Source organism: Lathyrus oleraceus, chromosome 6 (assembly GCF_024323335.1).
Source record: "Lathyrus oleraceus cultivar Zhongwan6 chromosome 6, CAAS_Psat_ZW6_1.0, whole genome shotgun sequence".
In the NCBI taxonomy this organism is placed as follows: domain Eukaryota; kingdom Viridiplantae; phylum Streptophyta; class Magnoliopsida; order Fabales; family Fabaceae; genus Lathyrus; species Lathyrus oleraceus.
This window is the reverse complement of record NC_066584.1, coordinates 85,235,046-85,379,224: the sequence shown is the minus strand read 5'-3', so window position 1 is coordinate 85,379,224 and position 144,179 is coordinate 85,235,046. Positions and strand designations below refer to the sequence as shown.

Genomic DNA, 144,179 nt, shown 5'->3' with positions numbered 1-144,179 from the left:
AAGATGAAAATTCACCGACCTGTAAGATGGAGGATTTTCTTGGAACTTGTTGAAATTTGAAGGTGATGAAGATGAAGATGATGAAGTGAAAACCAGACGGCTACTTGGACTCTTTAATCTTCTACTTCTACTATGAACTCCTCCTCTTCAAGAATCAACTCTGAAAAATTCTGAATTTAATTGTTGTTGTTGATGTTGATTATATGAATGTAGGGATAATTGTTGAAGGCAAGAGGTTTAGCTCAATCGATAACAAACTTCGATGTGAAGCTTGCTCCAATGGTGGTTTCAGCTTTGGTGTAGGGAGAGGAATTGGAGAAGATGAAGTGAGAGGAGAAAAGTTGAATTTTCAATGAGTAATTTGAGAGAATTCTGATTTTGGTCATTGTCCTCGATTTGATGAGAGTGATGAGTTTATATAGATTATAGGTTTGGATCAAATGAAGGTTAGGAGTTAGTTTTTATGTGGTCTGGAATTAGTTATATGAGGCTTGGAGTTAGTTAAAATGGTTTGGATTTAGTTTGAAGAGGTTTGGAGTTAGTTTGAATTGGTTTGGAGTTAGCTTGGGAAGTTTGGTGAATTGAAGTGTTAATAGCTTGGTTCAATGCATGGATGATATGGTTGGTTGCTGCATAGTTATGTAAATATTTACATGTGTATTGATGCAAGCATTAGGATTGGTTTGGAGTGGAAAGGATACTGCATACTGCTGAAATATGCAGTATTTTTGCTACTGCTAGCAGGTGTAATCGATTACCATAGACATGGTAATCGATTACCATAAAAATGGGTTTTTTAAGCTACTGGAAGCAATGTAATCGATTACCCAAACATGGTAATCTATTACCATCATAAAAATGGGTTTTTTAAGATACTGCATACTGCTGAAATATGAAGTATTTTTGCTACTGCTAGCAGGTGTAATCGATTACCCATAAAAATGGGTTTTTAAGCTACTGGAAATAGTGTAATCGATTACCCAAACATGGTAATCTATTACCATCATAAAAAAATGATTTTTTTGGCTACTGGAAGTAGGGTAATCGATTACCCAAACATGGTAATCGATTACCATCATGAAAAAATATTTGTTTTGGCTACTGGGAGCAGGGTAATCGATTACCCAAACATGGTAATCGATTACCATCATGAAAAAATGATTTTTTGCTTGTTTTTTATGCATGGGATCATGTGTGAGGCATAATGGCTTGGATTTGTTTGAATGAATGAATGAAATGGAATTAATGGGTCATGGAATGACTTGATCAAATGGACAATGGACTTGTATCAATGGGACTATAAATCAAAGCATGAATGAATCTTGCCATTTTAATAAAACCATGAAAGTAATGGATGAAGTGGGAATGAAATAAGACTCGGATCAAATGGATCATGAGACCATGAGGTCAATGAAACATGAATGCAAACATGACTTAAATCAATCATATAACACCATACATTAGGATTTACTAGGTCAGAGTTCAAAACTATGTATCAAACAAGAATCTCGAGCCAGGTGAGAAGCCAACTAGAGTGGTGTATCAATGCCATGAACCACAACCAGGGTTTCCACTACCTCAATGCAAACTATAGGGTTCACAAACCTCAAAGCCAAGGACTAGGGTTTTTATGAAACTTAGATCAGAAATCTAGACCAGCAAAGCACCTGAATACAAATTATCCCTTATTAGGGTTTCAAACAAAGCCCAAATTTCCACAAGCAACACCTCAAACCATGGACCCACAATTAGGGTTCAGAAGTTAGGTTAATTACACAGAAGGTCAAACACAAAATTCCATAGGAACAAAGTCAAGAATTAGGGTTGGTATTTACAAATGAATGTCAAGATGTAGGCCACAAGAGTCAAGGTCCTAAAGAATCCAGAAATTAGGGTTTCTATCCACATGATGAGCAATACCATAATCCTCAAGCCAAAACCATGATTTTCATTAGCCACAAACCCTGAATCTATGATGCCTGTTAGCAAGTGTTAATCATGAATAAACGATGCACATGAATTAAATATGAATGAGTCTCAAGCCATAAGTCAGATGAGAAGCGAAAAGGGAGGGCAAATTTTGGGGTACAACAGTTGCCCCTATTTAATCTTCCTGTACCTGAATACGAGATTTGTGGAAGCTTTTCAGGTATTCAAGGTGGAAGAGGATTAAATACTAACGCATAAAAAAAATTCCCGTTAGGAATGGATGTAATGTGATGAGAGCCTTATGGTTTGCCAAGCAAAGGTTAGGATTTGGGTTAGTCAATAAAACTGGATTTTTAGCTTTTCTCGTTTGCACGACTTCATGTTATGCTTTATGAATGATATGCATGAGTGAAATGACATGGATTATGCATGATGGTGATTTATGCCATGGTTAAGCCAGATGCTCACATAGAGGGCGGTGGGGATTTTGGGATAGGATAAGATAATATCGACATGATTATCCGAGACCTACTTCAAGCTCAAAAGTTGTTGTCATTGTAACACCTCAAAATTTTCCCTCCTCTCTTGGGACTAGCTTAGCATATTGCATTTCATTTTTTAGGACATTAGGCATTACATCTTTGCATATCATGTGAAATAGGCAAGTCATCCTCCTAGGTCTTTCTCAGAAGATGGAGAGGTTAAGAGATGCAAGTCTGAGGGTCTCATAAATTGATCACTAATCATCTGAGGTTTGTGCTTCAATTAGGGTTTATTGGTTCCTCAAGGATGTTGAGTATTATCTTGGTTGAAATGGTACATCATCATCATCATGGTTCATTATTTCTGATCAGATTCCTTGGGATTAGGGTTTTGACCTCTAGTCAACCTTAATCAATTGCATTCTACCAGTCAGGGTTTTTCAAGGAGATGAGGTCTTTATTGAGATGGAGATCATCATATGATTTTATTGAGCTTGTATAAGCTAGGGTTTCATTTTGGAGTCATTTCATCAAGTGGTTGAGGCTCAAAATTATCTGTGCATGTTCAAGTCATCTATCAACCATAAAAGTCAACAGAAAGTCAACTAAGGGCTAGGAGGTGGAGAAATGAGTTTCAACATCTCATTCATGTTCAAAAGAGGCTTATTCATCATTACAAATTCATATCTTGAAGAATTTGAGGTCAGATCAAAAGTTTCCAAAAATGGAAAGTGACCTATAATTGAAAGTTTCCCAAAATGGAAAGTTTTAGATTCAAATTCAACTTGATCTCGCATCATCAAAGAAGCTTCAAATGAATTTTTGCCCAACATGAAAGTTGAAGATATCTCTCTCCCATTTCTAAAAAGTCCAAGATCATGAATTTATGATGAATGGTTGAAGAGATATGGTCAAATCATTGCCAAGTGTACATGGAACTTCAAAAGGGCATAACTTTTGTTTCATAACTCCAAATTTGGTGCCTCTTTTTCTAAAACTCTTCTCTTGACATGAACTTTCCAAATCATTCATCACATTTCATAAAATCTCATCACATAATCATGTGATTTTTCAAGCCATTTTTGGAGGGAAAATCATAAATTTAAAATTGGTGCATCATGAGAACTTTTTGCCATTGCCAATGTGTTTAAAAAATGATTTTGAGTGACTTTGATCAAGCACATGGCACTGCTCACGTCCATTTACTACATGCACCATGCAAATTTTCAATTTTTGCCATACACCTTGTTTTTGCTTAACTTCAACTAAACCTTGCTTAATTTTAATTAAAATGGGATTAGCACATGGTATATATACTAAATCATAACAGAATTTCAAGAGGTTAATCACAATTTACACATTTTCTAGATCTAGAATTTTCTCTTCCCTCCAAATTTTTCTCTCATTGGAATTCAAATTTTCTCCACACAACCACACATTTTCTTGATAGATCCATCATCTGCATGGAATTTGGAGCATGAATCAGTCATTTTTTGTGGAAATTGGTGAAGAATTGTGCATACTCCATACATGAACATGAAGATGGAAATGGCAAATTAATCTAGATCTAGTTTGTTTCAAGCTTCAACTTCAACTTCAGACTTCATAACATCAATATAGAAGTAATTCTGGAGCTTGCAAGGCCTTGAACACGCTGCTGCCATTGATTGATCTTCAAGAGGTTGGAAATTCGAATCTCATAAATCTTGATTTTACGTACATAGACTTGTAGATCCTTGCATGCTGGTTATTCTGATATAAATTTCACGAAATTTGGATGAAAAACGAAGAAGTTATGTTGATTTAAAGTTTAGATCTAGAAACTTCTTTGCTTCGATCCAGAAAATATATTAGGAATTAGGCTTAGATAATATGATATTTGAATTCTCACTGAAAGACCTTTCCAACGGTATATAGTTTGTAAAATTCTGGAAAAAAAAAAGTTGCAGCTCCGCCGTGTACACGGTCGGAGAAGACGACCGGAACTACTGTTCCGGCGTCTGGTGTGGCGGAGAAGGTTATGTAGAATGAAGCTGCGTTTTCAGTTGCGCCAAGGCTGTTTGGCCGAGTGGGTGGCTCAGTGTGCCTGGAACCTCTTAAACCCCTGTTCAAAACCATGCTCCAGCGTTTTAAACTTTTTTTTTCATTTTTCTGGCCAAGTGAAACGACGTAGTTTTGTGAGGCGCATGCATCCTCACTTCGAATCTGGCCTGTAGCATTTTCCAATTTCATAATTCATTTTCATCATTTCATGACATCTCAATTTTTATTTCATTTTTTCCATGATCTTCAAAAAATCATAACTAATAGTAGAATGATCCAATTAATTCCAGGTTTTTTCCTACATGATCCTTGGAATGTCTAGAATTTTTTGGTTTTGATTTTATGATTTTACCATTTCTGGATTTTGAATTGTGGATGATTGATTGAACATGTATGCTTTTGGACCTTGCTTCATTCTTTCTATCATGAAATGCTTGATATAGATCCAAATGCCATGAAATTTTGCATGATGATTCTTAACATGTTGGTGGATTTGTGTGATTTTATTTGGCATTTTTTGCTATTGTCTTCACTGTTTAGGACACATGTACTTTAGGTGTGACAATTTGTGTCACACATTTGGTTGATCAACTTGTGCAATTTAATTTCCATGCCAATTGATCTTTGATGCTTCTGATTTTTTGTGTGATGATCATGTTAGATGTGTTGAATGTTCATGAATTTTTCCAGAATTATTTGAATCATTTCTGTTTTGATTGGGAATTTTCATTCTTAATGTTCAAATGTGTGCCTTGAATTGGTCATTGACTTCTCTTGCCTATTACATGAACTTGCCTATTGATTTTGGTTTGGTCCTTTTTAGGACTTGTTCTTGATTGATTAAATATGATCCATGTCAAATATCAAGTTCTGTTTTGGCTTTTTGATCCACTTTTGACCCTAGGCTTTGACCTAGTGGTTTGTTACTTACCTTTGAGTTGTGAATTTCAGGTTCAAGTATGCATCTCCATGATTGATGTTGCTCCTTCAATTGAGCTTGATCATTTGTTGTTGTTGGCTAACATTTGCTGTTTTGTAGGCCTTGATGATGGTTCATTTGTGTTTATGGCTCATGTGTTGCATATTGGGGTTGTCTGGGTGATATTGACTGTTGTTGACTATTGTCTGGATTTTGTACTTATTGGTTTAGCTGTTTCCACAGGTACCTAAGTTGCTTTAAGTTTATTTGAACTTTGCTTTGCATTGCTTGTGGTTGGCATACCCCTTAGGTATAATCCCTAATCTTCATGTAGTCTGGAAGACCTGTCATGTTACTTTGGCAGGCACCTGTCTGAAGCCCTCCTTAAGAGGCAATGCTTGTGTTTGTTTAATTTTGTGCCAAGCAGGTAAAGTCCTCTCAAGAGGCAATTGGCAGATAAAAGGGATGTGCAATCCATCCCTGCTATTCAGTTGTGTCATTCACTTTTCTCACCATGTGTTGATGCATCTTGAATAAGAACCCAAGATCTTGTTGTGTCAGTCATGTGGAGAAGAGTTCCTTCATTCTGAACTCCCACACTTTCCATTTTGATTCATGCTCTCCCAGGCCAGGGATAAGAGCTATGAGGCATAATCCTCATCTCCATTTCATCTACTTCACCCTAACTCTCAATGTTAGGGTTAAGAGCTAAAAACACCCCATTCCAGTTGGCTTATTTCTACAGCCCAGCCTTGTATGAGCCAATTGTTTGCATATAGTGTGTGTGCTTGCTCTCTTGTGAATGCTTGTTTGCTGTTTATTTGTTGTTTCAACTTGCTGCCTGTGCGAGTTAGGTTATGTTAGATACCTCAACCTAGGACTATTGTGGATTACATGATAACTATTAGGCTCGAGTCAGTCTCCCTTCTAGTCTGTCATTTCCCAGTCTCTGGTTAGGATAGAAATTTCTCCCCTGTTAAGGGGAACTACGTTGCCCTGATCCTCATACCAGATGAGGTACATAGGCAGGAGATCGTGCGAGATCTCTCCGGGCACCCTTTCCCTTTTTGTGTGTGTTTGCTTGACAGCTAGCAGGCTCGAGTACCAGACTCCCTGTTAGCTTGTTTGTTCAACTTTTTTGTTGCTTTTGACGACTCAGCGTCCGGTTAACCTCTTGTTTGCTTGGAGTCTGATGTAAGTCCAGCGATTGGCATTCGGTTTCCTTGTTTGTGTTTGTGTTTGGAGTCTGATGTAAGTCCAGCAATTGGCATTCGGTTTCCTGTGTGCGTTTGTTTGTTGTGTGTGGAGTCTGATGTAAGTCCAGCGATTGGCATTCGGTTTCCTTGTTTGTGTTTGTTGTTCGGAGTTGGACGTAAGACCAGCGATTGGCATCCCGATTCCAGTTGTGTGTTTGTTTTGACGTCTCAGCGTATGTGCGTGTGTTTTGTTTCGGCGTGCGTTAGCCGAACTACGGTAGCTCTGATTCTCATTCCAGATGAGATACGTAGGCATAGGATGCGATATCCTAGCGAGCCCGTTTCCCATTTCCCCGAACTACGTCGACTCTGATGTTTGTGTCTGACAAACTACGTAGGCCCAGGATGCGATATCCTGCCGAGTCCTCTTCCTCCATCCTCTCCCACCTGTTTATTCCAGTGTGTGTGCATTCTTTTGAGCAGTTATCTAGCAACCTTATTCTTTTCTTTTGAGCGTGGATCCCGTCGAGTACGACGGACGTGAGGGGTGCTAATACCTTCCCCTTGCGTAACCGACTCCCGTACCCTGTAATCTCCGGTCGTAAGACCATTCCTTTCCAGGTTTACTTCGAGCGTTTCCTTTCCCTCGTTTGGGATAAATAACGCACGGTGGCGGCTCTGTTTGTTTGTTTTTCCCGCCGGTTGTTTTTCGCGGATGCGACAGCTGGCGACTCTACTGGGGACTAAAGAAGTTGACCTCTGGCTGGTCCATCTTCCCTAAGCGAGTCAATCCTAGCGCTCTCTAGGGTAGTTTTGGTTGCTTTTGCTGCTTTATTTATTGCATTTATGATTATTATGCTGTGTATATATTTGCCTAAATATTTGCATGCATCATATTATCATTGTGCTGACTCTGTACAGGTTGGTTCCTCTGGTTTGGGGGGTGGGGGGTGTTCTGAGTGGGGCTAAAACTCAGGCCCGAGTATACACCTAGGATTAGTGTGGTCTCATGTTGCCTCTCATGTTAGGTCAACATGTTTTGGGCGACGTGACATACCACAAGCCGGACGAGGTTCTTTTGAGGAAGCTCTTCCTTTGTGGAGTATCCACTTTGGTTGAGTCACTTCATCTGATTTGTTGACTTCGGTGACCGTTCATTCCCGGATCTTTGGGTTAGACGATCTTAAGAGAGCTGCAGCGGCACACCCAAAAGGGCAAACCCGTTGAGTATCTTTGCCCGATTGTCGAGACCATTATCCGTCTTAGGATGACTTGATTAGAATTCACCTGTGAGGGGAGGGTTGATTCTTACAGATGCATGTCCTGATGGTGACTTTGATGGTGACTAATGGTTCAGTTATTGATCAGAGTCTTATTTATAAGTCAGATTTATGGATTTATTTCTGAGACGCCGGAGTTCTGTCCGTGGTATTTATCAGTGGGGATCCGAGTTTCTTGGAGGCTAAACCCAAGGAGCATGCTGTTTTGGGTGATTGGAGGGCCGTTTGCGCTTTACTTGCTGTCAGCATCTATGGGATCATCATGTTTCCTAATCAGAAGAACTTTGTGGACATTAATGTCGTCCGGTTGCTTATGCAGAGGAATCCTATTCCTACTCTGGTTGGGGATGTTTATTACTCGGTCCATAATCGGAACGAGAAGCGGCGTGGGGGATTGATCCGATGTTGTGCTCAGCTGTTGTACAAATGGTTCATGGGGTATTTGCCTTCCAGAGGTGCCTTTGTCTTTCTTGATCCTACTGTCAAGTGGTCATTCAGGTTGATGGGTTTGAGGGCCAAGGACATAGCTTGGACTCACAATGGTATGGCTGGACGAGATTTCATTTACAGTTGTGGGAGTCTTCCCAATGTGCCTCTTATAGGAGTTCAAGGTTGCATTAATTACAACCTGGTGCTTCTTAGGAGACAAATGGGGTTTGCTGTGGAGGGTCCTCCCCTTAGACGAGAGATTCAGGAGTCTTTCTACTTCCCAATTGAGGGTAATCAGCCAAAGTCGAGGCAAGTGTCTGATGAATGGCGCGACATTCAGAGAAAGGGCAAGGTTCCTTTTGGCAAGGTTAACAGCAGGTCTTTTCCTCCGTTTGATGATTGGCTTAGGAAGAGGATTGAGCTCACACATCTACCATTTCCTGGAGGTGATCCTTGGTGTCCTTTGATTGAAGGGCCACGTTCTTCTGTCAGCATGGAAGAGTTCCTTGAGATGAAGAAAGCCAGAGATCAGTTGCAAGCAGAGAAGACTGAGTTGGAGATGAGTGTTGCTAGAATTCAGATGGCTAATCAGGAAATCAAAGGGAGAATAGAAGACCAGGATAAGAGGCATGCTCTTGTGGTGAAGCGATTTGAGATAGACACCGCTTATTATGGCAAGGTTAGCCAAGCTTTAGAGTCATCCACGAGGGAGCACGACATCACCAAGGAGAGGTTGGCTAGAGCTTCGAAGGTCATCGAAGATGAGAAGAGAAGACAAATCCTTGTGAGGGATCAGAGGGAAGACAGAGTCAGAATCCTTATCGCCGAGTGGGAAGCAAAGCTGAAGATTAAGGAAGCAGAGAACGTGAAGATCATTGCTGAGAGAGATCATTATATTGCTGAAAGAGATCATTATCTTGCTGAGAGGGATCATTATTTCCGACAGATGAAGATTCACCAGAAGGAGATAGGAAGACTGCAGCAGGAGAACACTGAACTCAGGTTTGCTGTGAAGTTTACCAAGATGGTAGATGATGTGGAGCCTTCTGTGGGGCCTTCTTCAGTGTAGCCTTTTGTTATCATTTGTGTTGGATTACCGTCAGGCCTGTTGACGGAATTCACTTGTTTGTATTTTCTTTCTGTTTCTGGAGAATTGTATTTGATTTGTATCAGACTTGATGTATGACTCTCGCATATATGGTGCACTTTTGATATGCAATGGTTGTTTTCATTCAGTGATTGGTCTTTAAGCTTTATTTTCTTTGCCATTTCTTCACACACATAGCACACACATGGTTGGGTGGTATCTTTGCTAAATCATAATTCTCTGCACTGTATGTCAAAATCAAATGATGAATGTCAGAATATTACTACCGGATTATTATCTGTCTCGATGAAGCCAGGATCGAAAGACAGAGTGTTCCTCATATGGATAGACATTCAATTCATGCATGAATCATAATAACTTGTCTTCTATTTTGCAGGTGTCAGTTTCTAACGTGTTTGATTGTTTCAGGAATCATTGCTCGCGCACGTAGAATCATTCCTTTGCACGCAACACGTCCGCACAGATATCCTACTAGACGCAATACATCCAGGCTGATGGATCTACCCAACATAGATTTTCTCGAGCTGAAGGAGAAAATGAATGAACTGATCAATGTCATGCAAGGGTTTACCGTGGGGCAGAAAGCACTTGCTGATAAAGTGGAGAAGCTCGAGCGGGCTTCGGCTGCCAACAGTGGTATCAATTTAGAGGGTGTCTCCAACCATGGCCTTGGTGGTTCTAGGGATGGAGAAGATCCCCAAAAGAAGAAAATTGCTGGTGTGGTGGTTAATAATGGGGGTGGTTTCGGTGTTGCCACAGGCGGTGGACCAGGTCCGATGGGTAACAATCTGAAGGACAGCCTGTTTCCTCCTTTCTTCGGGGCCGAGGAGGATAGAGAAGAAGACCAGTTCTCCGTGCTTAATGAACAATTTGGGCAATACAGTGTCCACCCACCAAACAAAGAGATTCAGGTGCTGGCGGAGAAAATCAGGGCTCTTGAAAGCTATGTTACTCCAGGGGTTGTCAATATGTCTAATATGGGGCTGGTTGAGGGGATTGTGATCCCACAAAAGTTCAAAGCGCCTGCATTTGACAAATACAATGGGAGTTCTTTCCCGGAAACTCACCTCCAGGCTTTTGTCCGTAAGATTTCTGCTTATACAATGGACCAGAAGTTGTGGATGTACTTCTTCCAGGACAGTCTGTCTGGGGGGTCCTTGGAATGGTACACTAAGTTGAAGTCTTCTGACATCAAGAGCTGGCAGGATCTTGGGGACGCTTTCTTTAAACAATACCAATTTAATGCTGACATGGCTCCTAGTCGTACCCAGCTGCAGGGTATGTCTCAGAAGCTTAATGAGGGGTTTAAAGAATATGCGCAGAGATGGAGGGAGCTGGCTGCCAGGGTCCAACCTCCGTTGGTGGATAGAGAAATGTCAGATCTGTTCATGGGTACCCTTCAGGGGACATTTGCAGAGAGGATGGTTGGATGCCCGGTTACTAACTTTGCTGATATAGTAGTGGATGGGGAAAGAATCGAAAGTTGGTTAAAGATGGGAAAGATTCAGGGTAGTGCTTCGTCATCTGGGTCGAAGAAGCCCTTTGGGAATGGTCAGAGGAAGAAAGAGGGTGATACGAGTGTCGTGTATACCCAGAGGGGACAGAGTAGGGATCGTTACTACCAGCACACTGCTGCGGTAACCATTCCTGCTGATAATCAACAACAGCAACAACAACAACAACAGCAACAACAACAACCGCAACAACAACGACAGCCATTTCAACAGAGACCGCAGAGGGTCGGGTATCAAGTAAAAGGACGAATGATTGATCGTCAATTTGATAGGCCACCTGTGACCTATTCATTCTTGCTGAAGAAGTTGAAGGATTTGGGGTTGGTCCAGCTGAGGACGTTGGCACCGTTGAGACCTGATCAGAGGCCGGCCAGTTTTGATGAGAACGCCAAGTGCGAATTCCACTCAGGTGCTCCTGGACACAATGTGGAAAATTGTAAAGCTTTTAAGCATGTGGTCCAGGATTTGGTGGATTCTAAAGCAATCAATTTTGCACCGTCTCCAAATGTGAATGCTAATCCCATGCTTGCGCATGGTCAAATGGGGGTGAATGCAATTTCTGAAGATGGTAGAAGAATCGGGCTGTTGAATATGGATCAGTTGAAGACTCCGTTGGCTGAGGTCAAAAGACAGTTGTTGAAGAATGGGGTCTTCCCGGGCTGTGATGACTGTTGTGTTGCGTGCACTGTTGTTCCTGATGGGTGTGTACTGTTGAGGGAGGTTGTCCAGAGGCTGATGGATGAGGGAAGCCTCAGGTTTGAGAAAGTGGATTTGGGGAAGGAGGATGTCTCCACCATAACCATCTATTTCGATCCGGTCGATTTGTCGACGCTGGCCGATGCGGCTCCTGTTACTATCACGGTACCTGGGCCAATTCCTTATGACAAAGATGACGTTGTACCGTGGCACTATGGTGGAGAAGTATACTGTAATGGGGAGAAGTTGGAGGATCAGACTGCGGATGAAACCACCATTTCAAAGGTGGATAATGTCGGACCTAGTGGTTTCACTCGCAGTGGAAGGTTGTTTGCCCCTGATGCTTTGAGAAGTGGGGAAGGAGAAAAAGAAAAGAAAGAAAAGGTCGAGGCTTTAGCCAGGGCAAGAGGAAAACAAGTGGTAAATGAGGGTACTCCTGTGGTGACACCGGCGCCTGGTGGGTCGGAAAGAGAACTTGATGATGAAGCTGAAGAATTTCTTAGGATCATCAAGAAGTCAGAGTACAAGCTTGTTGACCATCTGCAGCAGACCCCATCCAAGATCTCAATCTTGTCATTGTTGCTGAGCTCCGAGGGGCATAGGGAGGCTTTGCTGAAAATACTGAAAAGAGCCTATGTTCCCCAGGAGATAACAATCAATCAGTTGGAGACGGTGGTGTCAAACGTCAATGCCAGCCATGGGATGGGTTTCACTGATTTGGATCTAATTGTGGATGGGCGGAACCATAATGGGGCGTTACACATCGCAATGGAATGTAAAGGAGCCGTGCTTTCGCACGTGTTGGTTGATACCGGCTCCTCTTTAAATGTGTTGCCAAAGAAAGCCCTGGCGAAGCTGGACTGTGAAGGGTTAATTTTGACGCCCACTGACCTGATAGTGAGAGCTTTTGACGGTTCGAAGCGGGCTGTGTTCGGGGAAGTGGAGCTCCCGGTGAAGATCGGGCCCGAGGTGTTCAAGTCGGTATTTTATGTCATGGATATTCAGCCGACATACAGTTGCCTGTTGGGTCTCCCATGGATCCATGCTGCTGGGGCAGTGACTTCGACTTTGCACCAGAAGCTGAAGTACATCTGGGACGGGCAGGTCGTCACCGTTTGTGGGGAGGAGGATATCTTCGTCAGCCACCTATCATCGTTCAAATACGTGGAAATGGACGGTGAAATTGTTGAGACACCAAGTCAAGCATTCGAAACCGTCAAGGTGGAAAATGCTCTTTTTGCCAAAGAAGAGGAGAAGCCGTCCATTTCTTCATACAAGCAGGCCGCTGAGGTGGTGAAGAGTGAAGAAGCTCCAGGATGGAGGAAGATGATGGACATCGCCGCCAAGAAAGACAGATTTGGGGTTGGTTATCAGCCGGGCCGAGGCTTGTCTGGACAAGGCAGAGGACGTCGTCTGTCATTCACGTTCACCAGTGTTGGAATGCTGGATCCAGATCACATCTGTATGGTGGGTGAAAAAGTTGACAGTGACTGTGAGATAGATCAATGGATAAAGCCGTGCGTACCAGGGATGGAAGTCCAGAACTGGAAGGCCGAAAAGATCATCACTGTCACTCTACTTGAAGAGTAATATTTCCTGTTTTTCAATTTTGTCTGCATGAAAGCCATACGTTTTGCCCGAAACGTAATGGTTCATTGTAAGGGCCACCTTATGTTTCATTTTGCAATTTTTTGCATCATAAATAAAAGGATGTTTTTCAATTAAAAGCGGTGTTCCCTGTTTTTCATTTATTTTTGCAGTATAATAAAAACAAAAATAAAAATGGCAATGTTTGTTTTCATTTTCCTTTTAAAATTGTTTCGCTTCGGTTCTAAAGCAATGCATGAATCAACATTCATGCAGATGCGATCTTTCTCGGGATCTCATTGATAACAATCCTGTTACACCCTCATATGACTTCGACAATCCGATCTATCATGCCGAAGAAGAAGGCGAAGAAGATTGTGAACTGCCGGAGGAATTAGCCAGGTTGTTAAAACAAGAGGAGAAGGTGATTCAGCCGCACGAAGAGCAAGTTGAGGTTGTGAATCTGGGTACCGACGAGGTCAGGAAAGAAGTGAAAGTTGGGGCTGCTTTGGAGGCGAGTGTCAAGAGCAGAATGGTAGCCTTGTTGAAAGAATATGTTGATATTTTCGCCTGGTCTTATCAAGATATGCCAGGGTTGGATACCGATATCGTTGTGCACAAGCTACCGTTGAGAGCAGATTGTCCTCCAGTGAAGCAGAAGTTGCGCAGAACTCGACCTGAGATGGCCATGAAGATTAAAGAGGAAGTACAAAAGCAGTTGGATGTTGGGTTCCTCGCCGTCACTAATTATCCGCCTTGGGTCGCGAACATTGTGCCAGTGCCGAAGAAAGATGGGAAGGTGAGAATGTGTGTGGACTACCGAGATTTGAACAGAGCTAGCCCGAAGGATGATTTCCCATTACCTCACATTGATGTGTTGGTAGATAATACAGCTCAATTCTCGGTGTTTTCCTTCATGGATGGCTTTTCTGGCTATAATCAAATCAAAATGTCGCCAGATGATATGGAGAAAACAACGTTCATCACACCATGGGGCACTTTTTGCTATAAGGTGATGCCATTCGGTCTCAAGAACGCTGGTGCTACTTATTAGAGGGCCATGGTGACTTTGTTTCATGATATGATTCATCATGAAATTGAATGCTATGTTGATGACATGATAGCAAAGTCCCAAACAGAAGAGGGGCATTTGGTGGATCTGGCCAAGTTGTTTGACCGATTGAGACAGTTCAGACTAAGGTTGAATCCGAATAAGTGCACTTTCGGAGTGCGGTCTGGTAAATTGCTGGGGTTCATTGTAAGTGAAAAAGGAATCGAGGTTGATCCTGCTAAAGTAAAAGCAATACAAGAAATGCCTGAACCGAGAACAGAGAAGGAGGTTCGTGGTTTCTTAGGTAGATTGAACTACATTTCACGGTTCATATCTCATCCAACAGCCACGTGTGAGCCAATATTCAAGTTATTGAGAAAAGATCAAACTGTCAGGTGGAATAATGATTGCCAAGCGGCATTTGAAAAGATAAAAGAGTATTTGCAGGAGCCTCCGATTCTGATGCCTCCTGTGGAGGGACGACCGTTAATTCTGTACTTGACAGTCCTCGAGGGGTCTATGGGGTGCGTACTGGGGCAGCATGACGAGTCTGGTCGAAAAGAGCATGCCATATACTACCTTAGCAAAAAGTTTACCGACTGTGAAACAAGATATTCACTGCTCGAGAAAACTTGTTGTGCTTTGGTTTGGGCTGCTCGCCGACTGAGGCAGTATATGCTGGTTCATACCACTTTATTGATTTCCAAGATGGATCCAATCAAGTATATTTTTGAGAAGCCAGCATTGACCGGACGGGTTGCGAGATGGCAAATGATTTTGACCGAATATGATATCCAGTATACCTCTCAGAAGGCAATAAAGGGGAGTGTATTGTCTGATTACCTCGCCTAGCAACCCATTGAGGATTATCAACCGATGAAGTTTGAATTCCCTGATGAGGACATCATGTTTCTCAAATCGAAAGATTGTGAGGAACCCATCCCGGAGGAGGGGCCTGACCCTGAATCCGAATGGATTTTGATGTTTGATGGGGCCGTTAACGTGAATGGTAGCGGAGTTGGTGCTGTTTTGGTTACGCCGAAAGGGTCCCACATTCCTTTTGCTGCCCGGCTGACATTTGAGTGCACCAACAACGTGGCTGAATACGAAGCTTGTATCTTGGGGATAGAAGAGGCGATTGATTTGCGGATCGAGAACCTAGTTATATATGGAGATTCAGCTTTGGTTGTGAATCAGGTTAACGGGAAATGGTATACACATCAATCTCATTTAATTCCATACCGGGACTATACGAGGAGATTGTTGACGTTTTTCACCAAGGTGAAAATGCATCATGTGCCTAGAGAAGAGAATCCTTTAGCAGATGCTTTGGCTACTCTGGCCGCCTTGATTAAGGTGCAGTGGTGGAATCAGTTCCCCAGTGTTGAGGTGGGACGTCTGGATAGACCGACTTATGTGTTTGCTGTTGACACATCACCTGATGATGAGAAGCCGTGGTATTACGATATCAAGTGCTATTTGGAAACCCAAGAGTATCCTGAGGGAGCATCCAAGAAGGACCGAAAGACTCTGCGGAGGTTGACCATGGTGTTCTATCTAAATAAGGATGGGGTTTTGTACAAGAGAAATTTCGATTGGGTTTTGCTCAGATGTGTTGATGATAAAGAAGCAAGCCAATTGATGAAAGAGGTTCACGAGGGGTCGTTCGGTACCCATACCAGTGGAAATGCAATGGTGGAGAAGTTGTTGAGGGCTGGTTATTACTGGATGACAATGGAGGCCCAATGTTTCAACTTCGTGCGGAAGTGTCATAAATGTCAGATTTATGCTGACAAGGTGCACGTGCCTCCAAATCCGTTGAGTTTGATGTCGTCTCCGTGGCCGTTCGCTATGTGGGGCATCAATATGATTGGGAAGATTGAGCCTACGGCTTCGAATGGGCACCGGTTCATATTAGTGGCTATTGATTACTTCACCAAGTGGGTGTAAGCAGCCTCTTATGCAAACGTGACGAAGCAGGTCGTTGCCAGATTCCTGAAGAGAGACATCATTTGCAGATATGGGGTTCCCGGAAGAATCATTACTGATAATGGTTCTAATTTGAACAACAAGATGATGGCAGAACTGTGCCGGGAATTCAAGATTGAGCATCACAATTCTTCTCCTTACCGTCCGAAGATGAATGGGACGGTCGAGGCAGCCAATAAGAATATTATGAAGATTATGCAGAAGATGGTTGTGACCTATAAGGATTGGCATGAGATGTTGCCGTTTGCATTGCATGGGTATCGAACTTCGGTGCGTACTTCTACTGGGGCAACACCTTTCTCGTTGGTATATGGAATGGAAGTCGTGCTACCGGTTGAGGTTCAAATTCCCTCTTTGAGAGTCCTGATGGACGTGAAATTGCAAGAGGCTGAATGGGTAAGGACTCGGTACGAAGAGTTGAGCCTGATTGAGGAAAAGAGGCTGGCGGCCATTTGTCATGGGCAGTTGTACCAGCAGAGGATGAAGCGTGCTTTTGACCGAAAGGTGCGACCTCGGGTATATCACGTAGGCGATATGGTATTGAAAAGGATCCTTCCTCCTCAAAACGATCGTAGGGGCAAATGGACACCCAATTATGAAGGTCCATTCGTGGTCAAGAAGGTTTTCTCTGGCGGAGCCTTGTTGTTAACGACCATGGATGGCGAAGATTTTCCATCCCTTGTGAATGCGGATGCAGTTAAAAAATACTTCGTATAAGAGACCCGCTGGACGAAAAGAATAAAATAGTCCAGGCAATAATGGGCATCCCGGCGAACCGAAAATAAAATGGAAAAGGTTCGGGCAAAAATTAGGGATAAAAAGAAAAGAGAAAAAATTGTACACCCGGCAAGTCGAAAACCCCACAAGGGCGGCTTGGGCAAAAAAGGGTATCCCGGTGGACTGAAAACCCAAAAGGGCGGTCCAGGCAAAAGAGGGATTGAAACGAACAACTGCGTCTGGCATGATCGTTTGCGCTTTGGTTAAGGCACCAGGATAATCCCCGACAAGGATCGGTCGGAAGCGTCTTGTTCAGAAGGCAGAAGGTACGGAGAGTCTGAGGACATATGGGGTGTAACTAAGTTGGAACTCGATGAGATCACGGTTTCACATTGCCATTAGGATAGATTTTTCCTTTTGTGCGCAATTACCTCTTTTCAGGAATTGCTTCCTTTGTATTGCTCAGTTATGAGCCACACTTTTTCAATCAATAAAATGCATATTCAGTCAAATAATTTTGTTTTTGTTTTCATTACCGCTTTGATTGCAAAAACATCCAATTGTTTGTGATAAAGAATCTTTGCATTTTAAGACATACAGGTCCCTTCCAATGCATGCTTATAAGATTGAAAACTTGAAATCTTATTCGGAAGGTTGAGTGACCCAAGTGTTGAAATTTTGGCATACCTGGGGCATGTTTTTATCTAACGATCTCTGTTGCAGGTGCTGTTAGATATTTTCACTCACTTGCAGGTTGTGATGTGAAGCTTTTGACAAAAGATCCTCGTGGAGTCCAATCAGGGACAAGAGATTGAAGAATGGTGGAAAGACGGCGAAAGACGTACGACGATCCTGGAGTATTAATCAAGAAGACTCTTCAAAGTCTGAAGAATTGGAAAGTTGATACCAATTTGAGGGGTTCGATCTCCGTAGAGTACGGAGAAGTCAAGAATACAAGGTGATGAATCAGAAAAGTCCAGACGAGTCGGGGAGCTCTCAAAAGTGGAAAGCGGATACTGGGTTTAGATGTGGAATACCAGGGTTCGACGAGTCGACGGGTGTTCTGTGCCAGACTTTCCTTGTTTCCCCAAGCAGAGTTGGGATTGTTACCTCCCCAGCAGATTCAAGGTTTGTGTCTTCCCAAGCTGGGTCGGGATGGTTATCTCCCCAGCAGGTTTTAGATCGGTGTTTCCTCAGCAGCCAGGCCTGAAGGTTGCTATTTCCCCAGCGGAGGTGTCCGTGGCTAGTTTTTCCCCCAGCAAGTCAAAGGTTGTTGTTTTCCCCGCAGAATGCGTTGGGAGTTTCGTCCCCAACGAAGTCCCCAAGTGGATCGGGTTCAGTGGAGGTCATCCCTGGTAAGGGTGGTCCTTTCCCCAGCAGCATCGTTATTCCCCAGCAGGGTGGAGATTGGAGTGTTGTCGAGTTCCTCAGTAGAGTGCCTCGAGCTCCCCAGAAGAATCCCTTGAGGGGGATACTTTTTTTTATGCATTCATCATTTGGATAAGCATGGCATATTGCATAGCTAATTGCGTAGCATTTCCATAATTATGGAGCATTGCGCTAAAAAAATCATGCATCATCATCGCAAGCATAAACTAGTCTCAAGTCGTGGTTACTGTTCGAGGATTGGTTTGCCAGATGGTGAAGATGTTACTCTGAGGAGTTTATCATCATGATGTCAGATCCATAATATCCCCCAGTAGTGCGATATTGGAGGAGGAGTTTCTGTCGGGCGAAGATGGAGATAAAAATAAAAAATCAAGAGAAGTTTTGGGGTTTCAGGAAAAGCAAAAAGAGAATAATCCCCAGCTGAGCGCAAATTGTTCGTTTGCTAGGGTTGAATAGAGGATAACAGGCTCATGGCTTGTTATCCCCAGCATGGGTCGTTGGCACGCGTGCCGCCTCATTTATCATTATTCCTTATCTCTGCCGATGCTGACAGGCATGACAAGTTTTTCGGGTATTCAGACCAGTTTCCAATTTTCAGATCGAAGAAGCTTCCGAAGTTCAGATTGATGCAGCTTGCGGCGTTCAGACCAGGTTTCCGGTGTTCAGACCAAGGTGGATGTTCAGACCAGATTTTCCGATTTTCAGATCGAAGAAGTTTCCGACGATCAGGTTGAAGTACTTGTGGCATTCAGGCCAATTTCCCGGTATCCAGACCAAAGCGGCATTCAGGCCAATTTCCTGGTATCCAGACCAAATTGGTGTTCAGACCGAAGTGGTATTCAGACCGAAGTGGCATTTAGACCAGTTTTCCGGTGTTCATACCGAAGTGGTATCCAGACCGAAGTGGTATCCAGACTGAAATGGCATTCAGGCCAATCTCTCGGCGATCAAACCGGCATTAATACTCTCATGTTCCGATGCTCAGTATTCAGACTGATGAGCGGCGTTCAGGCCATGATGGTTCCTGTGTTACCATTTATTTTGGTATCCAGGTCAACGTTCCTTTTCGGTATTCAGGCCGACCTTCTCCGTACCAGACGGATTCTTCTTTCGAGATTGTTTCTTTGCCGATTCTGACAGGCATTGTTAATTATTTTCCCGCGGAGTGCAAATTGTTCGTCTGTTCTTGGTAATCAATCACTCTTCACCCTGATCATCTGAAAGCCGAGGCTGTTCATATCGACAGGTTCACAGTGGATTGAATAGGGGCAGCTGTAACACCTCAAAATTTGCCCTCCTCTCTTGGGACTAGCTTAGCATATTGCATTTCATTTTGTAGGACATTAGGCATTACATCTTTGCATATCATGTGAAATAGGCAAGTCATCCTCCTAGGTCTTTCTCAGAAGATGGAGAGGTTAAGAGATGCAAGCCTGAGGGTCTCATAAATTGATCACTAATCATCTGAGGTTTGTGCTTCAATTAGGGTTTCTTGGTTACTCAAGGAGGTTGAGTATTATCTTGGTTGAAATGGTACATCATCATCATCATGGTTCATTATTTCTGATCAGATTCCTTGGGATTAGGGTTTTGACCTCTAGTCAACCCTAATCAGTTGCATTCTACCAGTCAGGGTTTTTCAAGGAGATGAGGTCTTTATTGATATGGAGATCATCATATGATTTTATTGAGCTTGTATAAGCTAGGGTTTCATTTTGGAGTCATTTCATCAAGTGGTTGAGGCTCAAAATTATCTGTGCATGTTCAAGTCATTTGTCAACCATAAAAGTCAACAGAAAGTCAACTGAGGGCTAGAAGGTGGAGAAATGAGTTTCAACATCTCATTCATATTCAAAAGAGGCTTATTCATCATTACAAATGCATATCTTGAAGAATTTGAGGTCAGATCAAAAGTTTCCAAAAATGGAAAGTGACCTATAATTGAAAGTTTCCCAAAATGGAAAGTTTTAGATTCAAATTCAACTTGATCTCGCATCATCAAAGAAGCTTCAAATGAATTTTTGACCAACATGAAAGTTGAAGATCTCTCTCTCCCATTTCCAAAAAGTCCAAGATCATGAATTTATGATGAATGGTTGAAGAGATATGGTCAAATCATTGCCAAGTATACATGGAACTTCAAAAGGGCATAACTTTTGTTTCATAACTCCAAATTTAGTGCCTCTTTTTCTAAAACTCTTCTCTTGACATGAACTTTCCAAATCATTCATCATATTTCATAAAATCTCATCACATAATCATGTGATTTTTCAAGCCATTTTTGGAGGGAAAATCATAAATTTAAAATTGGTGCATCATGAGAACTTTTTGCCATTGCCAATGTGTTTAAAAAATGATTTTGAGTGACTTTGATCAAGCACATGGCACTGTTCACGTCCATTTACTACATGCACCATGCAAATTTTCAATTTTTGCCATACACCTTGTTTTTGCTTAACTTCAACTAAACCTTGCTTAATTTTAATTAAAATGGGATTAGCACATGGTATATATACTAAATCATAACAAAATTTCAAGAGGTTAATCACAATTTACACATTTTCTAGATCTAGAATTTTCTCTTCCCTCCAAATTTTTCTCTCATTGGAATTCAAATTTTCTCCACACAACCACACATTTTCTTGATAGATCCATCATCTGCATGGAATTTGGAGCATGAATCAGTCATTTTTTGTGGAAATTGGTGAAAAATTGTGCATACTCCATACATGAACATGAAGATGGAAATGGCAAATTAATCTAGATCTAGTTCGTTTCAAGCTTCAATTTCAACTTCAGACTTCATAACATCAATATAGGAGTAATTCTGGAGCTTGCAAGGCCTTGAACACGCTGCTGCCATTGATTGATCTTCAAGAGGTTGGAAATTCGAATCTCATAAGTCTTGATTTTATGTACATAGACTTGTAGATCCTTGCATGCTGGTTATTCTGATATAAATTTCACGAAATTTGGATGAAAAACGAAGAAGTTATGTTGATTTAAAGTTTAGATCTAGAAACTTCTTTGCTTCGATCCAGAAAATATATTAGGAATTAGGCTTAGATAATATGATATTTGAATTCTACACTGAAAGACCTTTCCAACGGTATATAGTTTGTAAAATTCTGGAAAAAAAAAAGTTGCAGCTCCGCCGTGTACACGGTCGGAGAAGACGACCGGAACTACTGTTCCGGCATCTGGTGTGGCGGAGAAGGTTATGTAGAATGAAGCTGCGTTTTTTGTTGCGACAAGGCAGTTTGGCCGAGCGGGTGGCTCAGCGTGCCTGGAACCTCTTAAACCCCTATTCAAATCCATGCTCCAGCGTTTTGAACTTTTTTTTTCATTTTTCTGGCCAAGTGAAACGACGTAGTTTTGTGAGGCGCATGCATCCTCACTTCGAATCTGGCCTGTAGCATTTTCCAATTTCATAATTCATTTTCATCATTTCATGACATCTCAATTTTTATTTCATTTTTCCCATGATCTTCAAAAAATAATAACTAATAGTAGAATGATCCAATTAATTCCAGGTTTTTTCCTACATGATCCTTGGAATGTTTAGAATTTTTTGGTTTTGATTTTATAATTTTACCATTTCTGGATTTTGAATTGTGGATGATTGATTGAACATGTATGCTTTTGGACCTTGCTTCATTCTTTCTATCATGAAATGCTTGATATAAATCCAAATGCCATGAAATTTTGCATGATGATTCTTAATATGTTGATGGATTTATGTGATTTTATTTGGCATTTTTTTCTATTGTCTTCACTGTTTGGGACACATGTACTTTAGGTGTGACAATTTGTGTCACACATTTGGTTGATCAACTTGTGCAATTTAATTTCCATGCCAATTGATCTTTGATGCTTCTGATTTTTTTTGTGATGATCATGTTAGATGTGTTGAATGTTCATGAATTTTTCCAGAATTATTTGAATCATTTATGTTTTGATTGGGAATTTTCATTCTTAATGTTCAAATGTGTGCCTTGAATTGGTCATTGACTTCTCTTGCCTATTACATAAACTTGCCTATTGATTTTGGTTTGGTCCTTTTTAGGACTTGTTCTTGATTGATTAAATATGATCCATGTCAAATATCAAGTTCTGTTTTGGCTTTTTGATCCACTTTTGACCCTAGGCTTTGACCTAGTGGTTTGTTACTTACCTTTGAGTTGTGAATTTCAGGTTCAAGTATGCATCTCCATGATTGATGTTGCTCCTTCAATTGAGCTTGATCATTTGTTGTTGTTGGCTAACATTTGCTGTTTTGTAGGCCTTGATGATGGTTCATTTGTGTTTATGGCTCATGTGTTGCATATTGGGGTTGTCTGGGTGATATTGACTGTTGTTGACTATTGTCTGGATTTTGTACTGATTGGTTTAGCTGTTTCCACAGGTACCTAAGTTGCTTTAAGTTCATTTGAACTTTGCTTTGCATTGCTTGTGGTTGGCATACCCCTTAGGTATAATCCCTAATCTTCATGTAGTCTGGAAGACCTGTCATGTTACTTTGGCAGGCACCTGTCTGAAGCCCTCCTTAAGAGGCAATGCTTGTGTTTGTTTAATTTTGTGCCAAGCAGGTAAAGTCCTCTCAAGAGGCAATTGGCAGATAAAAGGGATGTGCAATCCATCCCTTGCTATTCAGTTGTGTCATTCACTTTGCTCACCATGTGTTGATGCATCTTGAACAAGAACCCAAGATCTTGTTGTGTCAGTCATGTGGAGAAGAGTTCCTTCATTCTGAACTCCCACACTTTCCATTTTGATTCATGCTCTCCCAGGCCAGGGATAAGAGCTATGAGGCATAATCCTCATCTCCATTTCATCTGCTTCACCCTAACTCTCAATGTTAGGGTTAAGAGCTAAAAACACCCCATTCCAGTTGGCTTGTTTCTACAGCCCAGCCTTGTATGAGCCAATTGTTTGCATATAGTGTGTGTGCTTGCTCTCTTGTGAATGCTTGTTTGCTGTTTATTTGCTGTTTCAACTTGCTGCCTGTGCGAGTTAGGTTATGTTAGATACCTCAACCTAGGACTATTGTGGATTACATGATAACTATTAGGCTCGAGTCAGTCTCCCTTCTAGTCTGTCATTTCCCAGTCTCTGGTTAGGATAGAAATTTCTCCCCTGTTAAGGGGAACTATGTTGCCCTGATCCTCATACCAGATGAGGTACATAGGCAGGAGATCGTGCGAGATCTCTCCGGGCACCCTTTCCCTTTTTGTGTGTGTTTGCTTGACAGCTAGCAGGCTCGAGTACCAGACTCCCTGTTAGCTTGTTTGTTCAACTTTTTTGTTGCTTTTGACGACTCAGCGTCCGGTTAACCTCTTGTTTGCTTGGAGTCTGATGTAAGTCCAGCGATTGGCATTCGGTTTCCTTGTTTGTGTTTGTGTTTGGAGTCTGATGTAAGTCCAGCAATTGGCATTCGGTTTCCTGTGTGCGTTTGTTTGTTGTGTGTGGAGTCTGATGTAAGTCCAGTGATTGGCATTCGGTTTCCTTGTTTGTGTTTGTTGTTCGGAGTTGGACGTAAGACCAGCGATTGGCATCCCGATTCCAGTTGTGTGTTTGTTTTGACGTCTCAGCGTCTGTGCGTGTGTTTTGTTTCGGCGTACGTTAGCCGAACTACGGTAGCTCTGATTCTCATTCCAGATGAGATACGTAGGCATAGGATGCGATATCCTAGCGAGCCCGTTTCCCATTTCCCCAAACTACGTTGACTCTGATGTTTGTGTCTGACAAACTACGTAGGCCCAGAATGCGATATCCTGCCGAGTCCTCTTCCTCCATCCTCTCCCGCCTGTTTATTCCAGTGTGTGTGCATTCTTTTGAGCGGTTATCTAGCAACCTTATTCTTTTCTTTTGAGCGTGGATCCCGTCGAGTACAACGGACGTGAGGGGTGCTGATACCTTCCCCTTGCGTAACCGACTCCCGTACCCTGTAATCTCCGGTCGTAAGACCATTCCTTTCCAGGTTTACTTCGAGCGTTTCTTTTCCCTCGTTTGGGATAAATAACGCACGGTGGCGGCTCTGTTTGTTTGTTTTTCCCGCCGGTTGTTTTTCGCGGATGCGACAGCTGGCGACTCTGCTGGGGACTAAAGAAGTTGACCTCTGGCTGGTCCATCTTCCCTAAGCGAGTCAATCCTAGCGCTCTCTAGGGTAGTTTTGGTTGCTTTTGCTGCTTTATTTATTGCATTTATGATTATTATGCTGTGTATATATTTTCCTAAATATTTGCATGCATCATATTATCATTGTGCTGACTCTATACAGGTTGGTTCCTCTGGTTTGAGGGAGGGGGGTGTTCTGAGTGGGGCTAAAACCCAGGCCCGAGTATACACCTAGGATTAGTGTTGTCTTATGTTGCCTCTCATGTTAGGTCAACATGTTTTGGGCGACGTGACATACCACAAGCCGGACGAGGTTCTTTTGAGGAAGCTCTTCCTTTGTGGAGTATCCACTTTGGTTGAGTCACTTCATCTGAGCTGTTGACTTCGGTGACCGTTCATTCCCGGATCTTTGGGTTAGACGATCTTAAGAGAGCTGCAGCGGCACACCCGAAAGGGCAAACCCGTTGAGTATCTTTGCCCGATTGTCGAGACCATTATCCGCCTTAGGATGACTTGATTAGAATTCACCTGTGAGGGGAGGGTTGATTCTTACAGATGCATGTCCTGATGGTGACTTTGATGGTGACTAATGGTTCAGTTATTGATCAGAGTCTTATTTATAAGTCGGATTTATGGATTTATTTCTGAGACGCCGTAGTTCTGTCCGTGGTATTTATCAGTGGGGATCCGTTTATTTCAGGATTCCCTGGGCTGGTTCAGAGGGTCTTGTGGTTATCAGTTCAGTGATTCTCCAGTGATGGTGATTATATATCCTTCGGTTCCGTTTATTTCGGAACCCTGAGCCGGATTTATGGTTACCCAGTCCCTCAGATGGTTGTGATTAGTTCAGAGGCCGTAAACCAATGCAGTGGATGTTCAAATGACTTGGAGGATGGCACAGTGCATTGCATTCATACATCAGCATCATTCACATTTTGCATTTATCTGCATCTAACACATGTTTATCCATATGCAGGGGACATTCTTGATCGAGATCCTGGTTGAGAGACTTCTTTGTTCCAGACATGAGGACCGGCTTGAAAGACGACGTCGTCTACAGTTTCTTTGATCCAGAGATTGGTGTCCTGAGAGATATGTGTAACACCTCAAAATTTGCCCTCCTCTCTTGGGACTAGCTTAGCATATTGCATTTCATTTTTTAGGACATTAGTCATTGCATCTTTGCATATCATGTGGTAACATTGAGCAAGTCATCCTCCTAGGTCTTGATCAGAAGAACAAGAGGTTAAAAGTTTCAAGCCTGAGGGTCCTGTTGAATTGATCACCAGTCATCTGAGGGTATGTGCTTCAATTAGGGTTTCTTGGTTCCTCAAGGAGAGTGGACATCATCTTGGTTGAAATGGTACATCATCATCATCATGGTCTTGTCATCACCAAGAGATTCATTGTGCTTGATCATTTTTCTTGGGATTAGGGTTTTGACCTCTGGTCAACCCTAATCATCTGCATCATGCCAATCAGGGTTTTTGCAAGGAGATGGGGTCTTCATTGAGATAAGGATCATTCTATGGTTTTAAGGAGCTTGTGCAAGCTAGGGTTTCATGTTTGAGCCATTTCATCAGAAGATTAAGGCTCAAATTCATCTGTGCATGGCCAAGTCATTCATCAGTCAACAAAAGTCAACCACAAGTCAACTGATGGATTTGGAAGTGGGAGAGGGTTAGAAACACTTCATTCATGTTCAAACAAGTTTCATTTGACATTTCAAACATCAACATTGAAGAAAATAAAGTCAGATGAAAACTTTCCAAAAATAGAAAGTGACTTGTAATTCAAAATTGCCAAAAATGGAAAGGTTTTCTCCTCAAGATTACATCATAAAAAATGCTTCAAATGAAATTTTGTCCAACATGAAAGTTGAAGATCTTGCTCTCACCTTTCCAAAAAGTCCAAGAACATGAATTTCTCATATGTAGTTAGCAAGTTATGGATCAATCTTGGTCAAGAAAATTTGAACTTCAAAAGTGCATAACTTTTGAACCAAAAGGCCAAATGGAGTGGGATTTTTTGCCACATTCTTGTTTTGATATGCTCTATCCAAATCATGCATCACATTTCATCAATTCTCATCACAAAAATATTGGATTTTTCATTTGAATTTCATTTGAATTTTGGAGGGAAATCTCCAATTTGAAAAATAAGCATTGTCCATGCATTCCAACATTGGCATTTGGCTCCAAATGGATTTTCAAGGTGAATTAAGCATGAAATCGTGTACTGTAGCAATCTATGCATGCACATGAGGTGAATTAACCAAATTAGCATAACACTTGCATTTCACTAATTACTTTGGCTTGGCTTAATCTTGATTAGCAAACATGTTTAACAGACCATATATATTGCAAATCATAACAGAAAATGTGGTTAACACATCAAAATCTCAGATCTAGATCCATTTTGAAAAATCTCACAAACTTTTTCTCTCAACTTTTCATCCAAATTCTTCATCGACCTTGCCAAGTTCTTGATTCATCCTTGATCTACAAGCATTATTGAAGGTTTTGAAGCAAGATCCTGAAGATTTCATCAAGATTTGGAACTGTTGAGCTTTGCATCCATTAATGGCATTTGAAGAATCAGTCAAGATTAAGCACGATTGAGCTATTGTTCATCATCCTTTCATCTCTCCAAGCATTGTAGAGCATCTGTTTCACATTTCCAGAGCCTGAAAACTACAAATCCAGTTCTGCAATCTTTGAAGGTTAGAATTCAAATCGTGTAATCGTTGAAACTAGGATGTGCATTTTGTAGATCTTTGATCCATGAGCATGCTGAGCTTTGTAGTTTTAAATTTCATCAAGAATTGAGGAAGTTATTGTGATTTTAAGATTGATGTGTGAATCTTATCTTGCTCGATCCAAGCATGTGAGTAAGAATTAGGATGAATCGAGTTTAGATTGTTGATGTACGTGCAAGGACGAGTGCAATGGTATGCTGTTTGTGCAATTCTGTGATATTTGTTCATGACCTGGAAATTTTGTGAAGAACACGAAGAACAGTTAGGGTTTTGAGTCCAGGAACGTGTTTGATCCGTTCCAGCGTGCTTCTACATGCGTTTCATTGTTAGCGCCCGCGTATTGGTTGCATGAAGCCACCGTGGCGTGTTGATTGGCCAGGATCCATTTTCGCTGCCATGTGGACTTAAGTGAAACGCAGCGTTTCACTTAAGGGCGCCAGATTTAAATTGCAACGTAGTTCGATCCTCTGCTGAGACATGTCCATAATTACCTTTTGCATTTCTTCATCCATGTTCATATGCCTTGTTCCATGTTTTTTTTATTTGTTCATTCACTTCAAAAATCCATAAGTCCCTGAATAATTATCCAAATTGCCTGGGATTTTTTGCATAATGTTCCTTGTTGAGTCTAGAATTTAATGACTATTTTTTCATGATTTGTGCCTAGATGGATTTTAACTTTGGCTAGGGATTGTGTGTACATGTGTTTTCTTGACATGCCTTGCCATTTTGATTGTGAAATGATGAGATTTTATCTAACACTCTTGAAATTTTGCATTCTTAAAATAGACACCTTGCTAGTCATTTTGGTATAGAGTTTGCATTTTTCTCATGTCTGGTTGTGGAGTTATGATATGATTAATGAAGGTGTGACAATGTGTGTCACACCATTGCTTGCTTGACTTCTTGATTTTATTTTCCATGCCATTTAAATTCCAAATGATGTGAATTTTTGCATGATGCTACTTATGGATGTTAGGATTGCTTGTGAAGTTTTGTGGAATTTTTGGAATGATTTCCAATTTGTTTGAGATTTTCTCTTCTGGCTTGTCATTTGTGGACCTTTTGATAGTCATGAACTTAGATGATTTGTGAAATGCTTGATGTTTATCATATGAACTTAAAATTTTGCACATTGATTCTAGACACTTTGAAGTTTATTGTGGCTTTGATTTGATGCATTTATCATGTTTGGATTCTGTTTTAGGCTTGTGCTAAGTTGATGCATCTGTTTGTGCCCTAATTGAGCTTGTTTGTGCTTACCTTGCCTTAGGGAATTTATTTGTCTTGCCTATACTTGTCCAAAAGCCTTGAATTTTGGTATGATGATCATATGATGTATGCTGTTTAGCCATGATTTTTCTTGGAATTTATTGAATCATTTTTGAATTGATTTGGATTGGTTCATTCTGTTTGCTTCAATGAGCTTTCAACTTGCATGCTTTGCCTTAGATGCTTTATGAAATGAAATTGGTTGATGATATTGACATGGGACCAATTGGATGATGTTCTAATTTGATTGAACTTGATTTGTGTCAATTTTCATGTTCTGTTTTGAATTATTTCTCCTTCTTTGACCCTAGGCCTTGTCCTAGTGGTTAGTGCTTATGTTTGAGTTGTGTTTTCAGGACAAGAAGCATATGGCCTTGAGGAGTTTGATTCATTTGCTCATTTGGATTGATATTTGATTGATGTTGATTAACATTGAGTTGTTTTTTAGGTGGATTAGCTCATTTGAGTTGAGCTTGTGCTTTGCCTTGGTGCATTGATGTTTGCTTGTTTGTACAGTTAACTGTTGACCATTAGCCTGTCTGTTTGACTTTCTGAGTTGTAAACTGACTGAGTTAGATTGTTTTCAGGTACATTAGTTGCTATAGTTCATTGTGAACTTGCTTTTGCTGTTGCTTGGTTGCTTAACCAATTGAGGTATAACCCACTGACTTCATGTAGTCTGGAAGACCTGGCCTGTTACTTGGTCAGGCACCTGTCTGAAGTCCTCCTTAAGAGGCAATGCTTGTGATTGTTTATCTTCGTGCCAAGCAGGAAAAGACCTTTGATAAGGCAATTGGCAGATACAAGAGATGTGCAATCCATCTCCTGCTATTCAGTTGAGTCATCCCTTTGCTCACACAACTGGTGTTGATGCATTGTGGATATTGACCCAAGATCCATGTTGAGTCAGTCATAAGTGTAGATGGGTTCCCACTTTCTGAACCCACACTTCCTTTGTCTAAAGCTCTCCCAGGCCAGGGATAAGAGCCGTGAGGCACACCCCTCACTTCCTATTTCATCTGCTTCACCCTAACTCTCAATGTTAGGGTTAAGAGCTAACATCACACTGATTACAGTTGGCTTGTGTTTCACAGCCTAACCCTTGTGTGAGCCCACTTTGCTTGTATATAGTGTGTGCTAATTGTGTATGTTTGCTTTGTTTTGCTTGTATGCTTTGCTTTGCCTGTTTAGGATAGCTTGCTGCCTGTGCAAGTTAGATAGAAAATTCAACCTAGGACCATTGTGGAATACATGATAACTATTAGGCTCGAGTCAGTCTCCCTTTTAGTTTGTCATTTCCCAGTCTTTGGTTAGGAGAAAGTTTCTCCCCTGTTAAGGGGAACTACGTTGCCCTGATCCTCATACCAGATGAGGTACGTAGGCAGGAGGTCGTACGAGATCTCTCCGGGCACCCTTTTCTTTTTTGAGTGTGTTGTGCTTGACAACTATCAGGCTCGAGTTCCCGACTCCCTGTTAGTCTGTATGTGCACCCTTTTCCTTTTTTGCGTGTGTTTTGCTTGACAGCTATCAGGCTCGAGTTCCCGACTCCCTATTAGTCTGTGTGTTCACCCTTTTCCTTTTTTGCATGTGTTTTGCTTGACAGCTATCAGGCTCGAGTTCCCGACTCCCTGTTAGTCTGTGTGTTCACCCTTTTTCTTTTTTGTGTGTGTTTGCTTGACAGTTGCTAGGCTCGAGTGCCAAACTCCTTAGTAACTTGTTGTCTGTTTGGTTCCTTCTTGTGTGTTAGGATATGGATGTAAGACCAGCGATTGGCAGTCCGTATCCTATTTGTGTTTGTCTGTGCGGAGTCTGACGTAAGTCCAGCGATTGGCAGTCGGTTTCCAGTGTGGGTTTGTTTGGTTCGGAGTATGATGTAAGTCCAGCGATTGGCATTCGGTTTCCATGTTGCCTGTTTTTGTGTGTTTTGTTTCGGCGTGCGTGAGCCGAACTACGGTAGCTCTGATTCTCATTCCAGATGAGATACGTAGGCATAGGACGCGATATCCTAGCGAGCCCTTTCCCCTCTTCTCCCACCTGTGTTGTTTCCAGTGTGTGTGTGTGCATTCTTTTGAGCAGTTTTAGCAACCTTTCTTTCCTTTTGAGCGTGGATCCCATCGAGTACGACGGATGCGTAGGGGTGCTAATACCTTCCCTTCGCATAACCGACTCCCGATCCCATCTCTCTTTGGTCGCGAGACCATGTCTTTTCCAGGTTTACTTCGAGCGTTTCCTTTCCCTCTTTTGGGATAAATAACGCACGGTGGCGGCTCTGTTTGTTTTGTTTTTCCTGCCGGTTGTTTTTCGTGGATGCGACAATATGATAGCATTGATTACACCTGACCATGTGAGGATGTTCCGTGAGACTTATGGTGGTATCCTGAAGTTGGTTTTCAGGCTCACAGACAGTGACAGGAGTGCCATCCATACTTTTATCCAGTTCTATGACCCGGGCTTGAGATGCTTCGTGTTCCCGGATTACTTGTTGGGACCCTTGATGGAGGACTATGCCAGCATCCTGGGTATTCAGATCAGAGATCAGATTCCTTTCTATGCCACTAAGGGGGAGCCTGATGTTGCTGAGATCTCTCGTGCTCTTTATTTGAGCCCATAGATGATTAAGGGGGGTTTGAAGGAGAAGGGAAAGTTGTCTGGTTTTCATCTGAGTTTCTTGGAGGCTAAAGCCAAGGAGCATGCTGTTTTGGGTGATTGGAGGGTCGTTTGCGCTTTACTTGCTGTCAGCATCTATGGGATCATCATGTTTCCTAATCAGAAGAACTTTGTGGACATTAATGTCGTCCGGTTGCTTATGCAGAGGAATCTTATTCCTACTCTGGTTGGGGATGTTTATTACTCGGTCCATAATCGGAACGAGAAGCGACGTGGGGGATTGATCCGATGTTGTGCTCAGCTGTTGTACAAATGGTTCATGGGGTATTTGCCTTCCAGAGGTGCCTTTGTCTTTCTTGATCCTACTGTCAAGTGGTCATTCAGGTTGATGGGTTTGCGGGCCAAGGACATAGCTTGGACTCACAATGGTATGGCTGGACGAGATTTCATTTACAGTTGTGGGAGTCTTCCCAATGTGCCTCTTATAGGAGTTCAAGGTTGCATTAATTACAACCCGGTGCTTCTTAGGAGACAGATGGGGTTTGCCGTGGAGGGTCCTCCCCTTGGACGAGAGATTCAGGAGTCTTTCTACTTCCCAATTGAGGGTAATCAGCCAAAGTCGAGGCAAGTGTCTGATGAATGGCGCGAGATTCAGAGAAAGGGCAAGGTTCCTTTTGGAAAGGTTAACAGCAGGTCTTTTCCTCCGTTTGATGATTGGCTTAGGAAGAGGATTGAGCTCACACATCTACCATTTCCTGGAGGTGATCCTTGGTGTCCTTTGATTGAAGGGCCACGTTCTTCTGTCAGCATGGAAGAGTTCCTTGAGATGAAGAAAGCCAGAGATCAGCTGCAAGCAGAGAAGACTGAGTTGGAGATGAGTGTTGCTAGAATTCAGATGGCTAATCAGGAAATCAAAGGGAGAATAGAAGACCAGGATAAGAGGCATGCTCTTGTGGTGAAGCGATTTGAGATAGACACCGCTTATTATGGCAAGGTTAGCCAAGCTTTAGAGTCATCCACGAGGGAGCACGACATCACCAAGGAGAGGTTGGCTAGAGCTTCGAAGGTCATCGAAGATGAGAAGAGGAGACAAATACTTGTGAGGGATCAGAGGGAAGACAGAGTCAGAATCCTTATCACCGAGTGGGAAGCAAAGCCGAAGATTAAGGAAGCAGAGAACGTGAAGATCATTGCTGAGAGAGATCATTATATTGCTGAAAGAGATCATTATCTTGCTGAGAGGGATCATTATTTCCGACAGATGAAGATTCACCAGAAGGAGATAGGAAGACTGCAGCAGGAGAACACTGAACTCAGGTTTGCTGTGAAGTTTACCAAGATGGTAGATGATGCGGAGCCTTCTGTGGGGCCTTCTTCAGTGTAGCCTTTTGTTATCATTTGTGTTGGATTACCGTCAGGCCTGTTGACGGAATTCACTTGTTTGTATTTTCTTTCTGTTTCTGGAGAATTATATTTGATTTGTATCAGACTTGATGTATGACTCTCGCACATATGGTGCACTTTTGATATGCAATGGTTGTTTTCATTCAGTGATTGGTCTTCAAGCTTTATTTTCTTTGCCATTTCTTCACACACATAGCACACACATGGTTGGGTGGTATCTTTGCTAAATCATAATTCTCTGCACTGTATGTCAAAATCAAATGATGAATGTCAGAATATTACTGCCGGATTATTATCTGTCTCGATGAAGCCAGGATCGAAAGACAGAGTGTTCCTCATATGGATAGACATTGCATTCATGCATGAATCATAATAACTTGTCTTCTATTTTGCAGGTGTCAGTTTCTAACGTGCTTGATTGTTTCAGGAATCATTGCTCGCGCACGTAGAATCATTCCTTTGCACGCAGCACGTCCGCACAGATATCCTACTAGACGCAATACATCCAGGCTAATGGATCTACCCAATGCAGATTTTCTCGAGCTGAAGGAGAAAATGAATGAACTTATCAATGTCATGCAAGGGTTTGCCGTGGGGCAGAAAGCACTTGCTGATAAAGTGGAGAAGCTCGAGCGGGCTTCGGCTGCCAATAGTGGTATCAATTTAGAGGGTGTCTCCAACCATGGCTGTCATACGGTGAACTGACTTTATGTGTTTTTGCTTTGGAAAGCAAATGTCGCGGTTAGCAAGAGTCGCCACCGACTTTTCTTTTATCCAATAAGGAAAGGTGGAAAAGAACAGGAAAGACCTTAATTTAGATTTTGGGTTCGGGAGGTACATTATACAAAGGGAAGGTGTTAGCACCCTTTGTATCCATGGTTATCCATGGGCTCTTAATTGCTTGATCACTTATATTATTTTCTTGTCTGAAAAAGTGTTCGTGAATTGTTTAGAAAATGTTTTGAAAAAGAGAATTTAACTTTGTAATGATTCTCGTATGAATGTATACAAAGTGGTTATCTCGTTTAGTTTTGAAAATGGTTTAGAAAAATATAACTCAGTAATGATTCTAGTATGAATGTATACCAAGTGGTGATTTTCTAGTATTTGTGAAGTGTGAAAAGTATTTTTAAATTGTGAGTAAGCAATTAAGAGTTATACCTACCCAAGGTCTTTATGGGCATTTCCTATCCTTATGAGGGTAAAACTGTCCTTACTATTGAGAAGCAAGTAGTTTTACCCTTTGGACGTAAAAGGGTCATCGTAGGGTCATCGATTGGTCATTGAAGGCAACATTTGTAAGGATACCCTAGCATTCGGAGGGACGATCATCATTTAACCGTAAGCTACACCGAAGGGTCATCGAGGGACAAAATCATATATTCGAAGGCAACATCCGAGGGACTATGATTTATTTTATAGGGACATGATGATTTAATCGAAGGGTCTTGGCTAAGGGTATCCCCACATTCGCGGGACATGACCATAATACCGTAATACCGTAGGGCAACAAAGAGAGGTCCAAGATCACATATTTAAAGGCAAAGTTTTACAATTAATTAGATAGCCGTAATCGATTAAGTAATTAGGTCCACATTAAAATCGATGAAATCAATACATTAAAATCAGCTAGATAATTTAGGATGTATCTCCACATTAAAATTAAGTAATTCAGAATCCATCTCCATAAGGGTATCCCACAAATAAAGTGGAATACTTAGTCGGCTGTTTCTTCGGGAATGTGTAAGCCTTTACACATTTCAGCACACGGGTTAGAACATCGAGATAAAGTGCAATTGAAAATTGCACCACAAAATCAACACAACAGTCATAAGGTCAGGCCAAATAATGCAGAATTACAATAGATCTCGATTAGATAAACATAAGGCAGAACAGAAAAGAAACAAAACAGCCACTGCCCCGTTCGCTCCTGCTTCGCCTAGCGAAGGCTTAGCGAGTGCTCGCTACAGGCTCGCTTAGCGATGTGCTAGCGAGCTGCTACGGGTTTTGAGTTTGATAGCAGCATGATCTCCGGCACCCTGAACTTTATGGCATTTAATTACAGGAATAACATGGACAAACATTCTGGATATTCAGGCATACTTAAATTCACATGTGAAATCAAATTACATATCCGAAAATTTAATCATGATGCCTTATGTATGTAGCGATTACCGATTAAAAGCGTAAAACAGTAGTGATGCGCAAACCTGTTGGCAATGGAATTGCAGCTTTGGAATGGCAAATCGGGTCGAATTGGGCGGAGGTAACTTCGGTGCGGATGAGCGGCCTTCAGGGTTTCTTTACTCGGAATCCTCTGAATTGGTCTCCAGGGTTTCTATGCCAGGGTTTCTGTCCGTCTTCGTCTGTTTTCGTTCTCCCTTTTTCTGACTGAAGCTTGGCTATTTATAATGCTCTTGTTGTGACCTAATGGGCTCAGAATGAAGCCCAGAAATTCTGATATTCGCAAGCTTCGCTAGGCGAGTATTGTAGCGAAGAGTTCGCTAGGCGAAGGTTTTGCTCGCCTAGCGAGCATGACAGTTTGGGCCATTTTCTGGATTGGGTCTGTTGTGAGCTGAGCTTTTGTTCCTTTAAGGTCAGTGCCCTGCGGAATAAGTTGGAGTGCTTCGAGAAATGTTTTGCAAGATTAATGGGCAACTTTTGGGGTATGACAGCTGCCCCTGTTCAATATTCTTGAACCGAGAGAGTGAGGATGGCAAGTATGCCATTCGTGGTCTGGAGGTGGAAGATTATTGAACACTAGAATGCCCCAAAAATTTGCACTTGTCAACTAGTCTTGATGGAGATGGGCTTAAAGATGCCATCCAGGGAGTTTGATGATGAGAGTTTCAGATTGCGTCATACGTTAGACGATATCTGAAGACATGGATGTCGTACCGAGTCATACGATAGACCGTATAGTGAGTCATCCATTATGCTGTCGACTTCGCTGGGGAGTCAGAGTGTGTTACACGCTGCTGGGGATAAGGGATCAGAATGGATCATATGCTAGACCGTATCTGAATACCAGAGTGAGTTGTTCATCAGGCGGATGACTTTGCCGAGGATGAAAAATCAGAATGGATCGTACGCTTGATCGTCTCTGAGTTGCAAAATGAGACCTCCATTAAGCGGGTGATTTCACTGGGGATAGAAGATCAGACAGGATCGTATGCTAGATCGTATATGAGTTGAAGATCTAAATGGGTCTTATGCTAGACCGTATTGGAGTTGCAGGATGAGCCGTCCGTTGGGCTGTGTCTGATGATGAAAGGGGGTAGTCGTACGCTAGACTACACTTCAGAAATGTACCGTACACTAGGTAGCATCTGAGGAGATGAAGGTCTAACTGGGTCGTACATTAGACCGTATCTGAGCAGAATGAGCCGTCCATTAGGCTGAATCTGATGATAAAAGGGGGTAGTCCTATGCTAGACTACACTTCAGAAATGTACCGTACACTAGGTAGCATCTGAGGACTTGAAGGTCTAACTGGGTCGTACATTAGACCGTATTTGAGTTGTTGAAGGTCAGAATGGATCATACATTAGATCGTCTCTGAGTTGAAGGAGTCATATGTTGAGCTGAATCAGAATAAACCGTACGCTAGGCTATATCTGATAGTATTTGTATATGGTGTATTTGCAATAAATGTCTGGGATGGGCTTATAGATGCCATCGTTATGAGGATGTCAGAATGAATGTTGACATGGAGTATATCTGAAAGATGTAGTTGAATCCTGAATGTAATTGATAAAGATGTCCGTCTGAATGGACCTTTGTTCTGATCGTATCAAGAGGATAACTGACCTGAAAAATAAAGTTAGCTTCATGCCATGAGATGCAAATGTTGTATGCATGCGTGTGCTGTGAAATGATGTAATGAGTGAATTATGCGTCTGAAATAAATGCGAACATTGTATGCACGTATATGTTATGCAATGATGTAATGAATGCACTATGCGTCTAAAACGTTCTTCCAGGAGACTCTACTGGGGAAATAAATCTCAGTCTGCTGGTCGGAGATATTTGTACTGATGACCCTGTCTCAGCTGGGGGTATTTGATTTCTGTCTGATGGTAGAAACATTCGACAGAGCCTGGCTGGGGGATAGAAGAGATGACCAATTCGTCTAGTGATGCCGACCTCTTCTGGAAATAGCCAGTTTTTGTTGGGGAACAGGATTTGTAACCGGACTTGTTGGAAAGCATGGTTAGACCTTATTTTCGACCCTAAAGTCTTTCGGTAACTGTTATTGCTATTTCATGCATGTTTTTTTCGGTAAACATCAATCATATTCAAATGCATATATCAATTCAAATTAAATCAATGGACATTTATGCAAACAAAACAGAGGAAGTAAAACAAAAGCATTTCTTTGGAAGTAAAATTGTATCGATTTTGAAAGAGGGCCTATAAACAGGCAATTCGTGTACAGGGAGACAGAAATCCTAGTAAGAGGAAATTGTCAAGGAAACAAAGAAAGCTATGCAGAAAAAGTCCCATCGATTTTAATTCCACTACTGTCATCATGTCTTCAAGCATCTCATCTCCTGCTGTCGGATAGAAGTGATTGGCTTGTTCAGTCCCTTGAACTTGGATGAAGCTGTCTGAGAACGGGACATAGTCATACGCTTTTAATCCCTAATTTTTGCCTGGACCGCCTTTTCAGGTTTTCAGTCCACCAGGATACCCTTTTTTGCCGAAGCCGCCTTTTCAGGTTTTCGACTTGCCGGGTGTACATTTTTATATGTTTATCCCTAATTTTTGCCCGAACCCTTTTGGTTCGCCGGGATGCCCTTACTTTTGCCTAGGTACGTCGACCTAGCGGGTCTTTTATGCGTAGTATTTTTTAACTATGTCCGCGTTCACCGGATGCGGGAAATCTTCACCATCCATCGTAGCAAGTATCATGGCTCCACCGGAGAATACCTTCTTAACTACAAATGGCCCTTCGTATGTGGGGGTCCATTTGCCCCTGGGATCACCTTGTGGTAGAATGATACGCTTGATAACTAAGTCGCCGATTTGGTACACTCGTCTCTTGACCTTTTTGTTGAATGCCTGGGTCATGCGCTTCTGATATATCTGCCCATGACAAACAGCCGCAAGTCTCTTTTCATCAATCAAATTTATCTGATCGAGTCGAGTCTGAATCCATTCATCTTCATCTAAGTCTGCATCTTTCATAATTCTTAGAGAGGGCATCTGAATTTCCACTGGTAAAACGGCTTCCGTTCCATAGACTAAAGAGAAGGGAGTTGCCCCTGTCGAGGTGCGCACTGAAGTGCGATAACCATGGAGAGCAAAGGGTAACATCTCATACCAGTCTTTGTATGTTACTGCTATCTTTTGTATGAGCTTCTGGACATTGTTAGCAGCCTCCACGGCGCCGTTCATCCTTGGCCGGTACGGAGAAGAGTTATGGTTTTTTATTTTGAACTGCGTGCAGAGTTCAGTTTAGTACCATTATCAGTGATAACTCTTTCAGGAGACAACAGGTTTCTCGAATAGACATTTGATAGAATCCATCTTAGAAGTCAATAAAGTGGTATGATTCAACATATATTGTCTTAGTCGGCGAGCAGCCTAAGCCGAAGCATAGAAAGCTTTCTCGAGCTGTGAGTATCTTGTTTCACAGTCGGTACCTTTTTGCTAAGGTAGTATATGGCATGCTCTTTTCGACCAGACTCGTCATGTTGCCCCAGCACACCCTATTGGATTTTCTAACACGGTCGAATACATGATTAGAGGTCTTCCTTCAACAGGTGATAGGAGATACTTCTTGATTTTGTCAAAAAGCTTCCTGACATTCATCATCTCTTGACTGTTCTCAGTAATTTGAAGATGGGTTTGCAAGTAGCAGTCAAATGGGAGATAAATCGGGCGACGTGGTCCAGATTCACAATTTCGATCGATGCCTCATGCGGCTGAATAGTCCTTTCTTCTTGCAGTAGTCTGGCAAGTTCTCAGGTACTTCACAATCTTCCTCACTTCCATCCTCGGCTTGGTAGATCGGATTTTCAAAGTCATAATGAACAGTAGCAGAGTTATGACCAACAGGATCCAGAGTGGATATGGATCGGCAAATTGTTACGTGAGTGTGTGCAAGAAAACATAGCTTGTTTGAAAAAAATGGCAGGAAAGATAAAGAGCGCAATATTTGAATGCAAAAAGTCCATTGATTTATTGAATATGAATATGCTTATGAAAATGACAAGACATTTAACCAAATTTGATACATTAAATAAGCAATAACAATTATTCCTGACTAAAGGAAATCGGGATAGTGTCTTCAGCCTTCCAATTATTGAGTCTGTCACCAATTGTTGGGAAAATCCAGCTATCCAGGTTGCAATCGCTATCAGCATCTTCCACAACATTGACAGTCTCATCATGGTTAGGCAGAGGGGCAGCGATGTCATTAGGAGTCTCCGGAGGATCAGAGGTAGCCGCCTGTATCTTTCCATTTCGAATGCCGCGTTCCACATGCTCACCTGTCAATATAAGTTCAGTGAAACCCGATAAGGAACTTCTCAATAGATGGCTGTAAAATGGGCCAGTCAGTGTGCTCATGAACATGTCCACTAATTCTCGATCAGTCATGGGGGGTTTGACTCTGCCAGCCAAATCTCTCCATTTTTGAGCATATTCTTTGAAGCTTTCTTTAGAGCCCATAGTCATATTCTGCAACTGTAGCCGAGTAGGCGCCAATTCAGAATTGTATTGGTAGTGCTTGTAGAAAGTTGTCGCTAAATCAGTCCAGGTGTGGATGTTAGAGCTCTCGAGCTGATAATACCATTCCAACTGTGTGCCAGACAGACTCTCTTGGAAGAAATGGATCCATAGTTTCCTATCAGCGGTATACGGCTGAATCTTTCTCACATAAGCTCTCAGATGCATCTGAGGACAAGATGCCCCATCGTACTTAGTGAAAGTGGGGATCTTGAATTTGCGAGGAATGACCACATCAGAGACTAGACCCAAGCTTTCGAAATCCAGACCGGGCGTCTTTTGACCCTCCATAGCTAGCATACGTTCTTCCAGCAATTTATACTTATCACCCTTTGGAGAGTACTGCTCATTCTCATAATCTTCACCGTCATCCTCCTGGCTGAAAGGGTTAGCATTCTCATCTTCTGAATCATTTTCTGTTTCCTCTTCTTGATCCTTTGGAAGTCTAATCTTGACTCCTGCAGCCTGTCCCTTAAGTCTTCTTCCCGGGTTAATGTAACTCACAGGTTTCTTATCTTTTTTCTTCTCGAGCAAGAGAGCCTTCAGTTCCTCCTGCCCCTTGGATAAGTTCAAGATCATCTCCTGGAGTTGAGCATTCTGAGCATGGAGATCTTTGACAGTTTGTTCGAGGTCCATTTTTCTGTTTGGAGGAAAACCGTGAGAACATTGATCCCTTTAGAGTACCTGTTATGCAATGTGATGTTATGCTATGCCATGTATGAAATGTTTTCCATGTTTTAAAGTCCTTGAAATGGTTAGTACAATGCCATGGTGTTATGATGTTATGATGTTATGATGTTATGATGTTAATAACAAGCACAAGCAAGCCACACAACCATCATTCCTGAGTTTTAAGGCTTGCATGAGTTCCATAGGTAAGTACCCTCCCCACTGAAGTTTGGTTGGTTCAACCTGTCCTAGAATAGTAATCGGGTTCTAGAAGGATCTCAAATCATTGACCTTCCTTTAAGTCCACTTCAGTGCAACACCAAGTGGTTGACCGAAGCTTCCCTAAAGTCCAATCTCAAAGAGTGTAGTATCGAGTCTCAACCAACCTCAGTCAGAACTGAAGTCAGTTATCTCACTACTTTCTAATGGCTAGGATGAGTCAATTAGGGTTCTAAAGGTCTGGTTAATGCTTTGATGACACCACGCGGAAGCCAAATTTTTCCTCAAGTAAACATGAGGAACATCAGGACATCCAAAGTGTCACATTAACCGTAGCCATCATTTTGACCATTCCAGTATACGCCGGATAGTCGCGATGATCTCTTGCTACTTACGTAAGGTACACTAGATCCGGGTGTAGGATCTTTCACTCAAGCATAAAATACCCAAGCAATCCCTTAAAAGTAAATCAGGCAATTTGAATAAGTGATCTTGTTTTTAAGGTAACCTCTCTTTAATGTTCCCCAGCAGAGTCACCAGTTCTGTCATACGGTGAACTGACTTTATGTGTTTTTGCTACAGGCTCGCTTAGCGATGTGCTAGCGAGCTGCTACGGGTTTTGAGTTTGATAGCAGCATGATCTCCGGCACCCTGAACTTTATGGCATTTAATTACAGGAATAACATGGACAAACATTCTGGATATTCAGGCATACTTAAATTCACATGTGAAATCAAATTACATATCCGAAAATTTAATCATGATGCCTTATGTATGTAGCGATTACCGATTAAAAGCGTAAAACAGTAGTGATGCGCAAACCTGTTGGCAATGGAATTGCAGCTTTGGAATGGCAAATCGGGTCGAATTGGGCGGAGGTAACTTCGGTGCGGATGAGCGGCCTTCAGGGTTTCTTTACTCGGAATCCTCTGAATTGGTCTCCAGGGTTTCTATGCCAGGTGTCGCATCCGCGAAAAACAACCGGCGGGCTAAAACAAAAACAACACAGAGCCGCCACCTTGCGTTATTTATCCCAAAAGAGGGAAAGGAAACGCTCGAAGTAAACCTGGGAAAAGCAAGGTCTCGCGACCAAAGAGAATGGGATCGGGAGTCGGTTACGCAAGGGGAAGGTATTAGCACCCCTCACGTCCGTCGTACTCGACGGGATCCACGCTCTAAAAGAAAGAAAAGGTTGCTAAACAAACATCACACACACACTCACCGAAGACAACACAGGTGGGGTTAAGAGGAAGAGGGCTCGCTAGGACATCGCATCCTATGCCTACGTATCTCGTCTGGAACGAGAATCAGAGCTGCCGTAGTTCGGCTCACGCACGCCAAACAAACAAACACAAACACAGGCAAACTGGGAGCCTGAATGCCAATCACTGGACTTACATCAGCATCCGAACCAAAACACACACAAGAAGGCAAACGTGGAGCCCGAACGCCAATCACTGGACTTACATCGGCATCCAAACCAAACACACGCACACTGGAACCCGAATGCCACTCGATGGACTTACATCAGCTTCCAAGCACACAACAACCAACAAGTTAATAGGGAGTCGGGAACTCGAGCCTATAACTGTCAAGCACACACACAAAAGAAAGAAAAGTGCCCGGAGAGACCTCGCACGGTCTCCTGCCTACGTACCTCATCTGGTATGGGGATCAGGGCGACGTAGTTCCCCTGAAAGGGAAAGAAATTCTAGCCAGAAACCAAGGGGAGACACACTACCAGGGAGCTGTACTCGAGCCTAGTGTTATCATGCATCATTGCCCTATGTTGTGGTTTCTACCTACTTGCACAACAGCAAGCTAATCCTATCCAGGAAGAAAGCAAGCACGCAAGCATCAATCAAAATAAAACAAACATTTCACATAGCACACACTATATCCAGTCAAGTGAGGCTCAAACAAGGGTGGACTGCCGAGACAAGTCATCTGTACAAGGTAGTATTCGCTCTTAACCTTGCCATTGAGAGGCTAAGGTGAAGCTGATGAGAGGTGAGTGAAGATTAGACTTCACAGCTCTTATCCCTGGCCAGGGAGAGCTTCAGACAAAGGAGCGTGGGTCCAGAATGGAGGGACCCTTCTACGCTCAAGACTCTGACTCAACTGTACAATGTACAAGATCTTGGGTTTGTGCCCCAATGCATCTACACAGTGGTGTGAGCAGAGGGACGACTCAACAGAATAGCGGGGGATAGATTGCATATCCCTTGGGTTCCGCCAATTGCCTCATAGAGGTCTTCACCTGCTTGGCACAAAAGTAAACAATCACAAACATCGCCTCTTAAGGAGGACTTCAGACAGTTGCCTGGCTAAATAACAAGCCAGGTCTTCCAGACTACATGAAGACAAGAGAGTCTACCTCAACTGGTTTATACAACCAAGCAGCAGCAAGCAAGTTCTTAAAGAACTGTAAGCGACTAAATGTACCTGGAATCAATCAAGTATCATCAGTACTCAGACAAACCAACAGTAAACAGCAAAAGTCAATCTGTACAGTCAAACACAAGTTAATGCACACAAGTGCAAGACATGATCTCAAGCTCAAGCATCAAATCCTACAACACAAAATCAATGTTAGTTGACAACATCAAACAAACTCAATTTATAACTTGCATTGTTCTCCTTAAGCCTTTTGCACTTTTAACCTGAAAATCCAAACCAAATGTGAGAAACTAGACCACTAGGCCAAGCCTAGGGTCTAAAGGAGATAAAAAATCCTAAACAGCAAGTGAAAATTATCCAAAATCACATTCAACCAATTTAGAAACAAATGCAATTGGTCCCATGCTCATACCATTCACATTTATCATTTTATGCACAATTTAACATCAAACATGCAATTTGCAACTTCAAAAGACCAAACAGAACTATCTCAACCAAAAGCATACCAAAACAATTCAATTAATTCCACAAAACTTCACACCTAAACAGGACACATTCAATGTATAGCATGTCAATTTTCAGCTCAATTGGACAAAAGGAAGTAGGTCAATGAAAATCATAAACTTCAGACAAGTTCAAACAAGTCAACACATGGTATCCAAACAAGCATTAACTTCCAAAACTCATAAAACAGTGACAACAATTAAGAAATGAATGGGATCAAAACCACAATGTCCTATAATGTGTCTACAATCCCCATGTCAAATTTCATCTTCATCCAATACACCATGAGAATTTCACAAATGAATTACCAACATGTGTCACACAATGTTACCAAATGAGCACACAGGGAAGAAAATATTCAATCAATTAGAAAATGCAACCAATAAATCCAGCAGAATTCACATGTAATCTTGACATATCAATGATCATCCACACAAAATTTCAGCTCAAATCAACATCCCTAAGCATTTTAAATAAAATCATGAAGTTGACCTAGCTTGGTGTGACACAAATTATCACACCTTAATTCAAAAATTCATAACTCCTTCACCAAGTATCCAAAAATCACAAACTCTACATGAAAATCACCATCAAGATGTCCAGAACAAGCACAAAAAATTTCATGAATTTCTTTAAAGGTATCATCATTTCATGAAGGATATGGCATGGTATATACAAAATGAGCACATTGAAACAAGCTCTAGGCCAATTAAATTTCTACACATGCAAAAAATCCACAAAAATCATCATTAAATTCTACACATCTCAATGATCATCATGAAAAAAATCTCACCAAAATTGGACAAGTTTTGAGGTCTCTATCAATTTTCTAAGTCATGGCATCAAAATGAAATTAAAATGAGAAAAAAGAAATGAAATAATATATAATTTAATGAGACAAGTGGCAATTTTGTAAAATTAAAGCGCCTGGCCAAAACGGCGCCGTTTCAGTTAGTGGCCAGGGCGTGTTCTGATTGGTTGATGGTGGCGCCAAACAACATTTCAAATGGCAAGGCAAAAAATATGGATCAAACACACAATTGTTCATCGTTCTTCACAAGAACAAGCCCAGATTTCCAGATTTTTGATGAACAACGAATCTTCACCAAAATCAACAAGTTTATAACCAATAGAACCGTCTTTCCACAAGGATTCAAGATATGTAACTCATTTGCCCTAACTCTAACTATGGCAGTGGGATCGATCAAAAAGAGTTATGAACATCAAACCTAAAATCGTGATATCTCTCTCAATAATCAACCAAACCAAAAACTAAGCATAGCATGTTAATCTACATCCAAAGATCTATAAAAACCGCCTAATAATTTAAGCAATGGTGAGATTCGAAAAAATACCTAATGATGAAGGCAGTGCTTGATCTTGAGGTTTCACGATGCTAAAGCTCCAAACAGATGATGATTGAGGTATAGGAAGTTGAATGGAATAGCTAGCTCGATCCAAAACAGCTCCAATTGCAAGAATTATCAAATCACCATCGTTATGCTCACTTTGAACAGTTGAGATTCTTGAGGTCTTTGCCACGAATTCACCAAAACAGATGTGGATTAAGGTATGTGGAAGATGAATCAAAAAGAATTACTCAATTTGGTGAAGATTTGATGAAGTTTTGATCAAAAATGCTTGATGAAGCTTGAAGAGTTTGAGAGAAAATGGAGGGAAAATTGGTTACAAATCTTGAGAATTGTGATTGTGTTAACAAATTCTGTTATGATTAACAATATATACTCCACCTTAATCCACTTCTTAATCTCAAATTAGCAAAATTTGGAAGATTAGTGAAAATGCAATTTCAATGAAAGTCCAAAAATGCCCTTCTCCAATTATACACCATGACAGCTCATGACAGTTCATACAAGTCCTAAATGATATTTGGAGTGTGTTGGAATGGTTCTCATGTCCAAATTCCTTGTATTGCTCAAATTCACTATGCCACACCAAAAATGCACTTAAATCCACTTGAAATTTGACTTTTTGCATTGGCCATTTTTGATGAATTTTGATCACACATTATGAAAGTACATGTGAAATGGAGTTTGCTCATAAAAAGATCATCCATTTTGGACATTCCATGTGAAAGTTATGCCACTTTGATTATAGGCATTTTTGGAAAATGAATGGACCATAACTTGCCAACCATACATGGGAATTTCAAGTTCTTGGACTTTTTGGAAAGGTGAGAGCAAGACCTACCACTTTAATGTTGAACAAATTTTCATTTGAAGCTTTTTTGGATATGTAATTTTGTGGTGAAAAACTTTCTATTTTTGGAAACTTCCATTACAAGTCACTTTCTATTTTTGGCAATTTTCCACCTGATTTTATTTTCTTCATTCTTGAGCTTTGACATGTCAAATGAAGCTTGTTTCAACATGAATGAAGTGTATCCAACTCTCTCCCACCTCCAAATCCATAAAATCAAGCACAGTTGACCACAGTTGACTTCTTCAACTGATAGATGAATTTGGCAATGCACTGATCAATCTGAGCCCCAATCTTCTTATGAAATGGCTCAATGACGAAACCCTAGCCTCAATAAGATCAATACAAACATGAAATGATCCCCATATCCATCATAGACCCCATCTCCTGCACAAACCCTGATTGGCCCAATGCAACTGATTAGGGTTGACCAGTGGTCAAAACCCTAATCTCAAGGTGTCTGATCAAACTCTTGAACTTCTTGGATGATAATAAGACCATGATAATGATGATGTATTATTTCAACCAAGATCAAGATCAATCTCCAAAACCCTAACTCATAGCCCAATCCTTAGATGGTTAATGATCAGTCAATAAAACCCTAGGCTTGCATCTCCACCTCTTATCTTCTGACCAAGACTTAAGAGGATGATTGGCACAATGTAACCACATGATATGCAATATGCAATGCCTAATGACCTAAAATGATATGCAATATGTTAAGCTAGTCCCAAGAGAGGAGGGCAAATTTTGAGGTGTTACACCAGGGTTTCTGTCCGTCTTCGTCTGTTTTCGTTCTCCCTTTTTCTGACTGAAGCTTGGCTATTTATAATGCTCTTGTTGTGACCTAATGGGCTCAGAATGAAGCCCAGAAATTCTGATATTCGCAAGCTTCGCTAGGCGAGTATTGTAGCGAAGAGTTCGCTAGGCGAAGGTTTTGCTCGCCTAGCGAGCATGACAGTTTGGGCCATTTTCTGGATTGGGTCTGTTGTGAGTTGAGCTTTTGTTCCTTTAAGGTCAGTGCCCTGCGGAATAAGTTGGAGTGCTTCGAGAAATGTTTTGCAAGATTAATGGGCAACTTTTGGGGTATGACAATGGCCTTGGTGGTTCTAGGGATGGAGAAGATCCCCGAAAGAAGACAACTGCTGGTGTGGTGGTTAATAATGGGGGTGGTTTCGGTGTTGCCACAGGCGGTGGACCAGGTCCGATGGGTAACAATCTGAAGGACAGCCTGTTTCCTCCTTTCTTCGGGGCCGAGGAGGATAGAGAAGAAGACCAGTTCTCCGTGCTTAATGAACAGTTTGGGCAATACAGTGTTCAACCACCAAACAAAGAGATTCAGGTGCTGGCGGAGAAAATCAGGGCTCTTGAAAGCTATGCTACTTCAGGGGTTGTCAATATGTCTAATATGGGGCTGGTTGAGGGGATTGTGATCCCACAAAAGTTCAAAGCGCCTGCATTTGACAAATACAATGGGAGTTCTTGCCCGAAAACTCACCTCCAGGCTTTTGTCCGTAAGATTTCTGCTTATACAATGGACCAGAAGTTGTGGATGTACTTCTTCCAGGACAGTCTGTCTGGGGGGTCCTTGGAATGGTACACTAAGTTGAAGTCTTCTGACATCAAGAGCTGGCAGGATCTTGGGGACGCTTTCTTTAAACAATACCAATTTAATGCTGACATGGCTCCTAGTCGTCCCCAGCTGCAGGGTATGTCTCAGAAGCCTAATGAGGGGTTTAAAGAATATGCGCAGAGATGGAGGGAGCTGGCTGCCAGGGTCCAACCTCCGTTGGTGGATAGAGAAATGTCAGATCTGTTCATGGGTACCCTTCAGGGGACATTTGCAGAGAGGATGGTTGGATGCCCGATTACTAACTTTGCTGATATAGTAGTGGCTGGGGAAAGAATCGAAAGTTGGTTAAAGATGGGAAAGATTCAGGGTAGTGCTTCGTCATCTGGGTCGAAGAAGCCCTTTGGGAATGGTCAGAGGAAGAAGGAGGGTGATACAAGTGCCGTGTATACCCAGAGGGGACAGAGTAGGGATCGTTACTAGCAGCACACTACTGCGGTAACCATTCCTGCTGATAATCAACAACAGCAACAACAACAACAACAACAGCAACCGCAACAACAACGGCAGCCATTTCAACAGAGACCACAGAGGGTCGGGTATCAAGTAAGAGGACGAATGATTGATCGTCAATTTGATAGGCCACCTGTGACCTATTCATTCTTGCTGAAGAAGTTGAAGGATTTGGGGTTGGTCCAGCTGAGGACGTTGGCACCGTTGAGACCTGATCAGAGGCCGGCCAATTTTGATGAGAACGCCAAGTGCGAATTCCACTCAGGTGCTCCTGGATACAATGTGGAAAATTGTAAAGCTTTTAAGCATGTGGTCCAGGATTTGGTGGATTCTAAAGCAATCAATTTTGCACCGTCTCCAAATGTGAATGCTAATCCCATGCCTGCGCATGGTCAAATGGGGTGAATGCAATTTCTGAAGATGGTAGAAGAATCGGGTTGTTGAATGTGGATCAGTTGAAGACTCCGTTGGCTGAGGTCAAAAGACAGTTGTTGAAGAATGGGGTCTTCCCGGGCTGTGATGACTGTTGTGCTGCGTGCACTGTTGTTCCTGATGGGTGTGTACTGTTGAGGGAGGCTGTCCAGAGGCTGATGGATGAGGGAAGCCTCAGGTTTGAGAAAGTGGATTTGGGGAAGGAGGATGTCTCCACCATAACCATCTATTTCGATCCGGTCGATTTGTCGACGCTGGCCGATGCGGCTCCAATTACTATCACGGTACCTGGGCCAATTCCTTATGACAAAGATGACGTTGTGCCGTGGCATTATGGTGGAGAAGTATACTGTAATGGGGAGAAGTTGGAGGATCAGACTGCGGATGAAACCACCGTTTCAATGGTGGATAATGCCGGACCTAGTGGTTTCACTCGCAGTGGAAGGTTGTTTGCCCCTGATGCTTTGAGAAGTGGGGAAGGAGAAAAAGAAAAGAAAGAAAAGGTCGAGGCTTTAGCCAGGGCAAGAGGAAAACAAGTGGTAAATGAGGGTACTCCTGTGGTGACACCGGCGCCTGGTGGGTCGGAAAGAGAACTTGATGATGAAGCTGAAGAATTTCTTAGGATCATCAAGAAGTCATAGTACAAGCTTGTTGACCATCTGCAGCAGACCCCATCCAAGATCTCAATCTTGTCATTGTTGCTTAGCTCCGAGGGGCATAGGGAGGCTTTGCTGAAAATAGTGAAAAGAGCCTATGTTCCCCAGGAGATAACAATCAATCAGTTGGAGACGGTGGTGTCAAACGTCAATGCCAGCCATGGGCTGGGTTTCACTGATTTGGATCTAACTGTGGATGGGCGGAACCATAATCGGGCGTTACACATCGCAATGGAATGTAAAGGAGTTGTGCTTTCGCACGTGTTGGTTGATACCGGCTCCTCTTTAAATGTGTTGCCAAAGAAAGCCCTGGCGAAGCTGGACTGTGAAGGGTTAATTTTGACGCCCACTGACCTGATAGTGAGAGCTTTTGACGGTTCGAAGCGGGCTGTGTTCGGGGAAGTGGAGCTCCCGGTGAAGATCGGGCCCGAGGTGTTCAAGTCGGTATTTTATGTCATGGATATTCAGCCGGCATACAGTTGCCTGTTGGGTCGCCCATGGATCCATGTTGCTGGGGCAGTGACTTCGACTTTGCACCAGAAGCTGAAGTACATCTGGGACGGGCAGGTCATCACCGTTTGTGGGGAGGAGGATATCTTCGTCAGCCACCTATCATCGTTCAAATACGTGGAAATGGACGGTGAAATTGTTGAGACACCAAGTCAAGCATTCGAAACCGTCAAGGTGGAAAATGCTCTTTTTGCCAAAGAAGAGGAGAAACCGTCCATTTCTTCATACAAGCAGGCCGCTGAGGTGGTGAAGAATGGAGAAGCTCCAGGATGGGGGAAGATGATGGACATCACCGCCAAGAAAGACAGATTTGGGGTTGGTTATCAGCCGGGCCGAGGCTTATCTGGACAAGGCAGAGGACGTCGCCCGTCATTCACGTTCACCAGTGTTGGAATGCTGGATCCAGATCACATCTGTACGGTGGGTGAAGAAGTTTATATGCTGATGATTGGGCTATGACTGCCCTTGGACTGAGACAGAGTGTCCTGTTTTTGCTGAATCAGATGGGATGGGAGACCTCCCCTATCCTGAGACATTTCACCACCTACCGGAGACTCACACTAGAATTCCTTAGTTCATTAATCTATCTACCCAGCCACGGAAAAGGAATTAGCAGAGGTTTTATCCAGTTCAGAATGTTCAATATGGAGTACCAATTTAATATTAGAGACTTCACCAACCTTTTGGGTTTTCCTACCTCCTTTGATACATTCACTGTAAGCCAGGAAGAACTTTTTGAATATAGAGAGCTTGAACACTTTTGGGGTAAGCTGACTGGAAATGATGAGCCCGAAGAACATGAGTTTCTCTCTGGAAACATACATAACCCAGCTTTCCGCTATTTCCATAAGATCCTGACCCACACTTTATTTGGGAAGAAGCCAAATAGTACTTCAGTTTCACGTGATGAACTCTTCATCATATTTTGTGCTTCCCAGAACCGTCCAGTAAACGGTGCTACTTTTATGTTAGCTAATTTGGACCACCTTATCCAGGATGAGCGAGCACCCATTAGAATAGGCGGTTTGATCACTATGATAGGTAATGCTATTGGATTACGTCAGCCTATGCTTGACCTTAGCCCTTTTTGTGGCATTACTACTATGAGTATACCCTTCCTCTTCAACACTATGTTTATAGCAAACATAAGGTCTGATGAGTTTGAGCTTATTATTGATAACCAGGTTCTCTGCCTATTCACCATGCCCGATCCTAGAACTAGTGTTCATAACCAAAGGAACTGGCTCTATAACCTGAATGAAACCCCAACTCCTGCTGGATCCACTGAATCCATCCAGGACTATGAGATTTGTGATGACTATGAGCACTATGTTGACCATATCTCTCAGGCTGAATCTGACCCTCAGACACCTTCCGGCTACTATGATATTGATCCTCCTCCTCAGCCTATCCTGACCGAAGAATCGGCCATGCCTGATCTCCGACATCATATGCCAGGAACAGATATTAAAACCGTCATTGAAGCTTTGATGTCAGAACAAGACGCCCTCAGGGAAGATTTCCACAACTTGAGACATGAAATCCTAGAATACATGAGCAGCACGGCAAGTCAGTTACGTATGTTACGGCATCGTGTTAACTCTTTTGCTCCTCCGGCCAGAGATCCGAAGATAGATGGAATTTAGTTATTTCTTTCTAAGTTATTTAGTTTTAGGCTAGATTTTTCATTAATGTTATTTGAATTCATGCTCGCATTTATTTTCCTTTCATTTCATTGTTTTCCCTTCCTGTATTACATTATGTTAATTTTATTAAAGCTTTTATTTATTTAATTTATGCAATGGCTATGTTCTCTACTGTTCTACTGTTACTCAGAATGAATTACTATTATGAGAAATAGAATAGCATGCAACACAAATTAATTAGCTAAATTAAATAGAACAATCTAAAAACCAAATAAAACAAAATAATCAAAATAAATTCATCTCCAGATTAATTATGTGAAGCGCTGCTGAATGCCCTGCCAAAAAGAAATGTGTGACGAGCGTCACACACTCCATGACGAACGGCACGCATAACTCCTGTTACGACTGTCACACCCTTGTGACGAGCGTAACGCCCTTCAGACATGTGAACGTTAGGGAGCCGTTGGAGACAAACGTTACACCTTTAATTTTTTACCTTCCCCACTCACTTTTCATTTAACCACACTTAATTACTCTTCAACCACTTTTTCTTTCTATCTTCCAACCCTTCTCCTATAAATACCTACCAAAACTTCCTTCATTCACCACAAAACAATTCTCTCCTATCAAATACACTTCTTTTTCTTTCCAAATCACCCCTTCAAAAATTCATCACAATGGCGGGAAATCAAAATTTCGGAAATATCATCTTCCGATCCGGAGATGACAACTACCAGCAAGAGCAATTCGAACGTTTCCAACAGCGAGGCGTCGCTTCCACCAGGTACCCCGATTTAACTTGTTTACAACAATTAGGATTACTCCAAGGTATCGAATGGATGCTCCGCCTAGCCGACTTAACCTTCCTTTGCACTCATAATCAACCCACCTACCCATCCCTAACCTTAGAATTCTTAAGTTCATACGACTACACCACTCCCGCCGGTGAAGACGAATTTTTAACCGGTACCGCAACCTTCCGTATGTTCAACACCGAGTACTCCTTAACCCAAAACCAATTGAGTACCATGTTACAATTTCCCATAGAAGGTCAGGTACACCCCAGAATCCCTCCAAACTCAAACTGGAACACAGTTGGCGTTTTTGGCCTTTTTAAGAAAATTACCGGTATAGATACCTACAACTGGGAAGAACTCCTTCTCTCCCATATACATAACCCCACTATCCGGTACTTCATCCGCATCTTGCAAAACACAATTTTTGGAAGACCAAACAACAACAAGGTCAACTCAAAGGAGCTATTTTTCCTCCAATGCGTCTTCGAACCGGATACTCAGGTAAACGCCACCTCTTTTCTCTTTCATCACATCCGCACCTTATGTGCTAGAGGCCGGCAACCCTTTATAATTGGTGGATTAATAACATCCATAGCACTTGGCCTGAACCTAGGGGATAAACTCCAAACTTTAGAATCCCTACCTCCCCTGTCTATGGATATCAGCTATTGCCGCTCCAGCCGCCTGATTAAAAACAGAGTAGGCGGAGGATATTATCTTATGGTGAACAACCAGGCTGTCCCAAGCGTTGTTCTACCAAATATCGCCCTAACTGATGTCACAAACCCCGACCGCCACCTCTATGATTTAAACGCTCCTGAAACCACCGAGCCTTTACAAACAAACCCACAAACAGATGAGTTTGAAGAAATGGAACAAGGTGATCATCCTCCTACACAACATTCAGCCCCGCTCAACCCTTCCGGTAATGCAACTGGCCCATCCTCCCAACGTCGTCGACGAAGAAGGCCTGCAACCAACGACGACATTATGGATGCTATCGATGGTATGCAGGCACAGAATGCAGAGATGATGCAGATGATGCGTCAAATGCAACAGCAACAGGATGCCCGGAATGCCATAACCGACCAGCGGTTTACTGAATTGTTCAGCAGGTTCGACAACTTAGACATACGTCAAAGATCACCAGGTCCTAGAACCAGAGGCGGAAGGCAGCCTTAGTTGTTATTTTCTTTGCATTTCCATTTTGTATTTCTTTCCCTTAAAACATTGAGGACAATGTTTAGTTCAAGTATGGGGGGGAAACAATATTCTTCCTATTTCCATTCTTCAAGTATGTTATTTTCCCTTTCATCGTTATTTCCCTTCCTTATTATTTAATATTTTGTTTTAAAAAAAAAAAAAAAAAAAAAATTTATAATTCTAAGTTAAGCCCCTAGTGTGAAATATTTCTATTATCTATTCCCCTCGATTTTCTTGAGCCATAACAAAAAAAAAAAAATTTAACACACCCAATAAGTATAAAGGTTGCTTACTTTATAAAACTTGAGTGAAATCAAAACAAAATCATTACCATAACAACGCTCTGAGAACCTCAATATGTTAGATCAGGATAAGTACCTATTATACCGATTCCTTGAACTTTTAGTTCTATGGCAACCCCAAGTAGTTTATACAGAAGTCAGCACCGTCTTAATAGCAAACTACGTGGAGAGCCGATGAATATAAGTGAATGATCCCCAAAGTAACATAAAATATATGAATATATCAAGAAATGCACTAAGTAAATTAGGTGATCCTTACCAGATCATTTAATCTAAAGGTTGCAGATCATGCAAAAGCACAATACGAAAGATCCATTATGAGTTGGTTCAGTAGGAATCTGGTACTGAACTTGGTAGGGCGGACTACGGTTCGATCCCCCGCAATTTGCAATGGACTGAATAATGAAGTTATCCGACTTATGTACCAGAACTTCTAGCTAAAAGCGGATCATAATCACTAACCGGTTACTCCACTATGTGCGCGAAAAGATAAAGGGCTTAATGTGATTTCGCTAGAATGAAAACGGGTAAAATAAGACCAAAGGAACCAGGATAGCTATCATAGGGTACTTGAACTGATTTACATAAGGTAGGGTTATCTAAGTTGTAACGGTAGTTGTTGATGTCAAGATTAAACTCAAGTCCTCCTAAACAAAAACCCATTTGCAACCTAGTACGAATTGATGTGTGCTTTGAAATTTCATCTGGCTAAAACTTTTAACAAGTTCTATACTGAATTTTGCTTGAGGACAAGCAAAGATTTAAGTATGGGGGAGTTTGATAACACGAAATTATATCACATTTTAAGACTTAATTCAATTAGATTATATTATCATTTACTTTCGTTTACTGCATTTTATGGGATATTACGTGGTATTTTCTTCCTAATTGTCGCAGGTAGTCTATTTTGAAGAACAAGTGAAAAAGGGAAGAAAAGGAGGTGTAAAAAGGAATAAAAAGGAAACAAATAACAAAGACCAAGCCCAGCCCAAAGAAAGTGCACGTTATGCCTGTGACGGGCGTCACAAGGGTTGTGACGAGCGTCACACTAAAAGCACTCCTGTGACGAGCGTCACACATGGTGTGACGAACGTCACACCAGTCCTCTATATTTTTGGCGCAAGGAACTCAACTGACCACGTTGAAAGCTATTTTCACGCACGCTTAACCCTCGGAACGAGACCACGCACACGGAAACCCTTGAAAAGCAGTTACACCAGCAGCTGTATAAATAGCAGCTAATGGGGAAGTTTCAAAGGCCCGGTTTTTCCACGCTCATATTGCCGAAGCTCTGCCAAATTTTCTTGTCACACCTTTTGCTTATTTTTTCCTTTCCAGCACTTAACATTGTTTATTTTATTTATTTCTTTTGCAAGCTTTACATTCTTTTTCCCTTGCAAATTTACCTTTCCCGTTTCAGCTTCTAGATATTTTTCGCATAATAGTTTCTACACCGGAAACTATTGTGCAACTTTATACTGGATTTAACCTTACGTTATATTCCAGTTTTATTTCCTTGATTTAATTTACTGTTTAATTGAAGAATCCAAGAACAAATCCTACCGGCTTGTGGTGGAGTGTTCAAGACTATTGTATTACGCATTCAGGTTCTTTAATCATTATTTAATATTTTGTTTTATTATTTATCTATATTATCCGCCTGGAATGAGTCTGTTTATGCATGATATAAATTCTTATTTGTTTAGCATGTCTGGCTAATTTGCCTAGGTATCGGTATGTAAAGTAAGCAGAATAAGGGATCAAGACTGAGTCGGTCTATCTAAACTTAAAATCAAAATCAATCTTTTTACGGTCTCAACTTACAGGTTTAATAACAAGATTTTTTACAAAAGTAAAAGACATAAAGAAGTTAAAATCAATAGAGCGAGAGTTTGAGATTTTAACTGGACAGTGTAAGTTAGGCATTAATTCTAGATCAGGGCGAGAGCAAGTTTTAGAGTTAATTAAATTCTGACCTTTTCCAAAAAGTATTTTTAAAGATTGAATGTGAGGACGAGAGTTAAGCATTTGGATTTAATTATATAACCTAAGTCAACAGAGCGAGAGTTTGAGATAAGGGTGTTTAAAACGGTCAGTATTTTCTTAAAAAGAGTTTCTGCAACTTTATTGCTTTCAAAATATGGTTTTTGACTTAATTATAAGTGACAGCAACATTAATATAAAATCATGGTTTATTCAACAGAGCGAGAGTTTGAGATAGAACCTTTAACCAATAAAGTTAACCGAAACGATTCATTTTAAAACCAAGAAGCCGACAAAGACTTGATTCCCTAGTTTTGACGAACTACATACCGATATCCGTTTTATTGATATTTAATCTAGATATTAGTTTAGCTCTTAGTTTTTTCCCAAACAATCAAACATTTTCACCTTAGATTTACGTAGTAACCTTAGATAACGGTATATCGATTCATAAGTCCCTGTGGGATCGATATCTTTTAAAACTACGCGATAGAACTGTGCACTTGCAGTTTGTATCCCAAATTCGACTCATAAAGTCGCGATCAAGTTTTTGGCGCCGTTGCCGGGGACTTTTATTCAATCGATATCGTAACTCTTCCGTTACGCTGTAGAGACTAAGGTTTCTTTTCCTTCTATTTTCTTTCTTTCGTTGATTTGTATGCCACGCACTCGCTCTCAAGGCGAACCGCTCTATTTACGAATCAACGATATCGAACTATATCTCCGAGTCTTACGACGAATTCGGGAATATCGTGCTGAAAACAATCTCCCTCCTATAGACCTTCCTGATCTCAAAGATTTTCCTTCTTTAACCGAGATGGCAGAACCAGCTCGTGCTCTTAGAGATTACGCCGCTCCATCGCAAGATGAACCGCATTCAAGTATTGCTCCGCCCGCAATCGAAGCAAACAACTTTGAACTTAAACCTTCGTTGTTGCAGGCTGTGCAACAGAACCAATTCTCTGGAAATCTTACCGAAGATCCAAACCTTCATTTATCCGTATTTGTCCAATACGCTGATACTGTTAAAGCTAATGGTGTCACTTCAGAGGCAATTCGACTTCGTCTTTTTCCTTTCTCATTAAGAGATAGCGCTAGAAGATGGCTTCAATCTCTTCCTTCCAACTCAGTCACCACATGGAACGAGTTGAAGAAAGTTTTTCTTGCCCGATATTTTCCACCAAGCAAAACAGCTATGTTAAGAGCCCAGATAAACGGATTTAAACAGAAAGACAACGAGTCTCTTTTCGAAGCATGGGAAAGATACAAAGACATGATGAGACTTTGCCCACACCATGGTTTGGAAGACTGGTTAGTAATTCACACATTTTATAATGGTCTCTTATACAATACAAGGTTAACAATAGACGCCGCTGCAGGTGGTGCACTAATGAACAAACCTTACGCTGATGCTTACCAGCTTATCGAGAGCATGGCCCAAAACCACTATCAGTGGGGAACCGAACGAACAACGGTGGAAAAACCTCAACCGAAAACTGGCATGTACGAGATAAGTAACCTTGATCACGTCAATGCAAAAGTGGATGCTTTGGTCCAGAAAATTGAAAGTTTAAACGTATCACCTCCAGCCGCCGTGGTTGCTGTAACTCAGAATTGCGAGGTCTGTGGAATCCAAGGCCACACTCCTGCGGAATGTCAACTCTTGACTGGAATCCAAACAGAGCAAGTAAACTATGCTCAAGGAAGCCCCTATTCGAATACCTATAACCCAAATTGGAAGAACCATCCAAACTTCTCATATAAGAGTAATAATGCTTTATACGCACCTGGACAGTCTCCAAATCAAGCCCCATCTATACCTCCGGGATATCAGAAACCGAATCCTAACAATAATACCCCTAGAAAATCCAACTTGGAAATCATGATGGAAAACTTTATAGCTTCCCAACAACAAACCAATAAAGATTTCTTAAACCAGAACATACACACTGGCGAACAACTTAAACAACTAGCAAGCAAAGTAGATGCCCTGGCTACCCATAACAAAATGCTGGAAACGCAAATATCTCAAGTAGCTCAACAACAAGCACCTACTGCTGCACCAACTGGTACATTCCCTGGACAGCCCCAACCCAATCCGAGAAGCCAAGCTCATGCAATTATATTAAGAAGTGGAACGGAAGTGGAAGGACCGTCTGACCCAAGGATAGAAAACCAAAACCCTAAGAAATCTACTGAGGAAAGTGAACCTAAGGAAAAGGAAGAGAGTAATAAGGAAACCCTAGAAAAGAAGGAACCTTATGTACCTCCACCACCTTACAAACCACCTATACCTTACCCTCAAAGGCTTGTTAAAACCAAAGATGTAGGCCAATTTAGAAAATTTGTTGATCTCTTTAAACAATTAAACGTTACAATTCCGTTTACCGAAGCTATTACGCAGATGCCTTCATATGCTAAATTCTTAAAAGAAATTCTTTCTAATAAAAGGAAACTTGAGGATAGCGAAACCGTTACACTCCCTGCCGAATGTAGCGCTATAATCCAAAACATGCCCCCTAAACTCAAGGATCCGGGTAGTTTCTCTATACCCTGTCACATAGGAAAATTTGTCATCGACAAAGCCTTATGCGATTTAGGAGCCGGAATTAGCGTTATGCCTTTATCCATATGTAAGAAACTGGAAATGGGAGAATTAAGACCGACCAAAATGTCTGTGCAATTAGCAGATCGTTCCATCAAATATCCTGTAGGAATCCTTGAAAACGTTCCCGTACGCATAGGTCAGTTTTACATTCCCACTGACTTCACAATTATGGACATTAGAGAAGATGATACGACACCTATTATACTAGGAAGACCATTCTTAGCAACTGCCGGTGCAATCATAGACGTAAAACGAGGACGACTCACCTTCGAAGTAGGTGAAGAGAAAATTGAATTCATTCTTTCCCAATTCTTGAAAGCACCTGCAATAGAAGATACATGTTACTTCATGGATATCATCGATGAATGCATAAAAGAAGCAGAGTCAGGAGAAGACAAAGCATCAGACTATCTTTTAGAGGACAAATCTAAACAATGCCTAGCAATAACACCGGATCCTACGCAGTGTCTTAACAAACCAACCCCTGATTTGAAAACACTTCCCAAAAATCTGAGATATGAATTCCTAGACTTAGAACTTGAACGACCTGTGATAGTTAATGCAGATCTAGGAAGACTCGAAACAGAAAAACTCCTACATATCTTAAGAAAATATCCAACCGCACTAGGATACCACATCACCGATCTTAAAGGAATAAGCCCTTCTATTTGTATGCACCGCATCATGTTAGAAGAAGACTGTAAAACCTCTAGGGAACACCAGAGAAGACTAAATCCGATCCTAAGTGAGGTAGTAAAGAAAGAAATAACCAAGTTATTAGAAGCAGGTATTATATATCCTATATCTGATAGCAAATGGGTTAGTCCTGTACACGTTGTACCAAAGAAAGGAGGCATAACCGTTATTGAAAACGAAAAAGGAGAAACTATAACTAAACGAATCGAATCGGGATGGAGAATGTGCATTGATTATAGGAAACTAAACAAAGCAACCCGAAAAGATCATTTCCCTTTACCATTCATTGACCAAATGTTAGAACGATTAGCTAAACATTCACATTTCTGTTATTTAGACGGTTATTCAGGCTTCTTTCAAATACCAATTCACCCTGATGACCAAGAAAAGACAACATTCACATGCCCTTTTGGTACCTTCGCGTATAGACGAATGCCGTTTGGTCTGTGTAATGCCCCTGCAACTTTTCAAAGATGCATGATGGCAATATTCGCCGACTTTCTCGAAAACATCATGGAAGTATTTATGGATGACTTTTCTGTATACGGACAAAGTTTCGAAGAATGCCTTGAAAACCTGGAAAGAGTTCTGGAGCGATGTGTAAAAGTAAACTTAGTACTTAATTGGGAAAAGTGCCACTTTATGGTACAAGAAGGAATTGTTTTAGGACACATCATCTCGAACAGAGGAATCGAAGTAGACAAAGCCAAAATAGAGGTAATCGAAAATCTTCAACCCCCAAGAACTGTGAGAGAAGTACGAAGTTTTTTAGGACACGCCGGTTTTTACCGACGATTCATCAAAGACTTCTCTAAGATAACTAAACCCTTAACCGGACTGTTGATGAAAGATGCTGAATTCATATTCGACGATAACTGTTTAAAAGCATTTCAAACTCTTAAACAAGCATTGATCTCCGCACCCATTATGCAGACACCAGACTGGAATGAACCATTCGAAATAATGTGCGATGCCAGTGACTATGCTGTAGGTGCTGTTTTAGGACAAAGAAAGGATAAAAAGCTTCACGTTATATACTACGCTAGCAGAACCCTGGATGAAGCGCAAATGAATTATGCCACAACCGAGAAAGAACTCCTAGCAGTGGTATTTGCGCTAGATAAATTTCGTTCTTACCTGGTAGGAGCCAAAATAATAGTTTACACCGATCACGCTGCTATCAGGTACCTTTTAACAAAAAAGATGCTAAACCTAGACTCCTAAGATGGATCTTGTTACTACAAGAATTCGACTTAGAAATCAAGGACAAGAAAGGAACTGAAAACGTAGTAGCAGACCACCTCTCTAGACTTGAGAACCTTGAACCGGAAAGAACATCCATTAATGATGATTTCTCGTATGATAAACTCATAGCTACTTTGGAAGAGAACAACTCCGACATGCAAGTAGAAACCACCTTAGCTATATCTGTCACACCATGGTACGCTGATCTAGTCAATTATTTAGCTGCCGGAATAGTTCCACCTACTTTATCTTACCAGCAGAAGAAACGATTCTTCCACGACATAAAACACTATTACTGGGATGACCCCTTACTTTTCAAAAGAGGCCCCGATGGTATTTTCCGTCGATGTATACCCGAAGAAGAGGTAGAAAATATAATCCAACACTGTCACTCTGCGCCTTATGGTGGACACACAAGTACATCCAAGACCTGCTCTAAAATCCTACAAGCTGGCTTTTATTGGCCTACTATATGGAAGGACGTACATGCGGCTATTAAGGAGTGTGACAGATGTCAACGCACGGGAAACATATCTAGACGTGACGAGATGCCACAAAAAGGTATTTTGGAAGTAGAGATTTTTGACGTGTGGGGGATAGACTTCATGGGACCCTTCCCATCCTCTTTCGGTAACAAATACATACTCGTGGCAGTTGACTACGTATCAAAATGGATCGAAGCTATAGCTTCTCCAACAAATGACACCCGAGTAGTAACTAGACTCTTTAAAAATATAATATTTCCGAGATTTGGCATCCCAAGAATAGTAGTCAGTGATGGTGGATCACACTTTATATCCAAGGTACTCGAAAAACTACTACTTAAATATGGAGTGAGACATAGGATAGCAACACCTTACCACCCTCAAACCAGTGGACAAGTGGAAGTATCTAACAGAGAAATCAAGCAAATACTAGAAAAAACGGTCGCCACTTCAAGGAAAGATTGGTCATTGAAATTACCAGAAGCTTTGTGGGCATACCGAACTGCTTATAAAACTCCCATAGGGACGACCCCATTTAAGCTCATTTATGGAAAATCCTGTCACCTCCCGGTAGAATTAGAACATAAAGCCTATTGGGCTATTAGAAATTTAAATTTGAATTATAAAGCCGCCGGTGAAAAGAGAATCCTTGACATAAACGAATTAGAGGAACTCAGAAGAGACGCCTATGAAAATGCCAAAATCTATAAAGAAAGAACAAAACAATGGCATGACAAGCGTATATCAAGGAAAATCTTCAAGCAAGGCGACGCAGTACTTTTATTTAACTCTAGACTAAAGTTATTCCCGGGAAAACTACGATCCAGATGGTCAGGACCTTTTCATATCACTAAAATCTTTCCCAGTGGAGCGGTAGAAATAAAAGGACAATCTACAGAACCGTTCACCGTAAACGGGCAACGTCTGAAACATTATCACTATGCGGAAACCAACGAGGATTCGCAAATTCTACACTTAGACGAAACGCCCCCAGGACTCATAGACTATATTTAACAGTTTATTTGTCGAGCTTGCGACATTTAAACAAAGCGCTTAGTGGGAGACAACCCACAAATTAATTTGTTATTTTATTATTCTATTATTATTATCATTTCCCTATTTTTCTCTTAATTATTCTTTTAATTTCTATTTAGTATTCATTATTGATTTATTAAAAAAGAAAAAAAAAAATATATATATATATATATATATATAATAATAATTCTTTTCTTCTTTCGGCATTTGGCCAAATCCTGACTTAAACTCATGTTTCTTTTCTCTAGCTAACACTAACCAGATGGGACATTCTGATCGTATGGGTATCAAGTTCAGAGGAATGGCTCAGAAACGAAAGTTTGAAGAACTAGCCGCTAGAGAGATGCTACCTAGTTTATATGCTGATGATTGGGCTATGACTGCCCTTGGACTGAGACAGAGTGTCCTGTTTTTGCTGAATCAGATAGGATGGGAGACCTCCCCTATCCTGAGACATTTCACCACCTACCGGAGACTCACACTAGAATTCCTTAGTTCATTAATCTATCTACCCAGCCACGGAAAAGGAATTAGCAGAGGTTTTATCCAGTTCAGAATGTTCAATATGGAGTACCAATTTAATATTAGAGACTTCACCAACCTTTTGGGTTTTCCTACCTCCTTTGATACATTCACTGTAAGCCAGGAAGAACTTTTTGAATATAGAGAGCTTGAACACTTTTGGGGTAAGCTGACTGGAAATGATGAGCCCGAAGAACATGAGTTTCTCTCTGGAAACATACATAACCCAGCTTTCCGCTATTTCCATAAGATCCTGACCCACACTTTATTTGGGAAGAAGCCAAATAGTACTTCAGTTTCACGTGATGAACTCTTCATCATATTTTGTGCTTCCCAGAACCGTCCAGTAAACGGTGCTACTTTTATGTTAGCTAATTTGGACCACCTTATCCAGGATGAGCGAGCACCCATTAGAATAGGCGGTTTGATCACTATGATAGGTAATGCTATTGGATTACGTCAGCCTATGCTTGACCTTAGCCCTTTTTGTGGCATTACTACTATGAGTATACCCTTCCTCTTCAACACTATGTTTATAGCAAACATAGGGTCTGATGAGTTTGAGCTTATTATTGATAACCAGGTTCTCTGCCTATTCACCATGCCCGATCCTAGAACTAGTGTTCATAACCAAAGGAACTGGCTCTATAACCTGAATGAAACCCCAACTCCTGCTGGATCCACTGAATCCATCCAGGACTATGAGATTTGTGATGACTATGAGCACTATGTTGACCATATCTCTCAGGCTGAATCTGACCCTCAGACACCTTCCGGCTACTATGATATTGATCCTCCTCCTCAGCCTGTCCTGACCGAAGAATCAGCCATGCCTGATCTCCGACATCATATGCCAGGAACAGATATTAAAACCGTCATTGAAGCTTTGATGTCAGAACAAGACGCCCTCAGGGAAGATTTCCACAACTTGAGACATGAAATCCTAGAATACATGAGCAGCACGGCAAGTCAGTTACGTATGTTACGGCATCGTGTTAACTCTTTTGCTCCTCCGGCCAGAGATCCGAAGATAGATGGAATTTAGTTATTTCTTTCTAAGTTATTTAGTTTTAGGCTAGATTTTTCATTAATGTTATTTGAATTCATGCTCGCATTTATTTTCCTTTCATTTCATTGTTTTCCCTTCCTGTATTACATTATGTTAATTTTATTAAAGCTTTTATTTATTTAATTTATGCAATGGCTATGTTCTCTACTGTTCTACTGTTACTCAGAATGAATTACTATTATGAGAAATAGAATAGCATGCAACACAAATTAATTAGCTAAATTAAATAGAACAATCTAAAAACCAAATAAAACAAAATAATCAAAATAAATTCATCTCCAGATTAATTATGTGAAGCGCTGCTGAATGCCCTGCCAAAAAGAAATGTGTGACGAGCGTCACACACTCCATGACGAACGGCACGCATAACTCCTGTTACGACGTCACACCCTTGTGACGAGCGTAACGCCCTTCAGACATGTGAACGTTAGGGAGCCGTTGGAGACGAACGTTACACCTTTAATTTTTTACCTTCCCCACTCACTTTTCATTTAACCACACTTAATTACTCTTCAACCACTTTTTCTTTCTATCTTCCAACCCTTCTCCTATAAATACCTACCAAAACTTCCTTCATTCACCACAAAACAATTCTCTCCTATCAAATACACTTCTTTTTCTTTCCAAATCACCCCTTCAAAAATTCATCACAATGGCGGGAAATCAAAATTTCGGAAATATCATCTTCCGATCCGGAGATGACAACTACCAGCAAGAGCAATTCGAACGTTTCCAACAGCGAGGCGTCGCTTCCACCAGGTACCCCGATTTAACTTGTTTACAACAATTAGGATTACTCCAAGGTATCGAATGGATGCTCCGCCTAGCCGACTTAACCTTCCTTTGCACTCATAATCAACCCACCTACCCATCCCTAACCTTAGAATTCTTAAGTTCATACGACTACACCACTCCCGCCGGTGAAGACGAATTTTTAACCGGTACCGCAACCTTCCGTATGTTCAACACCGAGTACTCCTTAACCCAAAACCAATTGAGTACCATGTTACAATTTCCCATAGAAGGTCAGGTACACCCCAGAATCCCTCCAAACTCAAACTGGAACACAGTTGGCGTTTTTGGCCTTTTTAAGAAAATTACCGGTATAGATACCTACAACTGGGAAGAACTCCTTCTCTCCCATATACATAACCCCACTATCCGGTACTTCATCCGCATCTTGCAAAACACAATTTTTGGAAGACCAAACAACAACAAGGTCAACTCAAAGGAGCTATTTTTCCTCCAATGCGTCTTCGAACCGGATACTCAGGTAAACGCCGCCTCTTTTCTCTTTCATCATATCCGCACCTTATGTGCTAGAGGCCGGCAACCCTTTATAATTGGTGGATTAATAACATCCATAGCACTTGGCCTGAACCTAGGGGATAAACTCCAAACTTTAGAATCCCTACCTCCCCTGTCTATGGATATCAGCTATTGCCGCTCCAGCCGCCTGATTAAAAACAGAGTAGGCGGAGGATATTATCTTATGGTGAACAACCAGGCTGTCCCAAGCGTTGTTCTACCAAATATCGCCCTAACTGATGTCACAAACCCCGACCGCCACCTCTATGATTTAAACGCTCCTGAAACCACCGAGCCTTTACAAACAAACCCACAAACAGATGAGTTTGAAGAAATGGAACAAGGTGATCATCCTCCTACACAACATTCAGCCCCGCTCAACCCTTCCGGTAATGCAACTGGCCCATCCTCCCAACGTCGTCGACGAAGAAGGCCTGCAACCAACGACGACATTATGGATGCTATCGATGGTATGCAGGCACAGAATGCAGAGATGATGCAGATGATGCGTCAAATGCAACAGCAACAGGATGCCCGGAATGCCATAACCGACCAGCGGTTTACTGAATTGTTCAGCAGGTTCGACAACTTAGACATACGTCAAAGATCACCAGGTCCTAGAACCAGAGGCGGAAGGCAGCCTTAGTTGTTATTTTCTTTGCATTTCCATTTTGTATTTCTTTCCCTTAAAACATTGAGGACAATGTTTAGTTCAAGTATGGGGGGGAAACAATATTCTTCCTATTTCCATTCTTCAAGTATGTTATTTTCCCTTTCATCGTTATTTCCCTTCCTTATTATTTAATATTTTGTTTTAAAAAAAAAAAAAAAAAAAAAAAAAATTATAATTCTAAGTTAAGCCCCTAGTGTGAAATATTTCTATTATCTATTCCCCTCGATTTTCTTGAGCCATAACAAAAAAAAAAATTTTTAACACACCCAATAAGTATAAAGGTTGCTTACTTTATAAAACTTGAGTGAAATCAAAACAAAATCATTACCATAACAACGCTCTGAGAACCTCAATATGTTAGATCAGGATAAGTACCTATTATACCGATTCCTTGAACTTTTAGTTCTATGGCAACCCCAAGTAGTTTATACAGAAGTCAGCACCGTCTTAATAGCAAACTACGTGGAGAGCCGATGAATATAAGTGAATGATCCCCAAAGTAACATAAAATATATGAATATATCAAGAAATGCACTAAGTAAATTAGGTGATCCTTACCAGATCATTTAATCTAAAGGTTGCAGATCATGCAAAAGCACAATACGAAAGATCCATTATGAGTTGGTTCAGTAGGAATCTGGTACTGAACTTGGTAGGGCGGACTACGGTTCGATCCCCCGCAATTTGCAATGGACTGAATAATGAAGTTATCCGACTTATGTACCAGAACTTCTAGCTAAAAGCGGATCATAATCACTAACCGGTTACTCCACTATGTGCGCGAAAAGATAAAGGGCTTAATGTGATTTCGCTAGAATGAAAACGGGTAAAATAAGACCAAAGGAACCAGGATAGCTATCATAGGGTACTTGAACTGATTTACATAAGGTAGGGTTATCTAAGTTGTAACGGTAGTTGTTGATGTCAAGATTAAACTCAAAGTCCTCCTAAACAAAAACCCATTTGCAACCTAGTACGAATTGATGTGTGCTTTGAAATTTCATCTGGCTAAAACTTTTAACAAGTTCTATACTGAATTTTGCTTGAGGACAAGCAAAGATTTAAGTATGGGGGAGTTTGATAACACGAAATTATATCACATTTTAAGACTTAATTCAATTAGATTATATTATCATTTACTTTCGGTTTACTGCATTTTATGGGATATTACGTGGTATTTTCTTCCTAATTGTCGCAGGTAGTCTATTTTGAAGAAAAGTGAAAAAGGGAAGAAAAGGAGGTGTAAAAAGGAATAAAAAGGAAACAAATAACAAAGACCAAGCCCAGCCCAAAGAAAGTGCACGTTATGCCTGTGACGGGCGTCACAAGGGTTGTGACGAGCGTCACACTAAAAGCACTCCTGTGACGAGCGTCACACATGGTGTGACGAACGTCACACCAGTCCTCTATATTTTTGGCGCAAGGAACTCAACTGACCACGTTGAAAGCTATTTCACGCACGCTTAACCCTCGGAACGAGACCACGCACACGGAAACCCTTGAAAAGCAGTTACACCAGCAGCTGTATAAATAGCAGCTAATGGGGAAGTTTCAAAGGCCCGGTTTTTCCACGCTCATATTGCCGAAGCTCTGCCAAATTTTCTTGTCACACCTTTTGCTTATTTTTTCCTTTCCAGCACTTAACATTGTTTATTTTATTTATTTCTTTTGCAAGCTTTACATTCTTTTTCCCTTGCAAATTTACCTTTCCCGTTTCAGCTTCTAGATATTTTTCGCATAATAGTTTCTACACCGGAAACTATTGTGCAACTTTATACTGGATTTAACCTTACGTTATATTCCAGTTTTATTTCCTTGATTTAATTTACTGTTTAATTGAAGAATCCAAGAACAAATCCTACCGGCTTGTGGTGGAGTGTTCAAGACTATTGTATTACGCATTCAGGTTCTTTAATCATTATTTAATATTTTGTTTTATTATTTATCTATATTATCCGCCTGGAATGAGTCTGTTTATGCATGATATAAATTCTTATTTGTTTAGCATGTCTGGCTAATTTGCCTAGGTATCGGTATGTAAAGTAAGCAGAATAAGGGATCAAGACTGAGTCGGTCTATCTAAACTTAAAATCAAAATCAATCTTTTTACGGTCTCAACTTACAGGTTTAATAACAAGATTTTTTACAAAAGTAAAAGACATAAAGAAGTTAAAATCAATAGAGCGAGAGTTTGAGATTTTAACTGGACAGTGTAAGTTAGGCATTAATTCTAGATCAGGGCGAGAGCAAGTTTTAGAGTTAATTAAATTCTGACCTTTTCCAAAAAGTATTTTTAAAGATTGAATGTGAGGACGAGAGTTAAGCATTTGGATTTAATTATATAACCTAAGTCAACAGAGCGAGAGTTTGAGATAAGGGTGTTTAAAACGGTCAGTATTTTCTTAAAAAGAGTTTCTGCAACTTTATTGCTTTCAAAATATGGTTTTTGACTTAATTATAAGTGACAGCAACATTAATATAAAATCATGGTTTATTCAACAGAGCGAGAGTTTGAGATAGAACCTTTAACCAATAAAGTTAACCGAAACGATTCATTTTAAAACCAAGAAGCCGACAAAGACTTGATTCCCTAGTTTTGACGAACTACATACCGATATCCGTTTTATTGATATTTAATCTAGATATTAGTTTAGCTCTTAGTTTTTTCCCAAACAATCAAACATTTTCACCTTAGATTTACGTAGTAACCTTAGATAACGGTATATCGATTCATAAGTCCCTGTGGGATCGATATCTTTTAAAACTACGCGATAGAACTGTGCACTTGCAGTTTGTATCCCAAATTCGACTCATAAAGTCGCGATCAAGTTTTTGGCGCCGTTGCCGGGGACTTTTATTCAATCGATATCGTAACTCTTCCGTTACGCTGTAGAGACTAAGGTTTCTTTTCCTTCTATTTTCTTTCTTTCGTTGATTTGTATGCCACGCACTCGCTCTCAAGGCGAACCGCTCTATTTACGAATCAACGATATCGAACTATATCTCCGAGTCTTACGACGAATTCGGGAATATCGTGCTGAAAACAATCTCCCTCCTATAGACCTTCCTGATCTCAAAGATTTTCCTTCTTTAACCGAGATGGCAGAACCAGCTCGTGCTCTTAGAGATTACGCCGCTCCATCGCAAGATGAACCGCATTCAAGTATTGCTCCGCCCGCAATCGAAGCAAACAACTTTGAACTTAAACCTTCGTTGTTGCAGGCTGTGCAACAGAACCAATTCTCTGGAAATCTTACCGAAGATCCAAACCTTCATTTATCCGTATTTGTCCAATACGCTGATACTGTTAAAGCTAATGGTGTCACTTCAGAGGCAATTCGACTTCGTCTTTTTCCTTTCTCATTAAGAGATAGCGCTAGAAGATGGCTTCAATCTCTTCCTTCCAACTCAGTCACCACATGGAACGAGTTGAAGAAAGTTTTTCTTGCCCGATATTTTCCACCAAGCAAAACAGCTATGTTAAGAGCCCAGATAAACGGATTTAAACAGAAAGACAACGAGTCTCTTTTCGAAGCATGGGAAAGATACAAAGACATGATGAGACTTTGCCCACACCATGGTTTGGAAGACTGGTTAGTAATTCACACATTTTATAATGGTCTCTTATACAATACAAGGTTAACAATAGACGCCGCTGCAGGTGGTGCACTAATGAACAAACCTTACGCTGATGCTTACCAGCTTATCGAGAGCATGGCCCAAAACCACTATCAGTGGGGAACCGAACGAACAACGGTGGAAAAACCTCAACCGAAAACTGGCATGTACGAGATAAGTAACCTTGATCACGTCAATGCAAAAGTGGATGCTTTGGTCCAGAAAATTGAAAGTTTAAACGTATCACCTCCAGCCGCCGTGGTTGCTGTAACTCAGAATTGCGAGGTCTGTGGAATCCAAGGCCACACTCCTGCGGAATGTCAACTCTTGACTGGAATCCAAACAGAGCAAGTAAACTATGCTCAAGGAAGCCCCTATTCGAATACCTATAACCCAAATTGGAAGAACCATCCAAACTTCTCATATAAGAGTAATAATGCTTTATACGCACCTGGACAGTCTCCAAATCAAGCCCCATCTATACCTCCGGGATATCAGAAACCGAATCCTAACAATAATACCCCTAGAAAATCCAACTTGGAAATCATGATGGAAAACTTTATAGCTTCCCAACAACAAACCAATAAAGATTTCTTAAACCAGAACATACACACTGGCGAACAACTTAAACAACTAGCAAGCAAAGTAGATGCCCTGGCTACCCATAACAAAATGCTGGAAACGCAAATATCTCAAGTAGCTCAACAACAAGCACCTACTGCTGCACCAACTGGTACATTCCCTGGACAGCCCCAACCCAATCCGAGAAGCCAAGCTCATGCAATTATATTAAGAAGTGGAACGGAAGTGGAAGGACCGTCTGACCCAAGGATAGAAAACCAAAACCCTAAGAAATCTACTGAGGAAAGTGAACCTAAGGAAAAGGAAGAGAGTAATAAGGAAACCCTAGAAAAGAAGGAACCTTATGTACCTCCACCACCTTACAAACCACCTATACCTTACCCTCAAAGGCTTGTTAAAACCAAAGATGTAGGCCAATTTAGAAAATTTGTTGATCTCCTTAAACAATTAAACGTTACAATTCCGTTTACCGAAGCTATTACGCAGATGCCTTCATATGCTAAATTCTTAAAAGAAATTCTTTCTAATAAAAGGAAACTTGAGGATAGCGAAACCGTTACACTCCCTGCCGAATGTAGCGCTATAATCCAAAACATGCCCCCTAAACTCAAGGATCCGGGTAGTTTCTCTATACCCTGTCACATAGGAAAATTTGTCATCGACAAAGCCTTATGCGATTTAGGAGCCGGAATTAGCGTTATGCCTTTATCCATATGTAAGAAACTGGAAATGGGAGAATTAAGACCGACCAAAATGTCTGTGCAATTAGCAGATCGTTCCATCAAATATCCTGTAGGAATCCTTGAAAACGTTCCCGTACGCATAGGTCAGTTTTACATTCCCACTGACTTCACAATTATGGACATTAGAGAAGATGATACGACACCTATTATACTAGGAAGACCATTCTTAGCAACTGCCGGTGCAATCATAGACGTAAAACGAGGACGACTCACCTTCGAAGTAGGTGAAGAGAAAATTGAATTCATTCTTTCCCAATTCTTGAAAGCACCTGCAATAGAAGATACATGTTACTTCATGGATATCATCGATGAATGCATAAAAGAAGCAGAGTCAGGAGAAGACAAAGCATCAGACTATCTTTTAGAGGACAAATCTAAACAATGCCTAGCAATAACACCGGATCCTACGCAGTGTCTTAACAAACCAACCCCTGATTTGAAAACACTTCCCAAAAATCTGAGATATGAATTCCTAGACTTAGAACTTGAACGACCTGTGATAGTTAATGCAGATCTAGGAAGACTCGAAACAGAAAAACTCCTACATATCTTAAGAAAATATCCAACCGCACTAGGATACCACATCACCGATCTTAAAGGAATAAGCCCTTCTATTTGTATGCACCGCATCATGTTAGAAGAAGACTGTAAAACCTCTAGGGAACACCAGAGAAGACTAAATCCGATCCTAAGTGAGGTAGTAAAGAAAGAAATAACCAAGTTATTAGAAGCAGGTATTATATATCCTATATCTGATAGCAAATGGGTTAGTCCTGTACACGTTGTACCAAAGAAAGGAGGCATAACCGTTATTGAAAACGAAAAAGGAGAAACTATAACTAAACGAATCGAATCGGGATGGAGAATGTGCATTGATTATAGGAAACTAAACAAAGCAACCCGAAAAGATCATTTCCCTTTACCATTCATTGACCAAATGTTAGAACGATTAGCTAAACATTCACATTTCTGTTATTTAGACGGTTATTCAGGCTTCTTTCAAATACCAATTCACCCTGATGACCAAGAAAAGACAACATTCACATGCCCTTTTGGTACCTTCGCGTATAGACGAATGCCGTTTGGTCTGTGTAATGCCCCTGCAACTTTTCAAAGATGCATGATGGCAATATTCGCCGACTTTCTCGAAAACATCATGGAAGTATTTATGGATGACTTTTCTGTATACGGACAAAGTTTCGAAGAATGCCTTGAAAACCTGGAAAGAGTTCTGGAGCGATGTGTAAAAGTAAACTTAGTACTTAATTGGGAAAAGTGCCACTTTATGGTACAAGAAGGAATTGTTTTAGGACACATCATCTCGAACAGAGGAATCGAAGTAGACAAAGCCAAAATAGAGGTAATCGAAAATCTTCAACCCCCAAGAACTGTGAGAGAAGTACGAAGTTTTTTAGGACACGCCGGTTTTTACCGACGATTCATCAAAGACTTCTCTAAGATAACTAAACCCTTAACCGGACTGTTGATGAAAGATGCTGAATTCATATTCGACGATAACTGTTTAAAAGCATTTCAAACTCTTAAACAAGCATTGATCTCCGCACCCATTATGCAGACACCAGACTGGAATGAACCATTCGAAATAATGTGCGATGCCAGTGACTATGCTGTAGGTGCTGTTTTAGGACAAAGAAAGGATAAAAAGCTTCACGTTATATACTACGCTAGCAGAACCCTGGATGAAGCGCAAATGAATTATGCCACAACCGAGAAAGAACTCCTAGCAGTGGTATTTGCGCTAGATAAATTTCGTTCTTACCTGGTAGGAGCCAAAATAATAGTTTACACCGATCACGCTGCTATCAGGTACCTTTTAACAAAAAAAGATGCTAAACCTAGACTCCTAAGATGGATCTTGTTACTACAAGAATTCGACTTAGAAATCAAGGACAAGAAAGGAACTGAAAACGTAGTAGCAGACCACCTCTCTAGACTTGAGAACCTTGAACCGGAAAGAACATCCATTAATGATGATTTCTCGTATGATAAACTCATAGCTACTTTGGAAGAGAACAACTCCGACATGCAAGTAGAAACCACCTTAGCTATATCTGTCACACCATGGTACGCTGATCTAGTCAATTATTTAGCTGCCGGAATAGTTCCACCTACTTTATCTTACCAGCAGAAGAAACGATTCTTCCACGACATAAAACACTATTACTGGGATGACCCCTTACTTTTCAAAAGAGGCCCCGATGGTATTTTCCGTCGATGTATACCCGAAGAAGAGGTAGAAAATATAATCCAACACTGTCACTCTGCGCCTTATGGTGGACACACAAGTACATCCAAGACCTGCTCTAAAATCCTACAAGCTGGCTTTTATTGGCCTACTATATGGAAGGACGTACATGCGGCTATTAAGGAGTGTGACAGATGTCAACGCACGGGAAACATATCTAGACGTGACGAGATGCCACAAAAAGGTATTTTGGAAGTAGAGATTTTTGACGTGTGGGGGATAGACTTCATGGGACCCTTCCCATCCTCTTTCGGTAACAAATACATACTCGTGGCAGTTGACTACGTATCAAAATGGATCGAAGCTATAGCTTCTCCAACAAATGACACCCGAGTAGTAACTAGACTCTTTAAAAATATAATATTTCCGAGATTTGGCATCCCAAGAATAGTAGTCAGTGATGGTGGATCACACTTTATATCCAAGGTACTCGAAAAACTACTACTTAAATATGGAGTGAGACATAGGATAGCAACACCTTACCACCCTCAAACCAGTGGACAAGTGGAAGTATCTAACAGAGAAATCAAGCAAATACTAGAAAAAACGGTCGCCACTTCAAGGAAAGATTGGTCATTGAAATTACCAGAAGCTTTGTGGGCATACCGAACTGCTTATAAAACTCCCATAGGGACGACCCCATTTAAGCTCATTTATGGAAAATCCTGTCACCTCCCGGTAGAATTAGAACATAAAGCCTATTGGGCTATTAGAAATTTAAATTTGAATTATAAAGCCGCCGGTGAAAAGAGAATCCTTGACATAAACGAATTAGAGGAACTCAGAAGAGACGCCTATGAAAATGCCAAAATCTATAAAGAAAGAACAAAACAATGGCATGACAAGCGTATATCAAGGAAAATCTTCAAGCAAGGCGACGCAGTACTTTTATTTAACTCTAGACTAAAGTTATTCCCGGGAAAACTACGATCCAGATGGTCAGGACCTTTTCATATCACTAAAATCTTTCCCAGTGGAGCGGTAGAAATAAAAGGACAATCTACAGAACCGTTCACCGTAAACGGGCAACGTCTGAAACATTATCACTATGCGGAAACCAACGAGGATTCGCAAATTCTACACTTAGACGAAACGCCCCCAGGACTCATAGACTATATTTAACAGTTTATTTGTCGAGCTTGCGACATTTAAACAAAGCGCTTAGTGGGAGACAACCCACAAATTAATTTGTTATTTTATTATTCTATTATTATTATCATTTCCCTATTTTTCTCTTAATTATTCTTTTAATTTCTATTTAGTATTCATTATTGATTTATTAAAAAAAAAAAAAAAATATATATATATATAATAATAATAATTCTTTTCTTCTTTCGGCATTTGGCCAAATCCTGACTTAAACTCATGTTTCTTTTCTCTAGCTAACACTAACCAGATGGGACATTCTGATCGTATGGGTATCAAGTTCAGAGGAATGGCTCAGAAACGAAAGTTTGAAGAACTAGCCGCTAGAGAGATGCTACCTAGTTTATATGCTGATGATTGGGCTATGACTGCCCTTGGACTGAGACAGAGTGTCCTGTTTTTGCTGAATCAGATAGGATGGGAGACCTCCCCTATCCTGAGACATTTCACCACCTACCGGAGACTCACACTAGAATTCCTTAGTTCATTAATCTATCTACCCAGCCACGGAAAAGGAATTAGCAGAGGTTTTATCCAGTTCAGAATGTTCAATATGGAGTACCAATTTAATATTAGAGACTTCACCAACCTTTTGGGTTTTCCTACCTCCTTTGATACATTCACTGTAAGCCAGGAAGAACTTTTTGAATATAGAGAGCTTGAACACTTTTGGGGTAAGCTGACTGGAAATGATGAGCCCGAAGAACATGAGTTTCTCTCTGGAAACATACATAACCCAGCTTTCCGCTATTTCCATAAGATCCTGACCCACACTTTATTTGGGAAGAAGCCAAATAGTACTTCAGTTTCACGTGATGAACTCTTCATCATATTTTGTGCTTCCCAGAACCGTCCAGTAAACGGTGCTACTTTTATGTTAGCTAATTTGGACCACCTTATCCAGGATGAGCGAGCACCCATTAGAATAGGCGGTTTGATCACTATGATAGGTAATGCTATTGGATTACGTCAGCCTATGCTTGACCTTAGCCCTTTTTGTGGCATTACTACTATGAGTATACCCTTCCTCTTCAACACTATGTTTATAGCAAACATAGGTCTGATGAGTTTGAGCTTATTATTGATAACCAGGTTCTCTGCCTATTCACCATGCCCGATCCTAGAACTAGTGTTCATAACCAAAGGAACTGGCTCTATAACCTGAATGAAACCCCAACTCCTGCTGGATCCACTGAATCCATCCAGGACTATGAGATTTGTGATGACTATGAGCACTATGTTGACCATATCTCTCAGGCTGAATCTGACCCTCAGACACCTTCCGGCTACTATGATATTGATCCTCCTCCTCAGCCTATCCTGACCGAAGAATCGGCCATGCCTGATCTCCGACATCATATGCCAGGAACAGATATTAAAACCGTCATTGAAGCTTTGATGTCAGAACAAGACGCCCTCAGGGAAGATTTCCACAACTTGAGACATGAAATCCTAGAATACATGAGCAGCACGGCAAGTCAGTTACGTATGTTACGGCATCGTGTTAACTCTTTTGCTCCTCCGGCCAGAGATCCGAAGATAGATGGAATTTAGTTATTTCTTTCTAAGTTATTTAGTTTTAGGCTAGATTTTTCATTAATGTTATTTGAATTCATGCTCGCATTTATTTTCCTTTCATTTCATTGTTTTCCCTTCCTGTATTACATTATGTTAATTTTATTAAAGCTTTTATTTATTTAATTTATGCAATGGCTATGTTCTCTACTGTTCTACTGTTACTCAGAATGAATTACTATTATGAGAAATAGAATAGCATGCAACACAAATTAATTAGCTAAATTAAATAGAACAATCTAAAAACCAAATAAAACAAAATAATCAAAATAAATTCATCTCCAGATTAATTATGTGAAGCGCTGCTGAATGCCCTGCCAAAAAGAAATGTGTGACGAGCGTCACACACTCCATGACGAACGGCACGCATAACTCCTGTTACGACTGTCACACCCTTGTGACGAGCGTAACGCCCTTCAGACATGTGAACGTTAGGGAGCCGTTGGAGACGAACGTTACACCTTTAATTTTTTACCTTCCCCACTCACTTTTCATTTAACCACACTTAATTACTCTTCAACCACTTTTTCTTTCTATCTTCCAACCCTTCTCCTATAAATACCTACCAAAACTTCCTTCATTCACCACAAAACAATTCTCTCCTATCAAATACACTTCTTTTTCTTTCCAAATCACCCCTTCAAAAATTCATCACAATGGCGGGAAATCAAAATTTCGGAAATATCATCTTCCGATCCGGAGATGACAACTACCAGCAAGAGCAATTCGAACGTTTCCAACAGCGAGGCGTCGCTTCCACCAGGTACCCCGATTTAACTTGTTTACAACAATTAGGATTACTCCAAGGTATCGAATGGATGCTCCGCCTAGCCGACTTAACCTTCCTTTGCACTCATAATCAACCCACCTACCCATCCCTAACCTTAGAATTCTTAAGTTCATACGACTACACCACTCCCGCCGGTGAAGACGAATTTTTAACCGGTACCGCAACCTTCCGTATGTTCAACACCGAGTACTCCTTAACCCAAAACCAATTGAGTACCATGTTACAATTTCCCATAGAAGGTCAGGTACACCCCAGAATCCCTCCAAACTCAAACTGGAACACAGTTGGCGTTTTTGGCCTTTTTAAGAAAATTACCGGTATAGATACCTACAACTGGGAAGAACTCCTTCTCTCCCATATACATAACCCCACTATCCGGTACTTCATCCGCATCTTGCAAAACACAATTTTTGGAAGACCAAACAACAACAAGGTCAACTCAAAGGAGCTATTTTTCCTCCAATGCGTCTTCGAACCGGATACTCAGGTAAACGCCGCCTCTTTTCTCTTTCATCACATCCGCACCTTATGTGCTAGAGGCCGGCAACCCTTTATAATTGGTGGATTAATAACATCCATAGCACTTGGCCTGAACCTAGGGGATAAACTCCAAACTTTAGAATCCCTACCTCCCCTGTCTATGGATATCAGCTATTGCCGCTCCAGCCGCCTGATTAAAAACAGAGTAGGCGGAGGATATTATCTTATGGTGAACAACCAGGCTGTCCCAAGCGTTGTTCTACCAAATATCGCCCTAACTGATGTCACAAACCCCGACCGCCACCTCTATGATTTAAACGCTCCTGAAACCACCGAGCCTTTACAAACAAACCCACAAACAGATGAGTTTGAAGAAATGGAACAAGGTGATCATCCTCCTACACAACATTCAGCCCCGCTCAACCCTTCCGGTAATGCAACTGGCCCATCCTCCCAACGTCGTCGACGAAGAAGGCCTGCAACCAACGACGACATTATGGATGCTATCGATGGTATGCAGGCACAGAATGCAGAGATGATGCAGATGATGCGTCAAATGCAACAGCAACAGGATGCCCGGAATGCCATAACCGACCAGCGGTTTACTGAATTGTTCAGCAGGTTCGACAACTTAGACATACGTCAAAGATCACCAGGTCCTAGAACCAGAGGCGGAAGGCAGTCTTAGTTGTTATTTTCTTTGCATTTCCATTTTGTATTTCTTTCCCTTAAAACATTGAGGACAATGTTTAGTTCAAGTATGGGGGGGAAACAATATTCTTCCTATTTCCATTCTTCAAGTATGTTATTTTCCCTTTCATCGTTATTTCCCTTCCTTATTATTTAATATTTTGTTTTAAAAAAAAAAAAAAAAAAAAAAAAATATTTATAATTCTAAGTTAAGCCCCTAGTGTGAAATATTTCTATTATCTATTCCCCTCGATTTTCTTGAGCCATAACAAAAAAAAAAATTTTTTAACACACCCAATAAGTATAAAGGTTGCTTACTTTATAAAACTTGAGTGAAATCAAAACAAAATCATTACCATAACAACGCTCTGAGAACCTCAATATGTTAGATCAGGATAAGTACCTATTATACCGATTCCTTGAACTTTTAGTTCTATGGCAACCCCAAGTAGTTTATACAGAAGTCAGCACCGTCTTAATAGCAAACTACGTGGAGAGCCGATGAATATAAGTGAATGATCCCCAAAGTAACATAAAATATATGAATATATCAAGAAATGCACTAAGTAAATTAGGTGATCCTTACCAGATCATTTAATCTAAAGGTTGCAGATCATGCAAAAGCACAATACGAAAGATCCATTATGAGTTGGTTCAGTAGGAATCTGGTACTGAACTTGGTAGGGCGGACTACGGTTCGATCCCCCGCAATTTGCAATGGACTGAATAATGAAGTTATCCGACTTATGTACCAGAACTTCTAGCTAAAAGCGGATCATAATCGCTAACCGGTTACTCCACTATGTGCGCGAAAAGATAAAGGGCTTAATGTGATTTTGCTAGAATGAAAACGGGTAAAATAAGACCAAAGGAACCAGGATAGCTATCATAGGGTACTTGAACTGATTTACATAAGGTAGGGTTATCTAAGTTGTAACGGTAGTTGTTGATGTCAAGATTAAACTCAAAGTCCTCCTAAACAAAAAACCCATTTGCAACCTAGTACGAATTGATGTGTGCTTTGAAATTTCATCTGGCTAAAACTTTTAACAAGTTCTATACTGAATTTTGCTTGAGGACAAGCAAAGATTTAAGTATGGGGGAGTTTGATAACACGAAATTATATCACATTTTAAGACTTAATTCAATTAGATTATATTATCATTTACTTTCGGTTTACTGCATTTTATGGGATATTACGTGGTATTTTCTTCCTAATTGTCGCAGGTAGTCTATTTTGAAGAACAAGTGAAAAAGGGAAGAAAAGGAGGTGTAAAAAGGAATAAAAAGGAAACAAATAACAAAGACCAAGCCCAGCCCAAAGAAAGTGCACGTTATGCCTGTGACGGGCGTCACAAGGGTTGTGACGAGCGTCACACTAAAAGCACTCATGTGACGAGCGTCACACATGGTGTGACGAACGTCACACCAGTCCTCTATATTTTTGGCGCAAGGAACTCAACTGACCACGTTGAAAGCTATTTTCACGCACGCTTAACCCTCGGAACGAGACCACGCACACGGAAACCCTTGAAAAGCAGTTACACCAGCAGCTGTATAAATAGCAGCTAATGGGGAAGTTTCAAAGGCCCGGTTTTTCCACGCTCATATTGCCGAAGCTCTGCCAAATTTTCTTGTCACACCTTTTGCTTATTTTTTCCTTTCCAGCACTTAACATTGTTTATTTTATTTATTTCTTTTGCAAGCTTTACATTCTTTTTCCCTTGCAAAATTTACCTTTCCCGTTTCAGCTTCTAGATATTTTTCGCATAATAGTTTCTACACCGGAAACTATTGTGCAACTTTATACTGGATTTAACCTTACGTTATATTCCAGTTTTATTTCCTTGATTTAATTTACTATTTAATTGAAGAATCCAAGAACAAATCCTACCGGCTTGTGGTGGAGTGTTCAAGACTATTGTATTACGCATTCAGGTTCTTTAATCATTATTTAATATTTTGTTTTATTATTTATCTATATTATCCGCCTGGAATGAGTCTGTTTATGCATGATATAAATTCTTATTTGTTTAGCATGTCTGGCTAATTTGCCTAGGTATCGGTATGTAAAGTAAGCAGAATAAGGGATCAAGACTGAGTCGGTCTATCTAAACTTAAAATCAAAATCAATCTTTTTACGGTCTCAACTTACAGGTTTAATAACAAGATTTTTTACAAAAGTAAAAGACATAAAGAAGTTAAAATCAATAGAGCGAGAGTTTGAGATTTTAACTGGACAGTGTAAGTTAGGCATTAATTCTAGATCAGGGCGAGAGCAAGTTTTAGAGTTAATTAAATTCTGACCTTTTCCAAAAAGTATTTTTAAAGATTGAATGTGAGGACGAGAGTTAAGCATTTGGATTTAATTATATAACCTAAGTCAACAGAGCGAGAGTTTGAGATAAGGGTGTTTAAAACGGTCAGTATTTTCTTAAAAAGAGTTTCTGCAACTTTATTGCTTTCAAAATATGGTTTTTGACTTAATTATAAGTGACAGCAACATTAATATAAAATCATGGTTTATTCAACAGAGCGAGAGTTTGAGATAGAACCTTTAACCAATAAAGTTAACCGAAACGATTCATTTTAAAACCAAGAAGCCGACAAAGACTTGATTCCCTAGTTTTGACGAACTACATACCGATATCCGTTTTATTGATATTTAATCTAGATATTAGTTTAGCTCTTAGTTTTTTCCCAAACAATCAAACATTTTCACCTTAGATTTACGTAGTAACCTTAGATAACGGTATATCGATTCATAAGTCCATGTGGGATCGATATCTTTTAAAACTACGCGATAGAACTGTGCACTTGCAGTTTGTATCCCAAATTTGACTCATAAAGTCGCGATCATGTTTCTCAAATCGAAAGATTGTGAGGAACCCATCCCGGAGGAGGGGCCTGACCCTGAATCCGAATGGATTTTGATGTTTGATGGGGCCGTTAACGTGAATGGTAGCGGAGTTGGTGCTGTTTTGGTTACGCCGAAAGGGTCCCACATTCCTTTTGCTGCCCGGCTGACATTTGAGTGCACCAACAACGTGGCTGAATACGAAGCTTGTATCTTGGGGATAGAAGAGGCGATTGATTTGCGGATCAAGAACCTAGTTATATATGGAGATTCAGCTTTGGTTGTGAATCAGGTTAACGGGAAATGGTATACGCATCAATCTCATTTAATTCCATACCGGGACTATACGAGGAGATTGTTGACGTTTTTCACCAAGGTGAAAATGCATCATGTGCCTAGAGAAGAGAATCCTTTAGCAGATGCTTTGGCTACTCTGGCCGCCTTGATTAAGATGCAGTGGTGGAATCAGTTCCCCAGTGTTGAGGTGGGACGTCTGGATAGACCGGCTTATGTGTTTGCTGTTGACACAGCGCCTGATGATGAGAAGCCGTGGTATTACGATATCAAGCGCTATTTGGAAATCCAAGAGTATCATGAGGGAGCATCCAAGAAGGACCGAAAGACTCTGCGGAGGTTGACCATGGTGTTCTATCTAAATAAGGATGGGGTTTTGTACAAGAGAAATTTCGATTGGATTTTGCTCAGATGTGTTGATGATAAAGAAGCAAGCCAATTGATGAAAGAGGTTCACGAGGGGTCGTTCGGTACCCATGCCAGTGGGAATGCAATGGTGAAGAAGCTGTTGAGGGCTGGTTATTATTGGATGACAATGGAGGTCCAATGTTTCAACTTCGTGCGGAAGTGTCATAAATGCCAGATTTATGCTGACAAGGTGCATGTGCCTCCAAATCCGTTGAGTTTGATGTCGTCTCCGTGGTCGTTCGCTATGTGGGGCATCAATATGATTGGGAAGATTGAGCCTACGGCTTCGAATGGGCACCGGTTCATATTAGTGGCTATTGATTACTTCACCAAGTGGGTGGAAGCAGCCTCTTATGCAAACGTGACGAAGCAGGTCGTTGCCAGATTCCTGAAGAGAGACATCATTTGCAGATATGGGGTTCCCGAAAGAATCATTACTGATAATGGTTCTAATTTGAACAACAAGATGATGGCAGAACTGTACCGGGAATTCAAGATTGAGCATCATAATTCTTCTCCTTATCGTCCGAAGATGAATGGGGCGGTCGAGGCAGCCAATAAGAATATTAAGAAGATTGTGCAGAAGATGGTTGTAACCTATAAGGATTGGCATGAGATGTTGTCGTTTGCATTGCATGGGTATCGAACTTCGGTGCGTACTTCTACTGGGGCAACACCTTTCTCGTTGGTATATGGAATGGAAGTCGTGCTACCGGTTGAGGTTCAAATTCCCTCTTTGAGAGTCCTGATGGACGTGAAATTGCAAGAGGCTGAATGGGTAAGGACTCGGTACGAAGAGTTGAGCCTGATTGAGGAAAAGAGGCTGGCGGCCATTTGTCATGGGCAGTTGTACCAGCAGAGGATGAAGCGTGCTTTCAACCGAAAGGTGCGACCTCGGGTATATCACGTAGGCGATATGGTATTGAAAAGGATCCTTCCTCCTCAAAACGATCGTAGGGGCAAATGGACACCCAATTATGAAGGTCCATTCGTGGTCAAGAAGGTTTTCTTTGGTGGAGCCTTGTTGTTAACGACCATGGATGGCGAAGATTTTCCATCCCCTGTGAATGCGGACGCAGTTAAAAAATACTTCGTATGAGAGACCCGCTGGACGAAAAGAATAAAATAGTCCAGGCAAAAATGGGCATCCCGGCGAACCGAAAAAAAAATGGAAAAGGTTCGGGCGAAAATTAGGGATAAAAAGAAAAGAGAAAAAACTGTACACTCGGCAAGTCGAAAACCCCACAAGGGCGGCTTGGGCAAAAAAGGGTATCCCGGTGGACTGAAAACCCAAAAGGGCGGTCCAGGCAAAAGAGGAATTGAAACGAACAACTGCGTCTGGCATGATCGTTTGCGCTTTGGTTAAGGCACCAGGATAATCCCCGACAAGGATCGGTCGGAAGCGTCTTGTTCAGAAGGCAGAAGGTACGGAGAGTCTGAGGACATCTGGGGTGTAACTGAGTTGGAACTAGATGAGATCACGGTTTCACATTGCCATTAGGATAGATTTTTCCTTTTGTGCGCAATTACCTCTTTTCAGGAATTGCTTCCTTTGTATTGCTCAGTTATGAGCCACACTTTTTCAATCAATAAAATGCATATTCAGTCAAATAATTTTGTTTTTGTTTTCATTACCGCTTTGATTGCAAAAACATCCAATTGTTTGTGATAAAGAATCTTTGCATTTTAAGACATACAGGTCCCTTCCAATGCATGCTTATAAGATTGAAAACTTGAAATCTTATTCGGAAGGTTGAGTGACCCAAGTGTTGAAATTTTGGCATACCTGGGGCATGTTTTTATCTAACGATCTCTGTTGCAGGTGCTGTTAGATATTTTCACTCACTTGCAGGTTGTGATGTGAAGCTTTTGACAAAAGATCCCCGTGGAGTCCAATCAGGGACAAGAGATTGAAGAATGGTGGAAAGACGGCGAAAGACGTACGACGATCCTGGAGTATTAATCAAGAAGACTCTTCAAAGTCTGAAGAATTGGAAAGTTGATACCAATTTGAGGGGTTCGATCTCCGTAGAGTACGGAGAAGTCAAGAATACAAGGTGATGAATCAGAAAAGTCCAGACGAGTCTGGGAGCTCTCAAAAGTGAAAAGCGGATACTGGGTTTAGATGTGGAATACCAGGGTTCAACGAGTCGACGGGTGTTCTATGCCAGACTTTCCTTGTTTCCCCAAGCAGAGTTGGAATTGTTACCTCCCCAGCAGATTCAAGGTCTGTGTCTTCCCAAGCTGGGTTGGGATGGTTATCTCCCCAGCAGGTTTTAGATCGGTGTTTCCTCAGCAGCCAACCATGAAGGTTGCTATTTCCCCAGCGGAGGTGTCTGTGGCTAGTTTTTCCCCCAGCAAGTCAAAGGTTGTTGTTTTCCCCGCAGAATGCGTTGGGAGCTTCGTCCCCAACGAAGTCCCCAAGTGGATCGGGTTCAGTGGAGGTCATCCCTGGTAAGGGTGGTCCTTTCCCCAGCAGCAGCGTTATTCCCCAGCAGGGTGGAGATTGGAGTGTTGTCGAGTTCCTCAGCAGAGTGCCTCGAGCTCCCCAGAAGAATCCCTTGAGGGGGATACTTTTTTTATGCATTCATCATTTGGATAAGCATAGCATATTGCATAGATAATTGCGTAGCATTTCCATAATTATGGAGCATTGCGCTAAAAAAAATCATGCATCATCATCGCAAGCATAAACTAGTCTCAAGCCGTGGTTACTGTTCGAGGATTGGTTTCGCCAGATGGTGAAGATGTTACTCTGAGGAGTTTATCATCATGATGTTAGATCCATAATATCCCCCAGTAGTGCGATATTGGAGGAGGAGTTTCTGTCGGGCGAAGATGGAGATAAAAATAAAAAATCAAGAGAAGTTTTGGGGTTTCAGGAAAAGCAAAAAGAGAATAATCCCCAGCTGAGCGCAAATTGTTCGTTTGCTAGGGTTGAATAGAGGATAGCAGGCTCATGGCTTGTTATCCCCAGCATGGGTCGTTGGCACGCGTGCCGCCTCATTTATCACTATTCCTTATCTCTGCCGATGCTGACAGGCATGACAAGTTTTTTGGGTATTCAGACCAGTTTCCGATTTTCAGATCGAAGAAGCTTCCGAAGTTCAGATCGATGCAGCTTGCGGCGTTCAGGCCAGGTTTCCGGTGTTCAGACCAAGGTGGGTGTTCAGACCAGATTTTCCGATTTTCAGATCGAAGAAGTTTCCGACGATCAGGTTGAAGTACTTGTGGCATTCAGGCAAATTTCCCGGTATCCAGACCAAAGCGGCATTCAGGCCAATTTCCTGGTATCCAGACCAAATTGGTGTTCAGACCGAAGTGGTATTCAGACCGAAGTGGCATTCAGACCAGTTTTCCGGTGTTCAGACCGAAGTGGTATCCAGACCGAAGTGGTATCCAGACTGAAATGGCATTCAGACCAGTTTTTCGGGCATTCAGGCCAATCTCTCGGCGATCAAACCGACATTAATACTCTCATGTTTCGATGCTCAGTATTCAGACTGATGAGCGGCGTTCAGACCATGATGGTTCCTGTGTTACCATTTATTTTGGTATCCAGGTCAACGTTCCTTTTCGGTATTCAGGCCGACCTTCTCTGTACCAGATGGATTCTTCTTTTGAGATTGTTTCTTTGCCGATTCTGACAGACATTGTTAATTATTTTCCCGCGGAGTGCAAATTGTTCGTCTGTTCTTGGTATTCAATCACTCTTCACCCTGATCATCTGAAAGCCAAGGCTGTTCATATCGACAGGTTCACAGTGGATTGAATAGGGGCAGCTGTAACACCTCAAAATTTGCCCTCCTCTCTTGGGACTAGCTTAGCATATTGCATTTCATTTTGTAGGACATTAGGCATTACATCTTTGTATATCATGTGAAATAGGCAAGTCATCCTCCTAGGTCTTTCTCAGAAGATGGAAAGGTTAAGAGATGCAAGCCTGAGGGTCTCATAAATTGATCACTAATCATTTGAGGTTTGTGCTTCAATTAGGGTTTCTTGGTTCCTCAAGGAGGTTGACTATTATCTTGGTTGAAATGGTACATCATCATCATCATGGTTCATTATTTCTGATCAGATTCCTTGGGATTAGGGTTTTGACCTCTGGTCAACCCTAATCAGTTGCATTCTACCAGTCAGGGTTTTTCAAGGAGATGAGGTCTTTATTGAGATGGAGATCATCATATGATTTTATTGAGCTTGTATAAGCTAGGGTTTCATTTTGGAGTCATTTCATCAAGTGGTTGAGGCTCAAAATTATCTGTGCATGTTCAAGTCATCTGTCAACCATAAAAGTCAACAGAAAGTCAACTGAGGGCTAGGAGGTGGAGAAATGAGTTTCAACATCTCATTCATGTTCAAAAGAGGCTTATTCATCATTACAAATGCATATCTTGAAGAATTTGAGGTCAGATCAAAAGTTTCCAAAAATGGAAAGTGACTTATAATTGAAAGTTTCCCAAAATGGAAAGTTTTAGATTCAAATTCAACTTGATCTCGCATCATCAAATAAGCTTCAAATGAATTTTTTCCCAACATGAAAGTTGAAGATCTCTCTCTCCCATTTCCAAAAAGTCTAAGATCATGATTTTATGATGAATGGTTGAAGAGATATGGTCAAATCATTGCCAAGTGTACATGGAACTTCAAAAGGGCATAACTTTTGTTTCATAACTCCAAATTTGGTGCCTCTTTTTCTAAAACTCTTCTCTTGACATGAACTTTCCAAATCATTCATCACATTTCATAAAATCTCATCACATAATCATGTGATTTTTCAAGCCATTTTTGGAGGGAAAATCATAAATTTAAAATTTGTGCATCATGAGAACTTTTTGCCATTGCCAATATGTTTAAAAAATGATTTTGAGTGACTTTGATCAAGCACATGGCACTGTTCACGTCCATTTACTACATGCACCATGCAAATTTTCAATTTTTGTCATACACCTTGTTTTTGCTTAACTTCAACTAAACCTTGCTTAATTTTAATTAAAATGGGATTAGCACATGGTATATATACTAAATCATAACAGAATTTCAAGAGGTTAATCACAATTTACATATTTTCTAGATCTAGAATTTTCTCTTCCCTCCAAATTTTTCTCTCATTGGAATTCAAATTTTCTCCACACAACCACACATTTTCTTGATAGATCCATCATCTGCATGGAATTTGGAGCATGAATCAGTCATTTTTTGTGGAAATTGGTGAAGAATTGTGCATACTCCATACATGAACATGAAGATGGAAATGGCAAATTAATCTAGATCTAGTTCGTTTCAAGCTTCAATTTTAACTTCAGACTTCATAACATAAATATAGGAGTAATTCTGGAGCTTGCAAGGCCTTGAACACGCTGCTGCCATTGATTGATCTTCAAGAGGTTGGAAATTCGAATCTCATAAATCTTGATTTTATGTACATAGACTTGTATATCCTTGCATGCTGGTTATTCTGATATAAATTTCACGAAATTTGGATGAAAAACGAAGAAGTTATGTTGATTTAAAGTTTAGATCTAGAAACTTCTTTGCTTCGATCCAGAAAATATATTAGGAATTAGGCTTAGATAATATGATATTTGAATTCTACACTGAAAGACCTTTCCAACGGTATATAGTTTGTAAAATTCTGGAAAAAAAAAAGTTGCAGCTCCGCCGTGTACACGGTCGGAGAAGACGACCGGAACTACTGTTCCGGCATCTGGTGTGGCGGAGAAGGTTATGTAGAATGAAGCTGCGTTTTTTGTTGTGACAAGGCAGTTTGGCCGGGTGGGTGGCTCAGCGTGCCTGGAACCTCTTAAACCCCTGTTCAAATCCATGCTCCAGCGTTTTGAACTTTTTTTTTCATTTTTCTGGCCAAGTGAAACGACGTAGTTTTGTGAGGCGCATGCATCCTCACTTCGAATCTGGCCTGTAGCATTTTCCAATTTCATAATTCATTTTCATCATTTCATGACATCTCAATTTTTATTTCATTTTTTCCATGATCTTCAAAAAATAATAACTAATAGTAGAATGATCCAATTAATTCCAGGTTTTCTCCTACATGATCCTTGGAATGTCTAGAATTTTTTGGTTTTGGTTTTATGATTTTACCATTTCTGGATTTTGAATTGTGGATGATTGATTGAACATGTATGCTTTTGGACCTTGCTTCATTCTTTCTATCATGAAATGCTTGATATAGATCCAAATGCCATGAAATTTTGCATGATGATTCTTAACATGTTGATGGATTTGTGTGATTTTATTTGGCATTTTTTGCTATTGTCTTCACTGTTTGGGACACATGTACTTTAGGTGTGACAATTTGTGTCACACATTTGGTTGATCAACTTGTGAAATTTAATTTCCATGCCAATTGATCTTTGATGCTTCTGATTTTTTTTGTGATGATCATGTTAGATGTGTTGAATGTTCATGAATTTTTCCAGAATTATTTGAATCATTTCTGTTTTGATTGGGAATTTTCATTCTTAATGTTCAGATGTGTGCCTTGAATTGGTCATTGACTTCTCTTGCCTATTACATGAACTTGCCTATTGATTTTGGTTTGGTCCTTTTTAGGACTTGTTCTTGATTGATTAAATATGATCCATGTCAAATATCAAGTTCTGTTTTGGCTTTTTGATCCACTTTTGACCCTAGGCTTTGACCTAGTGGTTTGTTACTTACCTTTGAGTTGTGAATTTCAGGTTCAAGTATGCATCTCCATGATTGATGTTGCTCCTTCAATTGAGCTTGATCATTTGTTGTTGTTGGCTAACATTTGCTGTTTTGTAGGCCTTGATGATGGTTCATTTGTGTTTATGGCTCATGTGTTGCATATTGGGGTTGTCTGGGTGATATTGACTGTTGTTGACTATTGTCTGGATTTTGTACTGATTGGTTTAGCTGTTTCCACAGGTACCTAAGTTGCTTTAAGTTCATTTGAACTTTGATTTGCATTGCTTGTGGTTGGCATACCCCTTAGGTATAATCCCTAATCTTCATGTAGTCTGGAAGACCTGTCATGTTACTTTGGCAGGCACCTGTCTGAAGCCCTCCTTAAGAGGCAATGCTTGTGTTTGTTTAATTTTGTGCCAAGCAGGTAAAGTCCTCTCAAGAGGCAATTGGCAGATAAAAGGGATGTGCAATCCATCCCTTGCTATTCAGTTGTGTCATTCACTTTGCTCACCATGTGTTGATGCATCTTGAATAAGAACCCAAGATCTTGTTGTGTCAGTCATGTGGAGAAGAGTTCCTTCATTCTGAACTCCCACACTTTCCATTTTGATTCATGCTCTCCCAGGCCAGGGATAAGAGCTATGAGGCATAATCCTCATCTCCATTTCATCTGCTTCACCCTAACTCTCAATGTTAGGGTTAAGAGCTAAAAACACCCCATTCCAGTTGGCTTGTTTCTACAGCCCAGCCTTGTATGAGCCAATTGTTTGCATATAGTGTGTGTGCTTGCTCTCTTGTGAATACTTGTTTGCTGTTTATTTGCTGTTTCAACTTGCTGCCTGTGCGAGTTAGGTTATGTTAGATACCTCAACCTAGGACTATTGTGGATTACATGATAACTATTAGGCTCGAGTCAGTCTCCCTTCTAGTCTGTCATTTCCCAGTCTCTGGTTAGGATAGAAATTTCTCCCCTGTTAAGGGTGTAGCACCTCAAATTTGCACCTATCATTGTACATACATTCTCATATTAGGTCATAGCATAACATGGTCCACTGCATAGCATTGCATTGTCCCTTTGCCTCAAGTGCAAGCCAGTCAGAAGAATTAGGTCAAACTGATCAGGAGATCAGTCAACCAAGCAAGCAAGTGTGTTTCTCATTGAGCCAAGGCCCTAGGGTTGGTCCAACATGTTCACATGACTTGGGGATCCATTTGAAGTGTTTTGGTCAAGGATTGGATGTTCAGAAGTCATCATTCAATGCACAGTCAGTCAGAAACCCTAAAAAGTCAAACTTGGTCAACTGTGATTGATTTTATGGTTTTGATGATGGGATTTGGTTTGAGAGAGCTTATTCATGTCCAAATGGGCCTCATATATCATGTCAAACACCATCATGGAAGAATTTGAAGCCAGATCAGAAATTTCCAAAAATAGAAACTGGACCTGTAATTGAAACCTGCCAAAAATGGAAAGTCTTGATCCTCAAACTTACATCATGATACAAGCTTCAAATGAATTTTTTTCCCAACATGAAAGTTGAAGATCTTGTTCTCCCATTTCCAAAAAGTCCAAGAACTCTCAATTCCCATGTATGGTTGGCAAGTTATGATCAAATCATTTTCAGAAATTTTTGAACTTCAAAAGGCCATATCTCTCAAACCATTTGGCCAAATTTGGTGAGGTTTTTTCCAACAAGTCACATTTGACCTCCTCTTTCCAAAAATGTAACCATCACTCACCAAAACATCATAGATCAAAATGGCATTTTTTGACTTACTTGAATTAATTTCAAGTGAAGTGAAATTTTGACTTTTTAAAATAAACCTTTTCCATCATTTTGGCCATTTGGAATTGATCTGAAATTGTATTTTGGACATGTTCAAAGCCCATTTTCGTGCAGTACACACACCCATCCCCAACTTGCTTGAAAATTGGCAAAAAGTACACTTTTCACCAACTCCATTCCACATTTTCATGAACCTTGATCAGTACCATTAAACAGGGTATATATTCATCATTTTATCTCTGAAACAAACCCTAGCAGCCACACAAACACAGAAATTTCACTCACTCTCTAAAAATCCATTTTCTTACCATTTCCAAAATCTGTCAAAAAAACTCCAAAGGCCACGAACCAGCTTTGATTGTTTCATCATCCAAACAACATTGTGAACCCATTGCAACCTCATTTCACCATCTGTAAGAAGCTTTTGCCCGACTGGTTTTCAAAACATCATCCATGGCAGATTTATGGTCAAGCAAAAACAAGCTTCGTTGAGCAAAGATTCTTCCTCCTTCCATCTTGTAGAAGCCTAAAGTGCACCTGTTTCAACCATTGGAGACCAAACAACCACTGCTGCACTCATTTCTTCAGAATCAAGTAAATTTTCAAATCTCTAATTTCTCAAATCCATGATATGCTTCTTGTAGATCTCCATTCCATGAGTATTTTAAGCTTTGAATCGCATGAAATGGTTGGTTATTTCTTGAGTTATGTTGAAATGAAGTTTGGTGATGAATTGTATTTCTGCTCGATTCATGACTTGTATGATGTTTTAATAGAAATTGATGATGGATTCGTGTTTGTCATTGCTTGCTGATCATGTCTGTGTATTCAATTGCCATTTCTGGAAAAAAAATTGTGAGCTCGATTTGGAGTGATGAATGTTGTTGCTGTTCTTCATGAACCCTAATTTTTGAAAGCCATGCCCAGATTTCCTTCTGTCCCACGTACTGCATGGCACTGTTGGTCCATGAACCAATCAGGTTATTTCCTGGCCGCGCCCAAAACGGCACCGTTTTGTTAAATGAACCCCATAATTACACTTATGCCATTCCCGTTTTATTAAATCAAATTAATCCATTTATTTTTCTCACTTTTATTTCATTTAGCATGGCTTGCTTGCAAAAATCATAATTCATTCATTTTAAATCCAAAATTCATGGGAATTTTTGCATCATCTTCATCATGATCCCTAGTTTTTTATCATGATTTTTGCTGATTTTTTGGATGAGTAGATTTTAAATGGCATTAGGGTTTTGTTCATGTGACCAATTTTTGTACATCTTGCCAAATCATTTGTGAAATTGTGATGATATATCCAATGGCCCTGAATTTTTTTGTGCATAAACTAGACTCATTCATGTTTATTTTGATGTAGAGTTTGTGAATTTATCTTATCTGATTGTCAAGTTATGAATTTTTGAATTAGGGTGTGACAATTTGTGTCACACCAATGATATGCAATTTCATGATTTTTGATACCATGCTTCTTGACCTCCAATTGATGTGAATTTTTGCATAAACCTACTCTTGTATGTCTAGTTTGCACATGATTTTTCTTGGAATTATTTGTGCCCTTTTCCATTTGTTTGAGATTTTCTCCCCTGTTTGACCAAAATGTTGACCTTATGTGATGCATGTTGCCATTTCATTTGTGAAATTCTCATACTTTATTAGATGGACATGAAATTTTACATGAGATAACTAGACATCATAAGCTTTGCCATGGTTTTAGTCCCATTCATTTATCATACACCATATCTGACTTATGATTTTTCTAAGTTGATGCATGTTTGGTTGACTTCTTTGAGCATGTTCAAAATTGCTTTGACTTTCTGATTTTCATTGACTGCCTTCCACTTGTCCAAATGAGATGAAATTTGACATGCTTACCATGATATGTGTTAGGATTGATCATGATTTATTTGGTGATTTTTGGAAATGTTTGAGTTGACTTTTGATGCAAGTCTTTCTGTTGACTCCTATGAGCTCTCATTTGCCATGCTTTGACTTCTTTTGCTTATGAAATGATGATGATGCATGATATGAACATGAACCCAATTGGGATTGTTTCTTGATTGATTAAACATGATTTGGAATGCTTGCCCTTTGCTGTTTTGACTTTTTCATTCTCTTTTGACCCTAGGCTTGCCCTAGTGGTCCTGTTACTCACTTTTGAGCTTGTGTTTTCAGGTTGACCAACAAATGACCAATGAGGCCAATTCTTTTGATATGAGTTTGCTTGAATATCTTTGTCTAACTTGTTTGTTTTGTAGGTGGCTTGGCTCTCAAGCCTTAAGCCTTGTGCCTTGCACATTCATTTGCTTCTGACTAACTGTTAATGTCTGTTTCCTTTTGCTTTGATTTGAGTTGCATACTAACATCTGCTTGACTATTTCAGGTGCTTTTAGTTGCTTAGTTCCTTGTGAACTTTTTGCTTTGCTTTGCTTGTATAAGCAATTTGCATTGAGGTATATCCCTTAATCTTCATGTAGTCTGGAAGACCTGGCCTGTTACTTGGCCAGGCAACTGTCTGAAGTCCTCCTTAAGAGGCAATGTTTGTGTATGTTTAATTTGTCCTTATACATAGTCAAAGACCTCCTAAGTGAAGAGGCAATTGGCAGAATCAAGGGATATGCAACCTATCCCCTGCTATTCTGTGTGTCATCTGCTTTGCTCACACCACTGTGTTGATGCATTGCAGATACAAACCCAAGATCTTGTACAATTGTACAGTTGAGTCAGTATCAAATGTGTAGAAGGGTTCCCACTTTCTGAACCCACACATTCTTGTCTTAAGCTCTCCCAGGCCAGGGATAAGAGCTGTGAAGTCTTATCTTCACTCACCTTTCATCTGCTTCACCTTAGCCCCTTAATGGCAAGGTTAAGAGCACCATTCACCCAATTCCAGAGGTTTGTTTGTTGAGGTTGATATGACCCCTCGACTAAAACCTAACCTTGATGTTTGAGCCCCTTGTTGGTGTGTTTATCTTATGCTGTATGTGCTTGTATGTGTTTGTGTGGTGTGATTGTATCCCCTAGATTTGTCAGACTCCGCGTAGTCTCGTTTGCATGTCAATTAAGGTAGCACGGTTCCTTCGTATAGGACTTCCTTTCTTGCTTGAGCTTTCTTAAAACACAAACACATTATCCCCTCTTAAGGATACGTTAACTCCTTCTACTACAGATGAGTAAGTCTCTAAAGGTCGAGCATCAGGTAGATTGCGCAGTAACGTTGTCCACTTAAAAAACACAAACCAACGGGAATAGTTTAGCCAAACTACGCCAACTCTGATTCTCATGTCCAGATGAGATACGTAGGCACGAGATGCGATGTCTTGTCGAGTTTGACTAACAACTAACACTAATTCTTTTCTCTCGCCCTCGTTGCGATTGAGACCTCCCCTTTCTCTTGCCCTAGTTGCAATCGAGACCCTTGCTTCCTGTGCAAGTTAGGTTAGGTGTGGCTTGCTTCCGGTGCAAGTCATGTTTAGGATAGGCTTGCTTCCTGTGCAAGTTAGCTAGAAACCTTAACTTAGGGACGACTTTGCATGACAACATCTAGGCTCGAGTCGTAGTCTCCCCAGTGTTGTGTCTCCCTCTGTTATCTGGTTAGGCTAGTCCTTTTTCCCTCCATAGGGGAACTACGTCGCCCTGATCCTCATACCAGATGAGGTACGTAGGCAGGAGATGAGCAGATCTCTCCGGGCGCCTGTGTCTTTGTTTTGTGTTGTCGTGTGCTTGGAAGCTGATGTAAGTCCATCGAGTGGCATTCCGGTTCCAGTGTGGGTGTGTTTTGGTTCGGATGCTGATGTAAGTCCAGTGATTGGCATTCAGGCTCCACGTTTGCCTTTGCCAGTGTTTGTTTGTGTGTGTGTCAGCCGAGCTACGAATGCTCTGATTCTTCTCTCGTCCGGGAAGATACGTATGCATAGGATGCGATATCCTAGCGAGCATGTGCCGTTTCCCAGTCCGAACTACTTCGACTCTGATGTCTATGCCTGATAGACTAAGTAGGCCCAGGATGCGATATCCTGTCGAGTCAGTCTCTTTTGTTTTCTTGTGTCTCTTTCAGCCAATTGTGTGTGTGTGAGCAGTGTTTAGCAACCATTTTTCCTTCCTTTTGTGCGTGGATCCCGTCGAGTACGACGGATGTGTAGGGGTGCTAATACCTTCCCTTCGCATAACCGACTCCCGATCCCATTCTCTTTGGTCGCGAGACCATGTCTTTTCCAGGTTTACTCTGAGCGTTTCCTTTCCCTCTTTCGGGATAAATAACGCACGGTGGCGGCTCTGTTGTTCTTGTTTTCCCGCCGGTTTTTCGCGTGATGCGACAAAGGGGAACTACGTTGCCCTGATCCTCATACCAGATGAGGTACGTAGGCAGGAGATCGTGCGAGATCTCTCCGGGCACCCTTTCCCTTTTTGTGTGTGTTTGCTTGACAGCTAGCAGGCTCGAGTACCAAACTCCCTGTTAGCTTGTTTGTTCAACTTTTTTGTTGCTTTTGACGACTCAGCGTCCGGTTAACCTCTTGTTTGCTTGGAGTCTGATGTAAGTCCAACGATTGGCATTCGGTTTCCTTGTTTGTGTTTGTGTTTGGAGTCTGATGTAAGTCCAGCAATTGGCATTCGGTTTCCTGTGTGCGTTTGTTTGTTGTGTGTGGAGTCTGATGTAAGTCCAGCGTTTGGCATTCGGTTTCCTTGTTTGTGTTTGTTGTTCGGAGTTGGACGTAAGACCAGCGATTGGCATCCCGATTCCAGTTGTGTGTTTGTTTTGACGTCTCAGCGTCTGTGCGTGTGTTTTGTTTCGGCGTGCGTTAGCCGAACTACGGTAGCTCTGATTCTCATTCCAAATGAGATACGTAGGCATAGGATGCGATATCCTAGCGAGCCCGTTTCCCATTTCCCCGAACTACGTCGACTCTGATGTTTGTGTCTGACAAACTACGTAGGCCCAGGATGCGATATCCTGCCGAGTCCTCTTCCTCCATCCTCTCCTACCTGTTTATTCCAGTGTGTATGCATTCTTTTGAGCAGTTATCTAGCAACCTTATTCTTTTCTTTTGAGCGTGGATCCCGTCGAGTACGACGGACGTGAGGGGTGCTAATACCTTCCCCTTGCGTAACCGACTCCCGTACCCTGTAATCTCCGGTCGTAAGACCATTCCTTTCCAGGTTTACTTCGAGCGTTTCCTTTCCCTCGTTTGGGATAAATAACGCACGGTGGCGGCTCTGTTTGTTTGTTTTTCCCGCCGGTTGTTTTTCGCGGATGCGACAGTCATTCCTCTGAATTATGTCTGAAACACAGAGATAATTCGTACCTGTGTAGCCTGCCTCTGCCCCAATATACTGGGTATCTACACCAACTACCCCAATCACAAGTTATGGAGTGGTCTCAACATTTAAGTATCTCAAACTGCCTTGCCCCAACATCTTGAAACCATATTCCCTTGATTAACCATCTTGGGAATAAATGACTTCCCATGCTCTTGGGGTAGCTTGCCCTAATATGAGCCTTGAAGTAATATTGCCCCTATCCGACTGATTCAGAGAGATTTATAAAATCTCGACATGGTTGCTCCAGATTGACGGTCTCTCGGAGAGATCTAAGCTATGGGATATCAGGAATTTGATAGAATCTCGACGTGGTTGCTCCATATTGACAGACTTTCAAAGAGATCTGAGCTATGGGATATCAGGAATTTGATCCACCTTCCCAATATGTAAGCTCCTTTGACGTTAAATGACTGCTCGTCTGTAAATGTTTATTTTGAAAATGATAATTGTAATGTTATGCTTATGCAAGTTTTGAAAACTCAAGTGTGTTCACTAAGTTTATGACATTTAGTGAACGAATCACTGTGTTTAGAATGTCATACTAGCATCAATACAGATGACAAGAAAATCTTTAGGAGTCAGCTTAACACGATCTTATCGTAGTTTGCTTTTGAAATAGACCCTACTTCAATTAGGTCTTTTGAGGGTTGTAACATGGTATGGTTCACGGTTTCATAAGGGAAGGATATAAGGCTCAAAACCTAATCTAACCCGCACATTCTTCGTGATGTTCTCCATTCCTACATTCAGTTAGCTTAGAACTAGCATCCATCTTTCAGAAAAGGATCTTGAATATTAGCGATGATGGTTAAGGAACCTACGAGAATTTGGAGTGATAGTCACCCACCTTCTTCTTTTGTCTGCAATCACAGAGATTTGTACTTGTTGAGGATTTTGATATTGATCCTCTGATTTTTTTTGTTTTGTTTACCTTTTTTTTTTGCTTGGGTTGATCCTTTGGGTCTGCAGCCCACCGGGATGCCCTAACTTTTGCCTAAGTCAATCTTGTTTTCAAGCTTTAGACTTAGCGGGCTTTTTATTTGCTTTTGATTTTTTTTTTCATTTTGTTTCATTTTTCTTTTGGAGTAAATCTAGTGGCGCTGCTTTACCGATTTGTTGCAAGGTTCGTGACTATCTCACTCCTTTTGATGGTAAGGGATAACCATTTGACCTTATGATTCCATCCTTTTGCAAGGGATATGATATGATTGATCACTTGATGAGATATTCTCTTTCTGAAATTTGAATGCAAGTCTAAACTAGAATGAATACTACCCTATCCCTGGTTTAACATGAGGGTTTTATGTGTTAAAGAAAGAAACTCCTACTACAAGGCCCAAAGAGGTTGACTAAGGATTAACTTCCTTATATCTTCGGTGTTTAGGGATTGAACAATGCCTTACATCATCAACACAATCTTATTCAAAAGCATACAGGCAATGATCTTGCGTATTTTATTTTGCATCATTCACTTTTGATTTTATTTTGACAAACAGTTTGATACTGATAAATAAAATATGAGTGAACACGAATGGATTTAAGCAAAACAGACACATTTATTTCGTTATTACTATCATCTGAAAACCAGACAAGTTTTACAAATGAACATCAATTAACAAACAAGAAAATATTGCAAATGAGACATGATTGAATCGATATGATATTGCTAGATTTGATACTTCTCTAAAGAAGCAACTGAGTCTGAGCAATCTTCATCGTTAATCGCATTCACAATTTGCCCATAGTGGTTTGGAAACGGGTTGATTATGACATTGGGTCCCGCCTCAGAGAATGACAAAACCTTCTGATCAATAAGCTCTTGTACTCTGGTCTTGAATAACCCATAATCTTAAGTTGAATGCCCTATATAGCCGACGTGAAACGCACAAGAAGCGTTGGGATTATACTTCAGACCATAAGGATAAACAGTTGGTGGTATCTCTTTCGGCACAATTTCCCCTTGCTGAACAAGATATGGTAGCAACTGAGTATACGATACATGGATCTGGTCATGCTGGGGACGCTTTCTATAAAACCGCCTGGTCTGCCTTTGCCCTTGATGGTTATGTGGCATAATTTGTTGACTTTTTAGAATTTGAGCATGAGGAGGTTGCTGATATTGGGACGTAACACCAGGTGGGACCGAGTAGCATGGCATAAGCATCAAAGGTATTTGTGATTGAGAATGAGTCTAAGGAATAGCCATTGGTTGGAACATTTTGAGCAGAATACGCCAAGCCAGGATTGACTATCCGATTAGAAGTATGACCATAATGAACTCCAAGTGGGTTATAGGGTGCCCCAGTATAGGCGTACTAAGGTGCAACAATAGTAGAGTATGATGCCCCAGAATAGGCCAACGACATTCCAGGGTGGTATCCTTGATTCAGATACTACATAATAGGTTGAACTATAAGTGGAGGAACTTGCGCATGAATCGGAGGACCCTTGTATTCAAACTCCTTCTCAATAAGAACCTTAGCAGTCACTGGTGTAAAGCACAACAAATTTCGATTGATGAGTTCTTGGACTTTGGTCTTGAGAGCATGACAAGCTTCTGTATAGTGCCCCACGTATCCATCATGGTATCCATACGTGGCATGAGGGTCATGCTTACGGCGGTAGGGAAACTTAGCATGCTCGGTCTGTTTGGGCATAATTGCCCAAACATTAACTAATATAGGTAGTAGATGTGTGTAACTCACATGAATTGGATCATAGCGAGGATGTCTCCCTTCTTGATATTTGTTTCCTTTGTTGATTTGCTTCTGTTTTGATTTCTAGTGGTTTTGAGAAAGCCTCTTATGTGGTAGCAAACACTATTCTTGAGGAAGAAATGGTGGAAAGCCTGCAACAACCTTTTGTTTATTATCTTCCTTCAGAATGTCTTCAGCTTGCTCATTAATCACACCCTGATTTGATAAGTTTGTTGTCATGCTATCCAAGAATAACCCCAAAACCAAGTCAGCTCTGTCAATGCTCTTAGTCTTTTCCATGATCCTTCGATGATCAGTGTCGGCGAATCGTTGTCTTTCTAACGGAGGAATGGATGGGGTGAGTTTTCTGGTTAACATGCATGAAATGCAAATGAATGAATGCATATGTTAAGGATGAAATGCAAATAATTATGCAAAACCCATAGATTCAAAGCATGACGGCATAATAACCCAAGTTCAAAGCTCCAACATATGTACAATAATGCAATACCATAGGTTAATAGTACCAATAACCTGGATAATCTGTGTATACTGCCCAATGCAGGATTAAAGGTTCGATGTCCATGAGAATAAGGTATGTAAAGGCCATGGTTTCCTGCAGAAAAAGCCATATCCCCCTCACAGGTAGGTTATAGTCTTCAAAGGCAACCTAGAAGATTCATAGAGTCAACAACCCATTTCGAGATACCATTGCCTTAGACGAATGACTCGTCTGACAATAATGCTCCCAAAAGGATCTACTCTAGGTGTGACGTCTCGTGTCAACCATAATCGCTGAATAACTCCACGGGGGTCAAATACGACTGTAGTCACGTTACTATCTTGTGTGTGTACTCAAGCTCGGGTATAGAGCTTCTCTCTTATGTGCTATCAACCCAACCCAAACAACAGCATATACCGATATCCAGGATGCAAGAATATAATAATAAATTGAATAGCGAATAATGTAAAGCAAGTAAGGCATAAAAATAAACACTTAAAAACTAGCGATAAAACAACCTAAACTAGGCTCGACTCCTTTTAGCAACTAGGAAGTGCTCCGAGAGGCAAAGTCCCCAGCAAAGTCGCCAGTTGAAGCTAGCGGAAATATACCCGAATGCATCGCACGCTTGAACATACAACAGAGTCACCATCGAATTTTATTTATCCCCAAAGGGAAGGGAAAACATCGATAAAACCTAGGGGAGAGAGATATGCTGGGTAAGGAAGTCGGTTATGCAAGGGGAATGTATTAGCATCCCAAACATCCATGGTATTCCATGGGAACCGTTTTGATTATTCTCGCTCGAATAGGTGTTATATCTAAGATTACTCACAAAAGAATGGTGGGAAAGGAAAGAAATATATAAAGTGCTCGGTGAGGATTGGGGCCCTCATGTCTATGTATCCTCATAATGCAATAAGGAATTCAGAGCTCTGTAGTTCATAGAAACTAGAGGCATGAGATGAAAAGGATTGTGATCAAAGTATGGTTTTAACCAAAGGATTGCGTGATTTGAACTCCAACAAGGGTGAAATATGAACCCAAGAGTAAACCGGTATGAACCAACAAGTGAGGGCCTACATCATAATATCACTATATTATGACAACCAAAAAAGAGAGGAATTAGGTGTTTGGGTTACGGGCTAAACAACTCTTGGTTAACAAGGAGGTACAAGATGGAGCACAAAGGTATAATGTATTTGGCTCAAAGAATATGGTATATCACGTGGAGTGAATGAAGGTAGATTATGAATACATCATAAAGATGAATGGAATGAAGTGACTGAAGTCACAAAAATGAATATCTGGTGACAAGTGACTGAGGAAATATTGTTTGAAACCGAAAGGTGAACGTATATTGGAATCCATGAGAGAAATGGGATTTATACCATAGAGATGTCTGGGTAACAAGCCAAACAACTCTAGATATAAATGTGTACTTTATGTTAGGCGTCCAAAAAGGATGTATATGGAATTCCAAAGGATGTGTATTTCGATGTCAAAGGAGTAATGTGTCACTGGGTGAACGATTTATGATTGAAGGTAGGTAATGAATAATGAAAGATATGGATGATGCCCTAAGGAGGAAGAAGGAATAATTAGAAGTATACTCGCCAAGGATTCACATCATCGTGCCTACGTATTCTCATTGTGCAATGAGAAACTCAGAGCAATCGTAGTTCAGAACTACATGAAATATATAGAGAGAGAGACATACAGTAATGAAGAGTATAACTTGTACCAACAGAATGGTATCAAGGGAACCCACAACTGGAGGGAACATGGAATCAAAGAGTAAACAAGCCTCTCAACCAAAGGAATGAACTAAATGTCTGGGTACGAGCCAAACAACTCTTGATTCACAAGATGAACTGGTGCTACAACGTCTCAAAGGGGTAAAAGCGGGGTCCAAGAGAAAGTATTGTTGTGTACAAGGAAACAATATATCACTAGATGGGGAACAGACATTTCAAGATCAAATAATAATAGTATCTTGGATCCAATAAAGGGATAGACTCTTAATCTAAGAGCAAAGTGGCGTCTTAGCCGAAAAAGAATGAATTAAATCTTTGGGTGACGGGCCAAACAACTCTCGATTAATAAGGTGGACTGTCGTTAAATCATCCTAAAAGGATAGACAAGGAGTCCAAGGAGAAGTATGATTGATCTTAAAAGATGGTATATATTGAATGAATGAAGAATGATGGATTGATAAATAGTGTAGCTCACGAAGAAATTGGGTTCTTCTTCCTACGTATCCTCATAGTGTAATAAGGAAATCAGAGCTTTTGTAGTTCACCCCACTAGGGCTGAAAGAAAGGCGATTAAGGAGGCAAAAGAATGATTGAATGATTGAATTGAAATGATTAGGATGGAGAGTGAGAAAATGGGAGACTTGACAGTCGATTGATAAGAAACACACTAAAGTCTATGAATAAGGGCGAACGTTTTGAATATTTAGGGCATACGCCCCATACTCAAAGTCGCTCTAGACGAGGATAGGAGAGACTCTGTCTCGTCATTCCCTATTACTTAAGGCTCGTGGTGTATGATACTTCTTATCATTGACAAGTTGCTAGCGAAGAATCCTCATTGTTGATCCTTGTGTTGATGTTGTTTTTGTATGAAGAAGACTTGGTAGCTTATTTAATTCGTATTGCACTAAAGTATATGAATAAGGGAAAACGCTTTGAATAGCTGGGGCCTATGCCCCGTACGAAAAGTCGTTCTATACAAGGATAGGAGAAACTCCGTCTCATCATTCCTTATTACTTAAGGCTTGTAGCACACAATTTGGATCATATTTACCGAATGTTGACCTTGGATTTATCTTGTATAATTCACTGCTTAATGTGATTGAGGTTGCCTTGATTGAAGATTTGACTTGAGGCTTCGAGCTCCACAGCTTAGAGAAAAAAGTCTTATCAAGTGACCAAGGGTATTTTGGTCACTCAAATTAGACTGTGGGATTATACAAGTTCAAAGGATTTAATTGATCAAAATTGCTTTTGATCAATTTAAATTAGAGGGTTAAGATTTAGTTTGAAAACTAGGTTAAAACCTAATCTAATGGTTAGAATTAATCAAACTAATCTAAGGGATCATGTTATGGTTAGTCAAAATTCTTGATTAATAGTCTATGTTAAAAATTCCTAAGGGAACATGCAATTATGTGGTTAAGATACCCAAATAACCCCCTAAGGGATAAAATGGTCAATTCACAAAAATATCCAATTATGAACACAAACTTAATTCCAATTAAAATTTAATTAGAAACTACAAATCGATTAAGTCCTAAATTCTAAAATTAACCTAATGTTCAAGAATTAACTAAATTCTAAAATTAACTAAAACCTAATTATTTTCTAATTCCTAATCTAACTAAACTATATTAAAGTTTAATTAGAAAACTATACAAACCTATAATTAATTTCTAAATTCTAATTAAAATCTAAAGCCTAATTAAACCTAATTAAAATTCTAACAAAACAATTATAAAAAATATCAACATAAAATAAAATGGAATTAAAGGTAATTAAAATGTTGGACCAAGGGGGGTGCAGCCCCTGAATATAGAATGCATAATTCAACAATAGGGGCTTTAGGCCCAACAGAATAAGCTCAAATACCAAGAAGTGTAGTTGGATTCAGCAAGTATGTTGCTAAGTAAAACATGGGTGTGGAAAGCAAACTATTGAGCTTAATGGTTAAGCTCAACAGAATTTGCAAAGGGAAGTGCAAAAATTCAGCAAACTCATTTTGTCTTCTCTACACATCAACTTCCAATTTTCATGTAAAAAAGGAACCACCACCGGAGCTCTGACATCACCGCACCGGAGGCGACGGAGTTGGCCAAAATCAAGAAAAGACACCATTTTCCTACTCCTCTCGACCTCTTATATCCTAATCCCTCGTTCATTTTAACTACAAGTTAATAAATTTAGAAAATTGATCCATTAAAGTCAAGAATCCTAAGTATAAAATCTAAAATTAAATAGAGATAGAGGAGAGTTAAACCACCAAACCTTGGGATTTTGATTCACCACTACATAAGCTACATTGCGGTATCAAAAATTCAGCAACCAAGCAAAAATGAAAATTCACCGATCTGTAAGACGGATGATCATCTTGGAACTTATTGAAATTTGAAGGTAATGAAGATGAAGAAGATGAAGTAAAAACCAGAGGTATGCTACTTGGACTCTTTAATCTTCTACTTCTACTATGAACTCCTCCTTTTCAAGAATCAACTCTGAAAAATTCTGAATTTAATTATTGTTGTTGATGTTGATTATATGAATGCAGGGATGATTGTTGAAGGCAAGAGGTTTAGCTCAATTGATAATAAACTTCAATGTGAAGCTTGCTCCAATGGTGGTTTGAGCTTTGGTGTAGGGAGAAGAATTAGAGAAGATGAAGTGAGAGGATAAAAGTTGAATTTGCAATGAATAATTTGAGAGAATTCTAATTTTGGTCGTTGTCCTCGATTTGATGAGAGTGATGAGTTTATATAGATTATAGGTTTGGATCAAATGGAGGTTAGGAGTTAGTTTTGATGTGGCTTGGAATTAGTTAAATGAGGCTTGGAGTTAGTTAAAATGGTTTAGAGTTAGTTTGAAGAGGTTTAGAGTTAGTTTGAATTAGTTTGGAGTTAGCTTGGGAAGTTTGATGAATTGAAGTGTTAAGAGCTTGGTTCAATGCATGGATGATATGGTTGGTTGCTGCATAATTATTTAAAGATTTCAATGTGTATTGATGCAAGCATTAGAATTGGTTTGGAGTGCAAAAGGATACTGCATTACTGCTGAAAAATGAAGTATTTTTGCTACTGCTAGCAGGTGTAATCGATTACCCATAAAAAATGGGTTTTTAAGCTACTGGAAATAGTGTAATCGATTACCCAAACATGGTAATCTATTACCATCATAAAAAAATGATTTTTTTGGCTACTGGAAGTAGGGTAATCGATTACCCAAACATGGTAATCGATTACCATCATGAAAACAATGGTTTTTTTGCTTGTTTTTGATGCATGGGATCATGTGTGAGGCATAATGGCTTGGATTTCTTCGAATGAATGAATGAAAGGGAATTAATGGGTCATGGAATGACTTGATCAAATGGACAATGAACTTATATCAATGGGACTATAAATCAAAGCATGAATGAATCTTTCCATTTTAATAAAACCATGAAAGTAATGGATGAAGTGGGATGAAATAAGACTCAGATCAAATGGATCATGAGATCATGAGGTCAATGAAACATGAATGCAAACATGACTTAAATCAATCACATAACACCATGCATTAGGATTTACTAGGTCAAAGTTCAAAGTTATGTATCAAACAAGAATCTCGAGCCAGGTGAGAAGCCAATTCAAGTGATGTATCAATGCCATGAACCACAACCAGGGTTTCCACTACCTCAATGCAAACCATAGGGTTCACAAACCTCAAAGCCAAGGACTAGGGTTTTGATGAACCTTATATCATAAAGCCAAACCAGCAAAGCACCTGAATACCAACTATCCCTTATTAGAGTTTCAAATAAAGCCCAAAGTTCCACAGGTAACACCTCAAACCATGGACCCACTATTAGGGTTCAGAAGTTAGGTTAATTACACAGAAGGTCAAACACAAAATCCCATAGGAACAAAGTCAAGAATTAGGGTTGGTATTTACAAATGAATGTCAAGATGTAGGCCACAAGAGTTAAGATCCCAAAGAATCCAGAAACTAAGGTTTCTCTCCACATGATGAGCAATACCACAATCCTCAAGCCAAAACCCTTATTTTCATTAGCCACAAACCTTGAATCTATGATGCCTGTTAGCAAGTGTTAATCATGAATGAACGATGCACGTGAATGACATATGAATGAGTCTAAAGCCATAAGTCAGATGAGAAGCGGAAAGGGAGGGCAAATTGTGGGGTACAACAACGTCAAAAGTGATTTCCTTAACAATTATATAAATGAGGAAGTGTATGTTTCACAACCTCCAGGTTTTAAAATTCATGAGTATCCAAATCATGTTTTTAAACTAAAACGAGCTTTGTATGGTCTTAAACAAGCCCCTTATGGCTTTGTATGAACGCCTTAGTAAGTTCTTAATTGATCAAGGATACTCTAGGGGGGAGGTAGATACAACACTTTTCATTAAACTTAAAGGAAAACATTCTCTTCTAGTCCAAATTTATGTTGATGACATAATACTTGGTTATACTAACATGAAATTGGTCAAAGAGTTTTCTAAGCTTATGCATGACGAATTTGAGATGAGTCTAATGAGGGAGTTGAATTACTTTCTGACACTTCAAATTAAGCATCTCAAAGAAGTGACATTTGTGTGTCAAACTAAGTGCTGCAAAGAGTTGATTAAACGCTTTGAAATGGTAGATGCAAAGTCAAATGACACTCCAATGCCCACAAATGAAAACTTGGATAAGGATGAAAATGTTAAGGATGTTGACGTCAAAATGTATAGATGTATGATTGGATCACTCTTATATCTTACTGCATCTAAGCCTAACGTTATGTTTGGTGTATGCATGTGCGCTCGATATATATATATATATATATATATATATATATATATATATGCTTCTAAGGAATAATATTTAAAAGCTATAAAACACATTCTTAGATACCTTTATGGTACTTCTAAGTATGAGCTTTGGTTTTCCAAGGGCAGTGATTGTAATTTGGTTGGTTACTCTGATTCCGATTTTTTTAGTTGTAAATCGAATAGGAAGAGTACTAGTGGAACTTGCCATATTTTTTCAAACTCTTTAGTTAGTTGGCATAACAAGAAACAAGTCTCTGTTGCTTTGTGAATTGCTGAGGCGGAATACGTCATAGCAGGTAGTTGTTATGCTCAAACTTTATGGCTCAAACAACAACTACTTGACTTTGATATTAACCTTCAACGTATTTTGATAATGTACGATAATACTAGTGCAATCAACTTAACCAAAAATTCAGTGTTACATTCTCGTACTAAACATATTTAGATACATCACCATTTCCTACGCGACCATGTTAAAAAAGATGATGTCGTTTTTGAGCATGTTGATAGTAAAAATCAACTTGCTGATATTTTCACAAAACCTCTTGCGACTGAGCCGTTTTTCATATTCGTCAGGAATTTGGCATTCTCGATATCTCAAATCTTACCTAATATATGTTGTTGCATGCACTCTTTACATTTGTTTTTAACCTTCTTTTGAAAGTTTTATTTCATATGAGTGCATCCTTCGTCTATCATCCTACGAGGTAATGTCTTTCTCAAATTATCTATTTGTTCTTAAGTTTTTATGTAATATGTTGCTTATCTATGACTCACTCATTTATTGGATTACATGTTTATGATCCAAGATTGTGTGATATATTTGATGTATGATAAAATTTCATGTTTGTTCACTTCCAAAAAATTTGTTGATAACCCTTGAATGTTCTCAATCTATATGTTTATAGTGATATCATGTTTGATTTCTTCATCATATATATATATATATATATATATATATATATATATATATATATATATATATATATATATATATATATATTATATAATATATATATATATATATATATATATATATATATTATATATATATATAATATATATATATATATATTATATATATTATATATTTCATAGTATTAATTTCTTACATTTGAAATATTTTAATGATATTTGTGTTCAAGCATGTTGTTTACTTATTCTTTCATTAGAAATGTCATTTTTGCATAAATTCTACTAAGTTCACAATTTAAGCCTTAACTAAATTCATCTCTGGTCTACAAAATGTCTTCAAGTTTTTGTCTCTGATCAGTTGGTATAGATACATAAAGGTTAGAGTCAATACATATATAGTTTGTATCGACTCCCAGATGGTGTGAGTCAATACATTGCTTAATTTCAATATTTTTTTTACTTCTTGTTCAGTATGTATCGACTTCAATCACTAATGACTTGATACATTCGTGGTTATTTCATTTTTATTTTCAGTATGTATCGACTCCAATCACAGATGAGTCAATATATTTATGGTTTTATAAATTTTTTTAAACCTCTAATGTCGACTCCAAGGTCCATGGGTCGACCTATGTGCTACCTTGAGTCTATTTTTCTCTCTCCACGCATGTTGATTGTTCTTGATTACACAATTACTATTTTTTTTCAAACTTCTCCTCATTTCCCAAACCAACCTAGGTCAACTTTTCTCCTTCCTAGAAAAACTCCTTAACCTCTCATCATTTCAAAAATCTCCATAAAATCTCACCACTTCTCATTTCCAAAAATCAATTGTCTTCATATATTCTCTTCAAATTTGTGTGATTAGGAACTAATCATCTTAAGTCGGGTAGTTGGGTTATTCAATCTCCCTTCAAATCTAGCCATTTCCATTCACATCTTTTCTTAAACACCTTGTATGCACGCCTTAAACTTCGAAAATCATGGCTCCTAAAGTGAAGAAAGGGAAAGATGTTGTGGGCACATCTTCGTCAACACCTACAATGATATCTCACTTCTACCTCCCTCTTGCGTTGTTGATTTTGAAAACTCCTTCAGACATAGAATTATGGTGAAGCAACATGTGTATGATCACACGATTGTCGATGAGTTACACATTCAAGAGATTTTTGATCTGATGGAATTTCAAGAGATCAAAAATTGTTTGAAAGTAACCACTGATTATAATGAAGACTTAATCCAGGTCTTTTATGTTGGGTTACAGTCAATGGATGGTCACTTTTCATTTTAAGATGGGAAAACACTCTTATCACTTTATGAAAGATACATGGAGGGAAGTATTTAGTTTGTCCATGCTCTCTCATTACTCTACCTTTTCTGGTCATTCTTTTCATCCTAATTTTAATAGAGGTTACCTAAATTATTGTCTCAAAGCCCCAAGGCCAGAAGACAATTTGGCTAAAGTATCAATAGGTTATCTGAAGAGAAATCTGCGTATTCTTCATTGGATTGTGACTCATGTGTTGTGTCCAAGAAAGGGTGGTGATTCTCGAATTTACATAGCTAAGGTTCATCTAATGTATCTTATTCAACATAAAGTTCCAATTAATTAGCCAAACTATTTTATTTCTAGAATGTTTGCTATTAAAGAGTGTAACAAAGGGTCATCCTTATGTTATGTTTCAATGATTGCGAAAATTATGAAGCACTTCAGTATTGGTGGGCAAATCTTTAGAACATCTCTCCTGGTCAATCTTAAGAATTTAACTCGAGCACAATGAGACACATGGGATACCATTGGGATAAGGATCTCAAGGTTTACTATTATAAGATGAAGGGATCTGGTAAGGTCATCTACAATTATGATGATCCGATTGAATTTGTTACAACTTTTGTTGATGAACAACAGGTGGAAGAGCAAGCTCACAATATGGATGCAAACACAACATGACACTACTTACGATAACTACTCTGGTGTTGGCTCAATTGGTGAAGAATCATTTATTCTTACCTTGCTAGAGAGCATGCATGTTTAGCAACATGAGCGCCCCGAAGAGGAGTCACGTAGGTGTGACGAGTTTGAAGCTACTCAAAATGAGCATTTCAGAGTGGTTCATGAATATCTGACTTCCCAGGACAACAATTTTAACAATTTTGCCTGGTATGCTATGGAGCAATTTAACGAGATTTGTCAAAAAAATGGCTTTCAACCATGGAGAAACTCAAACTAGCATCCATGACATGATTCATTATCAACATGACAATCACAATCACTATTAAAGGTTTTACAAGGAGATGCATGATTTATTATATTATTAGTATGGAGGAGAAGATGCAACTTGGTTCCGGCGTAGAGGTAGAGGTCGTGGTCATGATTATTAGTTGAACTTCATTGAGGACAAAGTTTTTTATGCATGGATTTCTATTTTCATGTTATTATGTTTACTATTATCCTATTGTGACCTTCTTATGACATTATGTAATGAATTCCATCCCTTTTGTATGACTTAGTGGTGTATTTATGTTTATGCTTTCTTTCAATTTGACATAACTTTATGTGAGTGCACGTTATAGTTGAATCTTCTAGTCTTTGCAATGCCTATGAATGATTTATATGTTGTTTTGGATTTTCAATGATATTTCTCATATTTTATACCTTTTTATCTTTTTGATGTTGTCAAAGGGGGAGAAGTACAAAGTCTAATGCACATGTAAGTTTTTCCATCATAAAAAAAGGAGTATGTGAGTGTTCTATCCTCTTAGATGTGTTTTGAATGATGTCAAAACTAGGATACTTAGTATTTGTGTACATTGGATCTTGTTGTCTATGTCTAGATGTGAATTATCATAATAGGACACTTGAAATTAGATTAGATAGGCCATTACAAGTCAAAAATATGTTTTTTCATGAAAAAACATGTCTATGGATCGATACATTATGACTATGTATCGATACATACTGAATGAATTTTAAATAAAATGGTTCCACCTTAAATTGAATCAATACAAAAGAGGTATGGGTCGATACACAATGCGAATGAGTTGACTCATTCGTGTTTAGAGTCGACTTCAACTGAAAGTTTTTTAAGCAAATTGTCTTGCCTTCAATGTATCGATACATTATTGTTGTGGGTCGATACATAATAGGTATGAGTTGACTCTCCTATGTTTTGAGTCGACTCCTACTGAAGAATTTTTAAAGTAGACCTTCCTGCCTTCAATGTATCGACCCATTGAGTCCATGTATCGACTCCCAAACCTTATGTATTGACTCATTCGAATTTTGAGTCAATACATTTAGTTATATTCTATAAAACTTGTAATTTTTGACTAAAAATATGTTTTATCTGTTATTTTGTCTACACACGCACACACATATAAATATGCATTCATGTATCATTTCTCAATATTGAAACCAAGAATATACAAATAATTTTCTCTTCATCCTAAATTTTTTTCTCCATACATTCAACAATTACACATAATCATTTTTGTTGAGTGTCATCTAGATTAGATTGATAAGATCCACTTTAGGATTGTTGTAATCATAATTGAGTTGAGTATTCTTCGGGGATTTCTTTAATAAAATCGGTTAGGGTTTTTCCTCCAAGATCAAGGATTGATTTGAGTTTTTTTATAAGATTCGAAAACTAAGATTTAACCGAGTGAAAGCTTTGAAGAACAGGGGTTCTGTCAAAGGAGTAGCAGTAACTGGAGGACCAACTTGGAAGTCTTGGGTCACTTGATCTTGCTTAAGATCAAGGGGAGAGAAGAAGTTAGAATCAACATCAAACATATGGTTTGGGGGGTTTGCATTGCTACTTTTTCTCTTGCATACAACTCTTGCAAAGGTTAATTACATATCTCAATTATATTTGGAATTGGGGATGACATACCCATAGTGACGAGAATTGGGAAACTGCCTAAATAAATCTTGATATTCTCTCTCTCTCTCTCTCTCTCTCTCTCTCTCTCTCTCTCTCTATATAATATATATATATATATATATATATATATATATATATATATATATATATATATTTTGATAAATACACTAAGTGTGCAATTTGATAAACTGAATTTTCTGGTTGTTTTGAAGTAATTCAAATTGTTTTGTAAAGATAATTGCTGTAACACCCTTCTACCCAAACGACATATTTAAATAGATTATCAGAGTACAACATGTAGAAGAGTTTACATTTCTTACAACATAACAATTATCGCATCACAACATAAAACATATTATTTATTTTATTAAAACTTCGCAGCGGACAACAACATTAATATTATCATTCATCATATAACAATTCATAATAATGGTTCAACATTATCTCAACAAAACATCTCAACATGTTAGTCATCATAAACAACGTAAATAATAATCAATTATCTATCGAATCCCATAACCCCGGTGTCACATGACCAGAGCATTTGACTCGACTCTGTAGAATAACTCTACACTTATTCTTCAAACCTCAACAATAGCTACTCCTCTTTATCTGCACATTGCTCATCATAGATGAACATAAACACATGCAGAAGGGGTGAGAATTACATTATTAAATAATATATAACGACAGAAATATAAACATAAATATATTTCACATATGCCAACACAGCTCATCGTAATCATCATAATCAACATAGTCATGAACATCAACAAAACAACATATCAAATGCAATGCACACACCCATGCATGACTCAACACGACTCGGTATACCCATTTTGTGACCAACTACAGGATCACCACTCCCAGATTCATCACCATAGAATCCGAGTTCCCCGCAAGGAACCAAGCCTCTCAACAAGCCCGGAGTCAACAACATCATTGGAACTCAGTCCGTTCATCACTAGGCATCGGCCTTTCATGAATGCATGCACACCAAGCATGCATCATAATCAACATAGCAACAACAGCATCATATATTCATGTTATCATCATCATTAACACATTCTATCACAAAAGCATATCACATCATACCACATAATCAAACACAGTATTATCACACTCTACTAATATCTATACCACTCAAAGCAACGGGAAATGATCCCTCGTATACCATGCATCAGCTAAGTTACCTCGCTCAGCCTAACCAACCAAAACTGCACAACAACAGCCCAGGAAAGACCACAAGTCTGCCCATACGCGTATTGCCTATGCCCATACGCGTATTACCCACGCCTAACCAAATCAATACGCGTATTGCCCATGTCCATACGCGTATGCTACGCGTATCACATTCCCATACGCGTACCAACAGAGACCAAAACACGTTCAAAACATCATCTTCCTCATCCATACGCGTATTGCCTAGTGCCATACGCGTACCAGCAATCTCATACGCGTATTGCCTAGTGCCATACGCGTATGACCAGAAACCAGATTTCCAGATCTGCAATGGCTTTTTCTGCTACGAGATCTATCCAAATCATCCTTCACAGTCCAAATTTCACACAAAATCACTCATATCATCTAATACAAATAGTCCCCTATTCGATTTCACAAATCCTAACATCATTGCATATAATTTCTACGAATTCCTTCGATTAAAATCCCAATTTCGTTCATCCAATATTTCACCATTTTCAGCATATTATTGTTTAATAAGGTTCAGACCCCTTACCTCTTTGGATTGAAGGAAGCTCTGAGCAATCTTTGGCCTTTTCCTCTTCCTTCTCTTTCTCTTCAGCGTTTCTCCCCCCTTTCTCTGACTCTGAGGCAAAACACGTGAAAAAAACCTGAGTCCTCACTTTGGCCTCTTTTATCCAATTTCCACTTTTACCCTTCCACTCTTCATATTCCATTTATTTATTTAATTATTATTAGAATAAATAACATCTATAGTAATAATAAAAATAATCCAATAATTCAACTTTATTTAATTAAAATTAATAAAATAATATTAACTCAATTAAATAATTCTCTTATTTTAATCGGGGTGTTACAACTCTCCCCCACTAAAAGAGTTTTCGTCCTCGAAAACATACCTCAAGCAAATAGAGCCGGATACGACTCCTTCATCTGATCTTCACGCTCCCAAGTCAAGCTCTCACCAGCTGGACCTCCCCAAACAACTTTCACTAGAGCAATCTTCTTACCTCTCAGGGTCTTCTCTTCTCGGTCATTTATCCGAATTGGCAACACCTCAACGGTCAAATTATCCCTCACCTGGATATCATCCAACTGAACAACATACGAAGGATCCGCAATATATTTTCTCAACTGAGATACATGAAACACATCATGCAGATTAGAAAGCGACGGCGGTAAAGCTATCCGATACGCCACTTCCCCAACCCTCTTCAAAATCTGATACGGACCCACAAACCTCGGAGTAAGCTTTTTAGACTTTAAAGCTCTACCCACACCTGTCGTCGGAGTAACTCTCAAGAACACATGATCTCCCTCTTGGAACTCAAGTGCCTTTCTCCTGTTATCATGATAACTCTTCTGACGACTCTGAGAAATCTTCATTTTCTCCTGAATCATCTTAACCCTTTCAGTCGTCTGCTGCACAATCTCAGGTCCGAGTACAACACTCTCACCTGATTCATACCAACACAATGGAGTTCTACACCTCCTACCATACAATGCTTCATATGGAGCCATACCGATACTAGCATGAAAACTATTATTATAAGTAAACTCCACCAACGGCAAATAACTATCCCAAGAACCACTCTGCTCCAACACACAAGCTCTCAACAAATCCTCCAAGGATTGGATAGTTCTTTCGGTCTGACCATCAGTCTGAGGATGATAAGCTGAACTCAACCTCAACTTAGTTCCCAACGCTTTCTGCAAACTTTCCCAAAATCTAGAAGTAAATATGGGATCTCTATCAGACACAATACTGGATGGAATACCATGCAGCCTCACTATCTCCTCAATATACAACTCTGCCAACTTCTCTAAAGAGTGATTAATCTTCATCGGCAAGAAATGCGCCGACTTAGTCAATCGATCCACAATCACCCAAATAGAATCATTACCTTTCGTCGTCCTCGGCAATCCCGTCACAAAATCCATGGAAATGCTATCCCACTTCCATTCAGGAATCTTCAAAGGTTGCATCATACCTGCCGGTTTCTGATGTTCAATCTTTGACTTCTGACAAGTCAAACAGGCATACACAAACTTAGCAACATCTCTTTTCATACCAGCCCACCAAAACAACTTCTTCAAATCTTGATACATTTTAGTTGCACCTGGATGGATGCTCAATCCACTCCTATGGCCCTCTTCAAGAATACTCTTTTTCAATTCAGACACCTCAGGAACACAAACTCTACCTTTAAATCGCAGGATGCCATTCTCATCAATCTCAAAATTACCACCATTACCCTGGTTAACCATAGTAATATGATCAACTAGAGCGACATCAACTTGCTGACCATTCCGAATATCTTCCAGAATTCCACTAGTCAACTTCAGCATACCCAACTTTACACTATCAGCGGAAACTTCACAACCCAAACTCATATCACGGAACTGTTCAATTAACTCAAGCTCCCGAACCATCATCATAGACATATGTAGAGACTTTCTACTCAGCGCATCTGCAACTACATTAGCCTTACCGGGATGATAACTCAATTCAAAGTCAAAATCCTTCAGTAATTCTAACCACCTTCTCTGCCTCATATTTAACTCTTTCTGATCAAACAGATACTTCAGACTCTTGTGATCACTGAACACTTCGAATCTGGAACCATACAGATAATGCCTCCATATTTTCAACACAAATACAACAGCTGCAAGTTCTAGATCATGCGTAGGATAATTCCTCTCATGAACTTTCAACTGTCTAGAAGCATAAGCTACAACTTTACCATTCTGCATCAAAACACCACCAAGACCCATCAAAGAAGCATCACAATAAACAACGAAGGACTCACCAGGATTAGGCAAGATCAACACTGGAGCACTGGTCAACCGCCTCTTCAACTCAACAAAACTCGCTTCACAAGCTGCATCCCACACATACACTTGACCCTTCTTAGTCAACTGCGTCAACGGCAATGCCAACCTAGAGAAGCCCTCAATAAATCTGCGATAATAACCAGCTAGCCCCAGAAAACTGCGTATCTCAGTAGCAGACTTCGGAGTCTCCCACTGTAATACAGCATCAACTTTAGCAGGATCAACCGAAATCCCACCACTCGAAATCACATGGCCAAGGAAACTCACTTCCTTCAACCAGAACTCACATTTAGATAACTTTGCATATAATTTCTTTTCTCTTAACACCTGCAAGACAATTCTCAGATGTCCTGCATGCTCTTCTTCCGTCTTAGAATATATCAATATATCATCTATGAACACCACAACAAAATTATCAAGGTACGGATGAAATATACGATTCATATATTCCATAAACACACCTGGAGCATTAGATACACCGAACGGCATCACAGTGTATTCATAATGACCATACCTCGTACGGAAAGCAGTCTTCGCAATATCATCTGACTTCACTCGGATCTGATGATAACCCGACCGCAAATCAATCTTACTGAAAACATGAGCTCCAACCAACTGGTCCATCAAATCATCAATCCTCGGCAATGGATACCGATTCTTGATAGTCACCTTATTCAACTGCCGGTAATCGACACACAACCTCATCGTACCTTCTTTCTTCTTCACTAACAATACTGGTGCACCCCAAGGAGAAACACTTGGACGCACAAACTTCTTCTCAAGCAATTCTTCAAGTTGCTTCTTCAATTCAACTAATTCAGTTGCCGGCATTCTATAAGGAGACATCGACACTGGACTCGTACCTGGTACTAAGTCAATGGCAAATTCGACTTCCCGTTCTGGAGGTAATTCACTTACATCCTCCGGAAACACATCCTGAAATTCACAGACAACAGGCAAATCTACACTCACCACTTTCTTATCCGCTTGCAGAGACGCAAATAAAGCGAATATCTGAGCTTCATCTTTCACAAAATCCCCCACCTGCTTAGCAGCTAGAAATCTTGCCTCATCATTCTCACCAACTTCAGAAAATCGCACCGTCTTCCTATAGCAGTTGATAAACACGCCATAGAATTCTAGCCAATTCATTCCCAGAATAATATCAATTTGGTGCAAGGGTAAGCACACCAAATCAATCACGAACTCTCTCTCAAAGATCGTCAAATGACAACCTCGACAGACAACAGAAGTCTTCACAGAACCATTAGCAGGAGTATCTATCTCCATACTTCCGCCTAGGGACGACATAATCACACCAATCCTGGTCGCACACTCATACGAAATAAACGAATGAGTAGCACCAGTGTCAACAATAGCAAGCAATTCAACATTATTAATCAAGCAAGTACCTTTAATCAGATTATCTTCTTTAGGAGCTTCAGCCCCACTCAGAGCAAACACCCTACCAGTAGTATGAGCTGCAGTAGCCGCCTTCTTCGGTTTCGAGCACTGCGAACTGATATGGCCTTTCTCGCCACAATTAAAACATGTTGGACCAGCATCCTTACATTCCGTAACTCTATGACCAGCCTGACCGCATCGGAAACATCTCAGCACTTTCTTGGCACAGCTATCAGCACGGTGGCCTGGCTCGCCACACTTGAAACATTTACCAGCTATGGGAGATCCTCCTCCACTTGGCTTCTTCTCATCTACCACTTTCTGCTTACCTTTACCATTCGGAGATGCATAAGGACTACCACGATCCTTATTCTTCTTCTCACTAAGACTCTTGTAGTGAGCAGTCCTAGCCTTGCTATCTTCATCAAATATCCTGCACTTGTTAACCAGTGTAGGAAACCTACGAATCTCCTGGTAACCAATGCCCTGTTTGATCTCGGGACGCAACCCGTTCTCAAACTTGACACACTTGGATTCCTCAGCATCAGCATTATTATAATGAGGACAATACTGCACCAGCTCCTCAAACTTCGAAGCGTAATCAACAACAGACATGTTACCCTGCTTCAGTCCCAGAAATTCCATCTCCTTCTTACATCGCACATCAGCAGGAAAATATTTCTCCAGAAAGGCCGTCTTGAACCTTTCCCAAGTCATCTCAGCACCTGGTACTTCAATCCTCTGTCGAGTGTTATCCCACCAGTTTTCAGCCTCTTCAGATAACATATGCGTACCAAACTGCACCTTCTGTGCTTCAGTACACGTCATCACCCGGAAAATCTTCTCAATTTCCTTCAGCCAAATCTGAGCACCATCTGGATCATAGCGCCCCTTGAATGTAGGAGGGTTATTCTTCAGAAACCTTCCCAAATTCCTAAACTCGTCGACCGGCGGATTCTGCTGCGCCTGCATAGCCTGCGCCATAGCAGCCAAAGCCTCAGCAATCGCAAGGCCATTTTCTCCAGCCATACTCTGCACGACACAACTACAACCGTTAAATATCGACAGTGTCATTTACACTAATCGACCAACAGGGAAAACATCACATTATGACTCGACTGGACTGACCATGCTCTGATACCACTAATGTAACACCCTTCTACCCAAACGACATATTTAAATAGATTATCAGAGTACAACATGTAGAAGAGTTTACATTTCTTACAACATAACAATTATCGCATCACAACATAAAACATATTATTTATTTTATTAAAACTTCGCAGCGGACAACAACATTAATATTATCATTCATCATATAACAATTCATAATAATGGTTCAACATTATCTCAACAAAACATCTCAACATGTTAGTCATCATAAACAACGTAAATAATAATCAATTATCTATCGAATCCCATAACCCCGGTGTCACATGACCAGAGCATTTGACTCGACTCTGTAGAATAACTCTACACTTATTCTTCAAACCTCAACAATAGCTACTCCTCTTTATCTGCACATTGCTCATCATAGATGAACATAAACACATGCAGAAGGGGTGAGAATTACATTATTAAATAATAATATAACGACAGAAATATAAACATAAATATATTTCACATATGCCAACACAGCTCATCGTAATCATCATAATCAACATAGTCATGAACATCAACAAAACAACATATCAAATGCAATGCACACACCCATGCATGACTCAACACGACTCGGTATACCCATTTTGTGACCAACTACAGGATCACCACTCCCAGATTCATCACCATAGAATCCGAGTTCCCCGCAAGGAACCAAGCCTCTCAACAAGCCCGGAGTCAACAACATCATTGGAACTCAGTCCGTTCATCACTAGGCATCGGCCTTTCATGAATGCATGCACACCAAGCATGCATCATAATCAACATAGCAACAACAACATCATATATTCATGTTATCATCATCATTAACACATTCTATCACAAAAGCATATCACATCATACCACATAATCAAACACAGTATTATCACACTCTACTAATATCTATACCACTCAAAGCAACGGGAAATGATCCCTCGTATACCATGCATCAGCTAAGTTACCTCGCTCAGCCTAACCAACCAAAACTGCACAACAACAGCCCAGGAAAGACCACAAGTCTGCCCATACGCGTATTGCCTATGCCCATACGCGTATTACCCACGCCTAACCAAATCAATACGCGTATTGCCCATGTCCATACGCGTATGCTACGCGTATCACATTCCCATACGCGTACCAACAGAGACCAAAACACGTTCAAAACATCATCTTCCTCATCCATACGCGTATTGCCTAGTGCCATACGCGTACCAGCAATCTCATACGCGTATTGCCTAGTGCCATACGCGTATGACCAGAAACCAGATTTCCAGATCTGCAATGGCTTTTTCTGCTACGAGATCTATCCAAATTCATCCTTCCACAGTCCAAATTTCACACAAAATCACTCATATCATCTAATACAAATAGTCCCCTATTCGATTTCACAAATCCTAACATCATTGCATATAATTTCTACGAATTCCTTCGATTAAAATCCCAATTTCGTTCATCCAATATTTCACCATTTTCAGCATATTATTGTTTAATAAGGTTCAGACCCCTTACCTCTTTGGATTGAAGGAAGCTCTGAGCAATCTTTGGCCTTTTCCTCTTCCTTCTCTTTCTCTTCAACGTTTCTCCCCACTTTCTCTGACTCTGAGGCAAAACACGTGAAAAAAACCTGAGTCCTCACTTTGGCCTCTTTTATCCAATTTCCACTTTTACCCTTCCACTCTTCATATTCCATTTATTTATTTAATTATTATTAGAATAAATAACATCTATAGTAATAATAAAAATAATCCAATAATTCAACTTTATTTAATTAAATTAATAAAATAATATTAACTCAATTAAATAATTCTCTTATTTTAATCGGGGTGTTACAATTGCAATCTAAACAACTGCAATTGATTCAAATTGTTTATTGCACACCAAGTGTTTGATAAATTGTTTGTGTCAATTTTCGTTTCCAAATTCATTGAAAATTGACTAGAACATGTGATATTGTTGAAACAATTATTTTTGTAAAACATATTGATTTACTTTCTCATCATTAGTATACAGTTCATTACAGTTTAAACGCATGTATGATTCTTCCGATAACAGTTTGGGATAAACGACTGTCGATCCAGAATTGTTTCCGCTTGCCATATTAAATATTTTAAGAACATAATTTTTAATCAAAGAAAATTTTATTGTGATCTATTCACCACCTCTAGATCGTTGCCTTCATCTAACACTAAGGGGAGCAAATGACCCCAGTCGAGGCCAAATTATTCTTTCCATAGAAGAGGTGTCTCCTATAGGACGTAAAATATGGCCACGGGCTACAAAGAAGGTTGAAATAAGACATATGCACTTTAATCGAAGGTGCTAGTTGGGGGAGTGGGTTCACCCCCACAACAAAAGAGAACACCAACCAAAAGAATAGAGAGACGTTGACGCTAAACATGACTTAGACACACCTGAATGACCCTCAGGTCACTAAGAAAGATGCTTGTATTCCAAATTTCAATGGGTTGGGTTTGATTGTGTTTGACCTAATTCGTTACACAATCCCTTCAAACTCCAATGGATTAGATTCATCATCAAACCCACACTTTTATGGTCAAAACCGACCATACCCGACATGTTCATTTATCGGTTTTGTTGGGTTGGGTTCGAATGTTGTGTTTCAAATAAAAAAAATATTTTTTGTAAGAACTTTGTTTTCAGTTTAAAAAATTGCAACACAATAAAATACAATTATAATAATTTCTAACACACAAATTGGATAAAAATCATCGTATAATGTCTAATAAAATTTATCTACACGATATAACCCTTGATAATAATATAAAATTTCAAAGATATATTATTTCCATTTAATAAATAAGTTGAAAATGATATAAAAAAATAAAAAAATAACATTTAGTCTTAAAATTACGGAAAATTATTAATTTAATAATATTATTAATAAAGAATAAAACTTTTTAAATAAAATTGTGATTAATAATGAGAAATTAATTTTATATTTTTATTTAAAAAAATAATTAAAAAATAATAATTGATGTCGTATTAATGAGCTGTGTAATTGTAAAACTTAAATCGGATATAGGAACTAAAATTATATGTTATTGAGGGTTTGGTTAAATATAATTGTAAATGAACGGAGTCAGATAGTTATAAATTAAGTTGGATCGGATCAATGGGAATGCGGATTGACCAGCATCCATGAAGGTTATATTGCAAAAACTTTACCCCGTACCCCTACAATTGTACCCACACCCCTACATTTAATTTTTTTGGACCAAAATACCCTCATATAAATAGTGTATATTTTTCATTTCTAAATTTTTTTACCATTTTCGTCTGAAGACTTCCGGAAACCAAATTTTCCATTTTTTGGCATTGTAAATCGGAACACTCAGAGTAAGTCTTTCGGTTCACATAGTGTATACCGGAACACTTGTCTAAAGTCTTCCGGTTTGTTGCCTTTTGGGGGCACTGAAGCGGAAGTCTTTTAGAAAGTCTTCCAGTTTGGTTGGTTGTATATCAGAAGTCTTTCTTAAAGACTTCCGGTTTGGATGATCTAAACTGAAACTCTTTTAAAAAGTGTTCCGGTAGTCATCCTTTTTTTTATTCACCGGAACTCTTCTTTGAAGTGTTCCGGTGCGTTTTTTTTATTTTAATTTTTAATAATTTTTAATTTTTTTTTTGCAGTGGTTCGAAGACGAGGTGCAGATGGTAGGATTCCAGTCCGCACGTTAGACCGGGACGCATATTCATCTACAGCTGAGCCGACTGGATATCCAGGAGGGCCGTACGATACGTCTCTTTTGGTGAAGTACGAGCATCATGTTGCTCGACATTTATGGTTTGGTGAGGTAAATAAACGAGATATATTTGAAAATGAATAATAGATGAATATTTTATATTGTGTTTTCTAATATGTGTTTTAATTGTTTTTAGGAAATAGGTCCAAAGAAAGAGTTAAAGGTTGCTGGACATGGACTGAAACTGACATCTAGGGTTCCATTGGCTCTTCCACCACAGATGGAGAGTTGGGTATCTAGATCTGGTTTATCTTCACTTTAGAGAACCAGTCTGAACAAGATAGACACAAATCTTGTCTCTGCATTTGTGGAAAGATGGCATCTAGAGACATCTTCATTTCACATGCCGTTTGGTGAAATGAGCATTACTTTGGATGATGTCTCATGTTTGCTTCACTTGCCCATCAAGGGTATCTTCTGAAGTCCTCAGGATGTAACGGAAGAGGTAGCTGTTGAACTTGCTGTTGATTACTTAGGAGTGTCACAGGATGAGGCACACTCACATGTTCGTAGCTGCAGGGGTTCGTATTACAAGTTGGAGTGGTTATACGATTTATTCGTACAACATAGAGCTGCTTCCAGCTGGGTATATGCAACCAGAACATATATGTTGATGTTGGTGGGTTCCACCATTTTTGCCGATAAGACCTTTACACTTGTAGAGGCACGATACCTCCTCCTGTTTACGGACTTAGATAGATGTTCAGGATATAGTTGGGGAGCAATTGCACTAGTTACCCTATACAGATATCTTGGAGATGCGTCCATGTACAGTTGCAAACAACTCGGTGGATATCCTACTCTCCTACAGGTATATAATTTAATTTTGTTTATTAAGTGTTAGATTCATTTTATAAAATATGTTAACTTAATTTATTTTATTTATTATGTTTGTATTTTGTAACAGTGCTGGATTCACGAATACTTTCCAACTGTTGGAAAAAGAGGGGAGAATTGGAAACCAGCTGATAATTGTGGTCTTCCCCGAGCGATGAGATGGTCGTATAAGCAAGGAGTCTTGAAGGTTGATGATTTACGACCTATTTTGGAAGAGCTGACACCTGCCGATGTCATATGGCGTCCATTTGAGGATCATAGAGCATGACGTCTGTTTGATGAGATATGTCTCTACAGGGGCTGTTTGAAGTGGGGTGAAAAAGTTGTTCCATACTTGCCTGACAAATGTTTACGTCAGTTCGGGTATAGGAAGTATGTTCCATCCCCACCTCTTGATTGTATGATGACGACAAATATTGGTGTTGATTGGATTAGTTACCATCAGAGTGTTATCGCTGTGATTGGTCCATCTACCCTGGCCACCACTCCATCTGATGTAGAAGATGGTTATCTGGAGTGGTATTATTGTGTTTCGCATCCACAGTTGGTCCCTCCCCATCGTGACGATCCAAGAGAGGTACCAGTTCCTGTATATGACGCCGGACCATCTGGTCCTGATTGAGCTCGTGTATCTACATTGATTCATCGCTATCTGAGACAGGTTAATGCCGAAGAGGAAGATCCATAGTTTGCTGATTTATTTGAAGCTTTGCATATTTCTCGTTCACATTGATTTATGTATTAAGTTTTAGAACTGAATATAATAGGCATAATATAAAATTCATGTTTTGATTACATATTTATGTTTTGAGTACATATTCATGCTAATACAGGTGTAAGTAATTGCCAATGTTGCATACGTCCTGCAAATCCTAACATCCAAGTAGTTGTTGTATGAGAACAAAATTTCCTCCAATCTAATGTGACCGGTGGCAACGGAAACCCCTCTTTCATGTTAACCTGATAAAGTAAAATAATTAAAATATTAAGTCATATAAAATATTAAGTGAAATAATTAAGTGAAATAATTAAAATATTAAGGCATATAACATAACTTGTCATACAAAATACGTACCTGAACCCAATGATTGTGGTTAACAAAACCAATGCAATAAATAGAGACATTTGGTGAATGTGAACTTGTCATCGGAAAGAAAGTCATGCACGGATTGCCTAAACAGACAAGTACAACATTATAGCGATTCGCTATCAAGTAACCCATATCTGGTAGACTCAACCATTTTTCAGGTGACTGTGAACCAAAGGATTCTATCATTAAAGATTCTCTCACTTCTGACAACCGATTAGAAAATAACTTGTCATACAAAGTTGACCTATCCTTGTCTATTATTTCCAACCCCAACTCTCTACGAACCATTGGCCAACCATCCTCACCATATCCACGCAATGATGCAATGACTCTAAATCCACAATTACCATCTGATTCAACATTAACTACATCTTCAATGTATGACCTAATATGATTAGGAAATTGAAGAATGAATTGTGGTTGCTTCTTTGATAATTTTAACTTCTTCGAAGTCTGTGATGGTTGAGATTGCCTTTGTGAAGATTGAGATGCCTTATCAACATACTCATGATACGAAGGGTCCCTATAAACATCATATTCTGCTGGTTTTTTCCCTTTCTTCTTCACTCCTCCTTTGGTTTTTAGTTTCTCAGGTGGTGGACACAATGGAGTCATTGTTGGGTATGCTAGTTCACATACCCTACTATTTAATGCCCTTTTCTCAATAACATCTAATGACCTAAATCGTCTCCACAATTCATCCATTGCACAAGTCATATCCACCTCTGATCCATCATCTGCACCTACCTCTAACTCAACTTCCATAGTTAGTTTCCTCCAATGAACATGAACAACATCAATGGGTATCGGTATACCACCTAGTGTGTATCTTCGTAACTCACAAGCACAAGGTAACCCATAAGATGTTCTAAGAGTACAACCACATATTTGCCTGTTAGTTCCAACATAATCAACTCTCAATAACTCTTCAGCAATACGTCTCAAAGCAGCTCGAGATACGGAACCACGCAAATAACCATAAAAGGGACTTATGTACGCGTGCTCAACTTCGTAAAAACTCTTTTGAAAAGAAGCTCTAATGTTTCCCAGTTGTAACCTCAAGTTGTTATTCATGGCTTCCCAACATTTGACCATGTCACCTATACTGTTTCCTAACATCTGCTTTAACTTCCAATGAGCAGATTCAACCCTAAAAATATTGAAAATAACACATAAAAAATACATAGAAATAATATCACATATAAAAATAACACATAAAAAATTATAAGACGTACCGATTAGTCGTTGTGTTACCCAAATGTAGCACTCGATTAATCCATGCTCCAACAAATCTATGCCTATGTGGAGTCAACCATGTGTCTTTCACATAATTAATAAATCCACTATAATCAACACATGCTTGCTCAAGTTGATGCAACCGTTGGCCATACTCAACCTCATCACTAGCCCAAACAACTTCCATCCATAATGTGTCTATCGTCTTTTGCAGGTCATTCACCACATGTTGTTTGCATTTGGCACCAACGTTTTTGTTAATGTGAAATCTACATAGCAAATTAATCGACCTGGGAAACACAACTTCAATTGCTTTCATCAAAGCAAGATCTCTATCTGTCAAAATCACTTGTGGACACATGTCTTTCTTCACAAACAACTCTTTTAGTTTCTCCAATACCCAATAAAAATTCTCTGTCTACTCAGACTCCATATACGCAAATGCAACAGCAAAAGTCAACTCGGTCGATGTCATGCCAACAATTTCAAACAAATGTTGTCTATATTTGTTTGTCTTATAGGTGCTATCCATAATTAACACAATCGGAAAAATATTCAACAACTTAACTGAATCAGGATGTGCCCAAAATATCTCTCTCACAACTTCCGAGTCATCCTTTTTTCTACTCCAATAGACATAGCCTGCATCCTCAATAAGTTTAAACAAATGTTGTATCTCACTCATAGGACCTCTTATCTCTTTTTGTATCACACTCTTATGCTTGTATACTTGCGTAATCCGAGTGACATTCTCAGGATCTCGGTCTTGCAAGGAAAGCAATATGTGTCTAGGTGGTACATGTCTCTTTGTCAAATCAGTGACATGTTGCTTCTCATATGTGGTCAACCTACCAATAAACGAATGACCTTCTAATCTATCAGGTAAACCATGATTATGTAACCCACATTTTACATCAATCTTCCAACCAGATCCATCTTTCGTCGGAGTCGACCTGATTTTAAATGGGCATCCACATTTCTTAGACGCACTTTGGGTACCACTATCAGTACTCTTGTGTTTCTCACCTTTATCACAACCAAATATTAATTTGTTACTTCTCCCTCTCTTCCCTGTTTCAGTATCTGAACGACTGATAATAACAGTTACTTTATTATCGATTCCAACCTCTTTAATCCATCTGATAACCTCTTCCCGTGTACCAAATCTTTCGGTCGTTATAAACGCATTAGTAGTATCTACACATATTTGGGAAAGATTTTCCATTCATGCAAAATAAAAAACAGATTAAAAAAAATTAAAAAAAAAAGCAAACCGGAACACTTCTTCAAAGAGTTCCGGTATGTGTAAATTTGTTTACCGGAACTCTTTCAAGAAGTGTTCCGGTTTGTAACATTTTTTTGATTGAACCGGAACTCTTTCGTGAAGTCTTTTGGTTCATTGCTTTGTGTGTTCCGAAAGTCATTTTTGAAGTCTTCCGGTTTGGGAAAAATACATATCGGAAGTCTTTTTGCAGGAGTTCCGGTGCGAGAGGTGTGAAACGTGTAATTTCTGAAATTTTTAACTAAGTGGTAAAAATAAAATGGTAAATTGGTTAAAACCAATTAAGGATAGAATTGAAATTTTTAAAAATTTGTAGGGGTATGAGACTAATTGTAGGGGTAGGAAAATTTTCTTATATTGCCTGTGTTAAGGTTTATAATTACCAAAATTATTACAAAATTATTACAAGGTATATATAAGGGCTTGGTGAGCCCAAAAATACTCGAGCTCAGAGCAACTAGCGTCACTCTCCCGCCCCTCCGTGGTTGAACTTCAAAGCTGCTGCTCATTTCCCGCCGCCATGAAGCTCGTCAGGTCTCTGTTTCTCTCTCTCACTCTCTCTCCCTCAACTTCTCATTTCTTACCATCTCTCTTTTTGTGGAAATTTCTTAAACTGAAATCGTGTTCTTGAAAATCGAAACAGGTTTTTGATGAAATTGAACAACGAAACCGTATCAATCGAGCTCAAGAACGGCACAATTGTTCATGGCACCATTACAGGTATCCACCAACCCTTCCTTACTACTCTTCGCTGTTATTACATATGAATACTCCTCACGCCGTTAAACCCTAAGTACCCTTCGCGCTCAAACATTTGTTATTTATCAATTGCTGCATATAATTTTCTATTTTGGCGTTGTTATTTCCGATGGCAGAGTCGTGAATGTGATATTTTCCAATAAACCCTAGTGAATTGTTAAAATCTTGATTATTTTTGTTTGAAATTAGGTTTCTTGCTTAAATAATGGTTAAGAATATTCGCCAATTGATAGTTCAGGTGCTAGAGTAAAGATCCACTTTAATCTCTGTAGTTTACTGTTTGACATATTTTGTAATGCAATCAAAGTATCTTTGGTAACCAATTGTTTGTTGTTGTCGTTGTTGTTGATTTCTGGCTGTAATCTCTACACCTTCCTTTTGTAAGATTCAAGTAGTTAAAAATTATGATAGAGAGAATATGGAAGGCAAGTTAGGAAGAACGCATTTTCAAAAACAATGAAAACATTATTCTGGAATCTGCATGTTCAAAATTTCTGAAACTGTTAGATCAGTTTTCAATAATTGTAAAAGAAAATGGAGAGGGAAATAATAGTTCTGTATTATCTTATGTTTATTAATTGAAGTGAGAATGCAAATGTGAAACATGTGAAGTAAACATACCCTTCTGTTTCTCTTTTCCTTATTCAGGCCCTTAGTTACTTATCATTTTGTTTGAATAAATAAATGATGTTTGAAATATACCTGTTCTCTTTGCACCTTAACTTGCTACCATATGATAACATTGCATTTATGGTTTCTCTTCAACTTCCTGCTCGAATTGTTTGCTGTTTTCTTTTAGATAAATTTTTGTTTTCTATCAGAATAATGATAGTAATGTTTTGAAGGTGTTTAATTCAGATTTTGCATATTTGAAGATATTTGACTTTTTTTTAATCACCTATAAAGTAACACATATAAATGGTTGTGATCCACTACTTCTTACACTAACAGCGTATATCAATTTAACTTTTTTATTTTATATGTTATAGAGAATTAACCGGCCTTCTTGTTTTAGTATCAATTAAACTCTTTATTTTATATGTTATAGAGAAGTATCTTTTACATTATAGTCTTAACATTTATAATTACAGTACCACCCTCCAACTCAATCATTTGGAAATGAGAAGTTCTATTTGTACTAAAGCATGTGCTATGAAAAGCAAGAGAGTAATCATGGTCTGTCAAGAGTAATGATTTATTGACATTTCTTTTAAAAGGTTTGACACTATCAATCATTTTCATTTGTAAACTGATTCTCTTATTTCTTTGTGCCTCTTCTATTTTGTTGTATTTGTAATTGTGTTGTTGAATATCGGCCATGGCGGATTGCGGTGGCGGGATTTCGACAAACCGCCATTGAAAAGCGGTTGTGTGGCAGTTTTCGTATAGAGAGGTCATGGCGGTCGCCACGAAAGTAATGGACATGCAGAAAAAGCGTTTTTTCGTTAAAAAATGGAAAAAATATGGGTTGGGTTGTGTGGTCTTACCCAAGCACAGAACCAAAGTGGGTTATAGTTCTAATAAACCCTAAAAATGGATACTTTGCCCTTTTACTCTCTTATCTCTCTTCTGTGGGTTATAATTCTTATAAACCACAAAAATAGATGCTTTGCCATTTTATTACCATCTTATCCATCTACTCTACCCTGTTCTTTTCCTCTACTGGTGTTCGACCACCACCACCACCACCCAATTGCGTGCAACCGCCACCAAATTCTCTGTTCTCTGTTCTCTGCTGTTGCGCACGACCTGCTCTCTCTTTTTTTTTCTCAGTTTCTATAATCTGTATTCTGAAAAGTATATTCCATTTCTTCTTTTTCCCCCTCTTATATTTATTCTTTAGTTTCCTATTCTTTTCATTTTCTGATTGTTTCCCCTCTATTTCATTCTTTATTTGCTCTGTTAAGCCTTCTTCTGTTTTTAAATTATCTCAAATCTTTTTTTTAATTGTTTATAGACATTAGACACCCAGTTTTTAAATTATCTTAAATTAACTTAATTTGTTTTTTATTTCTGATTTTAATTTGGTGTTTTATTTATTTCTGCTATTTTTGTGTGTATATATTTAAAATAAGTTTTTTTATTTGTCTGCGCACGACCTGCTCTCTTTTTTTTTCCTCAGTTTCTATAATCTGTATTCTGAAAAGTATTCCATTTCTTCTTTTTCCCCCTCTTATATTTATTCTTTAGTTTCCTATTCTTTTCATTTTCTGATTGTTTCCCCTCTATTTCATTCTTTATTTGCTCTGTTAAGACTTCTTCTGTTTTTAAATTATCTCAAATCTTTTTTTTAATTGTTTATAGACATTAGACACCCAGTTTTTAAATTATCTTAAATTAACTTAATTTGTTTTTTATTTCTGATTTTAATTTGGTGTTTTATTTATTTCTGCTATTTTTGTGTGTATATATTTAAAATAAGTTTTTTTATTTGTCTGCGCACGACCTGCTCTCTCTTTTTTTTTTCTCAGTTTCTATAATCTGTATTCTGAAAAGTATTCCATTTCTTCTTTTTCCCCCTCTTATATTTATTCTTTAGTTTCCTATTCTTTTCATTTTCTGATTGTTTCCCCTCTATTTCATTCTTTATTTGCTCTGTTAAGACTTCTTCTGTTTTTAAATTATCTCAAATCTTTTTTTTAATTGTTTATAGACATTAGACACCCAGTTTTTAAATTATCTTAAATTAACTTAATTTGTTTTTTATTTCTGATTTTAATTTGGTGTTTTATTTATTTCTGCTATTTTTGTGTGTATATATTTAAAATAAGTTTTTTTATTTGTCTGCCATGCTTCAACCATTTGCCATCCGCACATGTTTATGGCAGATTTGTGCCTTGCTGCCACAAACGCCATTGACAACACTGACTGCAATGTAATGATCCCCATATCAGCCTATGTATACTCCATAGGAAGCAATCTCACGAATTGCAAGAAAAGGAGTGTGCTGTTGCTTTAAAGATGCATCATGTAGTTCCTGCTATGACGGCAATCACGTGCAAAAAGTATCAAAACGAGCTAAATCATTATGTTTTCGTTTTGTGATTTTGGTTTTCTTAATATCCAGCAATATCCTTTTACTTGATTTAAGTCAAATTTTCAGAAATGTAAATGTAGTCCACAGCTTCTGATTTAACTTCACACAGCCTGTACTATGGAATTTTCTGTTCAACACACCTGGGTTTAGTTTTACTTTGTTAGGTAAATTGAAAGTTTGCAACTTATATGTTACATCTGTTATCTTATCTCGATTTGTGCTAAATATTGTGATGTTTGAGGCTCAAGTGTAACGATTATCTTTTATGGATTCTTATAAGAATTGAGTCCTGTACTATAATTTTGCATGTCATACTGTTTGCTTATTAGTAAAAATATATTGGCAGATATTGCAATGTTTCTAAATAAATAAATCGCTTGCTACTTATTGTATTTGAGTCTTTTGTTTTTGGGTTGAGATCATCAGTGTTTTGAAGCTTTAGTTATGCTGTTCCTGACTTGTTGCTATGCTACAGGTGTTGATATTAGTATGAACACACATTTGAAAACAGTTAAACTAACACTGAAGGGGAAAAACCCAGTGACTCTGGATCACCTCAGTGTGAGGGGTAACAACATTCGCTATTATATCCTTCCCGACAGCTTGAATCTTGAGACTTTGCTGGTTGAAGAGGCACCTAGGGTCAAGCCTAAGAAGCCAACTGCTGGTACTTTACATTACCTTGGCTGTAATTTGTATTCAGATTGGGTTCTATCTGGTTGTTTTTGGTTTTCAACGTTTAAATTCTATTTACAGGGAAGCCTTTGGGGCGTGGACGTGGTCGAGGGCGTGGACGCGGTCGTGGCCGTGGTCGTTAAATTGCAATTTTTGTGCCATATGGTTATATTGTAGGAAGTATTTCTGAGTGGTCTTGTAGACGTTAAAAGCGTGCTCTTGCTGATTAGTTATGTTGGCTTTGGCCAATTGTCATATTTTGAACAAGTACTTTCAAGTTCTTATGTATAATTCTTTCCCTTTCAACTGATAGATATTTTGTTGACTTCTAAAAGATACCTAACACCACCCAAGTCTTAACAAAAAATTTCAAAAATGGTGCTCTCATGTCTTTTTCAGTAGATATCCCTCGAGGATATGGTTCCTCTTCAATTTTTGAAGAGTTAGAACAGTTTTTTATTTATCATAGTAACTAATGTTTCTTATAAATGATGTATGAGGTGTCGGTGTATTGTCTTGGGCCTTGTATAAATAAGGGTTGTTTAAGGATTTATACAAGGCCTCGTTCACTGTTATAAGAATTTTTTTTAAAAAAAGCTCCTCGTTCACTGTTTAAGGATTTTTTTTTGAAAAAAAATGATTATTTAAAAAAAACTCCTCGTTCACAATTATAAATAAGGGTAATGTTAACTTGTGTCCCAAGGGTACATGTTACTATCAGCAACATGTGTTCCTAGGGCACAATGAAAATGACCTTATAAATATAAGTCATAAATTTTTAAATTAATTAATATTTGTGTTATTATTCTATCTTGATTTAATTTAAAAGCATTTAGTATGGTAGTTGATCCATTAAATATAACTAATTAGAGTAAATTTTACTTTGATTGTATATGAAATTAAGAAAATTATTTATACAAGGCGTATGATCATGTATCATGCCACTGTTTATGACGCATGCAAAATCTTTCCTCCCTACTATTTTTCCCATCCATTTTCTAATTCTCTTTAAATTTTTCTTTAAAACATTGTCTTATATTTTCAAGAGAAATGCTAATTTGAAATATTTGGAAGTAAAACCTCTGATGAAGATCCGACTTTGAAACAGAAAGACTTTCGAACATCTTCAGAGGAGTTTGATCCATTGATTAGATGGAGACATTTGAGACGGTGAAAAGATCAAAAGAATTGAAAGGTTTGTTACAGTGTTCAACAATAATGGAGAACATCATATTTGAGAGTTAGTTAAAACTGACCGTGATTGTTGTATTACGACGCATAGTTCAAATGGAATTGTCCTGATGGTTGTAATCACATAGATATGTTGTTTAGTCGTTTTATTTGTTTGTCGTGTTGTTTTAATTGTTGTAATCAGTGTTGTAATCTTTATGAAAAGCACATTATTTTCAATATCAAATTAAATAGTTACACAAAAGGAATTACATATAAAAACATGACTAAAAGTGGATTATTTAATTATGTTGTGGAGCTTACTGCAACATTCGAACATTTTTAAGATTGTGTCTGGACTAACAACATGAACTACATAATCTTACAATTTTGTTCGTCATATAAAAACATGACTAAAAGTGGATTATTTAATTATGTTGTGGAGCTTACTCCAACATTCGAACAATTTTTAAGATTGTGTCTGGACTAACAACATGAACTACATAATCTTACAATTTTGTTCGTCGTATCCATTTCGGTTCGAATACGTGTGCTGTTAAGGCGATATTTTTTCTTTCTTTGCATATTTTCATTGTACCAAAATATCTCCTCTTGATATGTAGGTTAATAATCCTCATTTGCTACTATCAGAAAGATTATTTTACATATTGCATAAGTTTATGACTTTGTAATCCGCGAATAGTAGGTTGGAAGAGTCATGGCAAGCATGTGATTGAATAATATAATAATATTTTTATTAACCATTTTATTTATAATTATTTTATTATTAAAATGAAAAAAATAGAAAAACAATACAGTAGCCATAGGCTATGGCACATGCTCCTAAAGGTTGCATGTCTGCGTCATCGCATGATAAATGATCATGCGCTAAAGGATAAAAAAGGGGTGCATGCGCCACAGGCAGTTTTACATCCTCTTTGGGGCGATTTCTTTTGTTTGAAAGATGACAACTTTGATATTATTTTTGAAAATATTATTATTTAAGGTTATTTTTTTCTAAAAAAAGTGATTTTAAAAAAAATCACTAGAGGGAGTATATATATATATATATATATATATATATATATATATATATATATATATATATATATATATATATATATATATATATATATATATATATATATGATTACACAAAAATTGAAGGAAAACGAGTAATAAGTTGCGTTGTTATTCTTTTTGGATGACAAAATTATTCCTCTTAAAAATTATATTTATTGTTCTAAGATACATAACATTGCTATGCATGAGTCTTTATACTCTCTATAAAAGATTCACTACTTATGGTGCTAGATACCTAAAAGTTTAAAGACAAATAGTATTAATGTAAGTTGATTGTCAAAACATATTTTCTCGTGTTTTCCTTTACCACTTTACTTGAAATGACTTTGAGAGCTTCCTGAATAAAACATCTCGTCCTTAGTCCCACTAATGGGAAAACTTTAATAAAATATGCATGTGCATGTTCCTACTAAGGATGAGAGTAGACCATTTTGGTTGAAAATACGAGAATGCAACGGTCTATAAGAGGTGTGAATAGACCTCCCAAGTAAAATTGTCTGATTTGAAAAATAGTTTTGAAGAGTTTATCAGAGTTTGAAAACAAAAACGATTTGTATGGAAGAAACAGATTGGATATAAAATTGATTATGCTTATGATATGATATATACATAGTTTTAAAGTTGATATTTGTGTTGTTGGAGTTTGTTTGAAGTCTCGCATTGCTTAGGTTCTTGGACTATTGATTGCATAAATATGTGAGAGCAACTTCACCCTCTGAGCAAGATTTTGGGTTTGAAATCCAATCATATTTAATATGACATTAGAGTTGGGTTAAATATTGCAGCGTGGGAATTTACCCACTCTAGGCGTGAGGGTGTATATTGAAGTTGATATATGTGTTATTAGAATTTATTTGAAGTCCCACATTGTTTAAGTTTTTGAGTTGTTGTTTGTATAAATATGTGAGGAGAACCTCACCCTTTAAGCTACCTTTTAGAATTGAGATCCAATTATATTTAACACACATAACAACTTAGTCGGTACAATGTATGACAATAGATTGAATCAAATAGATGGCCAAAACCAATCAAGCAATGTATTGAATTAATATTAACTTTACACAAGGCCCTAACAATATATATATATATATATATTTATATATATATATATATATATATATATGAATAATCTACCTATATATTTTTATATACATTTTCATATAGATAAATAAAATGATTTTTAAATCCTAAGATCAAACTATTAAATAACCCAAAGTTATTAACAAAAAGACTTAATTTATTGTCATTTACCTTGGTTGTTTTATACAGAGAAGTAATAATCATTACTATTAGTTTTATTATTAGTTGTTAATCTTGTAAAAAATATATTATTATATTTTAAATAGTAAGAGGTCGGTGAAGTTTATGGGGTACAACTGAAATAGTGGATTTGCAAATTTCCCTTTCCAATCCACTTTATAACTTTTTTGACTTTTCAATCATATATTCTCTCATTTATTTGATCAATTAAATATCTCTATGCCTCCATAACTTCTTCTTCTTCTTTTCTTCTTCGATTTTCTTGCTTCGTCAACTCCAACACAACTTCATCTTCTTCTATTCTTTTTTGATTTAGCATTTCTTCGACATTCGATGAAAATGTCAAAAAAAAAACAGTCAAACCGCTCCACGCGGATAGCAGCCTACAACTCGCTCCAAGATATAACATCTTTTGCGCCCGCTATTATAAACTGGGATCCGCACCTAGGTTTCATCATGGAAGGTGGCCGTTCCGGTCAAAAATCTCAGGATAGTGGCCGCTATTAATAACTCTGATATATATATATATATATATATATATATATTATAATATATATTATATATAGATATAATATATATATATATTATATATTATATATATATATATATAATATATAATATATATATATATATATATATATATATATATATATATATATAGATAGAGAGAGAGAGAGAGAGAGAGAGCGAGAGAGAGAGAGAGAGAGAGGAGAGAGAGAGAGAGAGAGAGAGAAGAAGAGAGAGCGGAGAGAGAGAGAGAGAGAGAGAGAGAGAGAGAGGAGCGAGAGAGAGAGCAGAGAGAGAGAGAGAGAGAGAGAGAGAGAGAGAGAGAGAGAGAGTAGAGAGAGAGAGAGAGAGAGAGAGAGAGAGAGAGAGAGAGAGAGAGAGAGAGAGAGAGAGAGCGAGGTGTATGCCGAATTTATAGTGATTTGACTATCATCTTCCCTAAGCCTACTTCACTTTCCAATTGTTTCCTATTAAATTTTTGGTCTTCAACTATAATTTGTGACAAATTATACGATGTTTACTACAAGCACAATATTCAAATAATGCTGAAAATATAAAAATATTCTATTTGGATCCCCTTGACTTGTACGCAATATCAATATTGAATCCTTGCAAAATCTTTACTCAGAATCACCTTGAATCTTCAAGCCATAACAATTATATACCAATGTCTCCATTCTGTTGTGATTTTTCCTCGATCCTACTGGTATCTTGAGTATTGGTCTACCCGAAGATTGAGAAGAAATCTCACTTTGTCCGCAGACTTTCAAATATCACTACCAAAATGATTATGGAAAAAAGTACCTCATTCTATTTTGCTGGACTTGTCAAAACAAGCCATAACACCACACACCTTACAAACCTCTGAAATATAAAGAAAATCTTCAAAGAATCGTTAAACACAAAAACAAAATTTCCTAAACAATCACAAATATCCAAAGATGAAATTTAGATCCATATAAAAATAAAGTTAAAATGAGGTAGAATATGAAATATATCGTTTGCAAGAACTCAAGAAAGATTCAAAAATCCTTTTGAAAATGAGAAAACAAGTGAGTTATGAGTTTTCAAATCAATAAGTGAAAAATGTTTTATATGTTCGGAAGATCTAACACAAAAATGAGTGAAAAATGGTGTTTGATTCGAGTCATGAGCAAGAGGTATGATTCAAGTCAGAAAATTAAGTGACTTAAATTAAGAAGCGAAAACATATGAGAATCCATTTGTGTGATTCGAGTCACACAATCTGTGGTTCGGGTCACATGATTCAAGTCATGAGTTATGGTGATTCGGATAAGAGTTCTAGAAGGAAAATAGGTAAATTTCAGTTTAGTGCGATTCAAATCATACATTTTTGTGATTCGAATCAAAGTGTTGCAATTTGAATCACGAAACATGTGATTCGAATCATGAAAACATGAAAAAGGTCCCCAAGTTCCATGTAATTCTGATTCAAGTTATGTGAACAATGCGATTCGAATCAAACTACCAAAATATCATTTTTGAAAAATTTAAAGTAATTTTTGAGATTTTAATATTGTCATGACTTGAACCATTCTCAAATATATTTATTAATCTAAAAACTCAATAAATTGACTTGAAACATATTGCTTAAACTATAACCAAACACTTTGATTTATGCATGCCCAAAATGGATTTAAAAATCAATCGTGATATGCACAATCAATGAGGAGACTCAATAACTATATAAACAAAACAAAAAGCTTAAAAGACAAGCAATCAATACTACGAAAAACACATACAATCACAGTTGGCAAAGATATATATTCACGGAGGACCAATCGTTGTAAAGTAGCGCATGGTTGTATATGCTTTACTCACAATCATGATCTAGTGCCAATTGTAAAAAACTAGAATGTGTGATACCTATCACCACAATTGTGATATATAACCGTTGTGTAAAATTTAAAGGTCCTTGGCTCGATTCCCATCAACGCCTTTTTTGGGATTTAAATTATTCTGGATAACGTTCAACATATAACCACGTCTGGATTTAGCAAACGTCGTGAAATCACTTGCCTTTTTTTATATATTTATATATTTATACATTTTCCCATTTTTTTAACCAGTATTTTTGTGAACCTTATCCGACTAGAAGCAACAACACGCATTTGTGAATCGTATCATACTAAAAATTATATTACATTAAATCCAAAAATTATATATTACGTCAAAACCAAAATGGAACAACACAAACTACAATTTACATATCATTACATCAAATAATTGTATCTTGGTGTTTTGATTTCTTGTCTCTTGGTGTTTTCTTGACTTTAAACACCTATAATTTCAAGTAATCATACTTGTTAGTAAATAAACATAGAAATTATAACTTGCAATAAATTATGAACAAAGAATAATATACTTACTTGTTAATTTTCCAATATGCCTTCTTTATGATCGTTACGAATAACATACACATCATCTGTATCAACTTCATCATATGAGATAGGCACTTGTGTTGTGTAAGAAGGAATCGAAGGAATATCAAAACTTTCATCACTACGAGGAATGTATTTTCCTTGGAGAACGATTGACCATCTCTCCAATATATTCTGAGGGTCATTCAGATATAATTTTTTTTTTGCTTCATAAGCCATGATGAATGGTTCGGTCATATAAGTTTCCTTGCCAAAGTCAACCCAGATGAATCCTAAGTCATCATTTTGTACACCATTATTATTGGTAACTCACTTGCATTTAAATAAAAGCACTTTGAAAATAACATAATCAATCTCCCAAATCTCTCCATTGACACCATATAACGCTCTAGATGCCAATATAAGAATATTATCTTTTGAACTAGAGAAATACATGGATTCTGCCTCAACCATAACCCCATTATTTTACATTGTACTACGACCATCTTTTGATTTTGTATAAAAGGAAAATTACCAATGTCGTATGTAGTCCAAGTTATGACATTAAATGTTGGTATGTACAACATCCATTTAATTGTCTCGGATGCATTATCATCATTAGATATTTGTTCATTAAACCAATCAATGAATTTCTTGTTATGCTTTGTCAACAACAACTTGTCCCTCATTCGGGGATTTGAGATTTTTTTCTTCACAAGTGTTTTGTGAGTAGCTATGTAAGGTTGAACTTCATCAAAATTATTCAATATATATAAATGTGCTTGAATAACTACATCCCAAGCCATTGACTTAACATTTAAACCTTGAGTACCTTTACCTTCATAGTTGTTAGCATGACGAGATTTTGGAATTCCTATAGACTTTGCTTCTGACAAATAGTTTGTACAAAACTCAACAGCTTCTTCTGTGATGTACCTTTCAATAATCGAAGCTTTCGGTTGGTGATGATTCTTTGTATATGCTTTAAAGATCTTAATGTATCACTCGATTGGATACATCCATCTTAAATAAATTGGACCATAAAATTTGATTTTCTTGACTAGGTGAACAAGTAAGTGAATGATAATATCAAAAAATTATGGAGGAAAATACATCTCCAATTCACACAAGATTATGACAGCCTCATCTTCTAATTCATCTAGTTTTTTGAAATCAAGAATTTTATTTCATATATCATTGAATAATAAGCACAATTTGGTTATATTTACTCTTACATTTTTTGGTAGGATGCCATGGATAGCCACTAGTAGAAGTTATTGCATCAAGCCACGAGAATCATGAGATTTTAAACCAATTAACTTGAGATATTTCACTGATACAAGTTTATTGATGTTTGATGAGTAACTTTGGGAAACTTTGATACCATGCAAACACTCCAAAAAAAATTCTTTTCCTTTTTAGATAAAGTGTGACATATTAGAGGCAAATAAGTTATTTTTCTTGATTCTATTGGAGCCAACTGTTTTCTTATACCCATCGCCTCCATGTCGAGATGGGAATTCTTACTATCTTTACTATTACCTATAATAATTAGAAATGTTTCAATCAAACTATCACAAACATTTTTACCCACATGCATCACATCAAGACAATGTCTTACGTCGAGATTTGACCAATATGGAAGATCAAAGAACACATACCACTTTTTCCATATAATTTTTCTCAAATGGACCTTTTTATTTCTCTCTCTTTCCAAATAAGACACTAATCTATTTCTATCATTGATATACTTCATCCCCGGTTAAAGGTTTAGGAGCCATATCCAACTCATGCTCTCCATTAAAAGCCTTTCGCAATCTACGATAAGGATGACTGAGTTTTAGAATTTTTGATGCGCAAGGTAAATAATTTTTTTTCTAAACTCACATTGGTTATAACATGTATTAGATTCACATATATGACACACTTTATGTTCTTTGACACTATATCCATCTAAATTACCATATGCAGGAAAGTCATTGATTGTGCAAAATAGCATTGCACGCATCTTAAGCTTTTCACCAGAATATAAATCTTCAAATTCAATTCCTTCCTCCCACAAAAGTTTTAAATATTTAATTAATGGACTTAGATAAACATCTATGTCATTTCCAGCTTGTCGTGGTGCAAAAATCATCATACTCAACAACATATACTTGTACTTTATGTACAACCAAAGAGATAAGTTATAAATCGTGAGAAGAACATGCCATGAAGAATGGTTAGTACTCAGATTACCAAAGGGGTTCATTTCATCGGTAGCAAGCCCAAGCCTAAGGTTTCTTGGCTCAATGCCAAAATCTGGAAACAACGAATCAATTTTCTTCCATTGCATAGAATCAACTACATGGAGAATATTTCCATCATATTTTCTTTCACCTGCACGCCAACTAATATTCTTTGTGTCATTCGCATTAGAAAAAATTCTCTTTAATCTTGAAATTGTTGGCAAGTACCATAACACTTTAGCAGGAGGACGTTTCATACTAACATTTTTATTGTCATCATCATTGTTGTCCTTCAACTTATAACGCGACACATAATATTCTGGACATTGATCCAAATTTTCATATTATTTATTGTATAATATGAAATCATTTGGGCATGCATGTATTTTGATATACTCAAACCCATTGAACACATTATCTTCTTGGCATCATAACAACGATCCTACAAATTGTTATCTTCTGGTAGCATTTGTTTCAGCAAATCAAGCAATTTTGTGAAACTTTTATCCGACCACCCATTTTTTGCCTTCAGAATAATTTTTTTTAACACTGCAAATAATTGTGTATAACTTTTTCACCCATTAGAGGGGTTTCCTTATCCCTACATAAAGTATCATAAATATGAACTTTCTTAAAAGAAGATTCTCCAATATCACGAAACATATCTTCTTGTCAATCATCCATATCTTCGGCTTCATCAACTTCGTGAATTTGTGACACCATGTTTCTCTTTTTATTCACTTCACCATGCCACGTCCATATAGTATAATTTTTACATATACCATTACAACATAGGTAATGGAATATTTCTTCCTTAGTAACTTTATGGATATTCTACAAATAACACAAGAGCAATAAAAGATACCATCATTTTCGGGAAGATTTTGTTCAGCATATTCAAGGAATTCAAGAACTCCTTTCTCATATACCATACCTAATTTATCAGCTTTCATCAAACTACGATCCATAATAAATTCTGAAATTTATATCAAAAGAATAATGTGAATGGCACACCAAAACCTAAACCTAAAGCATATTCGTAATAATAATGTAACACTAAACCTAAAGCATATGCATATCCATCACAATAATATAATATTTAACAACAAAAAATGCAATGAAATATGAACCAGGAACAATATGAACACAAAGTTTCAAAAAAAAACGCAATGAAAGCAATGAAAATCATCCATAATAAATAACGATAAAATAAACAAAAAAGGAATAAAAGTAATGAACATCAACCATGAAAAGTAACATATCGTACTTTGAAGAAGAGGAATAGACCAAATGAATGAAGATGGCGAACATAAAATGAAGATGATGAAGATTTTAGTTCCAAGTGAGTGAAGATGGTGAACACAAAATAAAGATGGTGAAGATTTTCGTTCTAAATGAATGAAGATGGTGAACACAAAATGAAGATGGTGAAGATGAAGAGTTCATTATCATCATCATATGGTTTGCTTAAGGCATGTTATGAAGGAAATAAACAATCTATTTTGTTTTAATTGACATGAAATATTTTCACCACGGTTGATAAGAACAATCATAGTGAAATACAAGAGATGTCACCACGGTAGATAAATATAACCATAGTTAAACATTTTTCAATTTTTGTTTAACTTATGAATTTAAGGGACACACGTTTTTTGATGCAAAAGATGGGGAAATGTTGTTGTTGGGATTCAAAATTTGTAACACTTAATTTATCACCACATTTATTTCACACAGCCGTAATGAAATGTCATATAGTAAAAAAACCAGGCGCTTCCAATTTGAGATATTAAAACGGTGGACTAAATGATTGTAGTAATATAATGTTACCAAATATATATTTGGTAGTAGTGAATCAAAACATTTAACCCACGAGACAGAGACATACAACATACAACTTCAGGACAGGCCAACCTACAAGGGCATATAGCCTGACCTATTTAAGCCTTGTATGACTAGATCTATTAATAAATATGTTAGATTTAGGCTTTTTTTAAAAGCATATTTAATTAAATAGGCCATATTTATGCTATTAAAAAGCCTATGAATCTTTATAGAGTGACCTATTGATCGGAAAAATAGCAAGTGTACTATTTTTACCGATGTAGTAACAAGGAGTTTTATTTTCAAGTATCGATCTCAAGGATTGCGTAGGAATTACTTATTTTAATTTGATTCTATCAGAACAAAAAGATAATGGTTTGGTTGTTTTGGAATTTATAATCGTAAACACAGAAATAGTAAAAACAATTGAATTAGATAAAAGATGCTAGGGTGAGTGGTTGAAGTAACCGGTTATGAATTCAGTCCCGATTTCTTTAATACATATGAAACATTCAATCACCTAACCTGTGGTATGTTCTTACTTAAGTCCTTAAGGAAGAAACTATTAAACTACCAATTCTCACTCAAATGTCTATTCAATTAATTATTGGTTTTAATCATACAAAATATCAAGGTTTACGGTGATTTACGAAAGTTACTAGTCCTAGATGATGCATTCATAAACCCAATTGTGTGAAAACCCTACCAATCACAATCCTGTTATTGGAAGTCATAGATCAATTTGTATTTGTCCGATACAAAAGCATAATAACATCACACAAATGAATTGAAATACGTAACATAGTAATTAAGAAATCATAGGTTCAAATTCATAACATGTGATAACATCAGGACCACCCCCCTAGCATCAGGGGGTTTAGCCTCTCATAGTACTTAAAGAATTCATAAAGTAAAGATTAGACATTACAAAGAATTATGAGATTTTGATCTTCAATGGTTGCTACCCTTGAATCTCGCCGTCTTCAAATCCGTCGTATTCGCTATCTTCTCCAATGCAATGCTTTCGTTCGTCTGTAAAAAGGTGTCTTCTTCTTTCTCTTCCAAGCCTTCTTATAGCTTCAGATGACTCTCCTCCAAGCTAAAGGTCCAAACTACCCTTAATGAGCAGAATCGGTTCACACAGCAAAAATTAGGTTTTCTAAGCTGCGTTCAATCAACACGGCCGTGTGGTGGCACACGGGTGGCCGTGTTGTTCTTCAACATTAATTATTTTCAGCATAAGTTACAGTGGCAACAACACGGGCCGTGTCCCTACACACGGGTGCTCGTGTTAATGCACTGTTTTAATCAACACGGCCGTGTGGTGGCACACGGGTGGCCGTGTTGATCTCTGTTTTCTGCTCCCTCTCTGCTCTGCTTGATCAACAACACGGGCAGTGTTGTGGCACACGGGTGCCCGTGTTGACTTGCTGTTTTCTCATATTTTTGTCCTTCAGAGTGTCCAGAACTTCACCATTCTTGCTTTTAAACCTGTAACAATAACACTACCAAACGAAGCATAAACGAGATCTTTTTGACATAAACTCGTAATCAAATGCAATGCAATACCAAACCAACAAAACATGCTAATTGACTCAAATGCAACTAAAAACAACCATGAATCTTACCAAGGTGATGAAAATATGTCGGATTAGCGGCGGGAATTCAATGGAAATGGTAACCGATCACAACCCCAAACTTGTCTCATTGCTTGTCCTCAAGTGATGTATTGAGTCCAAACAAAGGTCACCCCCGAATTCGCTTTCCACAATGCAACCTAGTCTTTCACCCTTTGTGTTCTTCCTTTCCAATCGAGTTTCAGGTCTCTCCGATTCAGGCAGTTTACCATATTTCCACATCAGAAACCTCTTCACCTGCAAGCTTTTCACACACTCACAATATCTCTCAGGGTTAGGTGTGTACGCTCATAGCACAGTATGCAATACCAACTCTTAACTTTGAAGACATTCTAATGTCACTACCACAGCAGATTCCACACACTTTTTGAGGTCTTTTTAGGTTGTAACGGGGCTTGGGTACGGTGGGATAAACAAAAAAATTGGATAACAAAGGGTTTTGAACTCGGTAGTCATGTTGTGTGATTTTTCTTTCTTTTTTCTCTGTGCATCACAAATACTCTGGGGGTTAATTTCACTTCTCTTGATTCTTTTTCTACTAAACTTTTCTGAGCATTTTATATTTGTTAGAATCTACGGTCTCGGCAAGTGCATTTTTCTCTTTTGTTTTTCTTTTCTTTTTTTTTTTCTCTTTTTTTTTTCTTTTAAAGAAAATACATACTATTTTTCTTTTTGTATAATCTCATCTTATGCACTTGCCTTCCCTTTCAAGATTTCCACCCCAAACTTAGTTTTATTGCACATCTTGCAATTCACACAATCATACTGAGTTATGACATAAAAGGAAATGGATGATTAAAAGTTAATAGGGGGTTCATGATGAATAATGCTTAAACGTTAACATGGGGTTTACAATGAATAAAATGGCTAAGGCTCAACGGGGTTTACGAAGGGAAACATACATATAGGGATGGCTAGAAAGGCCCTGGCTAAACAAACAACTTGCCTCAGTGTGTGTTGTCATGCTGTGCCGTGTCAACAGAACATACGCAAAATCAGAGTGATAAAGTCATACCTGGCTGAACTCTCATGTTGATATTTCATGTTTGGCTTTTTGTGATCTCACCATGTTGGTTAGCTTGCAAGCTCTGAAGTCTCTTCGTGTTATGTGGTTCTTTCCTGACTTGGTCTTTCTATACCGCTTTCTTGGTCCGGTGTCCCCAAAATGTGTCCGACTTCTTTTCTCAAGGTTGCATCAACTTCCGGGGTGCCTTATCAGCCTTAGTTTGAGGGGTGTCATTCATCCACTATCATTGACCCCGAGCTCGTCCAACCGTTTCTCATCACCCTGTACACACAGTAGGTCCAAAAGAATAGAAAACAAACAAAACAAACAAACATACTAATATAATGATAACATAACAAAAACAAAACAAATTAAAAGAAAATAAAATATGAAAGGAGACCCCCCCCCTCACACTTGAACTAAACATTGACCTCAATGTTTAAATTCAAACACGAAGGGGACTTACAGTGCTCACTGTTGAGGAGGAGGCGGAGGATCGTGCGGGAAATGCAACATCAGACGTTGCATCATGGCCTGCATATCATCCATGACTGTCCCTTGCCGGAACAGTTCCACACTCTGTCTATCAAGTTCCGCACCTTGCCTGGTTTGCTCGGTGCGGAGGGTTCCCATCTCCGTATGGATCCAACCCCATTGATCCTGCGACATAAAAGAGGAGCCTTCACCATGTAGGCTCGAATCATGTGGGGGCGGCATACCGTGGGTCTCATCTTCTTCCATGTTCTCACCTGAAAGATCATGGTCAAACTGTGCATCTTCCCCTCCCGCTTGGGCTGAACATGTGTACAACCAATTAGCAGCATTGACAATGCTAATGGACCCAGGTGCCGGTAGTGCGAGCACTTCCACATTGTGAATCATCAGAGCGTAGTGAGTCGGCCGAATGGCAATCATTTGTTGATTGACTAGCGTGTGCATGTCAATCCTATTCTTGCCCATTACTACAGTCTCTTCCATCAGAAGTTGATCATACCCGAAGTGGCCCGCAATCTGCGTGATCATACCACCTACAGAAATATCCCCAGTAGTTGCATGGCCAACCTGTTTCAGATGATTGGCGGCGAAAGCCGCTGCATTGATTCGCTCATTGTGAGCCATGCAATACAGAAAATATAATTCTCTCTTTGCCGCCACCCCGGTACTATCACCCCGGTACTATCACATAAACGAGATCTTTTTGACATAAACTCGTAATCAAATGAAATGCAATACCAAACCAACAAAACATGCTAATTGACTCAAATGCAACTAAAAACAACCATGAATCTTACCAAGGTGATGAAAATATGTCGGATTAGCGGCGGGAATTCAATGGAAATGGTGACCGATCACCTATATATGTATATCTATTATAAAATAGACTAAATAATATATAAAAGACTTTGTTGTCTATGTAAAAAAATAGGTAAAATGAAATATTTGAAAACCTTAATGTGAGACAAGATTTTAAATAGGCGTTTAGGCCATATCATACTTTAAAAAAGGTCAGGTCAAGCAAAAAAAGAAAGCTTATAATAGGCCATAGGTCAGACTTGAGCCTTAAAAATTTAGCGTAGGCCAGGCTCAAGAATTCTAATGCCTGACCTGGTCTAACCTATTCCCACCCATACCTCATACCCACCCGTACACCAGAATATATGTTTGCCTATGTGTCGACATCTCATCCTGTGGGCCAATCAAGAAATTCCCATGCACCTATTTTTAATAAATACCCTAACATACCTAAATATATCAAATAAGACATCACTAACAAATTCATGTTAGTATTGAATCCTATAGGCTCCTTACAATGAATGGTGTGTTCCCCAAATGTATCCAAGCACCCCTTGCGGCAAACAGGGAAAACCTCATCAACAAGAAATAAAGGAATTATAAGTTAGTATTTAAGGATGGTACAATACTCTAACAAATATATATGTTGGTCTAGACCATCAATACAGATAGCAAGGATAATATCTTGTGCATATGTTATTTGCAAACAACCAAAAACTACTTCCTGTCTTGTGGTAATGTCAAACTTTACGTCCAAGTTCTGAACACTTTTACTAAAAAGGACACTCACCAAAATATCTTATGCTCCATGAGGGACAATGTCCTTTCTAGTAAATCTGCTAAGGTTAAAATCTAGAATTGCAACACTAAGATCATCCAAAGCTCTGTCAAAATCAAGGTTCATACCATATATCCTATTTTCTCTCAATATGTGATTTTGTAACATCTCTCATACCCTAAATTTTACCCAGAGTCTTTTTCATCTGTATCAGCATGACATGATCATCCCATTTGATCATGCATTCCATCATTCATTTCATTGCATTATTCAGAGATCCAGATGAATGAATAATCAAAAGTACTTAATTTCATTTGTGTCTTTGAAAGGCATCATTATCACTATATTTGAGTACTACATACAAATGGTCCAATAGTTGATTGTTTACATTTAATTATCTGTTTATAGTTCATCTGTATCATTGTCATTCATCATCATATTTTGGAATAAAAGCCAAAAGTTAAAGTTTGACTATGCTAACTTTTGTTGCTAGTTCATTTACATTGTTTAAAAGTTTATTTGCAGTATTTGAATTTTTGCATTCATTTTTTTCCATTTTATATCAAAAGTTAATTGAACTTGCATCTTTGATACTTGAATTTGTATTTCAAATATTGGATTTGCATTCTTTCAATTAATTTTTAATATAAGAAAATAAAATAAACAAATTAAATTTTATTAATTAATTCAAATAATTTTTTACATTACAAACCACAAGTCGTTCAAGCTACAGAGTACAACACATTACAAGTACATGAAAAATACAAGAAGAACCAATCTATGGGACTTCCATTTCATCCCTAGCGGATTCTTCATTGTAATAAGACACTTATTTCCTATATTCAACCATGCATCATCATCATCATCAGGTTTGTTGTGTGAAAATTCACAAGGCATACTTAGTTGAGAACTAATGTCACACTTGGGATCATGATTCAACACACATGCGTGACGACTTGCATCACGCGTGCTGTGTAGATTTTATGGCCCTATCGGGCGCGCGATGGTGCATGTGGTTATTTTCGAAGATGCACTCTTTTTTGCTCCTTTTTTTCACTCAAATTTTCACCAAGTCCACAAATCTTCACATTTATCTATTTTTTCCTCATTCTTTGGTCTTTCTTCTTCGTTTTGGCTCATCTTTCGCTTGTTTTGACCCGATTCATTGACTAAATTCATGTAATGACGGTGTATCATCACAACCCCAAACCTGAATTGTTGATTTTCCTCAAATAACTTGCCTGCAACTGCATATTTCAATATAAAAATAGTCACACAATAACAATCGAACATCACCAAATTTAATATTTCTTTTACCCGACCATTGATCTAGCTTCCAACTTCTATCCTGCAAATTCAGAAAATGTCCTCAACATTGATGAGTACTCAACTTATCTCTCAACTTACTTTGACTCGCTCAGTAGATAGGGTGATCTCTCAATCAACGTGCAAAATT

At 39.0% G+C, this 144,179-nt stretch overlaps 2 protein-coding genes and 2 pseudogenes across 2 annotated transcripts; 2 read left to right on the top strand and 2 right to left on the bottom strand.

Annotated features, from left to right (window-relative positions):
* Positions 1-46,441: 46,441 nt before the first annotated feature.
* On the top strand, positions 46,442-119,748 carry LOC127094142 (uncharacterized). Its single transcript, XM_051033006.1, has 6 exons — positions 46,442-46,576; positions 58,214-59,191; positions 70,137-71,133; positions 118,531-118,649; positions 118,780-118,875; positions 119,551-119,748. The coding sequence occupies exons 1-6, from the start codon at positions 46,442-46,444 to the stop codon at positions 119,746-119,748; spliced, it is 2,523 nt and encodes an 840-aa protein (XP_050888963.1).
* LOC127099026 (uncharacterized) lies at positions 56,049-56,148 on the bottom strand (annotated as a pseudogene).
* On the bottom strand, positions 67,972-68,071 carry LOC127099025 (uncharacterized; annotated as a pseudogene).
* A 3,721-nt stretch (positions 119,749-123,469) lies between the features above and the next one.
* Positions 123,470-127,871, top strand: LOC127092988 (small nuclear ribonucleoprotein SmD1a). The gene is made up of 4 exons (XM_051031879.1): positions 123,470-123,622; positions 123,732-123,808; positions 127,360-127,551; positions 127,641-127,871. The coding sequence occupies exons 1-4, from the start codon at positions 123,609-123,611 to the stop codon at positions 127,700-127,702; spliced, it is 345 nt and encodes a 114-aa protein (XP_050887836.1). The 5' UTR covers positions 123,470-123,608; the 3' UTR covers positions 127,703-127,871.
* Positions 127,872-144,179: the final 16,308 nt, after the last annotated feature.

Coding starts and splice junctions, on each gene's coding strand:
- LOC127094142 (XM_051033006.1), top strand. CDS start 46,442: ATGGGTAACAATCTGAAGGACAGCCTGTTTCCTCCTTTCTTCGGGGCC. Junction 59,192..70,136: donor AGCTTCACGTTATATACTAC/GCTAGCAGAACC, acceptor GAGGTAGTAAAG/AAAGAAATAACCAAGTTATT. Junction 71,134..118,530: donor CGCTAGCAGAACCCTGGATG/AAGCGCAAATGA, acceptor TTTTTTTTGCAG/TGGTTCGAAGACGAGGTGCA.
- LOC127092988 (XM_051031879.1), top strand. Junction 123,809..127,359: donor TGTTCATGGCACCATTACAG/GTATCCACCAAC, acceptor GCTATGCTACAG/GTGTTGATATTAGTATGAAC. Junction 127,552..127,640: donor GCCTAAGAAGCCAACTGCTG/GTACTTTACATT, acceptor TTCTATTTACAG/GGAAGCCTTTGGGGCGTGGA.